Source organism: Genypterus blacodes, unplaced genomic scaffold (assembly GCF_046128005.1).
Source record: "Genypterus blacodes isolate CSIRO-AG114 ecotype Tasmania unplaced genomic scaffold, CSIRO-AGI_Gbla_v1 ptg000085l_1, whole genome shotgun sequence".
NCBI lineage: Eukaryota > Metazoa > Chordata > Actinopteri > Ophidiiformes > Ophidiidae > Genypterus > Genypterus blacodes.
Window position 1 is genome coordinate 693,741 of NW_027466890.1, and position 109,761 is coordinate 803,501.

Genomic DNA, 109,761 nt, shown 5'->3' on the forward strand with positions numbered 1-109,761 from the left:
TATATTTTATGCATGAGCTTGAACATTCCTTATCATTAAAGGCTGAACGATATGGTTCATCTGACAGGGGATGCGTTGACCGTGACTCACTTAATGTTTCCATTGCGTAGATATAAAAGTGTCCCTTGCAAGCTGAGGCAGAGTTGAGAAAACTGACCACCATCCTCATCATCATCTTCTGATAATTTAAAAAAGTCAAAGCCACGCCTGCAGACACTGTTGAGGGATCGGTTTGGCAGAGGGGGAGACATGTTTTAATTAAGTCATTAATCAACATTTACATACGTTGTGACGAGGGAAACATAAGCATATGCGTATGCAAATTAATCCTGACTGCTGTCCTCTAGGATGTGTAGTGCTCCTCCTATAGGAGCACTATACATCCTATAATATAGTGCTCCTAAGATAGAAAGCTATTCAAGTGGAATCGAGTTTGTGCGTGAGCAAAGCGACAGTGCTCAGCCCTCAGTCCTCAGTGCTTGAGGACTGTCCTCAATATACCATAGCTGCTTGAAAGCTTTACAATGTGATATTCCCACAATGGGATTATTAGCCCTTTACATTGTATTGTCAAGCTCAGTACAAGATGCTGGGCTGGTTCAGATCAGACAACAAAGCCTCTGGAGTTGATGCAAGCCTGCAAAAATGTCTCATTTCAGGATGGGCATTTGTTTAACAGCAAACTCAGCAAACTTTGGCCCGTTTTCACAAAATAGAGATAGATCAGTGGGGCTGCAGATTAAGATCTTGATTGACAGCACAATTGGCAGAACAGATGATGTCAATCCTTTCATAATACAGGAACTATGCAGTGTTTAATAGCCCAAATATCACGCAAAGAAGCGATCACAAATGCATTCATTTGTGAATCTGTTTGTTAGCTATGTATGTCGCCTCTCCTAAAACCTATTCTTAAGGGGATAGTTTGCAGGATATATATCTGCAAAGTAATCGTTATCACATTTTACGGGCTATGATCTTACCAACGGATACCGCAAGCACTTTCCTATATGTCCACACTAGAGTACAACTTGATATTAGACCAGCCCAATGTACAAGAATGACTAAAAGACGCTAAAATCTTTACACACAACATGAATGCACAGTCTGTAAAATGGTAGTGACATTCGGACGGGACAGTTTCACCCCAGTTTGAATCTTTAATGCTGATGTTTTGAGTGAAATATTTACAAATTCATTAATGTTTCCCACCATTCATATAGCAAAAGCTCTTGGCGGTAAATGTAAAGCAGTGCATGCCTTATTGAATTTAATTACTATAATCTATGACACATGTGAAATAGTCTTTGCCTTGATTTCATTACATTTCTGAACTTTGTTATGGTATTTCCTCATTTTCCGGGTATGGAAGTCTTATCAGAAGGCCATGGAGTCACCTCGATTTTGAAAGAACCCTACACGTGGTGAAGAGGAAGGGAAGCGCGTTGTATCTCGCTGAAGGAACATAAATTGCACTAAGTTGGATAAAAGCAGTGGGAGTAATGCTTGAAAGAGAAGGCAATGCACTGACTCATTTGTGAATAACTGCAGGAAGAAAGCAGAATAAATGGATACGGAGACGCAAGACTGAAAAATATTATGCATGCGTGAGGCTTGGAATCTCTGCTGAGGCCGGTTTGCTCTCTTGGTTGGACTTCCCACTAAAGCTTTATTAAAATGCAATCATTTACACTTCAAGGGCAATGCTATTCATTGTCAATGTAGTATTCATATCATCAGGATGGAATATCTGCCTCTTTGATACACTAATGACTTTTGTTAAACTTGTCCCTGGGCTCTTGTCCCTGCGAGATAGATTGTGTAGCTCCTTCTTCAGCGTCAAGCCTTTTGAAGTAAGCACGTGCACGTATTCTTCGGCATGGGCACCACCTGCTCTTGTCCTTGTGTGACACCGACTGTTAAGCAGTATAATGAATAAAACTACACACGAATAGACATCCAAAGCAAATCAGAGGAGCCTCTCATCTCGGCTCATCCTCCAGCTGAATAGTAAGAAGCCGGTGCTCCTGTTCTTTTGAAGTCTGTAGAGTTGTTGGTCAAAATTGCAATACTCCCACTTCAACAACTACGCTTATTACAACTTGAGAGTTTGTCTGAGTGCACATTTGGGGAAGGTTGAAGTTGGAAAGCCCAAGTTATTTTCCCACATGCTGTCCTATGATACAGTTTGCTTAGTAGGGAAAATGTTTTTTCCACAAGTGTCTCGACTGAAGCTACAACAGTTTAGACTGGGATGAATAGAAGTTGCTCATTCAGCAAAGATTGTAAGATAAGTTTCCATTTTGCGTAGTCAAAGATATGCAATTAACTGCACCTATTTTACAAACCAAATTTGTTCAATTGGTCAAGGGCAGGCAACTATTCAGCAGATGAAAGTATGTTTGTCGATGCAGTTGTGAAACTAAAGGGTGCTGTCTAAAATTCATGCAAATTGGATGGGTGTTTCTACTTAAGTCTTTTTACAGTGTTTTCACATGAACCCCATGAGCAATATATTGTATTCCAGGTGTAAAAGTCTCTCATTGCTATTTCTATTAGCTACGATTAGGCATAGTTTTTTTTTTATTTATTGTGCCAGACATTCCGTGCTTAACTTCCAGTGTACCACTAAATAATGAATTGTTTTGCTTCATTGCTTGGCTGTTTTACAGTTTGCAGTAGAGATCAACCCCAGGCATTCTCAAGATATGGACAGGAGCTGTAGCTTTTGTGTAAAAAAAAGTTTTTGGATGGTTGCAAAGTTGCCTGTACAGCAGTGTTGAAATTGTTTTGGGATTTTGGATGTTTTAAGTACATGCCAGAAATGTCTAAAACAATGAAAGAAATAATCAGCCTGCCATAACTCTCTCTCTCTCTCTCTCTCTCTCTCTCTCTCTCTCTCTCTCTCTCTCTCTGTCTCTACTACCACAACATGGAAACTGCTGCTCTTGCTCTCCTCCCTCCCTTTTCTCTGCTCCTTTTACTCTCTCTCTCTCCCTCCCTCTCCACTCTCCAGAGAGGGCTCGGGCTTGACAGATGTAACGGCGTTAGAAGCCTGAGCTGAGCTGGCAGGCTGCAGAGGCCAGATCAGAGCCAGCAGCAGCAGCTCTGAGTTGGGGCAGAACAGTGGATAAGGGGGGACAGAAAAAAAGAGGTGAGAACACGGCCGAAGTTGTAACAGTAGTTGCGTTTTGACTCACGGAGCTGACTTTGCCACAGGACATGGATGTGTGTTGACCGTGGCGATCAAATCCCTGTGAGTCTAACATGGACCCTGACTCCAGCACCCAACCAGAGGCACATCATGGTGAGTGACTTAACAGCAGAGAAATGAGTGATACAATGGGGGAAATAGAGCTGGAAAGCATGCCGATAAATGTGTGGCTGCTAATGAGGGAGTTGGGTCACATGGCTTTTCCTGTTTGCTTGCTTGTATGGAGAGGCTGTTCATTTGCCTCATACACTCTTGACTAGGCCCTCTGTGGTCAGATGAACAGAACTTAAGTCTGTTGTGTTGGGTAGGAGGTTAAAGGGTGAGGGGTGATGCACGGAAATGTGATGAAATCAACAGCTTGCCACTAAAGAGGTTTTCCAATCAGGTCTAATGACTTTAATGCAGTCAGTCTTTGTTTTTTGTGCTGGTGAGAGAAAGTTTGGTACTTGTTAAATGGAAGGAGGGGTGACTCTGTTTAATGTAGGTTGTTGTGGCTGTGAAATGTTTCACAGACCTGGACGTTCTCTTCTTTCTCTTTGAATGGAATAATTAACTGTGGTGTACAAGGGCCGGGGGTGTAGAGTTGCAGTTCAAAAGCAGTAAGATAATTTGATGCTTACGGTGTGTGATTCTGGGCGTCTTATCTGCGCTGTGTAGCGGGTGTAGCTTGTGTGTGTCGGTGCGAGAGAGACGGAATGGCACGACAAAAATGAAAGTGGGAGACAGTGGGAAAGACAAGGTTGAAGAAAGGAAGAGGGAGTTATGTACACAAGTAAATCCAGGGGGATCTAGGCTGCACTGTAACCTAGTGATTGTGCTCACTCTTTCTCTTCCCCCTCTTTTTCCACCACTACTTTTTTTTTCTCCACTTCTTCAGCTGTTCTACCCTCAACTAGATAGTTAGACGCTAGAAAAAGAATGTAGTATTAATAAGTGGGCCAGTGAAGACGATGTTTTGTCTTCATGGCCGATGCGGAGAACTACGCTGTGGTGCTGATGAAGAATGTGGTTAACAGAATGAGTCAACACAGAACATATTTCCAGGAGACGCAGTCTGTCTTTGCCAGCGTCTAAGCCACACTGCTTTATGCTCTGGGCTGTCTGCCATGAAAAAGGGGAGGCGAGACAAAGGGAGGGAGAGGAAAACGACCAGAGACTAAACTTCAACCATTTTTTAAAATTCATCTCCAGAGTTTTTGAGACGTGCATCAACTACCAAAAGAGAGACGGCAACCTTTATGTCTCCTCCACACAGAAGTCTCCCACAGACTTTAAGAACTGTGGACTCTGTGCCACATAAATGAGTAAAACAAGTCAAATGCCAAAGTTTTGCTGTGAATGACCACGGTCTCGTCTCCGCTGGCCAACCTGGTCCAGTGAATGCCGTCTCGGGTTAGGTTCTTTAGGTTCAAAAATAGAAATGTAAAAGGAGAAAGGGCACTAAATAATCCGATAGCTTGATTAGATCCAGGATTCAGTGGTAGGAATCTGTAATTGAACTTTCCTTATAAGTGCAGACGGCTTCTTGAGGCTTGTCAGCATAATTTTTAAGATGCATACATTTTACCGGGGAAAAACAGAGGACCTGACAGAATGTATTTTTATTAAGTACATACATGGATAGGGTATATTTTCTAATTCCCTGACAAGGCATCACCATACATTACTAACTGGATTCTTGAATTTGATTATGGGCTCTAGGCAGATGTACAGTGTTATTTACATCTAGCTGACTCACAGAGCACGTATAGCAAAGGCAATGGCCTATAAGCGCATGTACCATACATCTGTCTTCTAATACGGTACCTGTAATAAAAAAGCAGAGAATCATCAGTGCTGAGCTTCCACTCTGTAAATTAACCTCCTGAGACCAGGACATTTATTTTATATGCATTTCTAATTTCTCCTTGCTATTTGGCATTAGTGGGACCAAATAAGTATAAAACAGAAAAAGTTAAGCGCCTACAACACATTTCTACCTGTCTACTATGCTTTACAGCAGTGGTCTCCAACTGGTAGCTCGCGAGCTACCAGTAGCTCGCCACCTGTTTCTGAGTAGCTCGCGAAAGGTTAGAAGAATACATACATTTGACAACACGTCACTTGGTAAAGCTGTTTAAATTTCGATCTAATCAAATTCACAGACATCCCCCCCTTTTGTCACAAAACAATTATAAGCCAATCAGTTGTCAGTCCAACAAATGACGCTGCTGTCATGTTTGGTTACGTGACACTGTAACATTCGGCGATGTTAGCAGGCTAGATGACCGCGGAAAATAGCCACAATAAAAAGACAACAAATATACTATTGCGGAGAAGACTGACCATTGGACCTGATGTTGTGCGGTTTCGACCAATTCACGTGAAAACAGACAAGGAATATAACATCAAGCAGGTATGGGCGGAGCCTGCTGACGGTCTACTACAGGTACAAAGCAGGACAGCTGGAAAAAACAGCATTTGGATGCATTTTAACAATTGTGACAACATAAAGGCAGAATGCCGGATTTTCAAAATGAAGTCATCATGTCGAGCAGGGTCCACAAAAAACCTTCACAGACATGAGAACTGTGCATTCAGTTGGAAGAAAAAAGGCGGGCTAGCGTGCCTGCTACTGTCAGTGCTTCTACAACTGTTGGGATTTAGAAGCTCCAGCCAGTCTCTCAATCCAGTGTATGTTCTTCCAAACAGGAAAACACTCCAAACATTCCAAAACTGTCCAACAGAGAACGTGTTTCACTGCAAGAACATTCCAAAACTACTTTAATTCCTCGTGAAAAAAGTCCCACACTCACTGTTATCTCACTAACATCAGAACAGACTAGCATGTGAGAAAAGATGATATGGGAACCCTGAATTACAGGGAATGTGAAGGTGACAGTGATATGTGGACAGACAGAAAATGTGAAATAGTATAGGTAAAATAAGTAATAACATGGTTTTGTTTTCGATGAGATTAATATGATAATATCATACAGTATAATAGATGTGAATTCATTAGTGTTGAGCTTGACACTGAAAATGTATACATAAAAAAAACATGCTCATGTTGCTAAATTGAAGTGCAATTTTTCTCTGCAATTCTCATCTTTTCTTCCTCGACTATATTCATCATCGACTGAACACAGAAGAAGAACACAGGACAAACTGGAGGCCGAGATCTACTTCAAACAATGTAGAACCTTTAGGGTATAAAACACGTCGCTCAAGTAATTCAAGCTATTTCTGTGTTCTTTGTGTAGGGTCCCCCAACGTAAACCTTTGTCATTTTCACTTCTGATGACTCCCCCAGACATCACATGGCTGGTTGCATCGCTAGTCAAGCTCTCACTCACTGGTGATGCAAACCAGCGGCGCAATCTTTTCAACCAATTATAGCTATTTTAAAGCCACCCAAAGGACCGTATTCAGACTTGAAGGCTCAAGGTAATGGTATGGACTTCATCGTACACCTGCGTACCAAAGAGTTTCATCATGACTGTTAACGGCCCCAAATATAAGGAGCAATGCTTTAATGAGATGAGAGGAAGGTTGAAGGAGGGAAGAAAAAGAGTGAAGGAGGCCGAAAAAAAAAAATTCATTCCTGGCCTTCATTGACATGTAAATAGGTCTGCGTGTTTTTGTCCTAGTTGAAAAGGGTTGAATGCCTGCTCATGTACTGGAGGAGGGAACACAGGGGCAACTTTGTGTGTGTGTGTGTGTGTGTGTGTGTGTGTGTGTGTGTGTGTGTGTGTGTGTGTGTGTGTGTGTGTGTGTGTGTGAGGGAGAGAAAGAGAGACTACTTGCGAAGGATAGAATTTGGGGGATTAAACCTTTTGAGATCGACTCAGTTTTGTTACGAAGCACGTTCAAACAAGGGCTTTTCTTCTTGTTTTCCATTATCATTATCTTGGACTAGGCAGAGGAGTGTTATGATCCTCAGAATCTAGCCAGAAGAAACCACAGACCTGTGGATGGATGAGCTGGAATATTTTGGATTCAACAATGTTCTGGGTTTTAATAAACATTTTTCTTTGCGCGCGTGTTGCCGGAGCTGAAGAATCTGCCCAGACCTCTGTGCTTTGAGAACTGCCTTGTCAGCTACTAAATTATAATTAAATTTTGTCATAGAAAACACTAGGACCAGGCCTCATGGTTAAATTCACTCTGACGTACCAACTTTCTTCTCTCCATGAAATTGCTGCTTTTGCGGGTTTACAGTATGTGTGTGTGGAGAAACTGATAAAGACATGGTGCCCGGGCTGCCCTGTATTCAGCTCTAAATATGTGTGCGTGTTCATGTCAGTGTTCCTGTAATTGTATCTCTGTGAGAACAAATTATACTTATAGTCTTAACGTATAGTTTTACCCAGCTGATTCAGGGTTTTTCTTGCTTCAGTGGGCTATGTTGGGTTTAGGGTTAGGTGTTAAACAGCTTATGGTCGGGCTTATCTTTACCTAAGGAGCATGTACATATTTGTATGCTATTATTTCAATGTGAGGGTCTGTAAAGTTTCTGTAAAAGACACATCAATCCTCTTCTATCCTCTGTTGAAGCTTTCATGGCAGTCCAGGTTTTATGCGTTTCTCTTATTTCTGCATTTCTGTAAGAGTAAACCTGATAATACAACCTTCCTTCCTTCTCTCTCTCTCTCTCTCTCTCTCTCTCTCTCTCTCTCTCTCTCTCATTACATTACGATCATCTCCTCTTTCCCCTCTTTCCATATAAAAAAAATCTCCAAAATATCCTACAACTGTATGCACAATGTCACGTACAATGTTTGCTTTAATAAAAACAAATTGCAAAAACAAAAAAAAAAAAAAAAAGAGTAAACCTCAAGTTTTGCAACTCTGACAATGTTCACCACAAACTCCTACCATGTTACACTATAAAAAGTCTCCTTTAAGTTTATGGACATTACAATCACGTGTGCAGTTTAGGATGATGGCCGGTTCGGTGTAGGTCATAAAGAGTACAGCTAAAATTCGGAATCCGAATTGAAAAAAAGAAAATAGTTTCAACATTGTCGAACGAAATCCCAAAGAGGTTCCTCATCCATCCTTGACATCCAAGACAAGGATTCGGAAGCAAAACACATTTTTGAGGTAAGGGGCTCTTATGTGATCGAGCCAGATGTACCCCCTTTTCCTCAATTTGATGCTTTTTTGGCAATGTAACTTTGAAAAATCTCAGCCACCTTTTGCAAAATGGGGGAAATCTGCTTGTGATAGATGCAAAACCTCAACACTGTAATAAAGAGTAGAATGCAGAATGTAAAGCAGATTGGTAACCAAAAGCTCCCACAGCTGTACAGTCCGCAGAGATGACACATGAAAAGTTAATCGAACACTCAAAACTAGTCTGGTGGATATGAATAACACTTTAACAGCACAGCTAAGCAATAACCTCAGAGCTCACTCGCTGCCAGCAGCAACAGTGGCACGACTCCATTTGGCCCCATTTGTCAGAAGCCTCCCTGATGGGGAACCAGGCAGTCAGCACAGCACGGCTGGGGGAACGGGGAAGCAATGGAGAGAGAAATGCTTGGTAAGGACATGAGACAACGCCACGTTATTGACGTTATTGCCACGAAAATTGGAATGCATGTGCTGATGTAAAATGTGCATTTACAGTAAGTTCTGTGGATGTTAAGCATGTGGATAGAGTTACATGATCATGAATTAAGTGTGTGTGTGTGTGTGTGTGTGTGTGTGTGTGTGTGTGTTAGTGCCCGTCGCCGTGATGAATGCAATGGACACAAAGTGATCCAAACACAGAAAAATGGAAGGCCTAGGTGTGAATTGCACGGCCCGCCACTGGTAAATGGGCCTGTAGTGAGCAGCGAGTGCCAATAAAGGGTGACTGTTGAAGGAATGTGCAAAGGAAAGAGAGTTGGAAAATTTTGGATGTGGAAGTAAAGCCCGTATAAATACCAGCAGACTGTTCAGCCACTTCCTGGGAGATTTTAATCAAAGTGGAATATGAGAATTGCAAGATCAACTGATCTTAATGACTGTTTTTGTCTATCTGTCTCTGCTGTTTATGTGGTTTTACCCAATGAAAGATCTTGAATCATTCACCAGGGTGTTATTACAGAAGCAAGGCTGGTGGGAAAATGTTTAATTTGAGCCTAAAATTAGGGCTTTGGGAGATCAGCAACATAACACTTCAGACATTTATTCAAGGTTTCATTCTAGCCTGTCTACTTTACATTCACCATCACAACTAAATCCCACCTTGATAGTGTGTTTTCACAACATCACATGCTTGGGATTGTGTGATAAGTATATTAAGCTATTCAACAGCTTGTGCATATTGTAAGGGTGCATTCAGAGCAACAATAGCACAGCGCTAAAACTACGCTCGAGGCTGGACTGATGTGGGCACCAGTGAGAGGAGGAATAATGAACCTTCAGAGCCTACCTACCCCAGAGTCGGCCTTTTTAAGGGTTGAGGAATTACTATATAAACACGGGTTTAGGTTTCTGGATTATGATGCCAGTCAGTCGGTCTACTACTCTTTGTGAACTTTGTGTAGACGAGCTGCACACATAACCAATGTGACAGTGCACTAAATTAGTTTTTGAATGCCTTTGGCCTATCAGATGTAGACTTTTTTTCATGAATTCTTCTAGAAAAAGCAGTCGCCGCAAAAGGGAGGCATTGGTCGCAAAGTGACCTCACATACCTCACACAGGTCTCTCTCCCTCTCTCTCTCTCTCTCTCTCTCTCTCTCTCTCTCTCTCTCTCTCTCTCTCTCTCTGTGTCTCTCTCTCCAATAAATTGCAGATGAGGATGAGAGTATTCTTGTCTATCCTGTTTTACAAAATCCTCCTAAAATTGAGATTGAGAATTTGTTTCTTGGATTAATGTGCAAAGAATCGGCTTCAAGGAGGAATTATGAGACAGGCGGTCTGATTTGTACTTGGACTGTTTTATTTTTCTACAGCCGTCTTGTCATTACCTTTATGTGTTCAGCTGTGTCAAGACACACACCCAAACACTCAGCGAAGGATGGAATCGCAATATTACTTTGGGAAGCAGATGATTAGGACAGATACACATGAGACAGTGTTTGTCCTCTGGCTGCAATCAGTTGTTTGTTTGCATAGATATTAAGATCTATTCAAAAAAAAAAGATCTAATCCACAAAAGTGTACACAAACACATACACACACACACACACAGGATAAACAGTGCCTGAAAATTCACACATTCTCAGACCGAAGTCATACAAATCAGCGCAGAAACACAAACTGAGAAGGAGCAAGGGATTAACGTGACAGACAGGGAGACAAATTAAAAGGAAGATGAAAGGAGAGGCACGTCAGATGAGACCTCACTGCTTCACTTTTTGTCCCTGTGTAACTCTATAGCCCACATACCACTGAACTCCCCCTCCCCCCTGTCACTTCAGCATTTGGGTTCTCTCTCACTCTCTCTCTCTCCCTCTCTCTCTTTTGATGCACAATCATGCCGTTTCTGTTGATTAAACTGGTTTGACATCAGTCTGCCACTTTCTGGGGAATGCCAGTATCTTTATTTTCATTTGTTCCATTTTTAATAATGAAATGAATGACATGGTTGCTATTTGAGTTGTTTCTGTTCATTATTAGATGCTATCTCTATACTTTCTCATAGGAATAAATCAAATTACTTGATCAATCGATGGAATAATCAGTAGAATACTCGATTACTAAAAAAAATCTAAATATGCAGCCGTACTTCCCATTGATTTGACCATGACTGTTATGTTCTTCCTCATTTTGACAGTATACAAAACAGATTGTGAACATTCTGCTGACCAGTAAGTAGAAAATACGCAATGTCCATTTTGATTATGGCTGCCCAGACTCATCAAACCTGAAGATGGTGTGCAGTCGACTGTCACTTGATTATTCTTGCAAGCCATTGTGCAAATACAAGAACACATCTGTCAGATAAGACGGTGTTGCTGGCTTTTTTAGAATAGATTGGTAGAATTTAGTCATTTCTCATATTGGGGTGAATACATTGTAATAGTAGGCGCAACCACAGAAGTACACAGACGGCATAGTTAAAGAAAAGTGTACTAGGAAAGACTGACGACATCAGATGCCTTAGAAGTGAAAGAAAAATGTCTAATGTCATTCTGCTCCATATAAAGCTGTCCTGAGGCTTTAGAGTGGATGGAATGAGAAAAAGAGTGAGAGAGGAGGGAAAAGGTGAAGTTGAAGGCGTAGCTGGTGTGAGGAGGGGGAGAGGGAGGCGGGGGAGTTCCTCTGTCACTTCTGTGAACAAATGCCTTGCTTGACAAATGTCCAGCCAAGGACAGCAGCAGAAACATGAGAGGATTGTTCAGGGGGAAGGAAGGAGGGAGGGACGTGGGAAGAGGTAGACAAGCAAACATCTTCACACAACCTCTTCCTCCCACTGCTTTGTCTGGCAATCCCACACGAGATAGAACGCAATCACTCGCCGCTCATACAATGAATGAATGTCATACACATTAATGAACACGTGACCGAATGAGTAATTTATTTAATCAGGGAAAATGCCTCAGGCAAAGAATTTTTTTCTCCGTTTTTTTTCATTGTACTTAAACCTGCCTAGACAATTCTATGAATATCTTCTGGACTAGTGTAGAATGAAGCTTAAGTACAGAGCAAACTTCCACTAATGCTTTAAAGCTGGAGCATGGTAGTAAAGCCTCGCCTGGCCCCGCGGTTTATGGTCAGCCGCAACAAGGCCCCTGATTGGCTGGTCACGCAGTAGGAATTCAGCTCTCTGAGATTTAAACCCCGCCCACTTCTCCTCCTCCTTCCAGCTTTGGTCATTGAAGCACTACAGCGTTCCGGTGCACAAGTGTGCACGTACACACACATACACACACCCACTCACTGAGTCTTTCTCACTACGAGAAGCGGAGTTGTGAAGGAAGTCGGACACATCTGAAGATAGTGCAAGGAAGAGGGAAAGAAAGCTAAGAGGACAAAGCGATTACTCCTGTGTCCTGTGTGTGTGTGTGCGTGTGTGTGTGTGTGCGCGTGTGTGTTTCTTTTCTCTCTGTAAGCCAGAGAAGGGGGAGGACCTGAACCCTGCCAAGAGTCAATACCCCTGCAGGAGTCCACAGGACGAAACACACACACACACACACACACGCGCACACACACGAAAACACACATATGCATACTTACTTAGTCCACTGGAGCTACTGCAGCTTGAATGAGTGGGGCAAAGCAGAGGGAGAATTAGTGCAGGAGAGCGAGTGGGAGAGTGGAGAGAGAGGGGAGTAGGAATCTTTGGGGTTACTACTTGTTGCTTTGGGTTTTCTGTGCGGATTAAGGATGATATTCCCTCAGTTGTCCATGCTGCAGTGGGACTTTGTTTAAGGTGAGCATCATCAATTCCACTCTTTTAATCCCACACAAAATTCTTAAGAAGGAAAAAATGGGAAAGGAAATAGTGCTTATGATTCTGTTTTGCTGTCTTGTTGGAATGGCGGAGGGAGGTTGAAAGAGAGGAGGAGGTGTGGAGCGAAGTGTTTCACGTGCCAGGGGACACAACATTACCACAGTCATCTGTCAACAAAAAACAGAGGCAGAAAGTACCAAACTAGATTCTGTTGAAGAAAAGAATGAAAACAAAATGTGTGTAAAAAGTGTGTAAAAGTGGAATAAATGTTCGGGCTCTCAGACACAAAAAAAAGCTGCAACATGTGATTCTGAGCTCTGGAGTGACTCTGGAAAAAGAAAGGTTCAGATCTCAGCGTCTGAGCTCCAACAGAGATGTCCTCCGCACCTCCAGACGCTCTTCTGACTGCCTCTATTTTTCTGTGGTGTCTGTGTCTGTATCTGTGTCTGTGTGTGTGTGTGGCTTAGAGCTGTATTGCTGACAGTGCCATGCAACGTATACTTAACACTTACTCCTAATCTGTTCAGTGTTTGTGTGTGTGTGTGTGATTGTACCAGTAGGACTAGTTACATTCCAAGACAGTTTGGCAGAGGCGTAGGTTAGCATTTAACTACTTACAGTACAGACTTCATTTATTAACTCTCGCATTATTACAGTGTCTTTCTCTCACTCTTCCACCACCACATCGTACCTGACTTTAGTGCACAACCTCATCATAATTCTTCCACCAACATGTGTTTACATGCTGCTGTACAATAACCACAAACACAAGTATGTCATCGGAGCACACAGTTGTAGAGTTGTACACCACAAATATATTTCAGGGCCACCAAAGGCCACCAAATATTTCAACCATCTCATGACCTTTCCAAATGAAGCCAATTTCTCAGTGTACTGACTACTGTTTGTTCTGTAGCAGTGGGGTGTTCTGTGCTATGCTATGTGTCCGGCTGTAGGTTGGGCATTGTTGTCCTATTATTAGTGCGAGCCGGGGCGACCGGCAGCTGTGGGGAAGGAAGTAGGCTCTGAACAGCCGGAGACAAGGGATTACTGGGAGCACTGAGCGGGAATTATGGAGTGACGGCTAGAGTGGCTTTCCCAAGGCGATGGGAGTCAGCGGAGGATAAGAGGAGAGTGAGCCAGTGCACACCAGACAGGGATCAGTGCTGATACAAGGAGGACCAGGGATCAGAGTTGGAGGTCAGCGATGATCTGGACGAGAATGTTTTTTTCAGATATATAATGAAATCCCAGCCTAGAGCACAATTTGGACAAATTAAAAGATAACAACTGTTTGATAACCTGTGCTTTGAATATGTTTGCTTTTTTTCTCTGAATACAGCGTGTCTTAAATCTTTGCTTTATCTTTGCTGGCCTGGCAATGTGGGCTGAGTCTTCTTGGTGAAAGTGTAAGACGTCCCTAGATAGTGATGACTCTGTGATTGCTGTGATAAACACCTGCCATGCTGGTTAAAAGAGATAATCCCATCCCAGAATGACTTGCATGCCTCTCCTATCTGTGCTTCTCTCCCCTCCATAATCTCTGGTGTGTATCCAGTGAAATGCTCTTGCTCAATTGGACGAATATGGTAGCAAGGGTGTTTTTCTGCCTTAGGTCTTGTATCTATTTCATCTATCTATTTGATGATGATGCATGTTGTTTACTCTGGGCAAAATGGCTTAAGACTGATATACAATAGTTTTGGTATGATCACTTCTGACTTGGTGAATTGTTTGTTTGTCCCTGCTATTTTACAGCGTGCAGTGTAGCTTGCATGTGTGTGTGATGTGATGTATGCACAGTGGTGCATGAACAGTACTATTGAGAAATTAGTCTTGTTTGTACTTGTTAAGATTTTGGATGATGGTGAAATCAAAGGTCCCACTGAGCAGAATTGTTTTGATCAACCACTCCTGCTGCATTTCTCTGATTAGACCTGAGACGTCATTGGAGGTGTAACCTTTCCTATCCCCATACATGCCTTAATAAATCTAAATTTGTGAAATATGATAATTAAACTGTAAAATTGTTGTTTGTAATTATCTGCCTACAGTAATGCCAACAAAGGCAAAAAAAATACATTATCAATTGAATGCTACAAAGGCAAGATGAACTCCTGTGTTGTTGAATTGAATTGCATTCACGTTATAGAGATTCCCATGTTCAGCATTGAATATTGTAAAATGCACACTGATTGAGAATAATCAGGTTTTAGGTAATGTCTGTTCTGAGATGGCCGAGTCTGTTCTTATGAGTCAGCTACAACACACAAATGCTGCCCAATGACTTGCTCACAATCCTTGTACCTGTTGTTGTGGTTTAACCAGGTGTGTAGGCAGGAAATTCCATCCAATATGAAGCGTTCAGGGTAGTCTATGACCTATGGCTTTGTCTAACAGGATGCCTGGTACTAACTATGCAACTTAAGTACGCACTTTAGTACCAGTAGTACTAGTAGTACAGTTAAATGTGAGATAACATTTCTAGACAGTAAAGTTTCTTGTAGCAGTCAGTCAACACCACTGTATGCTTACTTACCGAGTTCCATTTAATAGACTTTCTTTTCTCTCTTTTCCTCTTTCCTCCCTCTGCTCGGCTCTTGTTGGAGCTTTCCTTCCCCCCTCCTACGTCCAGACAATTACTTACAGTCGTAAATCACAGAGAACTTAGAGCAACTTTGATATATGTTTGACAGCAATGTGGGCCTGCGTTTAATGTGTGCGTTAGCATGTGAGCTTTCTTGTGTTAGGGGAGTGGGGTGTGTGTTGGCATACCATTACAATTATATACATCTGCTGGTTGGTGTTATCCATGTCTACACAGACATTTGTTCTGAGACTTTTGATGTCTGAATAAACAATATATTGCAAATTGCATTAAACCTTTGTGATTACACTGATCTTTATCCGTCATTCAGATCAAAATCAATTAGCCATTTAATTATTTTCAGTCCTGTGGACCACCGATGACATCATTGTATTAAATGATTGTTTTAGCCATGAATCCTGAAGATAAGATAAGATAAGATAAAAGTTTATTATCCCGAGGGAAATTACTGTGCAACAGTTACAGTACAGTGCAGAATGAAACTAGAACGAAAAATCACCAAAACTAGTGCAATATAGAGAAACGTGCAAGAGTGCATGCAGATAATAAGTACAACATATTAAGTACACACAATAAGGGGCGAAGTACATACAATCGGGGAACAGTACATGACAGTACAAACACATAAGGAGGACAAGGGTACAAAGTGCAAATGTGGATCTGGCTATATAACTACAGACATACTATAGAGTGAGGGGGGGGGGGGGTCAGACCCCTATGACCCCACTGTCCCTCCCTGACCCGAGGTAGATTTATCATAAAGTTTGATGGTTCGTTTAGTAGTACACCTGGGAGGAATGAGTCTGTTACTGAAGGTGCTCTTGTATGAGGCCAGCACCTGGTGGAGAGGGTGAGAGTCATTGTTCATGTATGTAGCTTGCGCAGCATCCTCCTCTCCAACACACGCTCCAACAAATCAAGTTCAACCCCGAGGACAGAGCCAGCCTTCCTGATGATCTTATTGATCCTGTTTGCGTCTGCTGACCTCGTGCTACTGCCCCAACACACAACCGCGAACAATATGGCACTGGCAACCACAGACTGGTAAAACATCCTCAGCATGGTGTTACATACATTGAAGGATCGGAGCCTCCTCAGGAAGTAGAGTCGACTCTGTCCTTTCTTGTACACTGCCTCAGTGTTCTTAGACCAGTCCAGTTTGTTATCCAAATGGACTCCCAGGTATTTGTATACCTGCACAGTCACACCATTGATGGACACAGATGTGGGGGGTGACTTCTTCTTGCGGAGGTCCACCACCAGCTCCTTAGTTTTGTCAGTGTTGAGCTGCAGGTGATTCAGCTCACATCACTCGACGAAGGAGTCCAGGACACCTCTGTACTCATCATCCTTCCCCTCGGTGATGCAGCCTACAATTGCAGAGTCATCTGAGAACTTCTGCAGGTCTCCGAGCAGAATTGGAATGGTGATAGGACCGTACCCTGTGGGGCCCCAGTATTGCACACCACAGTGTCAGACACACATCTCTGCAGTCTGACAAACTGTGGCCGACCAGTCAGATAGTCCACTATTCAGGAAACCAGGGGAGAGTCTAGCTGCATCGCCGAAAGCTTACTCCCGAGCAGGGCAGGCCGGACCTATTGAATGCACTGGAGAAGTCAAAGAACATGACTCTCACAGTGCTGCCGGGTCTGTCCAGATGGGCATAGGCACGGTGAAGCAGGAAGATGACGGCGTCCTCCCAGTTTCGACTGATAGGAAAACTGGAGAGGGTCCAGTGACGGTTTGACCAAGGGCCGAAGGAGTGACAGGACCAGTCTCTTCATCATCAGGTGGGACGTCAGCGCCACTGGTCTGTAGTCATTGAGGGTGCTGGGATGTGACTTCCTCGGGACTGGAACCAGGCAGGATGTCTTCCACAGCACCAAGACCTTCTCCAAACTGTGGAGTCTGGACAGCTCTTTCCTGACCTGCTCTGCTGGCAGAGGTGTTGTGAGGCATGGGGGAACCTCTGACAGGGGCCGTTAGTGGCCTTTGGTGGCCCTAAATGCTATTGTTTTGCTACCATAAAACACTCCTTAACCCTAAGTAATGCTCACAACTGAGTGAGCACCAACACTGAGTCACAAGATGGAAAAGAGAAGAAGAACGTAATGAAGATTTTGATAACTGGGAAATATGGAATGGATGGAAATTTTACCAAAATGTATTGCTTTTTATACAGACAAATCAAGTATTAAGAATAGGTCACACCAGTCAGATTATTTTAAGACTGTATAGTAGTAAATGTAAGGCATGTACAAGTAGCGGTGTCTGACCTTCTTTGTCCATTGTTTGTGACCAAAATGATGTGAAACATCCAAAGACAAAAACATGCAAACAACAATGATTTCTGTGAATGCATACTTCTAGACATATTCCTCTAATTAACGTTTGTAAAGCATCCTTTGAGATGTGATTCCACATTAAATTAAATAAATCTGTGGCTCTAGTTAAGAGGTTGAGTCTCTTATCAATAGCTCCACTCTGACTGAGCATTTGGACATGTGCACCCTCCACTGACGCTGCCAGTTAATTGGATGGGCTCACATTGTGTCTAATTGAGTTCGTGTCAGCCTGCATTTAGACTAAGCTTGTTGCAGTGCCAGCATGTATGATCTGTGTCACCTTGTTGCATGCAAGTAGTTGCTGTTTTTTCTGTGTGCTACGCGTGTTAAACATTGACTCTGATGGGCTGGCTTGGATTCTCAATTAATGGCAGTGCGTTGAACACTTAAGAGGAAGAAAGCACCTTTCATACAAAGATCCAAAATTGTATGTGTTCATGGCACGGGGAAGACCATCCTATCATTCTGTCCTGTTTTAAGTTGCTCGGGCGGGAGCCGGCTCCCATCGTTCATCTAAAAGAGTTGGCTCTTTGAGCCAGTTCGTTTGCTAACGACACATCACGCCCTGCTGGCAGGCAGAAAGTGGTGAAGTGGTGCTCCACAGACGCGTTTGCACCGCAAACGAGACCCGCACACGCTTGTCATTCACATTTGTAAATTTTTCTAATTCCTCATAAAAATAGTATATTTGTTGCCTTTTATCGGGGCTAGCCGAATGTTACGTGTCACGTAACCCAAACATGACAGCAGTGTCATTTGTTGGACTGACAGTTGGTTGGCTTATAATCGTTTTGTCACAAAAGGGGGCTGGATGTCTGTGAATTCGGTTGGATAAAAAATTTAAACAGCTTTACCAAGTGACACGTTGTCAAATGTTCGTATTCTTTTAACCTTTTGCAAGCTACTCAGAAACGCCCGGCGAGCTACTGGTAGCTGGCAAACGACCTGTTGGAGGCCACTGCTTTAAAGTGATCCGGTCACTCTCCGTGATTGTGTTCAGGTTTTGGAACAATGAAAACAACAAGCCTGAGAGTGAAGATTGTATGCGTTGGCCTTTGTGTTCGGGTCTATGTATTTGTCTTTGTGTTTGGGTGGAGGAGTAACGTTTGCGTGTTCCATTGTGTGTCCTGTCTTGTCTGATAAAGCCCTGTTGTGCCGATTTACAAGGAGCAGGACCACCCATTGAGGTTTCAAGGGCCAGGCATTTATTTCAGTTTCTGTGCCTGTGAGTCTCCAGCATAAAAGGTTGCCTCATAAACAAACGGCTGTGTGCACATGCGCTTGTATTTGTATACTTTTGATGACATATGATCACCAAATGTCTCCCTCTGTACCCATGTAAGGTTACAAGTTCATGTCTTAGGGGATGGTTTATTTTAGGTGTTTTATTGTGTGTGTGCTGTCAGACTTCTTCCTGTTTTTCACCTCAGAGCCACTAGCCACATATACGTATATACGTATTTACATTTTCCACATAGAAAAAGGGAGAAAACATGACCCAGTGACCATAAAGTGATTTAAAAAATAGAGCTAAAAAAAACCTAACGAGTTTGTATTTATTTATTTATTATCTTGAAATGATGTGTAAAGAAAAAAGATATTGTGCACAAAAGTCCTGTTGGCATCATCTTCCCCTGGATCTACTATATATCCATAGCTGTTAAAATGGGTCAAAAACGTTTTATACTGCTGTTTTATTATTTTTTTTAAAAACAGCAATTTTGGATCAATATAGGGGTAAGTTGCACCTGTTGATAGTTCATCACATCATACACATGCCTGAACTTCTTTCATTAAGATGACTGTCCTCTTCTTAAAAGAAAGAGAGTGAGTGAGAAAGGGAGAGATATGTGTCTTCATCCAGACTCCTTGACCCGAGTCCCACTTATCTGCAAAATGTCTTTTAAATTCATCCACTACTTTTGAAGAAAAAAGTGGTTGCTGAAAAGCAAACACTGAAAGCATGCCCTCCACGGGAGAACTAATTATATTTTCGACAGCCACCCTTCGCCTTGACAACAGCTTGACACACTCTTGGCATTCTTTCAGCCAACTTCATGAGGTCGACACCTGTGCGCTCTTCCAGCAGTCTCCACACATTGTTGACTGATCTATATTTGCCACATTTGTGCGGTGAAGGCCTGGTTGATGCAGTGTGATTTGATGTACCTGTTACATCTGACCTTTTACAAAATAACATTGTATTTGGGGAGGCTAATCTGAGGTGATGAGTGTTGATTTCTGTGCAGCAAAGGGTGACTCTTGGCCTGCCTTTGTTTATTGGCATTAGAGGCTGTTTCATCATAGTTTTTGATGTTTATTGTCACGCTATGGACTACTACTACCCGAATGTGTCAGTCTTTTACTACATATAGTTATTCAATAACATCCTAACAGACCTAGGAATCGGGATGCTGGTATTGTTTACTTGCTCTTACTTAAATTTTCACTGAAGCTTCAATTTAACATTTATCTCACTTTAAGAATTTCAGGCATTGAAGGCCTGTAACATCTACCTGCCTCCCGTGGCAATCTCCCAACAGTCAGAGGGAAGAGGGAGCATTTGATTAAGATAAGATAAGCTAAAAGTTTATTATCCCAAGGGAAATTACTGTGCAACAGTTACTGTACAGTGGATTGTTCCTAAGTGCATCACTAGAAAAATAACTACTTTATTTTCAACCAACAAAATATCTTATTGTATATATTTCAAGACTTCATTTTTGCCACTTATTTGCAGCAGCGAGGGCTGGCTGGGCACAGTTGTGATGAATTAGAACTTCCTTTATAGAGTGAAGAGCAGGTACTGAAGTCTTAACTGACTGACTTGTAGTGAGGAAGGTCCCAGGCGTGTGTTCAGACCTGCTTAAGTACCAACAGGAAATGAAACGTGTTTTAACATGGAGATAAGATGACTGGCCGCTGTTTGTAAACACACATAATATGTCCCTACTCAAGTGCTTACATTGTGTGGTATGTGGTTCTGGGCTTCCGTACAAACACTTAAAAGATCAGTCATATTATGTCATTTCATCTTATCATTCTGTGTAAATCATGATTGATCATAATCATATCATAAATAATGAAATTTAATGGGCAGAACTGAGGATGACCTAATATGAAGTGATTGGTGATTGGTTTGAGTCTGTGCAGTGGGGCATATTACTCTGTCTCATTACCTCCTCTTGTTAAATCTGCCTTTATTGATGCACAAACAGCCTTTTTTCACACAGCTGCAGAGAGAACAACCAATACAATTTGTAGACACAAAAAGCCATCAATGAACCAGCCCCATGGCAGTCAAAATGAAATGAAAGCTGACTGTATAAAAGCACACAGAGGCCTCGAGAAAATGTGGCCTTCACTAAAAAACAACTCAAGGTGCTGAGACTTCAAAACCCAGTGTGGGAAATATATTTCCACGGTTCTCTATAAAAATGGCATGACAGAGTACAACTTTATTTCATTGCTGCCTGAGGACACCTTAGACTGTTCTCTAATTAAGAAAGCACTAAAGATGAAAAGCTGGTAGAATCTAAAATGAAAGACTTGCTTAAAATGTCTCATGTCTGTCTTGGTTCAAAAGATGCGACTTCAAACTAAACAGCCATCAAATATTCACTCTTTGCCCGGGAGTATTGAGTCTCCATCCGCAAGGATCAGAGTTTCTGCTATGTTTTCCATAGAACGGCAATGCAATGCAATCAATTATTGAAGCAGGAAAATATTTATTTATATATTAACAACAGGATGATTTGGTGAAATGAGAGCTTTGTCCTGATCATTTTACATTAACATGAGCTATTTACACCTTTTGTGCATGCATGTCATGAGATCACTGTTCATACAAGGGAGTCCCTTGTAAATACACAAATTTAATATGAGTAAATACACTAATCTAATAATTAGAAGAAGTGCTCATTCAAGTTCGAATGCACACAATACTGTGGCAGAGAGAAATGTGTTGATACTGGTCTGAAATAGAAACAGGAAAGAGGGGAACATGAGCTCCACTCCCAAAGGTTCCCCTTTCCCTCCAACCTACATCACTTCCTGTCACATACCTTTCCCTCCTGCTTTGGACCTGTTGGGACATACACACATTCACACACAACTTTTTTTATGGTAAATCACTTATTCAACAAGAACTTTAAGTTTGTTTAGATGCAAAGTACCTAAGCCGTGAAAGGGGGATTAGCTCAGTTATTGAATTGATTAAAGGTGAGTGAGTTGGTTGTTAATTTCGTCATAGTGCCAACTTGTGACTGTACTGACCCAGATATTTGTACTCCTCCTGTGTCCTGCCCTGAATCTCTCTGAATAGCTGCACACACACACATGCACACATACACTGTACCCCTTGTTTCTGGGGCAGTACAACTTTGAGAATAAGAAGAAGGCAGAGATCCGTCTTCCCATCCTGCCCACATTGGCAGCCACTGCTTCTCTACGCAAGGTCATAGATATCAGCACAACCGTGTCTGTGTGTGTCAGTGTGTGTGAGTAGGAGAGAAGGAATGCATGCTTGCTGTTTATACCTCACATACTACATTGTGTCTTGCTGATGAGAGGAAATTCTATATGTGTAGTGCAGGAGTCAGATAAATGTGCTGGAGTGCTATCGCTCCATAACGAATGAGAACCAGACAAATTATGCCCATTGTTCCCATGACAATGGAGTCTCTGTGGCTGAATGAGAAGTTAATGACCCTCACGTGGGCTGTGACTGAATTCCAAGAGTTCGAACTTAAAGAATAGGCGTTTTATAGATTGAAATGAGTGTTTTTAGTATGATATTGTTTATTTTCCCAGGTATTCAGACTGCTGGAGGAGATATTTATCTGGACTATGAGCGGATACCAATGGGCAATTAAGACCTGAGCCCTGTTGACTACATTCATTATCTTTGTTTACAGTGCTCTATGGTCTAAGAAAGCAGCTTGACTGATCCTGAAGAGAAAGAGAAAAACTTCATCCTTACATGTTCAAAGACAGCAAGGGGGGGAGTTTAAAGAGCAGCAATAAAAACCCTCAGGAATGAACTAAGAGGCGGATAATTGAAGTTCTACGATCCCGTTGCTCTAATGACACGTTGTTTTATCTCTAAAACCGGCTCCCTGCCTCTCTCAGACTCCCACTTCTCATTTCTCCAATTCACATTCATACATCATAATGTCTCAGAAGGAAGAATTTGTTTTTGACATTGCATGATAATGTAGGGATTTGTTTTTCTCCTAAACATCATAAGATGCAGTATCCAAAGTAAAGATCAATTGTTTTTATCTTAATCTTTGCAGCCATTTACCCTAAAGCAGGGTAATTATACTAAATTGTTTGCACAAAAAACAAACATTGTGTGCAAACATTTGGTTTCACGTACAAAAACTGTGCAGTATGAAATATCACAAATAACTGTAAAATGCTGTTTTTTATTTATTAACATAATCATCAGCATTTATAAATTATTTAGTTTTTTTTTACTTCTGCATTAGTATTTATTTCTGCATGCATTCACTCTCCTGATCCATCTTCCATAGCTTGTTGTTTGACAAGGGACTTAAATAAAAACAGGATTAGCGAGAGAAGGTGGGACAGAGAAGACCTCACAGCTTACTCTGAAATGCGCGTGTGTGACGTGTAATTCCTCTCGCAGCGGTCAATAAAGTCACATGTTATCGTACTTTCTAAGGAATGAGTAAGTAGATGAAGAGTGTGTGTCCTTGTGTGTGTCTGTGTGTGTATGTTGGCATAGGTCCATTCTGTGCAGTATGTGATTCCAAGGGAGATGTTTTGTTTGGCTGGCACCAGTGTGTTTGCAGGCATGGGTGGGGGGTAAGGGGGTAGGGGGTTATTTGTTTGATCTGCTGACGATTGATTGGAACAGATTTCTCATTGTAAGCATTGGCTTGAAATGTCAACAACAGAATGTGCCCCATTCAGTGTGTAGTGCTGATACTGTCGCTGAATATCACTCTGTGTGTCACCACCGGTTTATTGCTTCAGTGCAATTGAGTTAAATTTCTACTCGCACACACATACACCCTTCATTCTTACTAGACGGAAATTTTCAGGATGTATATTCTTCCTTTTGCTATTGTTGACCACTCTGAAAGATATGCCGTCCCTCTGTGGGCGAAACCAGAAATAGCCCTGACAGGCCTCTCGCTCGCAGGCTTTTGTCTCCCTGGTATGAGCCTCACGATTGTGTTTTGTTGCTCGACGGGGGCTAGTAACGTCGGAAGCACAGCGGTGCAGGAGCAGGAGAGAGATAAGCAAAGTGGTACATGACCACAGGAGAGGCCACTGGCTCAGCTTAAATCCACACAGGCAGCTTGGGGGACAGCTGGAGGGCTGTGAAACACGACTACAGAAACAGCCAGCCAGCAAACGGGGCTCATCCCGGGATCTCCAGCTTGTTCAATTTATCCACAATCATCAACGTGCGTATACTTGTTGTATATTGCTCGCTTGTATGCTTTTCCTAAATAAACTGTTTGTATATATATTTTATACTTTGTAAGCTTGTCGCTCAAAGAGAAGATTTTTATGAATTTATTTTTTAAGGACCTCTCATATTTTGTGTGCAATAACGTTAAAGTCTTTAAAGCACAATTAGAAATGACAATTAATCTTAGAAGATGAGAAAGAGGAAGATGAAAGGAATCGATGATAAAACCTCAGTGTTGAGATGTCAGTGTTGATCTAATGAATGAAAACTCAGTGTCCTAGATCAAGAAGACCACCTCAGGTGTTCTGTGGAGCATCTGGGCATGATTGATTGGCCACTAAGCACACTTTAGAGCAGGGGTCTCCAACCTTTTTGCCTCTGAGAGCTACTTTGACAAAATAAAAGTGTCCGAGAGCTACTCGTGTTTATTTTCAAGGTCGACTTTCTATTGGAAAACTTTCAAGGAGACATACCACTTATCAGATTGGTGTGTACCTATTTACATTCAGGTGTCAGTTTTGATGGATTTGCTTCAGTTAGGCTTTACTTCTTCGCTCAGTGAAAACAACCTGTTTTAGGTACCTTCTCTGTAATGCTGTCTTCCAAACGCCTGCTCCTATCCCATACTCTCATTTTAGCTCACTGTCCTCGTCGTAGATTATATTTTGATTGTGCTTTGTTCTCACTGCTCAGCACTTTGTAAAATGTGAATTATATAATTCTCAGGCTCATGAATTAAACATGTTGAGTACTCACGCCCTCAGTTAAACCCAGAGCCAGCGCAGCATCTGGTGCCAACAGGTTTTAATTGAAAACACAAGCACGTATTTACACACTTTTTGGAATTGTTGATAGTCGGGGTTTTCTGTAATATTTCTTCATAAATAATTTGCGTTTTAAATGTTTGATGAACGTAGCCTGTTACTGAATGATTTTCATAGCAATCTTGTTGTGCTATTTTGTGGTGACACTCCACACACTGAGCAGAGAGGGTTTGGGGTCTGGGGTCGCGTCTGCTCAGATGTAAGACATATTGACACACATTGATATACTACACAGGCAGTATATCATGGGACCTGATGATGCTGAAAGGAATTCGGACTCGATGTGACTGGGGTCCTGTATTGGATTCCAATTTGGGATTTATTTTCCCAGCAATAGAAGGAAGCGTTCCAAAGTCTCGGTACGATTGTCTTCTCCTCTTGTTGTTGAATTACCGGGAGTATCTCCAATCTTTTTAGAGCGATTGCAATAAAATAAGGTTGGCTAAGGAGACTTTTAAGTAACTTAACTTTTTGTTGCAATCTGTATCAAAGATTGATAGACTGCACAATTTTATATTGCATTGTTGAACTTCTTCTCTGTCCCTCGTGAATTACTACTGTTTATCTGAAGTGAAAAAGTATTTTTAGACCAAGTGTGGCTCCAATAACCTTTTCCAATCATTTTCAATAACCCAAGATCGACCTTGGTGGAGGTATGTTTTCTCTCAACGTTACACAGTATATCAGTGGCAGAAGATGCTTGTTTGAGCATCAGTTGCATGTTACCATGTTGTCCAGAGGGGGTCAGTGTTGATACAGTTTTGATCTGCTGTTTGGCCGATCATGCCTCCTCCCAGTAAGGACGTCTAGATCTCTGTTTCCCATATGGGTAGTTTGTGTTGGCGGTCTCACGGCAGTGTAGTGCATTATGCACTAGAAATCAAGCAAGCCGATGCTACAAATTTGTGCTCTGGAATTTGTTTGATCAAGCGATGGCACATGTAAATCTGCCCACAGCAAATACTGCAGGAAGTTTGTATAGTATGACCACGTTTTTCATTTGAGCGATATTACATATAAGAGAGAGAGCAAAGCAGAGGTGACTTTATTACATAGAATGAGGGCCCAGATACCATTGCTCCATGCATTTGTAGCCTCTGTTATCAGGTTTTACTGCAGCTCTTCAGTCTGGTTGTTTGTTTTTATCCGCCCTGCTTCACAATTTGCGCTGATCAGCTGGTCTGACGCATTGTTAGCTTGGCTAGCCGCTAGTTAAGCGTTTCAAACCCAGTTGTGAGGGATTTAACTAATTATTATTATTAACAAAACAGCAGGAGAATGAGCGGTTACCCGCTGCTAGGTAGGAGAGCCATGGCCACACTCCTTCCTTTGCCACATCTTATCTATCTGAGCCTCAATAAACACAAAATATAGGTTGAAGCTAGACATTGAAAAGCTGAATCACCAATTTGAAAAGATCTGCAGCAGCCCACAACAGTCGCTGAAAAGATCTGCTTATTTATTTTTTTTAAATGATACGTTGCAGTTTTATAAATTCCAATGGAGTTTGGAAGCTAAAGATGTGAACAAAACATGTGTCACAGTGTGTTTGTGTGTGTAGAAGGGGGGCCCTGCAGAAAAAGTTTGGGAACCACTGGATTAATCTATTATCGGCATGTGGAGATTCAAGATGTCACTATGGGCTTGTCCTCCGCTCATAATCCATACTTGTATTTCATGTCAGACCCAGACACTCGGGTTTCACTCAGAATGCCTTTCGATCCTTAAACTTTTATGGTTTCTTATGGTCCACCACTGCCCTGTGATTCCAGAGCCGTCTAGTCTTTTTCTCTGATGTGTCTCACTCTAATGGCTGGCTATATTTCAGGTGTAATGGCCGAATGTGCCGGTCTCTGTGAGACCCACTCTCCGCATGGAGACAATAGAGTGAGCCGTGTAAAGAATCAATACAACCCACTTTGTCTTTTTGTGTGAGAAAGAAATACTTCAATTTCGCCCTAAACTAGATACAAGCAACATTTCCAAGAAACGTTCAAAAGTTTTATAGGGTCATTGACTTGAATGACAAACATTTAAAACAGTGCTTATGAGTGTTGATTTATATGTTCTGAGCCTGGCACATAATGGAAATGATGATATGACTTCCAGATGTATCCAAGGGTTTCTGAACTGTACAAAATCAACACATGAATGGAGCAGTCAGTAATTATGTGCTTTTTGCAGTGACCATAGTTTTGAAAGTGCTCAGCGCCCAGCATATGTGCAGCATTTGGCATCGTAGCAGCTGTCGGTGATTTACATGAACCAGGAATAAGTGTTACATCTAGTTAGATCTCCAGTTAGACCTTTCTGTGCCAGGCTCACAGCATATCAATTAATTATGCTCATTATGCAGTCTCACACTGATGGCTTGCATATTGAAGTGTGTGCAGCAGTGTGGAGTCTGGCTTTAAATCGCTTCTTTAAACTCAAAATGCACAGCGCTGAGAAATGAAGTGGAGTTGAAGTGAAAATGTTCTCTTCAGCACCACTCAATCTAAATCGTTAATTTCTTTTCTTTTTTTCTCTTGATGCCATGTGACTCTTAAATCTCCACCCCTTTCTCTTTCTTCACAGGTAAGGCATTCATACAGTTACTCGTGTCTGCGATGATGTATTTTCTCATCTTGCATCTGGCTTCTTACTCTGACTTTATTGTGCTATCATACCTAGTACACTGCTGAAAACTTCTTCTGGGGTGCTCTTACAGAAGAATCAGTACTTTTGGCCATTGCACTGTGCTGACCCGCGCTGCTGTCTACTCGTTGTCTTCCGCATTTATTAGAATTAGAATTGCATAACTTTTGCGTGCTACAGTATCAGTATCTTGCCTGTGTTGGTTCTTACATGTTTTTTGAAAGTATTTGACTGTCCTCTTCACTGCTTGATTAAAAATAATGTTGTGATAGGGAGGCAGTGGCTTAGTGGCTAGAGCTTCCGCCTAAGAACCGGAGGGTTGCTGGTTTGAGTCCCTGCCGAGGTGCCCCTGAGCAAGGCACCGAACCCCCAGTTGCTCCCCCCTCTGCGAAGGGTGGTAATGTAATGTAAGTCGCTTTGGATAAAAGCGTCTGCTAAATGATCGTAATGTATTGTAATGTAATACGATAGAAAGAAACAGGCACCTTGCAGTAAATCTGTGAATACAATTGAATTAATTGAGCGTTTGATGATGCACTTTTGACTACTGGTCTCCTGGTTTGTCCCGTCTGTTTTTCTACACAAGCCAATTAAAGCGCTGCCAGTGGTTAAAAATTATTTACCTTCCATATGTTTTATTGGCACTTTCGCTTCTCTCCTCACTGGTGTCGTTGTTGTTGACCCAGAGGAAAGCTGCAGTAGCTCATGGACTCTGCGTGACCTCCATGTACTGCCCTGCCTGCCTGTAGCTTTGTGGCCCATTCTAACAAGAGCTCATTGTAGTCACCAATTCCCAGTGAGACTCTCATGAAAGTCGAGACAAATCATTCTGCTTTGTAATAAAAAAAAGGAGCTGGTATACGTGTGTGTGTGTGTGTGTGTGTGTGTGTGTGTGAGAGAGTGAAGCCTAAGTTGAGATATAAACCTGATAGCTCTGTATTTGCCAGACGTTACAGGCAAAGTTTTTGTGTATCTCTTAAGACAGGTTTTTGCACGAGTGTGCGATTGTAAATATTAATGTATCAAGTGGCAACAGTGTAAAGTCTGAAGCTCCTTACTTTCCCTGTGCTCCCCGAGCTCCAGGCTTCGGCTTGTTTTGGGGTGATGTGTACCTGCTAATGGTTTTTCTACATAATCTGTGTGAGACCCAAAAAGGAACACTCGGGCTGTGTTACACGCAGACACACGAGCACAAACACACATACATACAGTGCTGCGTTCTGTTTGGGAGTTTATGGACTGAGGTAACGATGAAAAAAAAACGCCACGCAGCATGTAGCGTTATGGGCCCCACCGCTCTCACTTTTAAACAACTGAGGGGAACCACACAGTGAAGAAGGAGGGAAAGGAAAGGTAATGGAGAAGAGAAGTAGACCACAGTAACAAAAATACACCGACCACAGATAAAAAGATCTGCTGTAGAGGAAGATCTGCAAGTAGTTGATTGTTTGAAGGTTGATTTTGTTTTGTCAGTAATTTTAGTGTTATTTTTCTGACTGACAGTCAAATAGCCCTCAATCATAAATCATATTCTATTGATCAGCTAATTAATTCACAAAGTTATCAGCACTATTTGGCACTGTTTCCCCCTGCTCGTGTTTCACTAGAGCCTGTCATTTGTTTAATAATTAGTAATTAATTGAGGCTTTTGTAATGTCTTTGTGGTCATTGCGGTGCTTCCCAGAGATCACTTGTCAGTTGCAATAACTATTTGACCATCTGTAGGTGGCTCTCTTTTATTTGTCTGTACATCCATCATGGTAATCACATTTCTAGCCTAGCCATTCTTTTCTGCATTGCAAACCAAACGCTGGTGCAACTGCTGGAAATGGAGAATTGGACGCTGAACATTTCAATGATTATGAAAAAACGATGTAAATATCTTCTGGGATGTGCATACGGTGCAGATTTCTATGCTGTCTGTCTCATGCTGTCATCTAATTGTGGACTCTGGTCCAGCTGCCTGACCCGCTCCCCCACAGCGCTCTGATTGGCTATCCGTCACTCTTAGCAGCCTTCCTGCATCTACTTGTGATAGGTCATCAGATGTCAGGCCGCTCTTGCCTCGGGGAGTGAAGAGAGGGTGTAAAACCCGGGCTGGTATTTTGACTGATGCTTTGTCTGGATCAGGACTCATTAGCCTGAGGAAATGTTGACATTGTAGGCTGAAGTGTTTCCCGTGAACTCCACTCCATTCCATTGAACCCTTAATCTGGCCGTGTTTTCCAAGCAACCAAAACTTTGTTCTGTTGTTCTCTCTCAAATGCAAAGTTCTCTCTCTCTCTCTCTCTCTCTCTCTCTCTCTCTCTCTCTCTCTCTTTCTTAGTTACACACACTCACACACACACTCATTTAGGAGAGCTGCAGGAGTAGAGGAGAGGGGCTTTCATTGTGTCAAATCCAGGGATTCCCAAGGCTCCTTGTTTGAACTTTATTGAAACATAGGGAGTGACTTTTTTTAAAAATTCCTTTAGTGTCCTCTTGTACTGGGAACAGGAAAAGCTTTCCTGTCATTCAGGATATGCACACACATGCATGCAAAAGCACACAGTATCCCGGACATCATGCCTCTGGGATCTCGCTGTGGGAAACTTTGCAGTGGGAGTGTTTAAAGGTGGAGCGGAACTCTTGAACTGTGGGAGAGGACACTGCACTGGAGCAAAGGGTTGAACAGCAGCGGATGTCTGATGGTTTCATCGTCACTGGAAATGGCTTCACAGTGGAGTGGGTTTGAACCTGACACAATCCATGAGGACTCTAACTGAAGTAGATCTGAGTGTCTAGTCAAAAGCGGACTCTCGAGCCAAGTTTGTGATAAACAGAATTGCACTGTTGGAGGAGTTTATCTGCACGGATACCAGATACCAGTAAGTCGGGGGGGAGTGAAGGTTGACACCATGGCTGGCATCACCAGGAAGGGATCTGGGAGACCCTCGTACTATTACAGATTCCTGGGCAAGACCCGACTGCAGCGCCAGCGCAGCCGGTCCCGCAGTCGCACCAGGCCGCCTTCAAGAAAGGGTAACAAATATTACTACTACTAAGTTTTCCATGGAACAGCTCTATACTTCTAAACGCAACAAGACACAAGGGTACTTTAGTTACACTACACTATCAGAAGCAACAGATGGCTCGGATCAGAAATAGGACCGAACACTCTATGCTGATACTTCATTGTTGCACTTTCTGTGATGGTAACTATGTGTTTGTGAGAGAAGTAGAGAGAGCGGTTGTCAGCGTGGTGTCACTATTCACAAGGCAACGCTAGAGTCGGTTTGTAAAACACTTGACAGGTCACAGCTCTGTGTCAACTTGCCGAGTTCCTCCCCTGATCAGGCGCAGCGCCCAGGGAGGCTTCTTGTCGTGTGCGAACATATAAATTATCTTAGTGAGTCAGGTTGTTCTTCATCAAGGCAATTGTACCGCAGGCATTCTGTTCCAAGGTTACACATAATTCTTACCCCCAAGGCTTTGCTCAAGTATCTTTTATTGGGTGTATCCTTTGTTTTTCAAAGCGCCGTAACTTGGCAACCAAGATTTTTATTAAGAGACTTAATTGTATGCGACAGTTACTCGCTTGTATTTGTTGTGCAGTTGATCAGCTAAGAGAGAGAGATGACGATGATGAGATCTTTCTTCTCCATCTGATGAAAGAGCTCTTTGAAGTCTCCTCTGTGTCATTCCCTCCTGAACACACACACACAGCATGGACAAACACACACACACACACACACACACACACGCACACACACACACACACACACACACACACACACACACACACACACACACACACACGCGCGCGCGCAAGCCCCCATGAATCTGAGCATGTGTAGGAAGCCGCATACAAACACAACCTGCCTTGATCTTCGTGGCTAAGTGCATGCTCTCCACACAAAAAAAGACAAAAATAAGTTGTACACACTTCTAACACTGCGACACATACACACGGGAAATATAAGTTGTACCGTTTTTGATGTGTGTAATGCTTAACACACGACTCTTAATCAGCTCTCGACCACTCACAGAGCAGCACACTTTTATTGTGGCAGCAGCGGAAGGGGTGTAAAAGTTTATCAGATGTGCTTCTGCTATTATATGAACCACCTGGAAGTCACTGACACATCACGTGAATTTATGCATTTTTTTGGCAGAGTTCGTTAGATGAGATGTCTGTTCTTCAGGAATTTCATTTCCTCGTTGCTCTGTGAGGCATTCTTTTTTTTCCCACTCAAATCAGATTAGTGGGGAGAAAAACTTTCCCTGGAGGACAGTTAGACGTTCTGAGTTTGTTTTTATCTGGAGGAAGTCGCCCCGTAACCCCTTTTGACGTCTCTGCTGACTCTGGGACGGATCATGTGGCAGTGACATGAGCTCATGTGTTGTTATACACAACTGTTATTTCCTAGTGCCTGTCTGTTCTTGTCTGTCCGTGTGTGTATATACGTGAATCCAAAATCTTATATAAGTCCAGTTTAATCTTGTGTTCTGCATCTATTTTGCGGAGGAATCCCGGCAATAGAACAATTGATTCTGAATCAGCTTGAAAATACTGTCTTTAATTTGTCTTTAATTTTGCTATTGACAATTATATAGCTTTACTGTACAGTTGAAATGATCCTGTAGAGCAAAACAAATGTCCTTGTATATCTCTGTTCATGTTCTATTGTTAAACAATGTTTTCCAGATCATACAAGTAACCTTCTGTTAGATATTATTGATAATTAATTCTGTTAATTCTCAGGTTCATGCCCCTCCCACTAACAAACATCTCTGGTTCCAAAGTTATTGACACAGTTTATGTGTTGTCGTGCCACCATTAATGGATGTTTCAGTTTTTGGCACAAGTCGTGAGTGCACATGTCCACCAAGTTTGGCTGCAGTAGAGTAGACTGATTCCTTCATGAGATGTGTCACTTTTTAAAGGATGAGACATACCCACTAATAAATATTTCAAAAAAGGGTAAAGAATATATAAAATACTTTCTCCTGGTCCAAAAATGCCATGTGCAACATTTTATGATCTTGTGAGTTATGGCTCAGAAGTTATAGGCCAGGTAACTTAAATCGTAACTCGTATCTACGTCGTCTGCTTTCAATCTATAAACCCATGTAGTAACGTTTAATGTTCCTTAACAATGTTTGTCAAATAACTCCACCAAGCTCAGAAGTGTCACATTTGGACCTGTTCCAGAGGGCATAACAAAGGGAGAAATTAATCATATCAGCTAAATGATATGTACCGAGAGATAAATGTTGATAAAACCAGTGTAGTGGAACAAATTGAACCATGTTTACACTGCTGATTAATGCCCTTCCTCTTATTTAGTATTGTGTTCTTACCATTTCTTTCATTTCCAAAAGCATAGAGGAGTCCATCATTCTGTAGAATTTCATCTGAACCTACAGGGACTGCTCCATTTTAATCCATCTGCTTCCCATTACAGTTCAGATGACAGGTTGTTAAAACTTTGTCCACTAAATGAGGCTGAATGGCTTTAATATGGGTTTTGTTCTTGTACATGGAGCAGTCAAAATCAGATTAAGGAAGGGATCACTATCTAAATACCATCACTTTGCATGAATTGCCTATCATCCCGCTCGATCCGTTTCTTCCTCTTCCTGTTTTTTTATATAATCATACACACACACACACGCGCAACGTAGCTCACAATAACACACGAGCGCAACATAGCCACCATATGAAACCAGCTGCAGAGTTCCATCGAATAGTAAAAGGAATTGCTGCCAGCAGCTTACAAGAAACTACTGGAACAACTCAATAACAATTTGATAACACATTACAGCTGACAGTAACTGCATATATTCACTCTCAGTGGGTCATAATCAAGAAACATTGACTCACACTTGTGATCATTGCTACTGTGTCATCGTTAGTACTGTCAGACTGTTTATTAGGGAGACAAACTTTGTGTGAGTGTGTGTGTGTGTGTGTTAGGCTGGCGGGGAAGTGAGGACAGAAATCAGGATGACAGATCGGAAACCAAACTAGAACATAGTGACTCAGCTTCCTCTGTCTGAGTTGCATTTACCCCTCAACAGGGGAAGCCTGGAATAGTCCCTATTTAGAAATTGCCTCAAGGTGAAACTTTAACGTAAATATTCAGACCATTCGGACAGAGAGAGAATAATGGCGTGTTCAGGCCATAATATGATTCTTTAAGGAAGTCACTTTTCCTCTGTTTGTCTCCAAAACAGATTAGGCCATTGATCTGTTTTTGCGGTTTGTGCCTGAACGTCCATCCTGAGATTAAGGTTGTGTTTTCCTTACACAAAGGATTCACTGGTCAACATAGAAGATATTTTCAGCTGGGTATAAGTGCATATACAGATGATGCAATGAGAAAATAGAGTGTGATGGAGCAGGGGGAGAATGTGAATATTAGTAGTAAAGTAAGACTAGCAAATTTCTCCAGATCATCTCAGTGTTTAACCCAGGATTACATCCTGATCTCCATCTCATTTTTGGAAGGTTGTGTCCTTGCTTTGTTTTCTGTCAGCCTGGTAGAGCCTGGAAATGGGCCAGCTGACACAGTGTTTCTGACTAGAAGAAGAGCAAAAGAGTCCAATAACCGGGGGACAGGTGCAAACTAATCCCCTTAATGCAAATATCTCCACCACAGATTACAAATAGAGCCCGGGGATTAGGTTTTGAGAAATATCTGAAAAAGATCAATCTTTGCCATCTCTCACCCCAAACATTGCAGCTCTGTGTCTCTGCATATTTACATGCATACATGTAGAAACACACAGTATACATTCAGATATATCCAAAATTGTGATCTTTAGTGTTCATATTTGGTTGGAATTTTACAGTCCCGCTAGAATCCCCACAGGAGGTGAATAAGAGGCAACTGTAACACAGAGAGATGTTTGTGATCTTATCAATAATTAGAGATCTCATAAATCAAGCGTGTGACCACAACGTTGCCTAAAGATGAGCCTTGTCTTCTGCTAACAGATCTGAAATATTTCAGGCAGAGCGATGTTACGTGATGGTGTAATCTAATCGATGCCAGTGCTCCAAACAATGTGTCCTCTGTGTCTCTACTACTGGTTCTTTTTAAAGCTAGTTGGTCGAATCTCAGTCAGCAGTCACAGGAATGTTGCTGCCGTGTCAGCCCCGGCACAAACACAAACTTCCTCCTTCTGTACCTCGCTCTCCTCCTCCTTCTCCTCCTCCTCCTCCTCCTCCTCCTCCTCCTCCCTCTCCTCTCCTTTCCCATAACACAGTCCAGACAAAGGCATGGGTGTGCCAAACCAAACATGAAACAGACCCCTTGTGTGTGGTTGTGTGCATGTGTGTGCGTTTCTTCGTTGGGCACAGTCTAAGATAGCATGTTTGTGTCCCGGTGATAAAATTCGGCTTGTTGCTTTTTGCTCAAAATCATCAGGTGTGGCTTATCCGTCCATTTTAGCATTAGAGTGCTGTAGTCTCAGTTTTGACAGGAAGATTAAGTAAACTGTCTTTGGTGTTTTGTTGTTTTGCTGAATTCCTCCTCCAGTATCCACAGAGGTGCTGCAGGCAGGCAGGCAGAGCAGCACCTCTTTATCAGCCCATCATCTCTGCTCTGAGCAAATACAGCATCCCAGGGGTCAAAAGTCCAGCATTGTCGTGGCGCTTTAGCATTAACACATGACAGCGCCTTTGTACACACACACACATACACACATACACACATACACACGAAGAAGCACTCTCTCTCAAACCCCCTTTTTTTCTCTCTCACACACAACACACAGGCACACTTCTACACTCAGAGCATTTAAAGCTCAACAATTTAAAGCCGGTCGCCCCGTTAATACAATTTGTGCTTTTGGCATCCGGATGGGCCTCCCGCGACCTCCATTTCGCGGGTCACCATCCAGCGAGACATCTACTAACTACTAATAAGACTATCTGACAAAATAATATTTAAAACATCTGTCAAGTAGAACGCACTGTGACTAACATTAATTCACCATTCACGTTCCAGAGGCAGAAGTAGCTTTTTAGCCGCACTAAAAAAGAACATCAGCCAGTCGAGACAAGTCCCTGTTGTCTTTGTACTTGAGGGGGAAAAACTGCAAAGTGATGTGTTTGTGAAAGGGAGGGAGAAGGGCTGGACGGAGGGAAGATAGCCCTCAAGGTAGAAAGAAACACAGTAAACACAATCTGACAGCATGTGATTTTTCATTTTTTTCCACATTTCAACAACCTACAGAAAGTAAATGTGTGTGTGTTGGCTTGTTGGTCTGTGCTATATACTCTTTTCTGCTTTTCCCTACTGTCATAACATAAAGAATCATCTTTCGAGCAGTTAATGACAGAACACTAACGGTTCTGAGCGCCGCTATCCATCAATCACATTGCCGATCACAGGCTGGGCTCATGTGCTATTCTGTATAAGTACACGTTTTTAAGGACTGTGAGCGTAGAAAAAAATTGTAAGAAATTGCCTTGTTTTTTAATCGCGATTGAATAGAACAAATGGACAGAACAAAACAAACTTCTGTCTCATTATGTTCATTCCTATTTAAATATTGGATCCGTCCCTTGATCTGGATCAGCAGTCTGGGTCCTTCCCTGGGCCGTAAGCCACAATTCTACTAAGTTGCGTTGAGAAAACACAACTTCCTCGCTAAAGGAAATAGAACATCTTACAATGACCCAACCACTCACTACAGAGAGGTCATAATCCTTCCTGCAGCTCAGTGATATAGTTTTTCTGACATCTTCTGTCACCCAATCCGTCAATTTCTATTACTATGGCAACCCCCTCCCACAAGGGAGCACGGTTTACCAAAAACTTGGCTCTCGTAGACATTTTCGTCTCTACAAGTCGGTATTTTGACACCTACAGAAGCTTGTGCAGCTGTGTGGACGTGCACATTTTTTCAAGCTGCAATCGTGTGTAGGCAGATCAAAAATTCCCAGAGCTGCCTTCAACAATCTTCTTGAAATTCCTCCTTTAGAAGTTTAGACATCCAATTTATTTATTATATCAGCTTGGTGCTTTAGTGACGCACACAAGCTCATCAGAAATAAGTCATTATGCAGTGTATGTTGCTGCTCTTGTTCCTCCCCATATGATCATCTTGCTGCAAACAGTTGTGTCTGTTGTCATCTGTCTTGAACCATTTTTTGTGACACATCACCACCTGCCTGAATGCAAAGAATACGCTTAGTCAGGCAGGAAGTCTGGAACACTGCCAGAGGCACAAAATGTCAAACGGCGAGGATAATAAATTCCACAGTCGTTCTTCCGGTTGATCTTTTCATCTCCAACCTGGTCTACAGACGTTTTACAAGTGGGAATGTCCAGGGCTTGAGCGTTGCCGTTGTGGAAATGCTGAGGAAACATGCGATTTGACCCAAACTACAAAAGGTTAATGAAAGCTTGGAGCTGATACATCAAGACGGAGATGGCCGCATTGGAGCAGACATGAGGAAATAAGGATGGAAGAGGAAGGAGGAAGGGAGTATTATACAGCAGTGGTCTAAAGGCCTCCTGATTGTGTGGTCCAGAGATGCATCATCTTTTGTAATAACAGTCAGTGTCTGTACACCCTCTGACTGACCTTACAAGTACAGCACACAGAGAAATACAGACACTTTTCCACCTGCGAAAAAACCTTCATACACTCTGATAACCTTATTCAATAGCCCTCACTCTCACTCGACAGCCCCCACTGTGGTTGATTGAACTAACCAGCCGACACACACCGTTCAAATAAACTCTTTGATGAATTCTGGATTCAGTCTTTCACTTTAAGTGTTGAAGTTTTACCAATAAGCTCAGTCAAACGTTGCGCCGCGCCACTTGTGTTGGAGCACCATTTGATGTGGGTTTGGGGCTTGAATGAGACACAGGACAAGTCCTAGCACATGGAAAGTTTCCATACTTTTGTCTAGATGGATTAGACACAGATGGTGAAAACATGTGGAAGCTAGCTGAGCAATTTCACACAATTAGTTCACAACCAAATGTTGTGTTTGTCGTGAGTCTCCTTGAGCGTGTGGGTTTGTGCCTGTGTGCATGCCTGTGTGTGTGCCTGTGTGCTAGCGTGCGTGCTCGCCAGCTGTGTTCAACAGAGAAGATTTCCGTTCAGGCACAAGGGGTAACTCTACTGAAGTGAAACGCAAATAATTTGTGACAGGAGAAATAAGAATTTACAGTGCTGAATTAATTGATGCTTGTAATTGTACGTCCATATTTTCCTCACTAGTGATTTTCAGACACCAAATGATTAAAATCCATTGTTGTCAAGGCAGCAGATAGTTTAGTGGCACTGTAATTGTTGAGAGGGCGAAAGCAAGATAGGACAGGTAGACGAGTAACAGGATCAAAATGGATGAAACCATTCCAATCATATGACTCAATCATCTAATATTGTATAACTAACTTACTTAATAATTCCACTTTGATATGTACGCCAAATTAATATTCTATTAATGTAACATCATGACAACATAATGATAACTGCCACTATCATAAATCATCATCTGAACCAATCTACTGCAGTGCTGCCACTCACTTTCTATGTTGCCACACATGTTAAAACTTTGATTAATTCATTTCATGCAAACATCGCATAAAGGTCCTACTTAGATTGAAATCAGCATACATTTACATAAAATTCATCCAATTAACAGACTAAGATCATGCAGTTGTAAATAGATTTACTTGAACACAGGGGACTTCACTCAGACTGGGAATGAGACAGTCTGAGTGCATTCTGTACATTCTCAACTACTGCTGGCAAGTGGACAGGGTTGCCATGTCTAAAACAAACACAAGGAGATGCGCCCATATCATAGATCCTCCAGTGTGGGACAAGATTGACAGTGTGTCCCCCCCCTCCTATTACCAATGCAGAAACTGTTTCGGTAACACGTTCCACATGTCGCCACAGCCTGTGACATTTTACCGTGACCTCTCAGCAGCAGCAGTGACCTCTGAGCTTGGTAACCCCAGGCTCCCTATAGGGTCATATATTTTCTTCAGCGGTACAGTTCTGCTGCAGTCACTCAGGTCTGTCTTCTCCCCTCAGTCCAAATTGACCACCTCTGCGCAGCAATAAACAACAACAGCCCGACGTGTCTCCAGGGCTTCCATGCTGTTGCAGAGATGTTGTTTTCGCGTAGTAGAAGCTGCCCGCCGCGTGCGTATCAGACACGGTTGTTTGTCCAATGCCCCTTGCTGTTGTGGGCTGTGTTTATGTTTTTGCGCGACGCTGAGAATTATGAGGGCCGGTACACGAGCCAACGCTCTGCACGCCCGCCTGCACAGCAGGGTGTGCAATTCCACCATTCGTTCAGTCAACAGGCGTGTTAAACAGCAGACAGATAATTTAGCGCGGCTCAGCTAGACAAGCTAATAGACGGGCTAGGTTGACACGCACTTCCTCATTGGTGTGTGTGTGTGTGTGCTCCCAAGGCATATATCAAGATAAGCAAATAATAATTTCAACTCAATATTTGCTTCTGCCAACTTTTGGGATACTCATTTTAATACTCTATCAGCATGGTTACAGCCATGGAAACATGTAATCTGCCTCTGCTGCTCATATCTACAACAACCAGAGGGAGAAAGAGAGATTGAGAAAAAGATAGGTAGAATATAATGTTGGCTGGTAAGTCACTGGATTTGTTTTATGTGGGAATCATTTTAGTGTTTCAGTATTTGGTTTGCCTTGAGCGAGGTCCCTATTTGTGCTTCTCTTGGCTTCCTGGATGTACTTTTCTGCTCTGCTGCAAAACTTGTGAGGAGACGCTGGTTTGACTGGCGGGGCGGCTCCCTTCAACCACAGCCATGCATTTAAAGGGACAAAAAAAAAGAGAGACCAGACCCAGCTTTTAGAATGTTTCGCTTTACTCCAAAATATGCAAATTACTCTCTGACAGTAGTTTACTTTTGATCCACCACGTTGCTACAATAGTGCCAAAACCAACTGTGTAAAGGCTTTTACTGACTGTAGAGGACGCTGTGCAAAATTCGGCTGATCCTGAAGATATCATAAAGGTTTTTTTTGTATATGTATAAAACACATATAAGGAAATGTATTATTCCATTGTACATTTGTGAATTCTGCTTCATCACACATAATGCATTATTCACTCTCTCCCCCCCCCCCCCCCCCCCCACACACACACACACACACACACATACTCTATCTCTCTCCCTCTCTCATTTTCTCTCTTACAATGTGTGTGTGTGTGAGCAGGATTTGCCTCCTAATGCGATTTCATCCTTATTAGAGTCACACTCCCACTCTGACACTAATTTCATTAGTTCCAATGTCATATATCCTCGTTTAAATCATCTAATACAGACTCAGCAACGCCATGGAGAAAATGCTGAGACCCTCAGCCCTTGTCTTTCTTTGCAAGTCAAGTCAAGTTTATTTATATAGCCCAATATCATAAAAAAAGAAATGTCTCCAAGGGCTTTACAAACCCACAACAGCAGGACAATTCCCGACCCAGCCCAAAGCTCTCAAGGAAGACGAGGAAAAACTCCCGAGAGAGAGAGAGAGAGAGGGGGGGGGGGGGGGGGGGGGGAGAGAGAGAGAGAGAGAGAGAGAGAGAGAGAGAGAGAGAGACTTACTACACCGACACTTTTCCCACATCCTTAACATTTTGCATTCACCAGTAGAGAGTTATTTAAGTTCATTGAATGTTAACGTGGTGTTAACATGCTGTGTACCGACGGTAAGCGATGGCTATCTACAATCTGTAGAGACAGGGCAGCTTAACATCACTCACATTCCTCTTGGACATGTCCTGATCTGCTGCTTACACACACACACGCACACCCACACACACACACACACACACTGATAATGATAAAGTTCAAGATGTGCCGCTGTAGTGTTTTGGACAGGGTCGGCACACAGGGGGAGAGCAATGTTTCATATGTGTCAGAAATCAGTTGTCACGCGTGTTGGCCTGTTCTCTCCACTGTGCCGTGAACAACTCAATAGCTTATTTAAACTCAAAAGCAATTACACTTCGGGGATAATGAAGTTTCACCGCCTTCTTGTCATGGAAAACACACAGAGTTGAGAGTTAGACCCAGTTCACTGCAGTCCGAATCCATTTATAAGCGTAACCCTCGTAACCTCAGCGGTTGATCTTGCTAACATCTCGGCCTCTGATCTCTGTCCTGGGCGTCTCTTTCTGGACTCTCAGCCAGGTCAGGTGAGCTGAGGACTCCAAAGCAGGCATGACTCACTGAGGACAAATCACAGGGGAATGTGTTTTGTAGTTCTGAAAAGGCAAAGCACTCTCTACCTTTCACTGCTGAGGAGCCTGCACAGACAGAAGAGCCTGGCAGTATCATTTCGCTTGTTGCCATGCAACCTCAAGCTCAGCTGCTGTAAATCACTCAGCTTGCCGGGCTAATGACATTAACTACTGTCATCATCTGCTCGAGAAGAGAAAACACTCCACCCATTGCAATCATGAAAGAGAGAAAGAAAGCTCTGTGGAAAATGCTTCAGTCGTTAAAACAATTAGAGATGGAGCATTGTAGTGATGGCGGCCCCCAAAGTCACTTTTTGAAAGCTTTAATTTCGTGAGCTGAAAGTCAACTCTGCTCAGCGTCTGATATTCAATGAGGATTCAGGCCTCAAGACTGTTTTTATGACATGATTGTTCCAGTGCAGCCTAAATCTCTATTAATAATTGTAAAAATGTACATTAGCAGTCCGAAGGTGATTGATGAGAGTTATTTGTGTTAATGTCTCTCTTACCTCTGAATAAATCAATGTACTTCTGCTTCTGTTTGGTTGTTGTGACATTCATGTTCTCGATGCGTGTGAAAACCTGCAGACTCTCGCTCCTGCAGCACACACACTTTCTTGATCTGGGAGACAAACAAAAAGCGTTAAATATCTATTTTTGTACAGTTTAAACTGCAGCCTGGCATCTCTGTCTGTTTGCAGAGTCTCCTCCAGAGCGAACGGGGCGCCGACGCAGCATGCCGGGCAGCTCCTCTGGGAAAACCACACCTACCATGGAGCCTACTGCCGCCGCCGCCACCACACCTTTCAGAGTAACCGTGAGTACTGTGAGTGGGCTCTTGCGATATCGTCCATTTTGTCTTGGTCTCTGGGTTCGCCTTGGTCGTGATTGTATGTATGCGTATGATTTAGGAAGCCATTATGTAAAGCTCAATATCAAGATGGACACATGCCAATTGGAAACTCATTTGGCTCAGATGTTGGAATGGGATCTTTGATGTGCAGCATCTACCCACGTTCACTCTCCACCGCCTTTGTGCACCATCTGTATTTCTTGCTTTCGCGACTTGAACTTTGAACACACAAACACACACACACACACACACACACAAACACACACTCCCACTTCTGTGCACTGACACGGCTGCAGTCTCATTCCCTCTCTCTTTCAACCATTTGTCAATCATCTCGCCCTAATTTACTATCCGACCTGCTTACTGCCATGTTTTATTCAGTACACATAAACAGCCAGTTAATGAAGCAAAAAAAAGAGAGCGCTGCTGTGAGTCATCAATTTAAATGTAATTTAGCAATTAGCGAGGCATATTTCCGTTAACAAATAATAATTAGGAAGATGACGGCCCAGGGGTGAACTGTAAACTTTAGATCTTAGGCGGGAATTGTCATGTTGGCTCAGTATTTGGACGTTCATAAACCATTTGCGAAACTGGTGTAAACTTTAAGGCTCTATAAGGTCTTAAGGCGTACGTTAATGGACTCCGTCATGCCATGAAATACTTCCTTAAAAAAGAATATACTCTACGTCCATTCACCCTAATTCCAGCATCACTACTTTGATCAAGCACCTACTGCCTCTCTCTCTCTCCTTTTAATCGCCCACAGCTGTCTCCACCACTCCAAGTCTACAGATGGATGGCATTCAGTCCCTGTAAACCTCACACTGTCATGATTCCAGCGTTTGGCAGTACTTGAAAGGAAATTTAAGGACAAAATATTGACTATTCCTGCAAGCAAAATTGCTCTGGACTGTCGGCAGTTTTGAGAATGAAATGATTCATGTGCTGAGACAGTTTGGGGAGATATTTGCAGAGACATATATTATAAAATTACCATGGCTTGACTGAGCAGGAAAGGCTGCAGTGAGAATATATAACTGAGGAAAATGTGTTTCCAGGGATTATAAACGCTGCTGTTTTGTTTTGAGTGTGAGTTTGGTTATTGGATATCTCGAATCAAATGGAAATAAAGCTTGTAGAAGACCCAAATGGTTGGAGAGTAAAGCAAGATATCGATTAAGTGTCTCTGAGCACGTTTTAGTGCTCCCCAGCAGACAGCCAGGGACTGTGCACTCTTTCCTGGGCTGATCCTCATACTGCCATCTTGTGGCTTGTTATGGTGGAACATCTGCCAGAGCCCCAAATTCTGATTCTGATTTTAGAAGTAGGATAGAGCACAGAACAGTTTCACTAAGGGCAGTTGTAGGGAACATATAAACAGTAGAAGAAGCATAATTGTAGAAAACAGGAAGATGGAGAGAGAGGTAAACGCCTTTCCCACCTGCATTTCATTCATCCACACATAAATGAAAGCAACACTCGCACGTACACACACAAGTCAACTAGTAGATCTGCCAGTTCTTCAGAAAACTTCTCCCCAGTAGTCATGCACAGAAAGTTAATCTTATAAATAAAAATTATACTTAATATTAGATGGTAGCCTTAATAAAATATTAGATTCTAAGTTTGTAAAGTAATTAAGTCTTTAAAGTAAATAAGTCTTGCAGGCTTGCACTTGCTGGCTGCAAGGATTCTCAATAGTGATGTGGCTCCTCATCCAGTCTCTCCTCAACTCGGTTTCCTCTCCTCTGTCCCCCTCTCAGAGGGTAGCAGGGGGTCTAATTGGACAGGTATGCCGGAGGTTGATGTAGAAGCTGCCCACACTGCGCAATCCTATCAGGCCCCATTAGAGAAGCAAGGCCAAGGGAAGTGGAAGTAGCTCCTCACAGGTGCTTCCTTTATTTCCGTGTAAAGATAAGTTCAGTGCACGCATGTTATGCACCGGGGGCGACAGCGAATGTAGACGGTCACATGGCATCACGGAGCCGTGGGATAGCCCACGAGGCGAGGAAGGCTCGGGCTGCGTTAGGGGGGATTGGTTAAAGCCAGCCTCTCGAACCAGTCGTGGAGGAAGCGGCGGATTATTCTGTCCCCTCCTTCGCCTAATTAGCTGTCAACCTCAGTCTTGGGAAATAATTAAAGAGCTCATTGAAATTCATGTTAACATGTGATGCTGTCCGTGGCCCCCTGTCACACTGCACCAGCTGCAGTAGCCTTATCATGTTCCTGTGAATAAATACATGTTTGCAGAATGAGACGTAAAGGGCCTGCCATGAGAGGACGATGAGTCCCTCTATGTTTCCTTTACAGCATTGTAAGCATTTCAACATTATTCCTAAGGTTTATTCATGCACGCAGAATGATTATTAAGAATTATTCAATGAAACCCACTGGGAAATTAAATTTCCGTCAGTCAGTTTATGCATTACGGTACCACACGATATTTCTTAGAACAATTACATTTTAGATTAGATTAGATTAGATTCAACTTTATTGTAATTGCCTGTCACAAGTACAAGCAACGAAATGCAGAATTAAGGGATGTATGACCACATATCAGAAGGGCTCAATGTCCATTGTATGCGTTGGGAGTCGTAGGTCACGTTGTCTTTAACAGCTACTGATAATGATAGGCGGGGCGGGAGGTGTTGAGGTTTACGACGGGAAACTATGTTGGTGTGTTAGTCAGGATACGTCAGCAGTCGCCCTCTTCCACGTGCACCGCGCAAGCCGAGGTCATGGAAACACGTGGTGCTGTATGCAAATCACATTAGTTACGGAACGCAGAGCAGCGGCAAGCTTTATTTCATCGTATTGGCCGCCATCTGTTTCTCAGCCGCCCTCAGACGTGTTCCCTGGTGGTCCCCTTTGCCGCCCCTCACCTTGTCACTCCTTTGTAGTACGTTTTTGTTTCACTTTCCCACTCTAAAGGTTTCATTTTGTTCCCTTTTTTCCATAAACTCTTCGCTCCGCCACCTACACACTATGCTTTACTTTATTTACTTTATCTGTCGATCCTACAGCAGACTGTGGCACTCAATGTCATTTTCTCAATTTCTCACCTCCATAACTGGCCTCTCTCTCTCTCTTTATCTAAGTTAAGTCTGAAATCTTCCGTTTTGTTTTGATACATCATGATGGTCTTTTACGATCATTACGATCATTTCTCACAAAATGTTTACCGTGTTTACACGTATTCATATTTGAGGAACAAAGTTATCCAACAACGATGTAAAAAAGAAATACATGTTCGCATTTTGACTATTTTCTGGCGATGCTTCCGGGTTCTCAGTTTTCATGCACTTTGTCACTACTCATAAGAATGTTATGCTGCGAATGTTGCGTGAATTTTCTAGTTTCTTTTCAAAAGCAAGTATTTTAAATTATATATAAATGAAGGGTAAAGAAAATAGTTGGAACCAAAATGACCTTGAACACAATTTTGTTGCTCCTTTAGTCCATTAGTCTGTGTGCTTTCTCCAAAAAATTAAAAGATTTTTTTAATTTAATTGAGTTTACCTCAGTAATTTCATTGTTCATGATGGCCTGCTTACGGAAAAACATCCCTTTCCTGAGCTTATGACCTTTGTGTGATGGACACAATTCTGGTGGTGTATCACAGACAGACCTGGTTGCAGTGAGCCCCTGGTGGAGTCAAATCTCACCATATATTGACCCGTACCGTGAAATTTAAGCAGTCACCACAAAGTTTCTACAGGAACACGCTGATCAAAGGAAATTCCAGAAGAGACGATGGAAAAAGTTGTTGAAATGTACCAATCAGCAAAGGGTTGTCTGGACATTTTTTGCAGAAATGAACAAAATGTGTTATACTAGAAATCTCTGGGCAACACATGTCCGATTGTAAACAAAAGACGGCTCCGCGGTGACATCATCATGTGTACAATAAAAAATGGCAGGGGTGTGGCATTGTGATGGTGTTCTTCAGCACTGGAAGACTCGCCATCAGTGAAGGCCGCATGAACGCTGCATGAATCCTGCGGCCCACCATAAGGTGAGATTTAGGAGTCATCCGTCTGAGACCTGAAGCCTGGAGTGTAATTGGGTCACGCTGCAGATCAATGAGCCAAAGCACAAACTACAACTGAGTGGCTCTGAAGAAACACTATTACAGTCCTGGTGTGACCTTGTCAAAGCCCCACTGACGTAAACCCATTAGAAATGCTATGGCTGGTCCTGAAAAAAGCAGTTTGCGCTCCAAAAAATCTACAATTCAGCCATTCAGCGTGTAAATATGCAGAAACAGAAGACTTGAGACACACATTCTTAATCTATCCATCTTTCATTCTACTCCATCCATTGTGTATCCATCTAATATACCTGTCTTCGCATTTGTGGTGTGTTCTCGTTCTTTGCCTCACGTGGGAATTAATCACTCTCACTGACTGATTTGAAGTGGGAGCACAGACTCGATCACGTCCAATAGTTTTGCAGTGGCTTGCACAAACTAATGGAATTGAGAGATCAGATGAAATAAAGTCTAAATGTCTAAAGAGGGCAAACAATGGCTCCAAATTAACGAGGGCATTGTGGGTTCGTGTCGATTCCAAGGCACGGATGCAAACTGAATATATCTGCGCCACTCTCCCCCTCTCCTCCCTTTTGCTCCGTCTCTCGCTTTCTTTCTTTCTTTCTTTCTTTCTTTCTTTCTTTCTCTTTCTCTCCATCTCGTACTTGTTGCTCAACTCATCCATCAGGCAAAGGAGAAAAGGTAAAAATGGAGCTCACAGCCACTAATCAATTCACTTAGCCTACAGGGATGGGGTTTCTGTTCATTGACTTATGTCTTTGGATGGGGAAAAGGAGAGGCGTTTTAATTTGTTAGCTGCACATGCCAACAGCAGCAGTCTCTCTCTCTCTCTCTCTCTCTCTCTCTCTCTCTCTCTCTCTCTCTGTCTCTCTCTCTTTTTCTCTCTCTCTCTCTCCCCCACCTACGGGGCTAGGTGGGGGCGGCGGATGGATAGGGCATGGAACTAACATCTTATCACCAGTTCCTACAGTGACATCATTCCATAAATAACAATCTGACTCTTGAATCTTGAGCTCCCATGCTGTTGCTCCTCTAAAATACTCTAAAATACACATTCCTCCTGCAAGATTTTGAATTGACAGTATAAATTCAAACACGAGCAGGAAACCAGTGATCACTAGAGAGGATTGCACCAAACTTCCTCATAGACTCCTCTAATGCCTGGATTGCCGTGACCATAGATGGACTGAGGCTTTGTTCCTGGTCCAGAGTGCCTCCTAATGACAGGTTACGGCTCATCAGGATGCTGCGACTCGTCCTTCTCTTTTATGATCTGTTCAACTGTCTGGAAGTGAATCATCCAAGCAATCCACTCACAACCCAGGTGGTGATCGTACGTATATAATGTATTGAAGCGCGTATGTGTGTGTTTGGGATTGCTCTCCTTTCTTCAACATGTTTACTTCAAGTATTGGGGACTTGAGAACCTTGAAGGTGTTTGGTCTGCGATCCAGGCGATGAATCGACTGCTGTGGCGTTTGATTGGAATGAAAAACCACATCTGAGCCTCATCAGAACACGGTTCACTACCGTCTCTGGCATACTGGTGCCGCGCCACCCTCCTATACAGTCTTCTCACACCCCGTTGCATGACTCTCGTTTGTCCTTCTTGTCCTCCTTTTCGCCCCGTCTCCCCTGCCGGGAGAGACGGGCGAAGATTAGGTAAAAGCTCGCAATATCCTGTCATTTCTGCACCACGTCCCCTCATTTGTTCATATTCTCTCGCTCTTAATGCCATCCGACAGTTGCCATGGAAACGGTGAGGCGCTTGGGGGAGTGTGTTTGCTGATGTTAGAAGAAGTAAACACAGAGACAAAGAAAAGGATGAGAAAACTAATAAAGCGGAGTATCTGCTGAATTAGTGCGCGGGCGTGATTGCATACACAGCGCTGGTGCCTCATACATTCTCGGCACATACACACACAGATGTCAGTGTTTGCCTTGGGAAGCAATCTCCTTCCAATTTCTTATCGTACATATCATTTGGCAGCTTTGCTTCTCTCTTCTGCTCTTTGATGGAAGCCGCTTTTGTCAAGTTCCTATAGGCAAAAGTGTGTCGCTGGTAGTTTTGCATCTGTGAGAAGATCTGAGGCGTTTGTCCTTGTCGTGAATTTCACACACAACATCCCACACTGCAGATATATACACATCCATTACCCTCTGTTACTATTGACAGAGCATTGGTTTCATTGCAGTTAGGATGTGGAGCATAAACCTCAGTATTAATGCGTTCTGTATTGGCTGCCAGGTTGAATGATTGACATCCTGAACTAGCAGTGACTCTCTCTCTCTCTCTCTCTCCCTCTCCATTTTCGTCAGGGTTTTTTAAGTCGGCGGTTGAAGGGCTCGATAAAACGCACCAAGAGTCAACCCAAGCTCGACCGGAATTCCAGCTTCAGACACATCCTCCCCGGCTTCAGGAGCGTCGACAATGACAGGTAATTAGTGTGTTTGTTTGTACGTTTATGGCAGTGTACGCCTATATGTGCTTTTGCGGTGTGGTGCAGTTCTATTTGAGTGCATCGTGCTGACTCATGGCTGGTTATTGAGGTCACTGTTCAAATTTGCTGAGCTCTATTGCATATTGTGTTGCCAATCTGCCACTTGTCGTATCAGTCTAGTTATCTACACCTCCTCTTCTCTTCTTTACCTTTTTTCTCTGCCTCATTTCTTCTCGGATGACCTGCACAGCGCCAAGGCTGATCTGTGCAATTTGCAAACTTCTCACAGTTTCCTCACGAGGTTAACAGTGTCAATTAGATTTTCAAATCTGGCCAGGGTTGACCGCAGCTAGCAGTTTGATTTTTGCAGTGTTTGGATACAAACCAAGCCATCCGTCTGTGTGGTTTAATGAATCTGTAATGAATCCAGAGTGGTGATCTTTGGCTTTGGGGCGCTAAACTTGTAGCCAATTTTCTGCCTCTCTCTGTACATTAAAGTCACAGTAAGTTTATCACAATGGAACACTGGCAGCTGCTCAATCTTTTATGTCCTGCTTTCTTTTCACAATTCACCAATTCACCCCCCCCCCCGGACTGGAAATAGGAACGTCTAGGACACAGGTGTCAAACTTAAGGCCCGCCCTGTCATGTAATGTGGCCAGCGAGAGCAAAATAAACGTCTATGCCGCTTTTCATAAACTACATTTCCCACAACGCATGTCAATTCTGTGACCCGCGAAGTGACGGCATCCCGCCATTACAATGCAGCGTTTCCACATCAGCGTCAGATTCACAAAGGTGATTTTCCGTAATTTACAGTAAATGATTGTTTCATGTAATCTCCGTCTGTGAAGCTCTCCCCAGCTTTCCACAGCAGTATCCAAATCGCTCTTTTACGTTCATTTCCAGCTTGGTACTTTTCAGTAAATGCTGCCTGTGTGTTCTGTAAATGTCTTTGAACATTTTGCCTTTTACTTCTCTTATTTATTATAATTTAGCTTTAATTTCTATCCATATAGCAAGCACATTTGTTATTATTATTTCTCTCTTGTCTTGTTGTCAGTGAAAGCAAATTGTAACTGTCCAGGCAGAGTTAAACTCTCTGTTCTTCCGAGACTATTTTTGGATATGCAATGTGTTTTGCAATATGAACTTGTACCTCTTTGCATGAAAACAAAGGGAAAACTTGGAGTTGTCCATTTATAGGTTATTATGCTATGATTTTACTAATCCGGCCCACTTGAGTTTAAATTTGGCTGAATCTGGCCCTGAACTAAAACGAGTAGCCAACCCTAGGAGGTGTTTTATCTAAAATAGTATAACACAGGAATATACATCCACCCCACACTCACTTGCAAATTGCACACACTGACTACCTAATGATACGTCTCTGAGCAATACACACAAACACGCACAAGCATCTTGCTAAGACCACAAACTGTAGCGAGGAGAGGAGACGCATCAAAGCGTCCGCTCACACTCCCAGGTAGGATATGGCGAGAGAGACAATACCGAACAGAACAGAAATAGTAGCATGGTGGTTTGTGTGAATGATGAGAGAGAGAGAGAGAGAGAGAGAGAGAGAGAGAGAGAGAGAGAGAGAGAGAGAGAGAGAGAGAGAGAGAGAGAGAGAGAGAGAGAGAGAGAGAGAGAGAGAGAGAGAGAGAGAGAGAGAGAGAGAGAGAGAGAGAGAGAGAGAGAGAGAGAGAGAGAGAGAGAGAGAGAGAGAGAGAGAGAGAGAGAGAGAGAGAGAGATGTGAGAGATCCACCACGCATCTCGCCACAGAGGACAGGGCTTTGGAGGGTCTGAAGCACTGAGTCATATGTCAGAAAACGCATTTTTAGACGTGTCAGAGTCAGGAGACGAAAAAGAAGAAGAAGCAACCAGCACTCACAATAGGGATATTGTCAGGCAGGTGCGAAAGAAATCCTGCAAGGCTCCGGGCAAACTTTATTAAAATAGTCAGAGAGATCACAGTAACAAAAGACACACCAGCAGCCTGAAAATACAAGAGGCGTTAAGACTGTCTGTCAGGCAAAACGGGTGTACTGAGGAGAAGATTAAACTTTGCCGGAGGGAGTTGTAGAGTACAAAAGCGAACCTGATTACAATTGGATGCTATACAGGTGCACTTACCCTCTGATGTGAGGGGCCTCGCAGTCGGCGTGTCAAGAAGCGATACAGCACCAATTCCAGGGCAAGCAAACGCAGATCTGAATGGGGGGTGGGGTGGGGGTGGGGGGCTTGGAACACAGATTTTCCAAGAGAGGAATGTGTAGTGGATGACGCCAAATAAGAGAGGAGGAGATGAAGCACATCAGGGTGTTACCAGCGTAAACAATGTTATTTCATTAGATTGCAACAGAGTTACCATAATGTTTTTAAAGTGTTCAATTGTACTTTTGCCACCTTTTTGTTGGGTTTCGAAAATGGTTACAAAGTATGATTTCAGTTGTGGAGTGCTGTCCTTGTGAGAGACAATTATGTTGCTGTGCCTTTTAATAACATTAATTAAGATGAATCTAGACTCAATTGAAAAAAGCAGCAAGAGCTAATGAGCAAGTTTCCTTCTCTTGAATACTACCTGGGTGAGATTGTGGGATTGTGTGTTGTGATGGTGATGTGTCACATCATCACCATGACGACTCCTCAATCAAATCTGCTACAAATGCAGCTAAACAGAGGACCAAAACCAAACCCCATCTGTCTTTTACACTAGCAGCACAAAAATACGAATACGAATAAAGCTGAGGTCATTGTATGCAATAAAGTTTATTGCATACAATGACCTCAGCTTTATTCGTCACATCAGCATTATACTTTATTCAATAAAGTATAATGTGGTGAGATTACATAAGATTCATTCCGAAGCACTGAATCTCTAAACACACTGAAGTTGGTTCTGAATTATATAAACCTTTATTCATCTCCGTGTCTCCCTCCTTCTTCCTGCTGCTTTCCCTTCAAATTGTATCATGCCAGATGTTGCCGTCTTTCGTAATGCCAGGGCCAATTCTGTACTGTCTTTGTCATACTGTGCACATGAGCAGGGGAAGCTTCATTAAACCTGTGTGTGTGTGTGTGTGTGTGTGTGTGTGTGTGTGTGTGTGTGTGTGTGTGTGTGTGTGTGTGTGTGTGTGTGTGTGTGTGTGTGTGTGTGTGTGTGTGTGTGTGTGTGTGTGTGTGTGTGTGTGTGTGTGTGTGTGTGTGTTCGAGGTTGCATCCACACAACCATGGTGAAGGTGTCAAACAATTAGGTATTTACATTTTAAATGAGGTAGTGGAGGAAAGAAACACAAAAAGGAGAGTGTGTGTGCAATCATAGTGCAAATGTAACGGTCATTAGATTGAGACTGAGATTGTGTGTGTTTATGTGTGTGTGTGTGTGAATGGGTGTTTGGGTGCCTGCAGTTCTCAGCTCTGGGTGCTAATGACTCATGCATTTTTATGGATATACTGTCTCTAACTCAGTAGGAAAGCTTGTGTTGCTGTCACTCAGAGGCTTCAGCTCTGAATATTAGCAGATGGATAATCATCACCAAATGACTACTTCCGCTTTTTTCCTCTTTGTCTTACTCTGCCCACGCACGCTCATCTCAAACAGTCAGCACACTTTTACTATTTTGTTATCCCTCTATCATTGCCACCTTTAAACTCACGCGGATACTCCCACATAGAACACAGCTGGATTGTAGATTGCGTCGATTTACAGTGTCGAAGTTTGCTTTCTATGCATTTGCTGGCTCTGGAAAGGGATATCAATAGATGGTGAGTCAGCGTGTGCACTTAATGAATCTTCTTCTGCTGTGATAAATAGTCTTAATTTGATGTGAAAGCAAACAGAGCAGTTTGTTTTTGAGCTTTCAGTTCCGTTGACTGAATGAAAAGGGGATTGCTCGGCTGTTTAGATCAATGAGTTATTACTCGGATCAGTTAAGATGTTCATTTCGTGCCCCTGAGTGCATTTAAAGTGCCCCAAAATTGAAGTCCATGTAGCCCCATTAAAAAATACAATATTTCCTACCCTGAATGATATTTGGAGTAATCAACCTACTAAGTTGAATTGCTTATATGACCATTTGGGGTGCACTGAAACTGGATCCCCCGGCACAATGGCAGCAAAAATCAATTTGTAACAGATGAGATGTGGCAACAGGAGTTAGAAACGATAAGAAGTGCAGGTGAAGGTTATGTGACCATTCTGAGTGGGGGGGGGAAAGAGGCAAATATATACGTTGGTCACATAATCCCATTTGTATATATGCATCCATTTTACATTTGCTTTGGATTCTCTGTCAGATAGTTGAAATATACTGAGTCTCTCTCTGAAACACTGAATCACTGTTGGTATAGTCACAATACAAACCTTTCGTTGCCCCTGTAAGATCAGCGCCATTGGGTACCTTAGTGATCGTTTCAGGTGGAGGTGCTTGAGTGTGTGTGTGTGAGGAAGACAAAAAGAGAGCGGTGTAGCGAGGGAGACGGGGGAGAGACATCCATCCATAAATCCAATAAAGTGATGACATTTAGGGTTATTAAATTCTGTAAACATTCCCCAGGTGGTCCAACTGCAATATCCAACCATTTCTAATGGCCTCTCCCTCCCGCCCTCCCGCCCTCCCTCCATCCCTCCCGTCCCTCCTCTTTCTTTTCCATTGCTCCACATATCAATTGCCAACCTTCACGTCACTTACTCCTTTGCTCATCCAACCTCCATTACCCGTCCTCTGCCTCCCCCCCTGACTTCCTGTTGTGGTTGCCCCTCATTCGTGTACAAGCTGCGTCACCCTCCGCCTGTGTCGTGTCGGCGTCTTGTTTCTCTGTCAGTAATTGTCATGTTTTGGAGGTGTTGCGAGCTGGAGTGGATTGAGCTCTGCTGAGTTTCTGCTACATTAAACCCAATCTAGCTCTGATAGACTAGTCTGCAGAAATGCCTTTCTCGTCTCCCCAGCTTGTACCTGAGTCATTGCGCGTTCTCATCCTCACCTCTTTTTTTTATTCCCCCTTGCTTGCATTTCTCATCATTTGCTTGTTCCCAACACTCTTCTTTTCTCATTCTCCCTAAAAGTATCAACTTTTCCCTTTTCCCTTCAATTATTAATCAATCCCAGTCCCCTGGAGTTGAAAGTCACATGTTAACTAGTCCCATGTGGACAAATGAACCCCTTATAACGCACAATAAGGTACAAACAGACACAATCTGCCTTCTCTTTCCTTTGTCAGAGGAAGTAAACAATGAGTCATTGATTGCTCCAGGCGTCGCCTCATCATTCACGCGCTGACAGCGTGTTTGACTCAAAATTTTCATACATTGTTTATTCGTGATGATGACTATAGACTATGGACAGTGTCCAAGGAAGTAATGCACTTAGCCGTGACAGCGATCAAATGCCCGGCTACAGATTATTGCCAACCTGAGGGAAAACAGCAGCCGTGTTTTCATTATACTTATTGCAACGATACAATTAGGTAAAGTAAGAGACTTGCGTTGGCAACTATGCTCTTATTTGTAAATGCATCAGCCTGAATCGACGCCGAAGCTGTCGATAGCCTTTCTAAAACCTAATGCCTGATTTTATCATTAATACCATACTTCCTGGCATTATATTTCCATAAAGGTTATAATCAGGATTTTATTAATTCAAGATTACTGTGATGATGATTAATGTGCCTGTGCGGCGCTCGCCCCGCCCTCGCTGAGAGAGTGCTCCTCATTTCCATCAAGGACAAAGATTTCTTTTAGAGGTCTCGAAGTTTTGATGTGTTGTTGTGTTTCTCGATTTAAAGTACTCAAACTGGAGTGTGCAGTCATGCTAAATGAATGTTTAAATTGACAACCAAGGTTAGAAGTTCGCGCACAGAGAGAGACCGCAACGGGACTAACTAATATGTTTTTCTGTGTGGTAATTGTTGGAGTCGCTTCGAATGCACATTTAAAGAAGACAATCATCAACAGCTGCTGAAAGTATATTCGTTCCATAAAATGTAGAAAGCCGTAACGAAATGCTGCATATCTGCAATTAGACTTCACATGGCTTTGCTTCCCCTGCTCAGGTCAACGCTGTTAGAAAACTCCTGCTTGTGTTTACTTGGTGATAAGGAATTATGCATTTTCTACTCCCCCTCCCCCCACACCCACACGCACACACCGACAAAACAGCAGCGTTGTCGAAGCAAAGCTTTCATCACCTCAGTAAATATTTCAAATGTTCTAATCGGTAGTGAGTGTTTCTCTGTGATAGGTTGTAGTTAATTTAGCTTAGAAACAGATTGCGTGAAATCTGCATCGTCGCTGCTGGTGTTTTTGGGTGTTTTGCTGGCTGTTGTGTTGCGTCTCTGTGTAGTATGCAGCAAATCCACTCCTGGAGCCATCCTAGGTGGTTTTGACACCTGCCCAGCCAGAGGGGTCAGGTGGCTTGGTTAATGTTTAACCTGGCTCGGGCGACAGGGAGCTGGGCCCAGCGTGGCCAAAGGGTCTCTGGCTTTCATTCGCTCCTCGGGTAATGAGCTGTAATGGATAGGACTTTGGGCGTGACTGGAATACTGAAGCCTCCATCAAAGCATTTGCCCCGCTCATCCCTTTAAAGGACTGCTCAGTGAGCATGCAAACACTCATTTGCACATTCATTCCTCTCTTATAGCTACTCCAAGAAGAAGATTTCACTTGTTTCGCATTACAAACACGTGCTTTTTGATCTATGTATGATGCCACAAATGCACTATTGGAATAAAGAAGGATAAGGGTGGTAGATAATCTGATGTGTTCCACAGGTTGGGAGTTGATTGCAGTGTTTGACCCCTTGAGGGTGAGTTCATGTGTGACCTGTTTGTCACTTTCTAGAAATAGATAGCAGATCTGTTTTTAGATGTTTTATTATCAAAGAAATATGGTAATAACGACACTACAGAAACACACACACACGCTGCTTCAGTGACAGTGACGGCCCAGAGGGACTCTTACAGATCTCCTGAATTACCATGGTGATGACTCCAAATGCTTTCTGGCTACTTTCACATCACTAACGGGCCAATCTCTGCCACTTTACTACTCACCATACAAATGTTCAGATTCCCTTCCCTTCCCTTCCCTTCCCTCTCTCTCTCTCTCTCTCTCTCTCTCTCTCTCTCTCTCTCTGACCAATAAAAACCCATGTATTGCGAAATTTAGATCCATCTTCCAAATTACACATGACACTCCCATCTAGACGTGGCGGCAGTGGAAGAGCCAACTTTCTATTTCATCATCCATATCACCATCATTATAATTAACTAACAGCGATACATAGTGCACCCGGCAATATTCGCGTGAAGTATTGAACCTGTTACAATGACGGCGCGAGGAAATGCTTATCTAAAAGAAGAATTACGGATAGGTGCGGGGTAGACGAGAACAAATTAGAGCGAGTGTGGGAGTGCAGATATGATTCAGCGGTGAGAGAGTATTATCCAACGTACTTCTTGGAAAAGGGGCTTTTAGCATAAAGGAAATGGGAACACGAGTGGATTTCAGCAGAGGAGTCGAGGAGATAAAGCGTAATGTCCTGTTCAGATTTCAGATGAATTAACCTGTGTAAAGCTTCTGAAGGTACAGAGTGACCAAACATCACCTTGAATTGGCTCGTGAAGATAATAAAGAATTTCATCAAATAGCACCTGACTATTTGTCAGATCTCATCGCTTCAAATAAACCTTCATAAGCACGCACTCTTTATTCACAAGATTCCACTTACTTATTATATTTAAGCACAAGAAAGGATTTGGACTCGTCACCTCTGTGCCAAAAGATGCTTCACTGGAAGTTTGCAAGACAAGCCACAAAATCCCATTTTATTCTACAATATCTCCTTTGGCTAGTCCTTTAAAACCATTTGAATGAAGATTGTTTAATTCTAAAGTGTATTTAGGAATCGTTGGTGTGATGGTGCACTTCAAACTTTAATCCAGCGGTGATGAGGCTTGATGGGCTCCTGGTGGGGCTCATTATCCTCCCCGCTCTCTGTGCCTGCTCCAGAAACCGTCTCATCAAAGTCTGCCTGCTGTGATGTTTGGGTTTGGTAGAGCGATGCTATATTGTCTGGAGAAGCTCACCCCGTGTGATCTATACGTGTTGATTATTGAAAATGCAGACAGAGGGTCCTTCACTAAAAGCTGTTAAAACATTCCCACAATTGTGCGCTGCAAATTTGCGATCTGCCGGTCTGTCTCGCAGGCCGGGCGGGCCGGATCACCGGCCTGATCTCTCGCGGATTAATTAACTGAAGTTGGATAATTTCCCACGGCACACCTGACTAGAGTCACTCCAGAGTGAAAACTAGCCATTTTCAGGTGCTGTGTCTTTGAGACCCTCTCCCAAATAGTTTGCTCTTTTCTGATTGGCCAGGTGCTCTAGGGCTAAACTGGCAAGACTGCAAAACACAAACAAAAGCGGGTTAATCACTCTTTCACAACCCTCATATTTTGTAGTTGTGTGTTGCATGTTGTTAAACCTCAACTTCTGCAACTGCAACTACAACAATAATCAACACACATGCCCTAATATCTTCCTCTAAAACTGTCAAATAAAGTATGTTTCCCTTTTAAAATAACCATTAAACTATGATTCTCACAGCTATACAGCTATGACATCAGAAGACCTCTCTAATGGCTCACACTTTGACTTGCCAATCACAGGTTTAATTAATAACAATTATAATGACCACATTCCATTTAGGTGTGACAGTGCCAGGGCTCTGGTATTGTTCCTGCTCTCTCACTGCCATGGCCTTACTGGCAGACAAAAAAGGAACAGAGGCACCATTAATCATGTTTTTCTCCTTCTCTAAGAAGTCAAAATGTCCGTTATAAGAAGGGACTGTTAAGTGCTCTGTGCCTACGCCGTTCTGAGAAGGGTATGACAGGTGCAATTTCTGTCCTCCCAATACCCTTCATGCATTGGTCATTTGCAGCTAGACTGAGTCAAACTGAGTGAGACGAGGAGAGAGTCTGGCATCTGTGCTCTCACGGCAGCACAGTGATGCTCAGCTGGTGCAGTCTGACCTAGTTAGAAACTAACATTTAAGAACCAAGGCGCTTAACCGCCTGTTTACTTCTCTGCCTATTCCCCCATCAGACATTGCTGCTCCTTTTTCGGGCATGTGATTAGATAACCTCAAAAGTTTGTGTTACATTTCATCCAACACAATGCTCTGCCATCAATGTATTTACAAATAGCACCGTAAAGGTAGTTGTACTAATGAGTCATGAAAGAACCCTGATTGGCTAACGGCTGTCGACTGCCGTTGCGACGCATTTACATCCCCACTATGAGGAGAACTGTAGACATAGGGAGCAAAAATGTTAGCGATTGAGAGGTACAGACTGAGAGTACTGTGTGAGTGCTGCCATTGTCAGCTTGATTGTGTCTGGGTCAGGCATTCAGCTTTTGATTGTGCATTTACAAAACCTCTCGATAGCTCCCCACATCCAAACTACACTCTTGTCTATTTTTTACGAGTAAATGTGGTGCATTTTTACAAAGTGAAATTTGAGCAAAGGAAAAACAAAGCCCAGAATTTCATATACATGTGTATACATACTGTATATTATAATTATAATCTAGCTGAGTTTATTTTTGTATTTACAGCATCCCAGGTGCCCAGGTGGGTATTCCACATAACACTGCCAGCTTGAACCACTGCACAGTTTGTTGATCAAAGGTACACTGTTAAATTAGGAAATCCTTGTTCGTGGATGTAAAGGTGGAGATATTGGAGAGAAAGGTGGTGGTTGTGGTGGCGGTTGGATTATGTCCCCACCAACAGGAGGTGAAAGCAGCAACATATTCCACAAATGGAGATTGATGGTGTGTGACTTCCATAGGAGTCAAAGTGTGGATTTGCCTTCCAGCCTGCAGCTTTTGTCTGATGTCTAAAAATCCTTTGCAACAAATATATCAAGACGAGAGTTGACACATAACAAGATTAATTCTGGCACTGGGACACATAAGGAAGCACCCAATTATTCATTTAGAGTCAAAATCAGTTTAGTAAAAATATGCATATACTGTACATAGCTTTAGCTCTATGTTTGACAAAATGCAGCTAGCGTTCTATGCAATATACAGTCACCGTCCGGTTTATTACGAACCTCACACCAATATTGTATTTCATTCTACAAAGTGTTGGAGACATTCCTCTGAGATTCTGCTTCACTTCTATTTGAGTGTGTCACATATTTGCCCCAGGTTTGTCAAGCTGCACATTCATGCTACAAATCTCAAATTCCAACACATTCCAAAGGTGCTCTTTTGGAATTCCGATCTGGTGACCTGGAAGTGCCATTGAAGTATACTGAGCTTTCATTGTGGTGTTCATGGATCAGTTAGAGACGAAGAGACGACTCGTACTGTGTGACGTGCCGCATTATCACGCTGGAAGAAACCATTATGAGATGGGTAAATTGTGGTCATAAAGGGATGAATGTGGTCAGCAGCAACACTCAAGAGAGGCTGCCGCATTCAAACAGTGCTCAATTGGTATGAAGGGGCCCAATGTGTACCAAGAAATCATTACAACACCAGCAGCAGCAGCATGTTGACACAAGGCTGGTTGGGTTCATGGATTCTTACGATTGACACCAAATTCTGTTTATCAGTAAGAAGTACATTTAGCTGGCAGGATGTAATTTAAAGTTATTTTCTGTTGTTGTTGTCATGTATCTTTCTAAAAAAAAGTATATATTCAGAGACGATTTACAACCTCTATGACTCCTATGCAGACGTTTTTTGCTATTTGTTTTAATTGAAGCAAACATTTTACATGACATTGGGCATTCAATTGTAGGATAAATCCTTAGGGTTCTAAAGGTATATTCAGATTTAAATCTTTACGTATGTATTTGAACTTCAAGCTCAGATTTCAGCCATTGTAACCTCCTTTGTTCTATTGCTGTGGCCAGTTGTTTTGTACGTGTGTGTGTGTACAAAGGGTAAGGGTGACGTCTTGTTTGATGACATCACTGCAGACGTGCAGGGCATGCAGATTAGTGGCTGTGGTTCCTCCTTACCAACTCTCCCCAGCTGCCCACCCTTATCGGTGTGGCCTGGTCTGCCATTATCCCCCTCTGCCAGTCAGCAAGCTCTAGAAATAGCCTCAGTCTCACCCCTATCTCCACTGCCAGCCTACTAATCCCAGCTCAAATTAAGCATGGCAAAAAAAAACCTTCCACCCACATTCCAGTCTGACCACCACCAACCCTTCCGCTGGCCCAACCAAGCAAGTCGCTGAGCCAAAGCCCATAGCTTTATAATATTTACAGGATATTCTCTGTCTGTGGGCACTGCTGAATCCTTTTATTGACAGCTGAACGGAGTCCATACTCAGGTCTGTGGTGCCAGTTTCCAATCCACAGTCCCAGCCAAGTCGGTGGCAGCAGCATAGTGGTCACTGGACAAAGAGCACACACTCCCACTGGATCCACAGGGGGGCAGGGCCAAGCAAGGTCGCATCACACACACACAAACACGTGTGCACTCCCCCCTTACCCTCCCCCTCTCCGGAACACACACGTAAGCTCCTCCCTGCACAACCAAGAGAGAGATGGGGGGCACATTCAATGATTGATAGCGAGAGAGAACACAGGAGAGAGAGAGGCTTAGATGGAGTTTGTAAGAGAGGTAGCAGAGGGGAGAGGGACAGAGAGGACGATAAATCCACATGATCCCCTGACCACAGTGTAGTATTTGGATTCCACTCTGGACAGAGACACACATGCAGAGCAGCGGAAGACAACAGAGACAGAGTGTGTCCCATTTCAGAGACGGCGCAGGAAGTAGGGCAGTCGCTGAACAGAGTGAGAGAGCGAGAGGGTGGGAAAGGGAGGAGGGAAGCGGGTGGAGGAGAGAGAGAGAGAGAGAGAGAGAGAGAGAGAGAGAGCAGCAGCAGCAGAAGGGAGAGCATTGTAATGCTGATTCTCCACCCCTCGTCTTAAAGCAGCAGCGGGAGGAGGAAAGAGAGAGAGAGGGAGTTGGGGAGAGAAGGAGGAAGAGAACCACAAGTGAAGAAGAGAAGGGGCGGAGAGCAGTCTGTGTCGGGGGAAAATGGAGCTGTGAACTCACCTCTGTCCTCGTTCATCCCTCTACCCTTCTCTCCCCCCTCTTGTTCTCGCTCAGTCCCCCCCCACCCCCCCTCGCTCTCTCTCTCTCTCTCTCCCTCTCTCTTTCTTACTCCCTCTCTCTGCCTGCCTCCGACTGTTCCGTGGAATTCTGACAATGCCCGGTGAGTGTTACCCCTTCCTTTCACGTGTCACTCGCCATCCTTTTCGCGTTGGTTGAGGTCGATTGTTTTTGTGAATGTGTCGGCTTTCTGCGTATTAAGGACGCTTCAGTCACTGAGACTGTTCTGGCTCACCTGCCTCTCTGCTGTGCTGCTCCGCTTCTTTCTGTCACTGACAATGCAATGGACGCTGCTTTCCTGAACACAGTGCATCCTGCGCACGTTCAGGACACACACGCCGAATTATGACTTATCCTGGAAATATCATGTGTCTTTGATGAGGAAGACGCAGATCGTGCTCTGATAGTGAGCGTTTCGATGTTGCCTCACTGCAGAACGCTGGTATGTGTGTGTGAGATGTAATTGCCAGCTAACACAAATCAGATGACTGGGCCTTGTCGCGAGGTCAGTTGACAATTTGGACACAATCAGACCAAGACGTACGTTGGAGACAATTAGCAGAGACGCTAGTGGCCCAAAGACGGGACGAAGACATTTAGAGTTGGGTCCGAAAAAGCAACAGTTCGTTTAATGGCAGGGACGGGGGCTTGTCTTCAGGAGACGAGGAGGAAGGGTCTGCTCGTTGAGGTCGGTCCTCATTCCTTCTTGACCTCAACAATGAGAGAAGTGATTTTTAACTGAGTGAACACCTATGATTCTAAATGCTCACGAGTTGATGTTGAACAGCTGTCCGTGTGCATACGTGTTTCATGGATTCCTTATGTGTCTATCAATATATGTAGAGTGAGTTATGAAGCCATCTTGCCTGCCACATTACAGAGGAAGAATTTGGTCAATACGGTGCTTTATCTCTGGATCAGTGTAGCTCACAGAACCCACGATGCACTGTGTTGTGTAAGAACAAACCCGAACTGACCCCCGAGTTCATGTCAGCCGCAATACTCTTCAACCGAGGCAGGACTGGCTATGTTGTGGCAAAACCCAATTGCCCGATTGTTGCATCATCACGCAATCCCTTTGTTGCCATGTAGCAATGCTGAGTCAAGTTGTCATAAACGTTTTGTCGAGTCAGTAGAAAATATTTATCATCCACACCAACTTATTGACCAAATCGGGTTTTTTTTTTACTCACGCACGCACAAATCAACACGGTGCGGCGTGTTTGTCTTCGGGAAACACATCTGCACTCCGGATGCTTTGGATCGACGCCGTGGATTCCGATCACGGTTTTGGCGTCAGGGCACGGCAGCGCACGGATGACTGAGCCATATTGAAAAGAGCCAAGAGTTTCCACCGGAGAGTGTATAACATTCATTTTCAGAGGTGACATCACGGGAGAACGCCACTGTTGGCTGTTGTCAGCTGGCGGCTTTCTCCACTCTATCCTGCTGATAAGCGCTGCAGAACTGAAGTGAGTGTGTTAGTCTGGATCTTTATGTGACTCATGCACAGTTGTACATATGTTTCCAGCGTGCTGTAATGGGTGTGCGTTCTTTGTCCTCCAGCAGTGTTATTTTAGTTGATCTCTTCCTAACCAGTAACCCAGAGCAGTATGTGGAAGCATGAAATAGAGCTGTCAGTCATTTTCACAGCCGTGCGCTTGCATTCAGAGCAAGAGAATGAGGTTTAGGATGACTGGGAGACGGGATTCAATACGAACATCTAGGTAGACGGAGATGGAGAGAGAGGGCAAGCGCATGAGACGACTGAAATGAGCAAGCAGGAGCCTGAGTGGGCCTACAGACTGCCCCGCTTAATGCTTGAATATTTTGCGTCCAAGTTTATTCTGGTTGACTAAAGCTGTTATGCAATATTCATTTCCTCCCAGAATGTCACCCTGATTTCCTATTTCTCTGACTAAATGTATGCCACATATACAAATTACGCCGTGGGGGTATGTTATTGAATATACATCTTGATTAAGTTAATGCTTTCTTTCCACTGCCTCTCTGTCTCTTTTCATGCTTTTTTCTTTGTAATTACACTGTCATAGATCATGCCTGCGACGTCTATTGATTCACCGAGGGCTGATGAAGTGGAGCGGAGCATTTGGTCAGACACATGTAGGGTGGGAGGAGTGGAGCCAGTGCCGCACCCAGGGGCGACAGGACAGGGGGTCAAGAGGTCTAAACCAATAGTAGTTTACTCGCATGTGTTGGAAGTGGCTCTAAATCCTCATCTTCTCTTTCAAATTCAGACAAGAATGGAGGTTTTGATTGTAACAACATTGCCATTTCGCTTGTGGATATGAGACGCTTGAAGGAGGGTTGAGCCACATTGAGGACTTTCTGTAACGTTATTGTCGATCTCCTCGTGTCCCCCCCCCCCCCAGAGAATGAAAGAGGACCATATGTTGGCGATGGGGGCAGTGTTGTTCCACATCAATAATTGAATCACATTTGCTCTCTGTTGCCCTGAAGGCCAAAGTGTAAAGTCAATAGGACCAACAGGAGAGGGGAGCTTCCCGCCTATCTCCATCCTTTCTCTTTAACCCTGTCTTTATGTATGCCTTCTACACAAACACACGCACACACTAGAGCTGATGTCCCCATCTCCGTCTCTGGTGGAAAGCTGCTTTACAGAACAGGAATGAAAGGGAGGCTATCAAGGTTATAAACAGCGAGATGGAGGGAGGGCTCTAATGCATCTGCTAGGGAAAACATGTTATGCAAACCTCACGATATAGACAGACATAAGCTTACATCCCCCCCTCTCTGGTTTCTCCCTCTGTCCCTGTCTCCTTCTCACACCATGCATTATACATGAGAGGGAGACAGGAAGTGGCTTACCCAGGCTTCGGGTGATCTACCGCTGCCATAACTGACATTGGAAAGTGGCGAATCTGGACCCATTTATATGCATTCCTGTTTCAATAAGCTGTTGTTGTTGGCTGCCTATAATTTGAGGTATTCTGTTTGTGCTTCACTTCGCCCATCTCCTCCACCATCACAGGCCGGATGAGCTTCAGAATCAATCGGTGTTCTTTCACGTACGTTGGCTGTTTGGTTGTCATCGCTGCCATTTGTTGCGTTTGGAGCCGGTGAAGCAATCTTGCCCTTGGTCGTACCTGCTTTGCGATAACAGCACACGTCTCGGAGTCCGGACGCAATTTCAAATGCTTTTACTGTCTTTTTTGTTGAAGTGCTTTGGAGATTGATGAAGTTACAATGGCAAACAGGAAAGCGTACAAAGCTGCTGACAGGATATTAGAGAGAATGACTGTAATTTCGGCAGTGAAATAGTTTTCTCTGGTGACTGTAGACAGATTGTTCCTGTTGGTGGTCGACCGAGAAGCCACAGAAGACTTCTCCACTGTGGGAAAGTCTCACAGTCATGAGATGATGAAAACAAGATCTCGCTGACTGTGAGACTCCATCCAGAGATTTTTACAACAACCAGACTCTTGATAATTGGTGTGACTTTACATTTACCAACCAGGAGAAGAATTTGAAGAGTGCATGCTGGGTAGATGTAGCTAGTAAGAGGAAGATGCTCTAAAATGTTACCCAGAGATGCCTAATGAGGCTCGATTCAATAATGTCAGACTCTGATTGAGTTCAGGAAGCAACAAATTAATTTCTTATTATTGTCAGTAGTTCAGCACTCCTATATATATTATAATATGTGATAATATTCACTTGGTTGCTTGAGTCACTGCGTTGACTGATGTGATTCCCACTCGCTTCTCCCTGCGTCGTTTTCATTTCTATTTTTACTCCTCCTCCTGCCCTCCTCTGTATTCGATCAACATTTTCTCCTTGTCTAACATGTCTTCCTCGCCTTTCCGCCACCCACCTCTCTTGCGATTGAGACTTGTGGAAGCTTGCCCGGAATGTATCCTCCGGTGGCGACTGTTGTCTTTCGCTCCCCTCCCTCCGTCCCTCCCTCCATCCCTCTCGCCCTTCCTCTGCCTCTGTGCAGGTGGGTGGCGCTCTACTAAACAGGTTAGTTTGCAGGGGAATAACTTGGCGGAGGTGAGGCCTCTCGGAGAGTGGCTACTAGTAGTTAGAGCCCGGAGCGCCCTGTTTCCTGACCCCCATGCTGTTGCTGTCTGCTTCTGTACACTTCCCCCCCCAGGCCTCACACATGAACACCCACACAGTTCTTTGCATGATCAGATATTGATTTTTTTTTTGGTAAAGAAATCCCAAAGAACGCAATCTTTAAACATCTGTGCACTCATATGGTGTCCTCACATTGACATGGACAGACTTATGCGATACAGATCAGCCACATGACTCAGTACAGTAGACCTTTTGTTCAAAAGGGTTTCCTATGAATAAGGACTGCTTTTGAGTTTTGCTGCAGTTCTCTCCTGTCACGGTGTCAACAAATTACAGCAGCCGTAGACGGGAAATTTTGAAACAGTTTGGACATGGACTCTTATCAAGCCCAAGAGGTATCGTTATCACGATTTGAGTGTTTAGTCTTGAGGGTTTGCCTAGGCTTTGTAGTTAACCTTTAACCGGCCGTTCTCTGCAAGCGAGACATGCAGCTCTGTTTATTTGCGATTAGAGCGAGCTGCGGTATCAGGGAAGGTACAGTCAAACCTCCCCCCTCCCACATCCAAGATTAATCATTGTTTCTTAAGGTTAAGGGCTTTGGAGCTGTAGATGGACACTCCCTTTCAATTGGCCACTTGACAATAAATTCATTTGTTAAGACAGTTTCCACTGGCTTCCCTTAAAGTCTGGGAGTACAATATAATATAATGGTTGAGCTCGAATGTTCCTCTTTCTCTTGGGAAGCATTAAAATAAGTAATGTTGTGAAACTGGTCCGTCATGAAAATGGAGTCATTTAAACCTTTATATTTCACATAACGTTGGCTGCATGTTTTTTGGGCCATGGCCTTGTGAGAGCAGAGACATTAGTTAGCACCAAAGCATCTCATGACAGCGAGCCTGAGCCGTGACATCAGCCTTCCCTCACACGGTGGTTGGCTGTGTGAACCGCCGCGGATTACATCTGGCACCGCGTCTTCTCCCTCAACCGAGCCCGGGCCTCATTTTCTCTCTCCAGCTTTTCCTCGCCTCCCCTCTGTCTTATATTTCTCCTTCCCTCCTCGGCCACCGACCCAGCATATTCCCCCAGTGCATGGCACAGAAGGTTGAGCCATTGTTTCCCTTTATAAGGAAACTGAGACGCAGGAAGCAGGCCCACTTCCGGGCTACCCAGGACGGGGCCCTGTGTCACTGTGAGAAAGAGCAGGTCAGGAAGATCAGATGATGTCAGAGGAACAATATATATTCTATATAAGAAGTGGTCTCTGCTTGAGATTGTTCTTAACACAAATTCTTCAGTTTATCTGGGTCCCTTCATTAAAATCGACATTGAGCTTGCGAGTCAGCAAAACTGTTACTCAGGCATATAATCCTGTTTAAATAGAAATATAATAAGAAATAATGTACAAACAGACACTATGGTTATACATAAAGTTATATCAGGAAGCTTATGTTATTATACAGTATATAAACTAATAAAAGCATGTCCAACAACCTATTTTACATAGATTGCATGTCATGTTAGTGTTTTATACATGACGCTACACTGTAAACCTGACTGAGTTCATCACAGTGTCATGTTACACTGGATTACGGGACTGCTTTTCCCAAATAACGGCACTGTCTTTTTAAATGGGATGTGGAGAGGGGGTGTGTTAGGAGCAGCAGACATCCTTTGGGAGCAGCGTGCTGTAACTCCGAGGGTAGAGGCTGGAGCCACATTCCTAAAGACTCAAAAATAGTCAGGAAAACACAGAGAGCAGCAACCAGCCGCGAGGGAGGAATGCGACCCAAAGTGAAGGATCCAGCTCGGAGAGGCTCTGTGGAACCATGTTTCACATTTTCAGTAGATCGTAAGTGTTGTTTAAATACTTGGCGGATTGGTTTTAACCCCGGCTGCACACTGTGCTTTAATGTATCTGTGCGTCTACCAGAGGCTCAGTCAGGATTCTTCATTTAGTCTTCATTAGATGATTGTTTTGAAACCTAAATGCATTAAGGGTTTTGTGTTAGAAATAGGGCTCTTAAAGTGGTTGGGTAGCTGATTAAAATGAGAAAATTGCTGTACAGCTGAATAGTTTGGGAGAAAAATGAGGACGTGTTTAGACTTGGACTTGAAAACTATTTAGTGCTGGAGGCAAATCCTGGCTCAAGAGCGCAAATAACACTTTGGTATTGACAGCACAGGCGACAATTCAGAGGTAAATGTGTGTCTAAGTTGTATTAAATGTCTTAAGTCTAGATATAATAAACAGGCAACTGTGTTAGGTAGTGTTTGCAGAAATCAGTGGCTGCATAGTTTTTTTTTCTTTTGCTGCGTTGCGTGGGAAGAAAGCCTCTACCTTTTTTCCCTCATTGTGAACTTGAATGTTTGCCCGTTTCTTTGGCCAGCGCCATAGGGGCGCTTGCATATTCAGGTCAAGAAGTGAATAACACACTTCTCATCTCTTCAGCTCCCTTGAACATGTTGTTGTCGGCTCACCAATCTTTTAACAGTTATGCAACGGTTCAAGTGAAAAAGCACGCTCGTCTTGAACTCATTTATGTTTTACTCAGTTCGCTTAATTCATGCTTCATAAACTGAAAGGGCAATCACCCATCGTGCTTAGCAAGTTAGGTCTCTGGGTGTTGCTGTACGTGCCTCCACACTCCAGCATAGACGTACGCTCTGATTCTGTGACCTTGGCTTGCCTTGAGTATTCCCACTCTCATAGTTTTGGTGAGTCATCCTCACTGAAATGCAGCCGTCTTCCCCAAATAGTTTATAACTGTAGCCGAAGCGCAATAAAATGTCTGCAGCTGAACACACATCTATATCGGCTACTGAGGAAATGCTCAGGGTGAAGTACTAAACTTGTATTGTGTGTCATGTAAGGGCATCAGTCTTTTATAAGCAGGAGTTTTAGTAGTCGTAGTAGAAATGGTGATATTAAATGTTGAATTTTCAGCTGTAACAATTGAAAGAACCATTGCTGCTCTGTATGTTGAAGAGAACAAAAGAATGAAACACGTGATGGTTGCTGATTTTATTTGTCAAGATTTACCGCGTATATGTGGAATGACCTCAAATCGGATTACAGGATTTTCCATTGAGCTCCGTCCCGTCCTCCATGTTAGGAACTGATCGATCCTGAGCGTCTGTACAAATCAGATTCAGCTGTTGAGGGACAGTCTCTTAAATGGCGCTGTCCTGCAGACATTGACAGAAGGGAACGGCGCGGTGGCCCGCAGCCAGATCATGAGTGAAATCAATCGATCGGACAGACATTGACCCATTTAGACGAGTGTTTCTGCTGCTCACGATGGTGATATCTATATCATCTTTCCATTTCTCCTCTGCCTGCTGCTGTTTTTAGTGCTGAATTAATGAGTGAGCTGACATCTGAGGGTCTATGCTGAGCGGATGTGCTGGTGCATCGGCACTTTCAATTTCAAAGTGAAAAATAAAAGGAGTCTGCTTTGAAAATAGAAGAAGTTTTGTGGCTTTTAAATTGCAAATCATTCCTGACCTCTCGGTTGTTTGTTAGCAATTTGAGAGCAGATTGAACTGGCTCATTTCTAAAAGTACCTGCAATTATGGCAAACACACGCTTAACAAGAACCGGTCTTATCTGGCTCATGTATTAGCAGTGCAGGTATCTGATTTGACTGCCGGATGCTAGTATGGATGAATGGAGAGAAGAATGAGTGCTGTTTGCACTTACAGAAAACTCATGGCAACTACTTATTGGAGCTCATCTATGCGGACACATTTGGTTCAGTATTGGTTATTAGGCAACCTCTCTTTTTTATTCTCAAACAGACGGTGGAAATGAATAGTGAATAGATAGACCACTGACTTATTGACCCACTACAGACATTTTGAACTTTTGGTTTGTGTGAGGTAGAGATGATGGATGAAGCCGTTTCTATTTCTCCTGTTCAGTAGATCAAAGGTCAGGGTCTAAAGGGCACTGCGGAGGAAATTAGAAGGGGAAGAATACCCGGAGCATTTTCGCCGCATCAAGAAGGTTATATTTTGCCCCCGTTTGCTTGTTTGTTAGGTGGATATTACATTACCGTGCAAGCTAATTTAAATTAAACCCCAGTGGAACATTAGGCTGCGAGCCAAAGAACAAATGATTCATGTTTGACGAGGGCCTACATTCAGATCTACAAATGTTTTAAATGATTACTTAACATTGCGTGATAGTTTTAATTTAGATATCCACTACTTCCAACACAATAATGTCAATCAATCAGCTCATTGTGTTTATAACAACAAATCCAGATGGAATTAAACATTTTCTTTGATTAGTTTGACTAGTTTCTTTAAACAGTTTTCATCCTCAAAAGTCTTTAACCCCAAATAATCAAATAATCAATTGTATAGTAACAAAGTAATCGGCTCAGAATTGATCCTTCTGTCACTCCATTACTGGAGCATCTTTCCATATGTTCCATTAATATTATTCCTTGTGGGAAGTCTGCAGACATCTGTGTGTGTCTGCAAACTGTTATTGAATACACCAATCATATAGCATTGTCGGGTTCCCGTATTTATTAGTATATTAGTCATTAGTACGACCGTTAGCCTCTGCCCTCTGATCTTGGCTACCACTCAAAGAGTCCCACTCATTAGTATGACCTTTGACCCAATATATCCTCCGTTCTATTCGGACAGCTTCATCCCCTGTTGCAATTACCTCATATAAAGCAGCACACACATATTGCTTTGGTACAGTACACACTGATGACCTTTCGACTCTCAGCTGGTCAGAGACGTCCTTTGAAACGCATAAGACATGAAATCATCACAATACTGTAAGAAAAAACTGCTCCGACAGATTATCACACTTTACTGGCATGACATGTGCTACAGCTGCTAGTGCGATCTGCCGTGTCCTGTGGTTGTGCGAGTGCCCAGCTGTTCTGTCCTCTTCCCACTCGACACATGACCTCAGCAGCAGCGGCGGCGGTGAGAGCCAAAGCCCTGAGCCGGCCCACTCCAGACCAGCTCTCTCGTTGCTCTCTATTTGGTCTCCTGCAGTGAGCGTCCTAGCAGATGTTACGCAGAATTATCTCCCAGCCAAACAGGGAGGCTATGCTCTCACTGTAATCAAGCTGCGTGTATGTGGGTGTGTGTGTGTGTGTGTTACCAGACAACCGAGCAAGCAGACTATGCCTGCCATTCCAGCAGTTGTTCTCCAACCATCTGATCTCACTCATTAGCCAACCTTACCCACAATGTGCTGTGCCTGTATGCGAGTCACGACACCCCTGTAGACGACTGAAACAGATCATTTAGAGGATGCTACATGAGAAGGTAGTTTGCAGCTTTCCTCTGAGCGTGCGTGCGTGCGTGTTTGTGCCAAGGGTGGGGGTAAGCGGGTTATGTGTGTTTGCATGTGTCTCATTCCTGCCTTTAAAAGCTTCCTTCCTCCCTGTAAATGAATGACCGCCTTTGTGTGGAGCTGTCCCCTCTATACTTCAGGCTAATGTGCCGTCCCATCTTCACGTCGAACTGGCTCCCATTTTTCTCCCACCATAACTTGCCTTCAGATTCCGTTCTCCCCTCTTGTTTGGCACAGCAGCGCCTGGGGTAGTGTCTCTGTCTCCGTCCTTTTTTGTCTTGTATGCATTAGTGCGCTGACAGTGGAAGAGCCAGAGAGCCAATGCTGTCAAGAAACACAGGTGCTGCAAAGTGCTAATGCACTGGATATGGATCCATATAGACGTGACTGTGCCCACTCATGGACAGTATGTTACCCATCTGTTTAACCATACATTGAGCTTTTTCTTCCCTGTCAAGTTCCTTAGCTCTTGTAACTCTTTCATAACCACAGTGCAGCCTCCACCCGGACCATCGCAGGGCATGGATGGATGAGCAAAGGGGCCTCTGACTGAGGCTGTCAGTCTAAATTTGATATGTGGAAATTTTCCTTTATGGCGTATTTGCTGAGGGCTGTCACATTAGCCGTTGCAGCGATAGCACACTTCCCCTCTGCTGCAGAGCTTCTATCTCTGTCTCTGGAGATCATTCTTCCTCTGCAGCAACTCCGGCATGGACAGTGAATGATGTTTGTTTGTGCTGCTGCTCTGTTGACTGGATCGTCTAGCTGCCCTCATTGGTGAAACAATGCCTGGGCTCCGAGGCCTGTATCCACATGTCAGCCCTTCAGCCGACACAACTCTGCTGTTCTGCTCCAGTAGCATCTGACAGTACCACCCCTCCCTTCACATTGCCTTCTTTTGACTATTGTTCCGTCTGCCTCTCACCTTGGGCCAGACATTTGCTTTGCTGTCCATATTCTCCTGTAACTGATAGTCCAACTGTTCACTCTAGGTCGACAGATGGCTGGTCAACACCCAAACATTTTCATAGGATCACCCATAATAGCAGCGTCATTGCCCTGCTAATAAATTGAGAGATCGGAGACGGATCTGCAAGGAATATCTGACATTTAACTGGTGCAGGATTTGAGTTTCCACTGTGAGTGGGAGGTGTCTCATTATTCACACCAAACTTTGAACCACATCTGCTTGGATCAAGTGAGAGCGATCCGGCTTGTGACAGTCTACTGTGCAGTGATACAGACATGTAGCTGTTCCTTCACTGCCTGTGGTCTCCTTTATTGAGTCATATCACCAAAGCAGTGCGATGAATGGACGCTGCATTGTGTGGGGTATTGATGTGTGAATAATGACTGATTTGTCTGACTGCTTGTTTCTGCAGTGGATGTATTTTATAATGGAGCATGAATACGGTGTGACGTATTCGCACGGTATGTGTGCCATAACTATGTTGTCTGTTTGGGGTTTTATTTATGCTTTGATTTTTGTATGAGTGACCAGGTGCTTGTGGTACGATTTCTGTAGTCGACAGATTAAAGCTTTTCCACTTGGAGCTCCATCACCAAGCCCATCCAGCCGCAAGGAGCTGTTGTTTGTGACTGTGAAAACACTTGAGGAACAAATGAAATCTTCTCCACACAACATCAGTCGCCCTTATACCTTAGGTCTTGGTCGTCTTTGTGTCTAAATCTGGACCTTGGAATCACCAGAGAAAGAGAGACACATCTGAGTAGAACCGGGGCAGGGAAGGAGAGGAGTTGATATGTGGCTTAGGCTCTATTCGGGGTAGTGCTTGTGCTTGTACCTGATGTCATAACACACACACACATGTGCTACATGCCCACTACAGCTGTCAGTGAGTGCTTGTTTGCTACACCATGACCAAAAAAGCAAGCCAGTAAATAACAGTGTCAGTCTGCAAGTGTGTGGAAAAGTGTGTATTGATTGCTGGAAATTCTAGCCTAGAAGCAAAGCAAAATGCTGTGTGAACACTGGGCAGGGCTGTACCACAATAGTATAATTGCTCAAACCGCTGTCAGCAAAGCAGCTGGTCCATTAGGCCTCTTAACTGTAGCATTGTCTGCAGGCCTCTCAATGGCTTTAGCTATGTTATGTCAGAAGCTTAGGTTGCGCTTGCTTAGCATCATGTTGCATATTTGTTAGTCTTGAATGCGAGTGTTGACACAGTACAAAGATGCTATTCTCCCCTATGTGTAGATTAACACCAACGCCTCGGATATAGTTAATTACTTGGTTGCAGTGGTACAAATGATTGTTGATCGTATTGAAACAATTGAGACTCTTGTAGCCGTCCTGTAGGGTGCCCTGTTAAAGCACTGTTATCACAGTTGCAGTACATTAATTCAGCCTATTTCTGAGCTATCACTACAAACATACTCCCTTGTGGTGTAGCCAGCTGGCCCGTTAGTCAGTGTGTTACATGTCTAAGTGCTCTGATGCCTTTATGGGCCGGAGATTTCAGAGCCAATCCCAGCCAGACTATCGGATGAACCCGGCATCGTATCCCTGATGCAGACATGGAATCCATTTAACCCCTCTCTGCTTTCCCCTGACCCTCTGCTGCCAACTGAGTTTCTATCGAACAGGCCTTAGTAGGGTTGAATAGTGCACAATAGGCTACATTTACTTCACAGACCCTGTTGATAAGGTCGGGCAGAACATAGTTATTTCCGAAAATATGTAGAAGTGGTGTGTTACTGCTACTTCACCAGCCATAGGGTGACAAAAAGTGTATTTGAAAGAAACTCAAGCTCTCTTTCTTTATTTCTTCACACAACTACTTCCATCACCATTTCGAGCAATATGGGGGGACTTTTCTCTTTTTTGATCAGTACAGGCACCCTCCAAGTCTAGTAAAATTGGTCTGCTGACTAAATGGCAATGAAAGGTTGGATGTCCTCTGCAATCCAGCTCTCGGACTTCATTATCAGTGCAATTAGTACATTGCTACATCACCGTGGTTTCACTGAGTGCGGACACCTGCACCCGCCAGTGCTGATATGAAGCAGGGCGAGAATCTTGACGGGTGTGCCCCGAGTGTTTCGGAAAAAGGAAGCAAGCTGCCGGCTCAGTGCGGCTCGGTATGATTCAGCCCAGCAAATGCGTTTATCCCCATTTATATGATTCATCACAACAGCATTACAAAGACATAGACAATTCCAGTTTGCCAGATGTAACAGATTGTGACTTTCCAATGTGGTCTCACACCATTCAAACCTTCAGATTGAAGACATTTTTGCTTGTCTTTACTTCTTGAACCACCTATTTTAGAAATGTCATGGCTGTTGAAATGTGTTTTTGGTGCAATATATGCAAACGGGTATTGTCTAGATATAAATTATAAGCTAAAGCTATAAAATGAACTCTTCCCAGCTTTGCTGTTTTTAGTATCTCCCATAACTCTGACAGGGTCTGAATAAAGGCTGTTCTGTATGGCTTGACCTTTTCAGTTCTGTATTTTACTACAGGGCTTTATATTGTTCTGTCTGTGCGCAGGAGCCACTGGACTCTTTCTGAGCTGCCCTGTTGTAACTCCTGCATAGCCTCTGAAATATTTAGATGGCCTGAGCGAAGCCCAGAAGACTAAAAGAGGTCGGAATGATCGGGGCCAAGAGAGGAGCGGGGAGGAGAGGAGATGAGGAGTGACAGAGATAAACAGAACAGTGGAAAAAGAGAGAGTGGGAGGGAAAGATGGGGACCAGAGAGACCGAAAGGAATCCGCCAAACATAAACTACAGCCCCCCACCTGAGGAAAACATTAAATACAGAGGGAGAGAGAGAGAGAAGGAGACAATAATGGAGGATTGTCAAGGACGACGGAGGGCATTTGCTGAGAATAGATGGTGTTGGGGAAGGGAACCAAAGAGATGTGAGGAGACTTGCATGGACAGTATGTCGAACTGGTAAATGTATTCAGCTACATAGTTGTCAGTTAATTACAAATCCTAAATGTTGTGTTTCATTGTCATTACTTTGTCAATAAGCTACGTGTAATTACATGTTGTAGCACCATTTCATACAGTGACATGCAGCATTACTATTCATACATTCCTATAGTACCCTCTCTCAATTACAACTGACACTAATGTTCTTACATTACAGCGGGTGAAAAACAGTGACAACCATAACAGTGGAATAAAATACATTCCTTTCTCAATACATGCAGCATATAACGCCATTGGACCCCCCACTGGGAAAACAATGGACTGTCAACCAGCGGCATGTTTTCATCCAGTATGAGCGGAAATGTTTTCCACGCATCTTCTGTCACGATTTCTGCCTGTCAACAACCAGAGCGTTACCATAATAATAATACTAATAATACAACCTTCTTTCCTTCTCTCTCTCTCCCTTTCCCCCTCTTTCTGTATAAAAATCAATCTCAAAATGTCATATAACTGTATGCGCACTGTCATGTAAAATGTTTGCTTCAATAAAAGAAATAGTAACAGAGCGTTACGATAGCATTTGTTGCAATGTTGATTGGGCAATTGCAAAGTGATTGCTGCTCCCTCCCATCCCTGACAGGCTGGGTAGGGGGATGGTAATGGCAAAGTAGTCACATGAATGTGGCAGCTGTCTGCAGATCAGTCAAATATTCCTTGTGTGTTTCTCAACCAGATTGCTGCCATTAGTGAACTTAATTAGAGCTGATCAATTGGCTGATGAAAGAGTTGTCCTTTGGTTTCCCTGTGTCATTACTATCATAAACAGATTTTAGCAATAGTGGTGTTGTGGTTCCTCACTCACGCCTAGGCAGAATCAAGCAAATCGGAATGTTCTTAATGACGGAGGATCTCATCGATTTGCGGGTCACATGAGGATGGAGGAAGGATGAAATGAGGCCATTGAAATGTACCCTGGTCTCTAATAACGCCTCCCCCTCAAGCGCTCCTGTTTTTCCCTCATCTCTGCTTACTTCACTCATTGTCAATTCTGCCCAGTACCCCGTCAGCCAATCACAAAGCAGAGCTCGTCGCACAGACACTTTTCCCTCACAGAGAGAGAGAGAGAGAGAGAGTCATTGTCAGATCATTGTCCAGTCGCATTTGCCAGAGGATTTGACTGTACAAACGTGGTAACTAATCTGTATTTATGGCCTTTGCGTTCCCCTGGCGCGCTTTGAGTCCACAAGAGAGCATTGCACACGTGCTTCCACACATCCATAGGATTAGCGCGTAAGCTCTCCATAGACGGCATTATTAAAAGCACGTTCTCACTCATTACACTCGCAATTGAACCTCTGTCCCCCTCACCCTGCCAGCGGAGTTATGGGAGCGTTAGAGGCTAATGTTTGTGCATGCGTGTTCATCCTTGTGCACTGATGAGGAGGAATATACCACAGGGGGAAGGGTGACGGTTAATGGAAAACACCAGAAGCACGTGCTGCAAATCGGGATCACATGGGGTCAGCATCAGTTGGAAATAATGTAGGATTTGGCTTTGGCATACATTTGCGCTTTAATGGCGACAGTCCCACTAATTAACACATCTGAAGCACAGAAAGCAGGCTGCTGTCAAAGGCTGAGACACTAAAAAATTACTGAAAATTGAGCGTCGCCATTTGCTGTCAAAGTATGAAATGTTTTCTGAAAGCGAGGTGGTTGACTCATTGGAATTCTGCTGTTTCAGGGAAAATTTTGGCCATATAGGAATATTAATATTTCATGTATCAAATTTGGAAGGATGATAAATATAAGATGGAGCGGAAAGTATAGACGTCTATTAGTGTCTTGAATTTATTGTAGATTATAAATGATTCCCTTCTATATTGGATAAGAGAATGGAAACAGTAAGGCCATGCCTGAGAGATGAAGATCAAATGGGTTCTAAACGGAAGACGAGGACCTTTAATAATATAGGAAGAGCATTCCACATTATGGTCTACATTATTAATTAGAAAGGGTGACTCAGTATTCCTCAACTTGGATTCAGAGAAGGGAACTTTTGTACCAAGGATAAAAAATCAATGCAATCAATCAAAGTCAAAGGCAGTGAGTGAGAAATTGCATAGGAACGTGTGCACATAGTATAAAAGGCTCTTCATCTGGAGCACTGGCATTCGCCTGCCGACTTTGAGGCACGTCGAGCATCCGATCCGTCCTCTTTTTTTTCCACACTTTCCTCTTTCACACTCGCTATGAACACTCACTAATATGCGCAGCACATACGCTCAAGCTCTGCACGGTGACTCAAAAGCTCCCTCTCTTTCTGTCTCCCTCCCTCCCTCCCCCTAGATCTCATCTGATGCCAAGACTGAAGGAGTCTCGCTCCCACGAGTCATTGCTCAGCCCCAGCAGTGCTGTGGAGGCCCTGGACCTCAGCATGGAGGAAGAGGTCATCATCAAACCGGTGCACAGCAGCATCCTCGGACAGGACTACTGCTTCGAGGTTAGTATCCGAAGTTCTCTTCTTCTGCTTCACTTCAGGAAAGGGACATTTAGCACTTGTTACTCCATGATAAAGGTGATAAATGTATCCAGACCAACATCAGCACTGAAATGTAATTTACATTGGATACTTAGCACTAATATTGATACTTGAGTACATTTTGTCGCGACTCCCAGGTATAATTTTGAATGGAGAAGTTTATTTTTAAGTCTGCATAAAGAATCTCCACACTTAAACTTGAAAGGAGTTAATCACACTATGAATGCTTACATTATGGATAATGTATGTTATTAACAGAAGTATCCATGTGTACTGTACATGATACACATTATCCACATAGAAAGACTACAGGTTAGCAACAGGTTAGCAGCCTTTAGACTGGCCAGAGGGAGAGAAATGGCTAAATACTTTCCAGCATGAACAATAAGTTAAAAATAGAGCTCAGCACAATGCACACTGCTCAATGCTCATTGCCTCCTTCTATTTTTTCTAGATTTGTTCTCTCGCTCCATGTTTGCTCCCTTCGTTCCTCTTAACTTTATTCCGATTCCAGCTTCTTTTCAGCATGCCAAGTCTTTGATCTCTCTGCTGTTTTCAGTCACACCATTCAGTCATTCCTCACTACCGTTGTCATCTTTAGTCTCATCATTCCCACAGTAATTTGTGTGTGTGTGTGTGTGTGTTGTGCTTCTGTGCTGAGAGATAAACTGCTATTTACGAACTACAGTAAGATTAGCGAAGCCATTTCTGTCCCGTTTATCTTTTGGCGTCGTTTCGCTCGCAGTCTGTTTGTTTTTATATGCATGAGGCTCTTTTCATTAAAACACATGGATTTGTTTTCTCCCTCTGTCACGGTGGTAGGTTACCACCTCCACAGGAAGCAAATGCTTTTCCTGTCGCTCATCAGCAGAGAGAGACAAATGGATGGAAAATCTCAGGAGAGCAGTGCAGCCCAACAAAGTAAGTATGTAAATATCCCGTAGGTGCGATACTGGTGTGTGTGTGTGTGTGTGTGTGTGTGTGTCTGTGTCTGTGTCTGTGTCTGTGTGTGTGTGTATAAACACCACCAAGTCAAAATCTGTGTCGAATTCCAACTTTGCCTCGTCTCCTCACTGCCCATTGCAGCACTGGGAAAGTGCGGTGGAAGTTAGCAGGTGGCCCCAAGTGGAAGGGAGATATGTGGCGTGTTGCATCTCATGCAGCAGCACAACTCGATATTCTCTCCGCAGCTGTGGTCTCTCCGCTCTGTGCAGCGCTGAAGGACGCAGAAGTTGCAGGGTGGATTTGAGATTCTGGATACTAAGTGCACCATAGAGTTTATCTCCCGCACTGATGCCATCTGCAACCATGAAAACACAGCTGTGGGCAGACAGAGAGTGGTAAATATATACCGAAGCCAAGAGACGCTCCTAATCTCCCAGCAGCTTTGCTCCTTCATCTGTTATTATTTAGCAATTACTCACTAATTAGAACTTTGGAGGAACAAAAACTACATTTCTTAATAGCATTAAAGTCCAGGTTCTCCTCCAGTCTCTTGGGAGGAGTGTGTCATTCCTCGAGCTTAGCACTGCAGTTTTTAATTATTGTTTGAGTTTGAGAGATGGGCTGCAAACTCTTTCTTGGAGAGAATATGTTTGAATAGAGGAATGAGATTTGGGAGCGACGTGGCGGCAGTCTGACGCCATGTTCTCATTTACAGGATTATGACTCAAGACCGCACGCCCCTTTTTTCTCAGCTGTTCAGAACATGCAGAGATGTTCTGAACTGAATGACAGAAAGTGAACTTGTGAAGTATCTCTACATTATCCAGTATAGATGTTATGTGTTGTATCTTGTGTGAGTTTTCGATATTACCTTCCTTTTTGCTACAACGACTCCTATCTGTAGAGAAGAGCAGATGAGGAAACATTGTTGATTTGCCCTTTGACTATAATATACTTTAGAGACATTAAAAGGTTTCTATATTTGGGGAACTGATGTGTTGCAAGAATCTGACACATCTGGATTTATAGCAGATCAAGGGAAGCACCTCCAGACAAATGCAGACCCTAGCATAAGAGGAAGCAAAGAGATCTGGCATTTCCAGTGACCGGCTTTAAGTGCTGTGAAAAATGTTAGCACACACTAGCCGTAACCAATTCCTCTCACAGCTGCAAGAGCGCTTCTGCCGCTGTAAGAAGATTGTGATTGTGCATGATTCCTTTGATGCAAACGCCATCTAGTGTTGTGACATTCGGTAGATTCATTTTGACGGGCTCTTCACTTTCAGTGCTGCATCGCAAGGTTTTGGACTAAAGATGCTTTGGGATAACTGGAATAATGAGTGTATCCTATTAACGCTCTGTGTCACACACCTCCAGATTCCCAGCGGTGTGGTTCTTAACCCCTCTCCGTTCACCTTTTCTGTCTCCAGGACAACAGTCGCCGGGTGGAGAACCTGCTGAGGCTGTGGATAATAGAGGCCAAGGACCTGCCAGCCAAAAAGAAGTACTTCTGCGAGCTCTGCCTGGACGACTCGCTGTACGCCCGCACCACCTGCAAGCTGAAGACCGACAATGTGTTTTGGGGGGAGCACTTTGAGTTCAACAACCTGCCCGCTGTCAAGAGCATCACGGCGCACCTCTACAAAGACACGGACAAGAAGAAGAAGAAAGATAAGAACAATTACATCGGACTGGTCAACATCCCCGTGGCAGCCGTGACGGGGCGACAGTTTATGGAGAAGTGGTATCCCGTTAGCACACCGACCCCTCCTAAGGGCAAGACGTCCGGGCCTATGATCAGAATCAAGGCGCGCTATCAAAGTATGAACATCCTCCCCATGGAGATGTACAAGGAGTTTGCCGAGTTCACCACCAATAACTACATGCTGCTGTGCTCGGTGCTTGAGCCCGGGATCAGCGTGAAGAACAAGGAGGAGATGGCGTGCGCACTGGTCCACATTCTTCAGAGCACGGGCAAGGCCAAGGTCAGTGCCGTGTTTATACTCCACTGACAAGGTTTTGCCTCGGTGGTGAAATATTGAATTTACATTTTGTTGACACATGGTGCTTAGAAGATGATGTAACACACGCCAAAGTGAACGATTCCTCTGCAGAGCTGATCCCATGAACCAGTGACCCTGTTGTGATAATACAGCGTAGACAAACAGGCAGTGAGACAGGTGATTTCCACCTGGTGCAGCAGCGCCTATCGCATTTGAACCCAAACTAATCCCTGACATGCACCCCCTGCCATGCTACTACATGGCATATCAAAGCAGGACAGAGCCACAAATACATCTGGCTGCTATCTGTAACACTGCGAGCATGGGGAGATTAGTTTAACAGTTAATTTGCACATGTGCTGTATCGCCATTATTTACAGTGGCAGCTGATCCTGCAAATGCAAACACATGAGTTGAGAATATGAGAAGGGATGGACTTTTATTGGCTGCCGCATCGTATCTCTTTAAAGACGACCATAAACTCGTTGGTGTCACAAGTATATGAGTGCTTCTATTACACTTCAACATCTATCACAAAAGACTATATGTGATGGTTTAATTTGGCACCAATGGATAAAGCAATCACTCGTTACCTGTTGCACAGCTGTAGAATGGCTATAGATCTATATCGCCTGAACTGTGAACGTTCCTGTCAAGCAGAAACTTCTTTCAGGCTTCTTTCTCTCTTTCTGTCTGCTCCCCCTCGTCGGTTTCCAGGGACGATGGCGGGTATATCTCTTCAGCGGGGCTTTGAAACTTTCCCAGACTTTATCATGTCCCAGCGGAGTGATGAATGATTAGTGCTTAAGGAGAGATGTCTATCCACACTGTACTGTCAGTCTGCTGGTTTAGGACAGGGAGCGATCTGCTGATTGATGGTGTGAGACAGTCTTTTTCTGTCTATCCACATGTCTCCACGGAGCGACGTCTCATTCTTAATTACCTTCTATTAATCCCCACCTTCCCTGCAAAGCACTGAAACTTTTACTTGGCTCTCACCTCCCCGTCTCCGCCCCCTGCTGGTTTCTCTGCTGCCTCGCGGCCGCGCTGCTTAATGGCAAAAACAGATTCTCACTAAATACACGTACATGTTTGAAATTACTCATTCCGTTTGATTTCGCCTCTTGTGCCTTCTGAAATATTGAGTTGCAGTCTCTCTTAGAAGAGGGCAAAGATTGAAACAGACCCCTTTGGTCTGTGGTGAATAGGAAGAATTTATGAAGAGGGTGTTGAAATCCCGTCGAGTGTCAATGTTGGTTTCCTTTTTTTAAATGGTTTGATGATTCAAGGCCTGGTGTAGTGGTCTGAATATATCTGGATCGATGCGCCAGTCGTGTCATGCCAAACACAAACCACCATTCCACTACTTACCACATATCCAAACGTCTTGAATCTGTGCTCTATGTGGGAAACACGCTGGTCCGTTCGCTCGAGCATAGATAAACTGTAAGCGTGGGTTTGCTGTGGGGGTTTTCCTGCAGTGCGATCTGCCGGTCGTGGACTTTTGTCGGAGCGATCTGGTGCGGAGCGTCAGCGATCTGCCGGCGGGGCCGAATTGCGGCGGGGTGGCCCGGACCGCCGGACCCGCCCCTGCTTTAAACTATCGTGTCTCCAAATCCATGAGTCACTGTCTGGTTTATCTGTAAAGGTTCACCTCATTAATCTAGCTTAATACAATGCTTAAGTGCAATCACCAGACTGAAATATGTGGATGTCTGCAGATGACTCGCCGGTATTCTGCAGGGGAAAGGTGGTGGCATTTCCCCCAACCTGGCAGGTTGTATTTGACGTTCTGGTCCTCAAAGCTTCTAGGGCTACACTGCTGAGTGCTGCCCAGTAGAGTTCAGTCTCCTACGCTGTGTCTTATGTCCATAAGGGGAGGTACTGTATGTTTCGCCAACAGACAAATTGCTTACTCCACTGATGACGGATCATCTGGAACACAGTGTTTATCGGAAATCCTTCTGCATCTCTCTGACACGCCCAGTTTCCATCTCTGCAGATCTCGCTCTGTAACTCTATATTCCTCGGGGTTAGTCAAGGATACAGCAATTTCTGCTGATGCACATTGTGTTTAATCCGGTGTGTACAGGTGGGGTATGCGTCCTAATTGCAGCTGGCTTCTGAGAGATGCAGATTGCAGGTTGTAATGGTCACTAGTATTCAACACTCCCAGACTCTGTTTCCTACTGTGTCATTTTATCACCCTCCACTGAATAATTACACCCCACATACTCTGCTTCATTGCACACTCTCTCTCTCTCTCTCTATCTCTCTCTCTCTCTCTGTTGTTGTCTTTCTGTCTCGTCCCCACTTTCACCGCTTCTTTGTCTCCCTTCATCTCTCTTTCATGCTTCATTGCGTCCCGAGGCCAAGGCTCTCTGGAGTGATGCCATTACTGATGCTGTATTGATGTCTGGGCGCTTTTGGGTGCACAGCGGGCACGCCCTGCGTCACTGCGCCGAGGCCTATATGCCCACCACACAGACACACACACGCACACACTCACACACCTGCAGTGTGCACACATAATCAGGATACATTAGCGGGTAATTGCAGGTCATTTATTAAATTTTTGCGCTTGAGAGGATAAGCCTGCAGTTGTACTAAGTTATGCTGTCTGAGATATTGGAGAATGAGGTCATTAGTTAGTTAGTAAACCGATTGACAGTGTAATCAAATTGAGAAATCAAGAAACATCACTGCTGATTCCTTCTGGTAGGTCATGGCGTTTGACCTTTCCTCCCTCCTATAGGAGATGCTGTCATGTCAGTACAGACTCTCAGTTGTGCTGGAATTACCTAGAGAAACTTATTGTATTTCTTTTTTCCTCTGAAAATGTGCACACCTGGCCAGGGTTCTCGTCCTCATCGATCTAGACGCCTTCGTCCTAAGGAAGATAATGTCCTAATTTTGTCATAGCCATTTGCTGCTTCTCTCAATGCCACTTTCCTATTGGAAGTGAGGGTGAGGAGGATTTATCCTTTCAGCCAGAGAGAGGTGATGGCAGAGATCTGTTTTTTTTAGCAGCCCTATTCAGAAGAGAATATATCTGATTCCATCATGTCCGCTTCCTAAACAGCTGTGGGGCCAGTATGTCTCACTTCAGCCATTAAGCACAGGCACATGTTGGCAGTGTGTGACAAACACACTGCGTAGGATCTGTTTTTATGTCTCCTCTTTTTTTCCCATGGCTTAGACTGAGTCATATGTCCCGGAAAGGGCCGGGAATACTCATATCATAGAGTGAAAGATTATCCTGTGCTTATTGCTTGTCAATACCCGTATTACCAACCTGGGTCACGTTTGAGGGAGCGAAACCTTGCTGCACATTGATGTCACTGGGGTCGGATCGGCGACATGGCCCCCTAACCACAAGAGGAAATGAATACAAGTCACCTCAACTTCCTCTGCAGGTCAAGGCAGTGCATCATGTCTCTGCCCTCGACTGTTAAATAATTCCAGGTTGCTCCTCTCGACCAATCCCTGGGACAGAGTGCAGCAATGGTGGTGAACATCACAAGGGAAAAGGGAAGAAGGGGAATGAGAGAATATAAAGACACACATGATATTTTAATGCTTGATTTAAATACTGGGCAACACACATAAATGCACAAAAACAAGCATAGGTAAACAGCAAACATAAATGGAAGAAGCTGATGGCATTTGGCTGAAATTCCCCTATCAGATTTCTCCCGTCTTCATAATAGTGTTTCGCTCCTGCTGCTGGAGCCGCCATGTTTTGCTCCTGCCTGGTTTTGCAGTGAATGACAGGCCTCTGTGCCTGTGGGAAACGCTGTTCCCGTTTCAATTTGGCTTGCGGTCCTCTCAGTCAACCCAATGTGACCCTCACAGGAAGAGCTGCAGGCTATAACGCTGTAATACTAGCCATCGGTCTCCAGAGAGACAAAGCAAGGGAGGTGGAGAGAGAGAAAGATGAAGAGGAGAGCGGGGGATGGAGCGACTGGAGAGGTTCCTGTTCTCTCCCCTTGTGTACTTTCTTTGGCCGTTGCTCTGGGCGGGAAAACAAGCCTCATCGATCAGTCCAAGTGTGAATGGAATGAATGAATGTTTATTTTTTCTCCCTTTTCTTTTGTTAGCACACTAGATCTGTTTCCCATTCCACATTTTTTCTACGCAGCCTTCAGATACGCTTCATGTCTTCCTAATACTCCAGTCAAAACACCATATAGATATTTATGAAACCTCTACAGGGAATTTGTTTGATTTCTGGAGAATCTTAGTGTGTCTAAGGAAACCATAAACAAGAAGTACACTCTGTTACTTCATCAGAGATGCACAGATGTATTTGTAGTTTTTCACCATGGTTACACTTGTACTTCCGCCCAGGACATTGGCCCGTGGCTATTGGGCCCTAGGCATGATGTTAAAAATGGGCCTCCTTAATTGAACCACCTAAGACCTCTGAACTGCAAATCAAACATAAACACACACACACACACACACACACACACACACACACACACACACATACACACACATTCCCTTTGATTGTTGATATTTTCTATATCTTACATTCATCAGTTCTTTTACTGCACCAGTTTATGGAAGAATACTCAAACGTGTGCATATTTGATCAACTTGGAATGATAACAGTTTCAATATAAAAGAAATGGATAAGTTCAGTTAGTAATATGTTATTTGGTGCTGTAACAATGAGAGGTCCTGTTGGTTTGCCTGTTTTGCCAGATGAATGAGTCATCCTGGCCTCTTCTATGCTCAACACCCTTCTGTTTGTTTGTTTGTTATCTGGATGAGTCACAAAACGATTTTGACAAAACTTGGTCAAGGGGCGGGTCACAGCCCAGGAAAGAAACAGAGTCGATGGATTCGACTTGTTCTCCAAATCTCAGCCAGGAATCTTCTTCTTCCAGTTATACTTTAGGGTCAGCCTAATCTTCCTTTCTTTACATGTCATTGCGAGACAGACGCGAGTGTGTTTGGACACTGACAGTGCACATCACAGTCTCACAGATTGTGTCCTCTCCTCTTGTTTAAGTCTGTACAAGGTTTCTTTTTTTCAGTTTCAGCTCCAAAGTGTGTATAAAGTGGAACGCTCCTGAATAGAGATGCAAACACAACACGCACAGCAGTGACTTGTTTGTCTTGTGCAAAAACAGTGGGAAGGACAGAAGTTTATTGGGTTTTTAACTGCCAACTCGGCTCATCTACGGAGAGCTCCTCATCTTTATCAACGGGACTCAATCCCCTACCATTTATTAGATGTAATCACTATCTACCCCCTGCCCTCCTCTCCACCCGGCTCAATCTTCATAACACTCTTTGTCGTTGTGTGTTGTGTGTGTTGGGGTGCTGGATATTTCTGAGGTATGGTCTGGCTGATGAGATGTGGCAGCCATACAGAGAGTGTTCCGCTTCTCCTTATTAGCACTGAACCAGAGGGGAGAGGAGGAGCCGGATGGAGGATTAAGAGCGTCAGCACGAGGGCTGAAGCATGATCGGAGAGAAAATGAAGGACCTCTCCTTTTAGGACATTATTACTAAGGGAAAGAGACTGACAGCCATAACCCGTGCTCCTGAATCATACCGTCAAGTTTAAAGGCTGAAGTATCATCTTCTAGGGAGACAATTATTACACATCCGCTATCTATTTTTGGTGAAAGTACCAGTAGTCGTGGTAATTATTCTACTGCCAAACAGCTTGAAAAGACCCAATTCACGTCTTCTGGGCTTGATTTTCAACCACAGGAGCTCATCAGTGCAATACTATATAACAGCTGAATATCCAACCTGACTGTTGGAGAGTCCATGAATGCACCACAAGGGAGAGTTTCTTACTGTGGTCACAGTTCCATTACATCTGTAAGCACGTTTCTAATCTGAAGAGTTCAGTGTATTACTAGCATGTTGACATTAATAGAAAACTAATGACAGTGTAGGAAATCACTAGCACAGCTTGGCATGATTTAGAAAAGGATGGTCCCTCTAATTCTCTTATATCTGTGCTATAATTGGATTTGAACCCGGCATGCATACACAACCATATGTCACTGAAATCCACTGATGCAACCGGACTCGCCCGGCTTGGTCGACCATGAAACGCTGAACAAGTATTGGCCGATTTGTCTGTTATTGTTATCATTAGAGGTGGCGCTCTTCTGACTCACTCCACAGTGTTTGACTCTATTTCCCTTTCTGTCTCTCTCTCTGTCTCTGTCTCTGTCTCTGTCTCTCTCTCTGTCTCTGTCTCTCTCTCTCTCTCTCTCTCTCTCTCTCTCTCTCTCAGTCTCTCTCGCCCTCTCCATGTCGTCCGACCACCCTCTCTAATCAGGCCAGGATTTGCCCGGCTTCAGTGGCCACATAAGGCGTGCAGCGTGTTAGAGAGGGTGGAGGAGGAGGTGAGGAGGGAAGGAGGGAGGAGGTGGGGGAGTCACAGAGGGGTAGAGGTTAGAAGAAAGATCATAATTGGGATGACATTTTCTTGCCATAAAAAACCAAGACCCCTGGTCTAATGATCAGATGGGTGCCTGTGCACCACAAAAGGTCAGACTTCCTCAGGCAAGTGTGTGCGTGTGTGTGCCTGTGTGTGTGTCTTTATTCACATGCTGCTTTTTGATGATGATGATCTTATGTGTTCTTGACAAAAATGCCTGTGAATTGGGGGACCATCCTTCATAAACTTCATGTTAAAAACCATCAAATTACCCAGTAGTGTATAGAGTTCATGTTTATGCATGACATCTATGCATGTGCTTTTTCAAGAAAGCGACATATACACGAATATGCTACATTCATTTAAAGCATTATGAACAGCGCAGCTCCACTTTGAGAGATCAGGTCGACATTTTCCATTTAAATAAAGCAACTTATCAACTGAATGGGTTAGGTGTGATACGTATTGATTGAGTATGTGTGAACATGTGTGAACCAAATACAGGTCCCAGATTTCATACTGCATAGGGCCGGGGTGACGCCACGATAAAATCCACATAACCGATTGTAAATACTTGGATTTGCAAGAACATGCGTTGACGCGTCACAATGACGGAAGACTGTGGACCCGTCCACCAAGCATGATACACTACTAGGATGATCAATACGCCGAACGTGTTTCTGTTTGGAGTCACTTGAAATTGAATTTGTAACTGTCTCTGTCGAAAGTTTTTTCTGCACCGCTGTTAAGGTAACGTTACAATCATACGTTGTTATTCGGCCGTTTTATATTTTCTGTTGACAGTCACGTATGAGTGAGCTGAATGCCGAACTATTTTCTAATTTAGGACACACGGAGACCCGCGCGCGAGAGAGAGCGAGTGTGTGTGTATGTGCGATTCAGTTATTATTGCGTCACCGAAATTGCACTTATTTTATATTAATTTTATATTAATGTTATTATAATAAATATGTAACAATAATTTATATTAATATCCATTTAAGATGATTTAATGTTGGGCTGCTAATCTTGAGGTTGCACAGTTATTTCTTCTGAAAGGGACCTGAATATCACATTACCTCATGTGTTATTGTTGTTGAATACATAAAGCACTCCATCACTTGAATTATTCAATTCAAGTTGCATTGAATAAGCAATATATTGGAAACAGAGATTATCAGTCAAAACGTGGGTATTATTTGTTGTGGAATAATGCAATGCATAGTCTTTGTTACATTTGTTGGTTTTGAAGAGAAGATAAGGTATTTTATATTGTATTTATATTATCAGATCACATGCAATTCACACTGTGACATTATTGAAGAAAATATTGAAATATTAATGAGATAAGTTATTTTGGGTGAAATAATTATTATACTGCGCAATAAACATCGATTAATCGTCACAAAAATAATCGTTAGGCGCAGCCCTAATACTGTATGCTTTTTGTGTGTTATATGAATAGTTTCCCTGACATGTAAATGAGGCATTAATACAGTGATATCTTCTATCGGCGCAAATGTTCCAAATTTAATTGAATTGAATGACACAGCACTCTGTATTTAATTTAACTTTGCATATTGATGTGTGCATTTGGTTATCAGAACTTGCGATGCTCCTCTTTGCTGTGGGTTTGTGTGTGCACCAGAGAAGCTTGTTTGCCACCGCACATCAGTGAATGATTGGATCCCTATGGCGTGTCTTTGATTAGTTGGATAACAGGCGTCAGCCGCAGCCATCGTGCCCGACTGAGAGGCTCCGCCGCTTTCTCTCTGCCTCCTCCTCTGTTCTTTAACCACTGACACTCTTTTCCCTTTCTCCTGTGCTTTCCTCTCTCTGTGCATCTGTCACTTGCCTCTCTTTTTCCTTTGCTGGCACGCCAGTTCCCCTAGTTAACAAGATGCCAAGGGACCTAAGAGAATACAACCAGAAATTTGTTGAAGGGAAACTGAACAAGGAAGAAGTCATGTATATGCATATATCTTTCAGACTTCATTTTAAACTTGGGATATCAGTTTTCTGATGAGCAGAATAAGGAACAAGTCATTTTTTTTATGAAACACATTCATTATCTACAATATCTAAGTCCAGAACCCTTGTCTGTGTTTGCTGTCTATATTGTTTGTGTGTGCAATCCTGACAAAACTAAATGCTGTGCTGGTGATGTGTCTGAAACCAACACAGCGTCTGAGCAGCTCATTACTGCGTGACAGGCCGACAGCACATATAAAGACACAGAACTGAAAGAACACATAGCAGAAAAGTGCTGAAAGCCCCCTGAGGAATAAGGACAGTATATGTTCACTGTGACTGCTGGTACAGATTTCTGTTGGAGTTGTCGCTATAGCCCAAAACGCTGTCCCAACTGCGGTAGACTTTAGAAACTTTGATGAAAACCCTGGGTGATGCAGTTTGTCTGTCAGGAGATGAATTGTAACACATGACAGCAGGAAAGCGAGGCGCGACGGAAATACATGAAAGCTTCTTTAGTGCGCGTTCCTGTTTCCATTCAGAGAGCACAGGAGGAGGGGAGATGTTTGAAGGGCTCGAGCCTTTCTGCTGCAAATTGTTTCTGAAAACAAATGCTTGGAATGAAAACAGTCATTTGCAGAAAATGTATCACCTGCAAATTTGGGTCAGTTTTGTTAAAAGGTGGGGTGACGCGTCGACTTAAATCAACTACTCGATTATGTAAATACGTTTACGTGTCATAAAGATATGTAGAAGCTTGGGGCTCAACCCGTTAACCCTCTACATTTTTTTTCTTTTTTTTTCTGCAGGACTTCCTAACAGACTTGATGATGTCAGAGGTGGACCGTTGCGGGGAAAACGAGCACTTGATCTTCAGAGAGAACACACTGGCCACCAAGGCTATAGAGGAATACCTCAAACTGGTGGGACAGAAATACCTGCAGGACGCGCTCGGTGAGTGAAAACAAGAGACAGACAACATGAAACAACTTTTAAAATCTGACACACTCGTATCTGGAAGTCAACTGAAGTCGTCACTTCATTCTGCGAAGTGATTTGTTAAACCAAATAGAAATATGTTATTTCCATTGTTAATCTAAGAAAACAAAGTAAATTAATAACATCTCTTTCATATAAACTGTATGTTAATATAGAAAGGATTCACAGCTGAGACTTGGCTTGCTGGAAAAAGTCAATAAAAAAATACAAAGCAATTGCAAAGCTCTTTAAATTCAGCTTTTTATCGTATCATCTCCCCACTTTTCTCACAGCTCTTTTACACTCACCTCTTTGCTGACTCATCACTCATTCTCCCAGTAAACATTAGCCATCATTAGTAAATTGCAGTGTCTGTAAATTACACTCAGTGGGCAGAGTAGTGGGCAGAGTAGGGAGGCAGTATCTCAGTGGGTAGAGCTTCCGCTTTGGAACCGGAGGGTCGCCAGTTCCAGTCCCTGCCAAGGTGCCCCTGAGCAAGGCACCGAACCCTCAATTGCTCCCCCCTCTGCGAAGGGTGGTAATGTAAGTCGCTTTGGATAAAAGCGTCTGCCAAATGATCGTAATGTAATGTAATGTAGTTCTGTCGGTCACTGTATCGATGAAATGCATTAGTCCTGTCTTCCCAAGGTCCTAGCCGCAATTCATAATTTTTCCATCATTTCATCTCCTTCTTAGAGTACTTCTGCTCTGTTCTTTGCGGGCATTGCCTTTTATTCCAGTAATCTCTTAAAAAATGCACCATATTTGGGCAAATCTCTCTTTTTTCATTCCATTTCAAGTTTGTTTGGTAACTTCTTTTAGCCATAGTCTCTGATCACAATCTGGAATAGTCATGTCTTGTTTAATGCAACTTCTTTATTCCCTCAATTAGATCATCTTAAGTGTCAGACCCGGGCTCATGAAGCCGTTTATTAGGTTTGTGTCTTGCTTGAGGATGTGAGCTGATTTTTATTGAGGTTAAGTTTAATTAGGTTTGCTATTATCACCTAATTATTTTTAGGAACACATACAAGCAACAGTTCAGACACGAGACCCTGCAGGGACGGCACCACAGGTTTACAATCCACCAGCTTATTCAAATCAACATTGTTTATTTTTCCTCCCAGCTGTTTAAATGCGGTACATTCAAAAATCAGTGTGAACAAACAACCTGAGTTTTGTCACTATATTGGCTGGCAAAATGAGAATTGACTGCCGTATTAAACCCGACTTAGTATCCCACCGATACGTTATTGAAAAGCTAATTTTTAGAGGACTGCAGTGTTTTCAATAAGCTACAAGCCATAAAGTCGTAAACCAGCAGATACACGTGGTGGTATTGGAAATTGAGCGATCGGGAATGCTCCAGTTCTTAAAATATTAGATTGAACCTCATCTGGGGAACCATTTGCACTGAAAATACACACTCAGTTGAAACACCCTTAAGCTGCTTTATTAAAACCTTGTAGAGAAATTGTTAGTCGTGCATTAACACTACTGTTGAAATTAGCATTGAGCAGCCTACACGGCAAGCTTATTTTTATTATACGTCCTCTGGTCGGTTACAAGACATTACATGGAATTGGAATGCTGAACAGAGTAAGTAACAGCTTCTCCAGCGCCAAAGGAAATTGAACTTCGCCTCTGATTTGGATACAGCAAAATATTTAACACCTACACTCAGATGAAGAAGACAAACATCCAACAGATGAGATGACAAATGGTGTCTAATATCAGCAGCTTACGAGGCTAATATGAATAGATAGAGTAAGCGCCGATGGCGAGTCGTCTTAAGTGAGTAAGACGGGATTATTATCGTAATTATATGATTCCACAGTGAATGACGAGCAATGCGTCATTGTTACTAGGCAGAGTTGTTGGATATTTGCAATTGATTTACAGTTTTGTAATGGAGTATGATCAATAATCAAAGGTTTAAGCGTGTATGTAAATGTTCCCAGCAGGATCAGCTCAGTAGAAATCATTATTACAGGGGGAAGGTTGTCGGCTCTCTGTTCTCACTTCTGCAATGTCAGTTCAAGGTTACATAAAGTATCCATCTGCAGTCACCAACAATAAGCACTGTGTGTACTCAGTGGGCCCTTCTCCTTGCCTGATTTAGAAAGGTACACATGGATAGATTTATCTTCAAACACCATACATCCTTCCCTCACTCGCACACTCACTCTATCCGTATCCTGCTATTATTGTGCGATTGTTGTGTGTTTTTTTTTGTACATCTGTATAAGGAATGGGGGAATTCCTGGCCCTGTGTCAGAGTTAAAACCAGCTGGCGTGTGCGTTTCTGCATATCTGTCAGGTGCCACTAATGTAGTGAAAGCTGGTAAATGATGCATTAGTTACTATTTGCTCGACTGTCTGGATAGACTCTTGAAAGCCTCTCTGTAAATGACTGGAGCAATGCAAGGACAGTTAAGCCTCACTTTACACCACCTGGGGCACGAGACACACACACACACACACACACACACACACACACACACACACCTGTCCCTGTTTCTGTAATACTAAGTGAAATGAGAAGCTCAGCTCATTGCCATTACACTTTGCGGCATATTGATTCTCTGAGATGGCAGCAGTTTGTCTTTTATCTGCGCTGAGGTGCCAAAAAGATCCTCCTGACCTTGTCTTTCATAATTCTGGCTGTTATCTGAATTACAACAATGTTATCAGTGTGTCTTGTATTTATAGCCACCGGGGACAGTAGAGAATGAGGAAGTTATTTCAATTTTAGGTTTCTAATATGAGAGCCCTCAGCAGAGACTTTCTGAGTGATGGTCATTTTCAGTTTCACTGGAACATTACATTACGATCATTTGGCGGACGCTTTTATCCAAAGCGACTTACATTACATTATATTACTACCCTTCGCAGAGGGGTGGACCACTTGAGGGTTCAGTGCCTTGCTCAGGGGGCACCTCGGCAGGGACTCGAACCGGCAACCCTCCGGTTCTTAAGCGAAAGCTCTACCCACTCGACTACTGCCTCCCTGAAGGACAATATCAACTTCAGTTCCCCATGGCTGTGACACCATATCAAACACTCCAAATCATTTCTATACACCAACACAAACATACAAAGGACATGGGTCGGAATCAAAACTACTCCCCACATCCCGTCTCTTCAACCTTCGTTAATTTTTTTCAGGTGAATTCATCAAGGCTTTATATGAGTCAGATGAAAACTGCGAGGTGGATCCTTGCAAGTGTTCATCAGGCGACCTGCCAGAGCACCAGAGTAACCTGAAGATGTGCTGTGAGCTGGCATTCTGCAAAATCATCAACTCCTACTGGTGAATAACAGAGCGAGGCCTCTAATTTTTGGGTTTATAATTATTATAATTCACAAAAAACGTTTCACCTTTCGGGTGTTCCCTGAAAATAACTCTGTCCCTCTGTCCTGTCCGTGACTCTTGGCAGTGTCTTTCCACGAGAGCTCAAAGAGGTGTTCGCATCATGGCGGCAGGAGTGCAGCAACCGAGGTCGACCCGACATCAGTGAGCGTTTGATCAGCGCGTCCTTGTTCCTGCGGTTCCTGTGTCCCGCCATCATGTCCCCTTCGCTCTTCAATCTGATGCAGGAGTACCCCGACGACCGCACAGCACGAACGCTCACACTCATCGCCAAAGTGACCCAAAACCTGGCCAACTTCACCAAGTGAGTGCTTGATTTGGTCGAATCAAGCAGTAACGTGCCAGTTTGACTTTCTTCTTCTGTCCTCATCACTGTTTTGTCTTTTGTCTTTTGTCTCTTTTCCAACCAATCCTGTTTGCCCCATAAGATTTGGCAACAAGGAAGAGTACATGTCCTTTATGAACCAGTTCCTGGAGCACGAGTGGACAAATATGCAACGATTCCTGCTGGAAATCTCAAACCCGGAGACGATCTCCAACACGGCAGGCTTTGAGGGCTACATCGACCTGGGCAGGGAACTCTCCACTCTGCACTCCCTCCTTTCTGAGGTGGTGTTCCAGATGGAACAGGTACTGGAGACCCGCACTTTACTCCCTCCGAGCCCTTTTAAATCATTTGTGGATTTTAACTAGCTATAAGTCACAGAGTTTTGATATGTGAGTGCTCTCATGAAGTTGGAAAATCAAGGTGAAATAGTTTTCCGTCTACTCCCCGAAGACCTTTTAGCTGCAAGAATTAATTCAACCATACACTCATTTATTGCAAAGGTTTTCACATTGTTAAAGGCTGCATAGTTGCATTGCATATTGTCAGCAGGAACGTGAGAATTCTAGTATTGCGCGTTCTGCTTTCATCATAAATCAAGCAACTGGATTTATATAAGCAAGTAAAATGATAGATAGATAGATAGATAGATAGATAGATAGATAGATAGATAGATAGATAGATAGATAGATAAACATGTTTTATTAGGATAGGGTGTAGAATTATCACATAGTGTTTTAAACCCAATGCCTCAGGACCTTAATCTTAAACCTTAAGCATTGGCTGCATTAGGATGTTTATTGTACAGCATTCAATAATTTATGATTGCATTCCATAAACAGGGCACTAAGGGAGAACACTAAGGGCAGGGTAAAGCATATTAATGGATTTACAAGGACATTTACATTTACTTAAGTCGCAGGGGGGAACTGGTAATTATGAGATGAAGGACAGATTCATGGTCCCTTTTGTCAATGGCATAGAACACAACTCCCCCAGAATTAAAAAAAAATAAAAAATTCAATAATTCAGAATCACAGAGTTTGGCTAACAAGTCAGCCCATCTAGACTGGCTGACTCGTTACATTATTCAGTGTGTTTTTGGAATAATAATAAGAGGGAATGGAATACAAGGGTTGATTGCCTTGCATAGGGAATATATCGTTGATTAAAGTGACACATTATACTTAAAATATATTAAAATATATGTCTCTCGGGGCAAATTCAAATGATGTCTTAACCGAAGTAGATTGGGGAAACATGTTACTTGACTGGATTGTCTCTTCCTTCGCACCAGGGCACAGCCTCTAAGCTGGGTCCCCTTCCCAGGATTCTGCGCGAGGTAAACACGGCCCTGTCCAATCCCTCCAGCATGCATTTGACACCCGGACAGTCCTCGGACCATATGGGCTCCCCTCCTCCTGTGGCAGGCTGCAGCATCTCCACAGGACTGCAGAAGATGGTCATAGACAATGACCTTTCAGGGTAAGAAGTTCTAGGCGTATATGTGGTAGAAGTATCGAGATGGGAGTTTGGAGTTTTACTTGACATTAACATTTTTTGTCATTTCCCTTCTGTTGCTTTAGAAAGAGCATTCTGTAGAAAAGACAGCTTTTTATGTATCTCCTATGATTAGACTGCATCAAATCAATGCATGTCCAAAAAGATTGCAAGATGAAAACATGTTGATGATTGTGTTTCGTACACAAAATATTTATTATTTGTTTTCCTATTCAATGCGATAAGTTAGGAATGGGATATTTCATTAATACGGCCGATGCTGTCCCTCGTTTCAAACTCTAACTATCCCCACAGTTCTGGCGAGTGTTCATGTCTTTGTCAGGCGGGGCGACGGCACAGCGGGAGTCTCACCTCTTGCGTGTTTACGGCAGTCTAGCTGACACCTTGTTTACTCTCCCGGCGCCGATGACAACATACTCAGAAGCCGCCTTATCTCCACGCTATCCTGTTCTCAAAAATCGAACAATGGCAAGGTGACAGTCTCAGGCAGGCAGATTATCGAAAAGGCTCGGCCGCAGACAAGCGGGCAGGCAGATGGACAATGGCCAGACAGAAGGCGAGAGACTGAGCCGCCAAAACAAGGGAGTACACCAACAAACATGCAGGCAGGGAGATATGCACATAGATCAAGAGAGACGGGAGGCAGGATGGCAGATAGACAAGCAGCTGGTACCATTATGCTCATCAGGGGACCAAGATCAATAGAACTAATTAAGTCATGTCCCTATATGACCCGATCCCAGTGCTTACCATCTTTACTTTATCACATTAGTTGTTAATTCATATATTGACACGGGCGACTGTGTGTGTGCCTAAATCCGCATGTGAATGAGCTCATCACTCGCGCCTAATTGCTTCTCACCCGTCGGCTAGTGACATGAAAAGTGGGAGCGAGACAAAGACTCGACCGGCAGATTAGAGACAAAGACAAAATCGAGCGGAATGAAGGCCAGAGACACGTTAAAGGATGAAGAGACAGGTAATGGAAGGAACGGAGGGGGAAGGACGTGAGAAAGAGGGAGGTGATGAACGTGTTGTGAATGACAGACATTATTGGAGGATAAATCAAGTCTGTCAAGGTCCGGTGGCACTAAAGCGTCCATCTGCTTCCCGGAGGAAAGGGAGGAAGAAAAGATGAGGGTCAAAGCAAATGAGGATGGCAAAATACTGATATCAGCGGTTCATTTGTGACTGATGCTTCATTCATTGACAAGTTATAAATTTGCATTTCCCAACTGTTTTTAACATCTCCATGTCTGTTCCATCTCAGGTTGGTTGACTTCACCAGGTTACCCTCCCCTACTCCAGAAAACAAGGACTTGTTCTTTGTGACAAGGAGCTCAGGGATCCAGCCTTCTCCAGCGCGCAGCTCCAGTTATTCCGAGTCCAACGAGCCCGACCTGGGCATGGCCAACGGCAGCAAGAGTCTGTCAATGGTGGACCTCCAGGACCCACGCAGCCTGGAGAGTGGCCCGGGTCCCAGCTCCTCGGACGCCTTGGGCGAAGGCTCAGTATCAGGTGTCGGGTGGTCAGCCAGAACCCCACAAGCCAACATCCCCGGAGGTCCAACGCTGAGGAGGCCGGTCCAGACACCCACCACCCCCTGCACAGAAAGCACCCCGGGCCGGCCCGCCCAGCTCCTCGCCCCCTTGTCCTTCCAGAATCCTGTTTACCAGATGGCCGCTGGCCTGCCTGTGTCTCCCCGGGGAATGACCGACTCCGGCTCGGAATGCCACAGCTCCGTCAGTTCCCATAGTAACAACGAAGATGGGCCAGCGGGCGGGAAGCATTCCTTCTTGAACCACGGAGGGGTGGGGGGAGGAAGCGCCTGTGGCGGAGGCGGGAGCAGTGGCGACGAGTTCACCAGGCGTTCGGGAGAGTTCACCCGCCGGCAGCTGTCCCTCACAGAAGCCCAGCACCAACCCGGCATTCCCAGGCAGAACAGCGCCGGCGGCCCACCGCGACGAATAGACCAACCTCCCCCCCAGAGCATCACCCGGGGCCGCACGCCGCCCACTTTGCTCAACAGCGGGCCATATCCGCGACCCTCCTCCGGCAGCATGATGTCATCGTCGCCCGACTGGCCAGGCAGCGGCGCTCGGTTACGGCAGCAGTCCTCCTCTTCTAAAGGAGAAAGTCCTGAGACCAAGCAGAGGGCCGCTCAGCACAAACAGGTATGAGATGATGAAGATCTCACCCAGCAACCAAACACACACCTTGACCAATGCAGTGATTGGTCAAAACTACAGCAATCATACTGTCACTCTGTCATAACATACAGCCACATGTTGAAAAGGCGGCGTGTGTGGACTCTAATCGCAGAGACTCTACTCAGCATGCCCAAGTGCAGCGTTTATCAGCACTCTCATTTTAAGAAAATGAGAGTGATGGAGGCACAATTAGCATCTTGTTAGCTAGCAGCAGAGGGAAGGAACACATTTGTGGATATTATCCTGGACAAGCATGTCGGTGTGTGTCTTGCACTGTGCCTGTGTCTGTGTTTGTGAGCAGTTAGGATAGCAACTAAATCTCCAGTCAGCGGTTGCCCTTGGTGACTGTTGATCATAGGTTGATAGGGACATAATGCCTTCCTCTTCTCTCCACGGAACAGTTTCCACAGGATTGACTACCCAAGTCAATTTGTTTTGCTTGGGGTGTGGAGCTCCGTGCATGCAGCTCAGCTCCAGTCCACAATAACAATGTAGGCAACAGATAGAGAGAACACATTTTAAGACGACCGTATAGATTATAGATCAGTGTGAATTTCCAGTGTTATAATTCAGTCTGGCAGGATAAAATAAACCTTTCTGAGACTTGGCACAGCGCGTTCACATGCATATTACAACTTTGGTCCAAATCTGATCAAGGCAATAAGCTGATTTTGAAAGGTGACTTCGACGCCATCTTAAAAGCGATTAAGCAGGAAGTCGTCTCTCTTCAGCGAATGACTGAATTCAACCAATTCTGAAGCTGATGAGTTGTCTCATCTGCACAGTGATGTCATCTTCTCACTATTTAAATTCAGGGTTTCCATCTTTTTCCTGTAACATACCGTCACAGCTTTCTTCTTCTGCTGTTACTGGAGCAGCTTACGCACACACACACACACACCGAACACACACACACACACACACACACACACACACACACACACACACACACGTGTCATAAGGGCTTGCATGTGCCTCGAGGCTGATGATTCCACGTTGCTTGCCCTCTGCTGCATTCACTGCATCCTTATTTATGATCCGGGCCGGAAGTTCAAATCCGACCTGGAGCGATCGTCGTGTGTCTCAACAAAAAATGACCCCACATTCATTTCAAGCTTACTCTTTGTTGTTTTATTGTGTGTTGTGTTTGCACCCCTCCATCCCCGACCCCGTCCCCTCTCCCACCCTCACCCTTTCCCCCCCTCTCCTGCCACTATCGGGGGGTGACGTCGGCTCATGTGTGTGCGTGTGTGTGTGTGTTGGTTTCACTTAGGCCCCCTCCCCAGTGAACCCCAGTGCGCTGGACCGCACAGCAGCGTGGCTATTGAATATGAATGTGCAGTATTTAGACCATGAGGGGATGGAGTCCGAATCACTGAGAAACAGGGAGGATCTGTCTCAGGTGCAGAAGGTAACGAAAAAACAAATTTAAAACAAAAAGGCTGCCTCCTCTCCACCTCGACCTTTAACCTCTACCGAACCACCTCAACCTTGAACCGCCCTCTTTTTTTCCTTTTTTTTAACCTTCCAGTAGTTCCCCTCATGCACACACCTACACACAGAGACACACCCTCCCCCTCATTCAAACGCTCCTGTACCTTTCCCACCCTCACACCCTTGACCCCCCCTCCACCTGATTGTTGAGCCGCTTCAGCAGATGTGCTTTAAGATTCATTAAACCACTTCTGAATCTCCACACACCCACACACCCACAACCTCACACCCACTGCTTTTTATATCATATTTTCAATGAACAAAGCATGTGTGTGTGCTGCTTGTTAGAGGGACAGAGAGAGACAGGATTTTTGCTGCTTTCTCCGCTTGTTCTTCTTCTCGTCCTTCCTCTCCCCAACTCCTTCTACCTTTTAGCTTTGTTAGTTTGGTAGTTTAGTATAATGTTATTATTACGCATTTTGTTTAGCTTTTTTTGACCTTGGCAGAGGTATGTTCTCTTCTAGTATAATCCTACTCAATACATTTAGTAACAATTCAGGTTTTTTTTTTCTGGGGTGGGGGGGAGTGGGCAGGACAAAGGTTGTGTTGTGGATTCGGCGCTGTAAATGTCATTTCCTCCCCCGAGGATGTAAGGACAAGAGCAGGGCTGGAGAAGCAGAGTGACATGGGAAAATGAGCAACAGGTGACAAGGAAAGATAAATGATCCCGGCAGCGTCCTCACATTGTGTCAGTTGATCTGATGACTCGGTGTTCCTTTCAGTCTTCGTCTCTTCTCTCATCAGTTCCAGCTGGATGACAGAGTAGATCATATTGACATCTGCCGTACAAATTAAAGTTTAGTTTCACTCGCTGGTAGATTTTTGGATTCTGTGACGTTACTTCTCACCTCCTCAGCAGCGTGTCACAGGCCAAGGAGCCATTTTCAATTTAGTACCAACATTCCTGCTACATTTGAAAAGCGAAAAACGCTCCATTTTCTCGCTGTCAGGTACGGTAATGAAGATGAGGCTCCTGCTGACAGGGCTGATGATGATGATGATTGTCAGGTTGGCATGAACACACAGTGACGACGGGGAAAACTCTTTTTGTGATTCTGTACGCGTAGTACCAGCAGGAGATCGCCTTGCTGCAGGAGAAGCTGCGGGCGTCTGTGCAGAAGCTGGAGGAGTATGAGGCTCGGCTGAAAGGCCAGGACGAGCAGGCGCAGAAAGTGCTGATGGAGTACCAGGCGCGGCTGGAGGAGTCGGAGGAGCGCCTGCGCCGACAGCAGGACGACAAGGACCTCCAGATGAAGGGCATCATCAGCAGGTAGGATGGCAATCTGTGTGGCACGCGGTTCTGCTGTGAGCCTTGAAGCTTGATGTTTATGTATTTATTCATATATATCAGATTCCCTCTGATCTTTAAGTGTCTTGCGCAATAAAAATGAAAAATGTGGGTTGAAGTCCTAGAAATGAAAAGTTACTACATCACTCATTAAAACAGTCATAGTTTTAATTATGACATTATTGGGTTTTTTGGGGAGTTGTTTTGCCACCAATCTCAGAAAACAAGTTAGATATATAGATTTTCATGATTGATGTCTTTATTTCTGCTTTTAAGGCTATGATAATAAGTATAAAAGTCTGGCAATACAAAAATGGTGGCAGCTCTGGAAAAATGTCTTTGTTTCTAAAATCACAGACGCCGACAAACACACTGGTTATGTGCACTAAAGCATGGCCCCATTAAAGGGCACACCAGTGCAGATGTACAGTAAACAACACGTTTGCCATGAAAAACTCAATTAGCTCCGAACCAGCTGCCTCTCTTTCCTGCTGTCTACGCCAGTGGAGACAAATTTGCAGTTCCGAGTCAAAGTAGAGCTCATAATGCGGCACTTATTATAAAGGAGGGACGCTTTACAATGCACTGTGAATTCAGCTCTAAAATACATTTGCGTGTAGTTAGGGTCGCTGCGGTTACAGCACACACACTCCTGATGTGCCAATGTGCTCGCTGCCTTTTTATATACACTGTATTCAAGAGTGCAAGAAGGAAATGCACAGGCAGAATAAATGGGATTCAGTCATTCAGATTCAAAGTTGGTGGCTCATTCTGATTACAATCGTTGCATCTGATTGGAGACAATCACATAAGCTTGTATGTCTGAGTGTAACAGAATTACTATTTTAGGGCGTATAGGTCATATATTAGAGGTCTGTGAATGAGATGCAGAATTTGATTCAAGCACAGTCAAAGAGAGTCTGGCTCTTATAGTTCCCTGTGTATGTATGGATGACGCAGCTCAACTGGTCCACTTTCTGTTCCCCGGCGGTCCAGGTTAATGTCAGTGGAGGAGGAGCTGAAGAAGGATCACTCGGACATGCAGGCGGTGGTCGACTCCAAACAGAAGATCATCGATGCACAGGTCAGTGTCTACAGCACAAACCTGTGTGTGTGTGTGTGTGTGTGTGTGTGTGTGTGTGTGTGTGTGTGTGTGTGTGTGTGTGTGTGTGTGTGTGTGTGTGTGTGTGTGTGTGTGTGTTTGTGTGTGTGGTGTGTGTGTGTGTGTGTGTACTGTATGTCAGGGCGCCATGGCTGACAGGAGGATTTCAGGATGAGTCCAGGTTTTCCGATTCAGTTTTCTGTGAATTGAATATAAATAAATGTTTAATGCATGGATGTCTCCTCCGCTCTGGCATTGACAAGCTTGAATGACTGAGCAGCAGCACCCCATACACACACACCCACCGTCCTTATAAAACATACATCTACACCAGGGGTCTCCAACCTTTTTTCCTCTGAGAGCAAATTTGACAAAAGAGAGAGCTACTTGTGTTTTACATTTTTAGTTACATTTATCCACATGGCTGACTAAAACCAGCCATGAAACCAGCTGACTAAGCATCTTCTGTGTGAACATTTACAAAATGTTGATTTCCAACACTCATATTTTGTATCAAAAAGCACTAAAATACAGCATGAGCATGTTTTTTCTGTATACATTTTCAGTTTGTCAAGCTCACACAAATTAACATCATATTAATCTTATAGAAAACAAAACAATGTTACTACTTATTTAGCTTTTGTACTAATACTATACCTTTCATATTTCACATTTTATGTCCACTTACCACTGTCACAATTTCCCTTCACATTCCTTGTAATTCTGGGATTTCCCTGTAGTTCCCATATCATCTGTAATTCACATGAATTCAGTCTGTTCTGATGTTAGTGAGATGAGAGAGAGTGTCTGCCGTCTGCTGGAGTGTATCCTCCTAAGTTCACTCTTATGGAGCTCTTTTACCTTCTCTGTTCGTAGCCTGCTAGCAGCTGGAAAGTCCCATGAAAAGTTGCTGTGTTCTCGACAGATGCGCTAGCACTGCAAATGAGACACACGCACACTTTAATTCCTCATGAAAATAAAAAAATGTTTTGGGGCTATTTCCGCGGTCAATGTCAAATCCGGCCCGCGCTTGATAGCCTGCTAACATCGCATGTCATCGTGTCACCTGCGTAAACAAATTTTGCAGCAGCGTCATTTGTTGGACTGACAGCTGATTGGCTTATAATCATTTTGTGACAGAAGGGGGTGGGATGTCTGTGAATTTAATTAAACAGGTTTACCAAGTAATGTTGTGTGACAAATGTATGTATTCTTTGAACCTTTAGCGAGCTACTCAGAAATGGGTGGTGAGCTACTGGTGGAGAGCTACACATTTCTCAGGCGTCTGTTTTTTGTGTCAGCAGTGCAGCTCTCCCATAATCCCTCCCTGCATTTTAAATCCTCCTCAGAAAACAAAAGTATTGCAGCTTCGTGTTCACATTGCCGCAGAATTCCAAATGCTGATTGGGAACATGAACTGTAAATTTACTTCAGCGTGTGTTTGTGCTTCAATGTCGTCATAAAGGATTAAAGTGTGTTTGTGGACTTGCCAGACGGCCACAGCACAGGATACCATTCTTTCTCTGCAATGTTTGCTCTGCATATATAGGGAATTATATCTGTGGAAACACAAACGCGATACACTTCACAAAAGAAATGCGGCAAAAAAAAAGGAAACGAAATGCAGCTGTGCACCGACAGTGACGATGTGTACACAAACACAGACACTTACACATATAAGTGATTAATCTCTTTCACGTCAAACAAAATAAGTCTATGCATCTGCAAACAAACACGCCACAGCGAGGAAACACGGTCTAACACAGCTGAAGGATAAAAGCTGGCTCCAGAATGTAGACTGGTCCTGTATGAGTGCGTTATCGTCGTCGAAATGGTTGCTTCCCTCTTAAATCTGTAGGAATATGATCCAATGGCTCGATCATCGGCAACAGCAAAGAAGGTCACATGAATCCTTTGTCTAAGTGTGTATGAGAAATGGTTGAGTATGTTTCTTTTCTAACTCAGTGCTTTGTGTGTGTGTGCATTCAGGAGAAGCGCATCGCGTCCTTGGATGCGGCCAACGCCCGCCTGATGAGCGCCCTGACGCAGCTGAAGGAGCGTTACAGCATGCAGAGCCGCAACGGCATCTCCCCGACCAACCCCACCAAACTACAGATCACCGAGAATGGAGAGTTCAGGAACAGCAGCAACTGCTAGAAAAGCCCAGACCGGAGCGTTTTTGAAAGGGGGGCAGGGCAGGAAGGGAAGCGGGAGGCGGCGGGCATGTGTATGTACTGGAATGGAGCGGATGTCAATGTGACGCTGCATGTCTATTTGAAACACTGTGTGTGTGTGTGTGTGTGTGTGTGTGTGTGTGTGTGTGTGTGTGTGTGTGTGTGTGTGTGTGTGTGTGTGTGTGTGTGTGTGTGTGTGTGTGTGTGTGTGTTCCAAAAGAAGGGGACGGTACTTTTTTCGGAGCGACTTCCTCCCTTTTTTCATGGTTTCGACGCCGGGCGCCGAAGGTGAGGAAGGAGGGCCGCGGGGGTTGCAAATGAAAAGAGGCAGAACTGATCCAGAGGAGGAGGCGGAGCTTGTAAATATGAAACTCAGAGCACTCCGCTCAGTCGAAAAAAACACTTGACAGACCACCAGTCGGACGTAGTCAGTCGCCGGGACAGCCGAGAATCGCACGTCTATGCCTGGGATGAACCACTACGTAACCATGACAACCCCCCCCCCCCCCCCCCCAAGAGGAACACCTTTCGGCAGCAGGAGGAACATCACCACAGACGTGTTGAGAGCATTATTTTCCAGCGCTTTATTTCAATCTCATTGTTTATAAAAGAACCAAATAGGAGCCTCGGAAAAGTTACAACAGATATGTTTTTTCCAAAGCAATCAATTTTATCCCCTCCCTCCCCTCCTCCTTTCTCTCTCCTCCCCTCGGGTGTGTTCCTAAGTGTCTCCCCCTCCCTCCCCCTAACACCTCTCTCACCCATATGTAGTGCACTTTGAAAAAGCTATTGGTACATGAATTGCCTTAAAGTGAGGAACACACACACCCACTCCCACCCCAGCTCCCTCCGTCTCTGCAAAAAAAAGGCACAACTTATACTGTGGATTTGTAAAGGTAAAAAACATTTAATTGTACACACTTAATGTATATTATTAACAGTAAAGTAAATTAACTCTATGTGATACTATAGTCATGGAATTTAATATAGATGTATGCATTTCTTTTTTTTCCTTCTATAGAATATACACATATACCTATATTTGATAATGTCAAATATGAAAGCAGCCCTTTATTTCGGAGCGAGACGAGCTTGGCGAGTTTTTTCCGTTTCCTTTCTTACGACGAATGACTGAAAGCTGTAGTGTGCAGCTTGTGTTAGAGCGCAGGTGTGTGAGTGCGGGGGAGGGGCCAACAGCAGGCGGGGCACCGTCATCACACCGCGATGGTGGCTACGGTGAACCCCCGTCCCGCAGGGCTGTGGAAGGAAGTGAGCGGTGGCAGCACTTTGGGAGGAGCAGAATGATGTTGAAATGGAGACCAGGCACACAAACCACTCAGGACGTCAATGTTATGTTTTGCAATTTCTGTCTGTTTTCAGTCACCGTAGCCGCCCTCATGCCCTTTAAGTCGCAAGTAATTTACTCACAATGCTTAACGTTTTACTTATGCACTACATTGCTCTCATTTGAACACAACACCTGTGCGATTCGCTTTCCTCCGGTGCTCATCGCTGCTCTGAATGACTGACGCCCCAGATCAGTTAAAGCCAGGCCTCTGACCTGGATTTGTAAGTTCATGGCATTGCGTCAGGGGTCGGGACGTGCTCGTACTTATACACTGGACCGGTGCGCTGTTGGCGAAACGACGGCCTCCTTGGCTTCGTCCGTCAGTGGTCATGAAGTGGTGAAGCTGTATCCAAACCCCCCCCCCGTCCACGCTCCAAGCCATTTCCAACACATTTTGTATATTTTTGTATTCATTTTATCAGATTGTACTCATCAAATGTGAGGCTCTGCATGCTGCATCTGGTCACGTCAGCGCCCTCCGTGTGTTCATTTTCCTGTTTGAGTTGCCAATGGAACGGTGACAGCGGTAATTATGAATGGCTTGCTGCAGACATATACAGTGAATATATTATAGATGAGTGTATCACAAGGCTGGACGGCCTGGGAAAAAGTGTAAATAAAATGTCCACACTATTTTTACCTAATGTTAACAGAGCTTTTTGTAAATGTATCTTGTGCTCAACTCTGCTGTATCAAATATGACATGGATATTGTAAATACAGAATAGCTCAGTCAGTCAATCTGTCAAATCTGTCGATCTAGGTTCTGAGTTCTGTTAACGTTTCCGTGTTCTCCCTGGTAAAGCTGTTTTTGTATCAGAGTGGAATATTACGAGCCAAAAACTGATTAGGAGATGTTTGACCCTTGGGGAAGTCCTGGTGTCATTACGGGAAGCTTCCAGTTGCGAGTCAGACATGATGAGAAGCACAATCTGGTTTTTCTCATCACTCGAGCTCTATGCACTTTTATGTTTGCTGGTTCATGATATAAGTTATAAGATAGATGTTTTTAAGGCGTTTTCACACAGGTAGTGTTTGCATACCCCCCCTTAGTTGTGTTTAGTGCGAAAGCAATGTTAGAAACCTGTCTCTGCTAATTGGTCAGAAGTGTTTTGGGGGAGGAGCGACAAAATCCAAACAGTGAAACGTTTACAATGCCGGAACACTGAACAAAGACACTTTGCTCTCCACTGTCATCACTTAGAACACAGCAAACAGAATTATGGCAGCAGAGACGTGACACAACCTTTTCACTATTTACTTGACCTTAAAGCACACACACACACACACACACACACCAACACACAGACCTAACCCTCTGATTCAAGATCAGTCCAAAGATCAATAGATCATTGTGTGTTTGTTTTGGTCCACACCTGGATGCAATCGCTGCACAAACAAACCTCACCAATGGGGGGAAAACCAACCTTAGTCCAACTGAAGCGGACCAAACAGCGTATCAGTATGAGTGAAAATGTGTAGTCAAAGCCGGGAAAAAAATAATTTTGAATTTCCATTTGCTTAATTACAAAGAATTTTTATCACACAAACAGAATTATACAGTGTTTCATCGGAGGGGTGGAAGCTGATGCGCTGGTAGCAACACAGGATTCACAGGACTTTTCTCCTGATCATATTTTACCTGACAGAGGATCAACAATGCAATAACATGCATTAAAGAGTCAGAAAAAGCCAATATATGTATACAATATAAATATATATATATATAAAAATGGTTGTGATGGAGTAAGTAAAGGAGGACCTCTAATTGCTTCGTTTCGCCCACATTTCTGCTTCAAACCTCACACACTCCAGCCAGTCCGGAGAAAAATATCAATAAAATATAAAAAGCTACAAATAAGGTAAAAGATGTTGTATGTTTTCTAATATCTTGTAGAAAATACTTTTGTAAGTATGTTGACAGTAAAGTATTTGCTGGATTCTGCTTCTTTTGACGACAGTGACAAAACAATAATGTACAGAGGAATTTGTGTTGACAAAATAATGTGGCTGTGCAATTTATGTACATTTGCAACTAGACCTATTAAAGTTTTATTTAGCTATTTTACATCCTGCTTTGGCTTTTGTTTGTTTGCTGAAACAAACGTTCTAAGATGCAAATGAAGTTTAATTTGAGTGCAAATCACATGGTTCATTACTCAAGCGCGCCTAGATAAATGATATGGAGACAGAGAGAGAGGGGGAGAGCGAGAGAGCATATGTCCAAAGGCAGAGAGGAGCCTGTGATGATGGAAGGATGTGGAAAGACAAAGTCTGAGGCTGACCTACATACTGCCTGATTGTTATTCCCCACAGTGCGTCGGAGAAAGCCTGAAATGCTCCCAACAACCAAGATGGAGAGTCTCAATCTACATCCAATCAGAGCGGGAATGCAACAATACAACTTTACCGCTCACTTCACTTCAACCAGGAGTAATATGATGATGTAATCCCCCGCATCTTATCCTCATATTGCAGCAAAATGTTAGTTGTTGATTTTTCTTTTCTTCATGACATGTTTGGAGGGAAATTGGACCTCATTAATGGCAAAGGCTCATCGTGGCCACGTTGGAGGTAAAGCTCCTACCATGTTAATTGCTCCCTGTGAGGCTCACTTAGCTCCTCAGCCAAGTGGAAAAGATTCCTTAAGGCAAATCAAAATAAAAAATGTATTTAGGACATCTGGCTTTTCAATCAAACCAACCCATTCTATGTTACCAGTTGATTCTCTGCGACTCCAGGACACTTGTTGGTGGGCGAACAGAGTTTCTGCATTTGGTACAATCCTGGCAGAGTCACGGTATTTGCAAATGTATTTTCCGAACAATCCCAGATCTCAAAACAAGTCAAGCAATTAAATTCTATACTTGTATAAACTAATCCTTTCACACGGGTTGTGTTTGCATACCCTAATACTGCTAAGGGAGGCAGTGTCTCAGTGGGTAGAGCTTCCACTTGGGAACCGGAGGGTTGCCGGTTCAAGCCCCTGCTGAGGCGCCCCTGAGCAAGGCACCGAACCCTCAATTGCTCCCCCCTCTGCGAAGGGTGGTAATGTAATGTAAGTCGCTTTGGATAAAAGCGTCTGCCAAATGATTGTAATGTAATGTAATCGCAAATATTGTCTTGGGATTCCCTACTGATTTTGCAGCGTTTGGTAACTAAAGCGAGCAATAATCCAATAATTAGGTGCCAACAAATGTTAAACATTTGTGAAGGAAGATACAATTTGATTTGACAAAATTTGGATACATTCACACCTCAGAAAGCACAATCGGGTTAATTTACTAGGTGGTTATTGAAACATTTTGTAATTTTAACCAAGTGTAGTAATGGATTAATAGTGTGACTGGTCTCAAACTATCCTCTTAGTGTGGATCGTGTGCTTCCATGAGGTAAACGGGCTGTGACAGAGGAGAGCGTGTCGGACAATGGGATGAGATGATTGGGATGGAAAACTCAGCTTATGGACCACAACAGAAACATGAGGAAAGCATGAAGATTGAGATCTCCCCATATTGCTGTCTCAATCAGTGCCAGTGTTTATGTAGCATACATACATACATACATACATACATACATACATACATACATACATACATACATACATACATACATTACATTTGCATAATTTTCTGATATGGATGCATAATCTTGAGATTAACAGGCAAACTAAGGGCATTCTGGGAATCGTCAACTTCAACCAAGACAACTTCCGTATAACATAGTGCAACATTTTAGTTTTCACATTTTGCAGCACTATCGTTACAGTTACTGTAGTCATTTATAACCTTACTTCATGTTACCACGTACATACTGCAATGAATAACAGTTCAGCCCTAATATACAGTATGTGTGGTTTGCAGATAGTGAAGATCTGTTCACACTGCAGCCATGCGAGTAACAAGCTCTAATGTTTGTTTGCAGGTCGCAGTACGAATCTAAATAACATCTCAAACACGTGACTGCAACCAAACGATGATGAGGGAACTTTCACTGGCTGGATATGACCGGATGAGAACGAATGAAATGATCGCTGCCTTTCCTAGATGTTGACATGTCCATGTCAGCCAGCATCTTGGGGTTACTACACCAGTCCAACAAGAGGCGGTGTGCTAGACGGCTACTCTTGGGTCTAAATCAGGGGTGGGCAAACTTTTTGGCTCAGGGGTGACAATGATTTTTTAATTTGACAGATGGGCCGGGCCAGTGTGAACTTACATAAATTACCTCTAAAAGCTGTTGCATTTCACCCACATATCAGCAAACTGCCATCTGCATAAGTTCTCTGACGACTTTGCCATCGTTGGCCTCATCATAGATGGACTGGTTGGACAATTGCACTGCTCTCTATAAGAAAGGACAGAGCAGACTCTTTCTGCTCAGGAGACTCCGGTCTTTTGGAGTGGAGGGGGCTCTCTGAAGTCTTTCTTTGACTCTGTGGTGGCATCAGCCATCTTTTATGGAACAGTTTGCTGAAGCAGTGGCATCTCAGTCACTGAGAGGAAGAGACTGAACAAGCTGGTGAAGAAGGCCAGCTCTGTCCTGGGCTGCCCTCTGGACTCTGTTGAGGTGGTGGGGGATAGGAGGATGATGGTCAAGCTGTCATCTTTGCTGGACAACCTGTCCCATCCCTTACAGGAGTTTCTAGCACCCCTGTTAAGCTCGTTCAGTGACAGGCTGCGTCACCCGCAGTGCCTCACGGAGAGATACCGCAGGTCTTTCCTGCCTGCTGCAGTCAGACTATTCAATCAGCACCTCTCCCAGTAAATCCAGTCTATTGATCACACTATGCAATATCCCTGATGTGCAATATGTAACGTATTCATTCATTCATTCATTCACTCCAATTTGCAATTTTTTTTCTAGTACTCTAGTAGTTGTATTGTTTTACTTTCGATAGGCTCTTTACTTTTGTTAGGCTCTTATTTTATTTTTATTTCATTTTTATCTTAATGCCTTTTGTTGCTTTGCATTATCCACTTTGCTGCTCAAACATGTAAATGTCCCCCGTTGTGGAACGAATAAAGGATTATCTAATTTTATCTTATCTTTTAAAACTTAATTAAGAACAAACAAAATGTGATTCTAACTTATTAACACATTTCAGTGTGAAGAACAATGTTACATTTGGATGTTAAATAAAACTTTAAATAAACCTGTTTCTAACAGTCCATTGTGAAATATTACTCCTGTTTTAAGGAGCCCACTGTAAAAAGTCAATATTTTTTTAAATTGTGGCAGAAAAATGTAACTGATAGAGTAACATTTTGCTGTGGGAGCATACGGTAAAGTTATAGTGTTTACCAGAAGCCACCTGTAGGCAAGTGAACATAAGGACTAAAGAAATTTCTGTCAAATTTCGTTCCTCTTAGCTCACTGAGTAAAGTTGATGGTTCGTAATCACAATGTTGTCAGTTCAAGATCTGTTGTTGCTGTAACATGAAAAGTGTCTATGATAGAAATGTTCATATCCGCCTTCAAACACCAAGTAAGTTGCTGTAAAATTGGGGGAAATAAAACATTTTGGTCAAAATTGGTACATTTTGTGAAAAACCCATATCTTGGCCAAGGAAAGAGCTAGAGCTCTAGAATTTCAAACACAGCATCTACAGTTAGGTCCGTAAATTTTGGACATTGACACCATTTTCACAATTTTGGCCCTGTACACCACCAAAATGGACTTGAAACAATCAAGATGTGCTTTAAGTACCGACTTTCAGCTTTAATTTGAGGGTATTTACATCTAAATCAGGTAAATAGAATAGAATTTACTATTATTATTTACTATTACAACTATTTCCATATGTGCCTCCCCATTTTCAAGGGACCAAAAGTAATTGGACAAACTAACAAGCATAGATCAAATTGTCACTTTTAATAATAGGTTGCAAATCCTTTCAGTCAATGACAGCCTGGACAGTCCGGAGCCCATAGAAATCAACAGACGTTGGGTTTTGTCCCTGCTGATGCTCTGTCAGGCCTCTACTGCAACTGTCTTCAGTTTCTGCTTGTTTTTGGGGCATTTTCCCTTCAGATTTGTCTTCAGCAAGTGAAATGAATGCTCAATTGGATTCAGGTCAGGTGATTGACTTGGTCATTGCATAACATTCCACTTCTTTGCTTTAAAAAAGTCTTTGGTTGCTTTCGCAGTATGCGTCAGGTCATTGTCCATCTGCACTGTGAAGCACCGCTCAATGAGTTCTGAAGCATTTGGCTGAATATGAGCAGATAATAGTTCCTGAAACACTTTAGAATTCATCCTGATGCTTTTGTCAGCAGTCAAATCATCAATAAATACAAAGGAACCAGTTCATTTGGCAGCCATACATGCCCAAGCCATAACACTACCACCACCATGCCTCACTGATGAGTTGATATGCTTGGCATCATGAGCAGTTCCTTTCCTTCTCAATACTCTTCTCTTCCCATCATTCTGGTACAAGTATTTGTCTCATCTGTCCATAGGATGTTGTTCCAAAACTCTACAGGCTATTTTTTAGATGTTTTTCAGCCAACTGTAGTCTGGTCTTCCTGTTTTTGAGGCTCACCAATGGTTTACATCTTGT

The 109,761-nt window shown here is 43.5% G+C and overlaps 1 protein-coding gene across 7 annotated transcripts; it reads left to right on the forward strand.

The window, feature by feature from the left end:
- The first annotated feature begins 3,205 nt into the window (after positions 1 to 3,205).
- On the forward strand, positions 3,206 to 105,010 carry dab2ipb (DAB2 interacting protein b). Of its 7 annotated transcripts, none has more exons than XM_076158735.1 (16): positions 3,206 to 3,307; positions 41,403 to 41,527; positions 47,928 to 48,046; positions 75,857 to 76,010; positions 76,872 to 76,970; positions 78,425 to 78,979; positions 88,193 to 88,337; positions 91,530 to 91,674; positions 91,802 to 92,038; positions 92,163 to 92,364; positions 93,357 to 93,544; positions 94,851 to 95,754; positions 97,064 to 97,201; positions 98,352 to 98,554; positions 99,569 to 99,656; positions 101,664 to 105,010. In XM_076158735.1, the coding sequence occupies exons 1-16, from the start codon at positions 3,268 to 3,270 to the stop codon at positions 101,829 to 101,831; spliced, it is 3,510 nt and encodes a 1,169-aa protein (XP_076014850.1). In that variant the 5' UTR covers positions 3,206 to 3,267; the 3' UTR covers positions 101,832 to 105,010. The 7 variants fall into 7 exon arrangements, with proteins under 7 accessions (XP_076014850.1, XP_076014852.1, XP_076014848.1 ...); XM_076158737.1 differs by lacking the exon at positions 3,206 to 3,307 and adding an exon at positions 12,144 to 12,566; XM_076158733.1 differs by lacking the exon at positions 3,206 to 3,307 and adding an exon at positions 29,799 to 30,473.
- The last annotated feature ends 4,751 nt before the right edge of the window (positions 105,011 to 109,761 follow it).

Bases quoted from the DNA above. Each gene is read 5' to 3' on its own strand.
- dab2ipb (XM_076158733.1), top strand. From the start codon at position 30,350: ATGGCTGGCATCACCAGGAAGGGATCTGGGAGACCCTCGTACTATTAC. The intron at 88,338-91,529 runs GTGAGTGAAAAC...AATTTTTTTCAG, and splicing joins ATACCTGCAGGACGCGCTCG to GTGAATTCATCAAGGCTTTA. The intron at 99,657-101,663 runs GTCAGTGTCTAC...GTGTGCATTCAG, and splicing joins AGAAGATCATCGATGCACAG to GAGAAGCGCATCGCGTCCTT.